Source organism: Bufo bufo, chromosome 3, assembly GCF_905171765.1.
Source record: "Bufo bufo chromosome 3, aBufBuf1.1, whole genome shotgun sequence".
NCBI lineage: Eukaryota > Metazoa > Chordata > Amphibia > Anura > Bufonidae > Bufo > Bufo bufo.
The window spans coordinates 214769923-214914101 of NC_053391.1; the positions used below are offsets into that span (position 1 = coordinate 214769923).

General features: G+C 44.4%; 1 protein-coding gene across 2 annotated transcripts; it reads right to left on the reverse strand.

Annotated features, from left to right (window-relative positions):
• Positions 1 to 1163: 1163 nt before the first annotated feature.
• TRIM33 (tripartite motif containing 33) lies at positions 1164 to 117504 on the reverse strand. Of its 2 annotated transcripts, XM_040423921.1 has the most exons (20): positions 116913 to 117504; positions 64008 to 64126; positions 60040 to 60187; positions 58494 to 58626; positions 47663 to 47779; positions 46797 to 46911; positions 45155 to 45301; positions 44822 to 44939; positions 42760 to 43004; positions 38498 to 38683; positions 35759 to 35962; positions 26597 to 26729; positions 25294 to 25357; positions 24899 to 25052; positions 20605 to 20960; positions 17156 to 17279; positions 15931 to 16005; positions 7256 to 7408; positions 1672 to 1722; positions 1164 to 1593 (listed from the first exon to the last, which is right to left on the reverse strand). In XM_040423921.1, exons 1-20 carry the CDS (start codon positions 117343 to 117345, stop codon positions 1381 to 1383), a joined length of 3288 nt encoding a protein of 1095 aa, XP_040279855.1. In that variant the 5' UTR covers positions 117346 to 117504; the 3' UTR covers positions 1164 to 1380. The 2 variants fall into 2 exon arrangements, with proteins under 2 accessions (XP_040279855.1, XP_040279856.1); XM_040423922.1 differs by lacking the exon at positions 1672 to 1722.
• Positions 117505 to 144179: the final 26675 nt, after the last annotated feature.

The following is a 144179-nucleotide window of genomic DNA, read 5'->3' on the forward strand; positions in this document are numbered from 1 at the left end:
AGACAGTGAGCATAGCAAAATTATACATTTCTTGAAACTAATTAAAAAGATTAAAGTAACTCCAACTTTGATCATCATTTCGAGTTTAGCGCTACATATAAAGGCTCAGAATTTTTGCTTTACTCTTTACAACCATTAAGATGCATTTCTAAAATGCTACTGGTTGCCAGTTTCATCTCAGAATGAAGGGCCTCAAACACAGTTACGACCTCTTGTTAATCCGGCATCTGTACAGAACATGCCCAGTTACAGAGCATTGTTGGAGAAAAAAAAAAGTATTTACAACAAGAAAAAAAAAAAAAAAAAAAAAAAAAAAAGCATTACATTTCCCATAATATACTGCAGAGACCAAGATAAGCTCTAAATCGTACAAGGAGCCAAGTCCAGCAGTCATACAGCAAAGTGGCTGCCAATTTGCTCCACATTATACATAGATTTAAACTTTGATACAATGTTCAAAAGTGGAGTAACTCTAAGGAAGACCAAGTTGTTGTTTTTTTATTCTCTCAAATATACTAACAATTTCTATCTACTCATTTGCTGTTAAAGTAGGATAAAAATCAAGAATATTTAACCAGTTTCTTAATTTATTTTTCCTCGTCTTGGATGCAAGACAACAGCAACGATTGACAATCTGTTGTCAGAAATAATGCAATATGGATTTACGAACACGTAGAAGCTTCCTCATATATACATAGCAAAAAGTTACTGTTTTTAGGATCAAAGTTAAACTGTTTCCTTCACAAAATATATATCTATATACCAGAACCTTGAAGGAGAAGATCACCTAATGAAGCTAAGCACTCAAAGAAAAAAAAAAAATGGTAACAAAAACTTGGAAATGGAGAACTACTAGAAATGAATCGTTCAGAAACCACACTTAAACCTGTACCATGTTATCGCTGAAGTCAAGCTACAGAGCAGCCTGATCAAAAGAGAAGATGTTACAGAGAACTGCAAGTACTGGTCCAATCTTCCATAAAGAAATAGATTAACAAGCAACAACAACCATTGAGTCCGCTTATAGGTCTGTACAAAGAACGCTTGAGAATACCAAAATCAAAGGAACGGTCTTCAACTTTTCACAAAAACCTAATTGAGATTACGAATAGACTGTTCCTTCTGAAAGGAGTCTGTCGAGCTTCAAATTAAAAATATTTAAAAAAAAGTCAAGAAAAAAAAAAAAGGGACAATAAGTTTCCATCTTCTTTAAAAGAATGTTCATCTCTTCTGTACAAATTAGTTGGTCTAATACTGTCTAAAAGTTCCCACCTTCTCAATGAAGGTAGCCAACGTAGGCGAGAAGATATTCCAGGAACACTTAAATAGGTACTTAAAGTTATATCTCTACAGAAAACCGTCAAGTCCAGGGCATTCAAATCACTTTATATGCACCGGCTTCTCATCTGACTTTAGACGTTTTCTTCGAGGCTGTACAAAATCCTCATCTGAATCCTCTGTTACTTCACCATCATCCTCCTCTGGTTCAAACTCAGACAATGGTGGGAAGGTCCTGTCAGGATAGATTACTGGAAGTTTGTCCTCAAAGTATAAAGCCACAGCTTTTCCTGCTTGGGCCACTTCAGAGTCAATCTGTTGAACAAAGAAAATAAATTTCACCTTGGGTTATGCACAGACTTCTGCCAAGTTCGCATTGTTCGGAAATCTTACCTGCAGATTACATTCTTGTGTTTCTGCATAAACTTGAACAACTTTCATCATCTAAAAAGGACATTAGAGTCAAAAAAGGCAAAATGGTTTACTCTAAAGGTTTATACGAAGGGCTGTACTAGAAATCGAGGCCATAACAAAGACAAAAATAGTTATGACCAGGGTGCAAGTCAAAAATATTGGCTGAATCAAAAGGGATGCATACTTTTTGAATATGGTAGAGGAATTGTGCTGCAAAATCGCAGCAATCTATGCCGCCATGAGAGACTTGGGCACAGACACAATAAGATGGAAGGAATTCAGAATCAAAAGTCTATTTTGGGTTGAAAGAGTTATGCAATGACAGAAGTCCAAATTAATCAAAATCTTTGAATTTGTAATATCCTGGCTGATTTGAAAGTGCCAGATGTGTAAAAAGTGCTTGCTGTAAAACATTTCATCGGATACCCTCTCACTATATTGCCAGTCCAAACAATACCAGGACTGGACATTTTGTTATATCCTGTACAAAAACGGATTTCTAAACTACATGACATGGTACTGCACAGGCTAGAAAAGAAGCTGCCAAGTAAGATGTCCCGCTATATGAGATAAATAAATAATAAATATTCTCAAGGTAAGTGGGCACGCTTCACCCTTAATGAGCTTGTTCAGTAAGACATAAAGGGGCAGAATGGATTTAAGAGAGAATAGCATTATTTCAGGGAACCCCAGCCACTGGCATTACAATCCATACTAGGTGCTCGCTGGTCTGTTTCCCCATCCCAACACAAACAGTCAAAGACTCGCCGGTAATATGCCAGTGTTGAGGGGGCATTTTTGCCATTTCCTGTGTCGAAACCCGAACAGGAAGCAGAAGCCAGCAGGGACCTAGAAAACACTGGAACAGGAGCAGCAGAACATTGGTGATGCTGCTTTACTATTTTTAAAACCATTCTGTCCCTTATCTCAAGAACGTCAACCTGCCAAACAACCCCATTAACATCTATAACAAATTAGTATATAAAAAAAAAAGCACAACATACCAGCCCTCACTGCAAAATATAAGCAAATTTGCTTTATAAGCAGTTTTTCCTAACCTAACACTACACATTTTTATATGTATCCCACCTCTCCAATTCTTCTAAACATGAACATTTTATACTCTTCTCTAATAGGTGAGGCTCTTAGAGGTGGGGCCACCACTAATCAAACATTCATAGTCACCACTGTGGTTATAGCACAGAAGTCTATGGTGGGACAACGCTTTAAATAGGACAGAAGGCAGCAGGCGTAAAAGCGCACTGATGGAAGGAGAAGATTATTATTGTGCTTTGCTTTTGGTAGTTTTTGCAGCCTGCTGGTTCAGGGGAGGGAATGGTCATGGCAGCTAGAGGATCATCGCAATTGTGTCTCAATGGTTATAGTGGAGTTCCTCCTTTTTTATAGCTGCCACAGTATCCAAAGTGATTTATGACTGAGCAAAAACCGCTGGGAAATAAAACTAAAGACGTCTTTCTACTGAATGATGCCACTTACAGTTATTCAGTGTATTCATACATTATTAAAGTCATTTTAAAGTCAAATAAATGTGGAAGTTGCTATGGATGCTATATCTACACCATGCAGCGTGGCCTGTGTATTCACCTAATGCCTATTCCTATCTTTGGGAATATACTGATCAGAAGTAGGCCGTCACTGACAATGAAAAATAATGTGGCCAGTTACTTTACTTACTAATTGCCCCACCTGTTTTGCTGAAACCTTGTACAGAACTGCTCCAATACAAGCCAATGAGTCCAGGAGCTCATGAATATGAGGACTTATATGCATGTTCTGGGACTAGCATAGACCTGCTTTAAATTAAGTGAATTTGATGAGTCAAGTTCTTTCATTTCTATTGTTTTATAGCCTTGAGGACTGGTATATTGTTGTACTTCAACTAAATGAGCAGCGATGAGAATGCATGCATAGTTTCACACATGTATGTATTCCCCACTAAGGCTTCGTTCACATCACCGTTCTGGCTTTCCGTTCTCCTGCTCAGTCTAGGAGCAGGAGAACGGAAAGGACGGAAAAGGCACATAACTGACGCCAAACTGAGCCCTTAGGACCCCATAGATTATAATCGGGTCCGTTATGTTTCCGCTCAGAAGATGATTTTTAAGCGGAGACAAAAGTCCTGCATGCACAACTTTTGTCTCCGCTTAAAAATCATCTTCTGAGCTGAAACATAACGGACCCCATTATAGTCTATGGGGTCCTAAGGGCTCCGTTTGGCGTCAGTTATGTGCCTTTTCCGTTCTCCTGCTCCTAGACGGAGAAGGAGAACGGAAAGGCTGAACGGTGATGTGAACGTAGCCTAAGAGGGAAATTTCCATCAAGCACATTATGCTTGGGACTGACAGCCGAATATGGAATATGTACAGTCTATTCAACATAAGTGTAGAAACTAGGGGTGGGCGATATGGCCTAAAATCTATATTGCAATATAATTTTAAGCATGTGCGATATGCGATATATATTGCGATATATTGTTTTCTATATTTGGGGGGGCGTGTTTAAACTTTTTTAAACTTTTCATTTAATAACTAATTAGTCTCCTTAAGGGCTAGAACGTAGAACCCTCGTCATATTCACCCTAATAGAGCTCTATTAGGGTGAATAGGACTTTACACTCTCCCTGCTGCCCTGTGCTTTGTGCACACAGCAGCAGGGAGCTGATCCCCCTCCCCTAAACGGTGCCATCCACAGATCCCCCCCCTCCCCTAAACGGTGCCATCCCCAGATCCCCCCTCCCCTAAACGGTGCCATCCACAGACCCCCCCCCCTCCCCTAAACGGTGCCATCCCCAGATCCCCCCTCCCCTAAACGGTGCCATCCACAGACCCCCCCCTCCCCTAAACGGTGCCATCCACAGACCCCCCCCTCCCCTAAACGGTGCCATCCACAGACCCCCCCCCCTCCCCTAAACGGTGCCATCCACAGACCCCCCCCCTCCCCTAAACGGTGCCATCCACAGACCCCCCCCCCTCCCCTAAACGGTGCCATCCACAGACCCCCCCCTCCCCTAAACGGTGCCATCCACAGACCCCCCCCCCTCCCCTAAACGGTGCCATCCACAGACCCCCCCCCCTCCCCTAAACGGTGCCATCCACAGAACCCCCCCCTTCCCTAAACGGTGCCATCCACAGACCCCCCCACCCTGCCCTAAACGGTGCCATCCACAGACCCCCCCATCCCTCCCCTAAACGGTGCCATCCACAGATTCCCCCCTCCCCTAAACGGTGCCATCCACAGATTCCCCCCTCCCCTAAACGGTGCCATCCACAGATTCCCCCCTCCCCTAAACGGTGCCATCCACAGATTCCCCCCTCCCCTAAACGGTGCCATCCACAGATCCCCCCTCCCCCTCCCCTAAACGGTGCCATCCACAGATCCCCCCCCCCCTCCCCTAAACGGTGCCATCCACAGATCCCCCCCCCCCCTCCCCTAAACGGTGCCATCCACAGACCCCCCACCCTGCCCTAAACGGTGCCATCCACAGACCCCCCCCCCCCTCCCTCCCCTAAACGGTGCCATCCACAGATTCCCCCCTCCCCTAAACGGTGCCATCCACAGATCCCCCCCCCCCCTCCCCTAAACGGTGCCATCCACAGATCCCCCCCCCTCCCCTAAACGGTGCCATCCACAGATCCCCCCCCCCCTCCCCTAAACGGTGCCATCCACAGATCCCCCCCCCCTGCCCTAATCGGTGCCATCCACAGATCCCCCCCCCCCCCCTCCCCTAAACGGTGCCATCCACAGATCCCCCCCCCCCTCCCCTAAACGGTGCCATCCACAGATCCCCCCCCCCTGCCCTAATCGGTGCCATCCACAGATCCCCCCCCCCCCCCCCCCCCTCCCCTAAACGGTGCCATCCACAGATCCCCCCCCCTCACAGGAATACATTTAAAAACGAATCAGTAACTTTAACTTTATTCATTGGTGATCTCTTTACTGTATACCTTACTAGGTCTTAGCTCCGATAACAGCAGTCAGTGCGGGGGGGGGCGGCGCTCACTCACTGACGTCACGCGCCTGCGCCGCCTAGTGGGAGGAGCAGGCGCGTGACGTCAGTGAGTGAGCGCCGCCCGCCCGCACTGCCTGCTGTTATCGGAGCTAAGACCTAGTAAGGTATACAGTAAAGAGATCACCAATTAATAAAGTTAAAGTTACTGATTAGTTTTTAAATGTTCTACTGTCAGCGGCGTGGCCCTGTATATTCTAACCCCAGGCAAGCGTCCCTGTCACCATGGGAACGCCTGGGGGTTAGAATATACCATCGGATTTGAGTTTTCACGCGCTCACTGAGATCGTGAAAACTTATGATTTACTGTCAGTCCCTCCCCTCTTTGGTCATTGGTGGTCAGCGGCAGCCGCGCACAGTGGGGAGGGGAGGGACTCTCTCCTCCACTGTGCCCAGTGTGCCGGCTCAGGAGAAGATGGTGCGCGCAGAGAGCACGATCATATCGCGGTCCGGCGATATAGGCGATATGCTCAAAATCCATATCGTGGCACAAATTTATATCGCATATCGCCTATATCGTCTATATCGCCCACCCCTAGTAGAAACAGCAATAAATTTTTAAAAATGTATTTTCTAATAAAATTTCCTGCTAGAAATGATCATTAATACATGGGCACTGCGAACATAATCTTGGATACTTGCTATCTTTGGTCCTAACAGGAAGATCTGTGAGTCTATGGCCAGTTTTCCAATATCAATGTAATTTACTAAAGCAATGTTAAAATGACTGCTCCAAAAACACAAGAATTATCTGAAATACACTTAAAGGGAGTGTCATCGACTTTTCACTAATAAAACTACCAGCAATGGTCACCAGTATATGGCATGAGCATTCTCAACATGCCTGTATGTCATTTGGATGTTCAGTGACTGTCCAGGAAAATAACTTCTTTTCATATGCAAAGAGGATCCCATGTGTCTAAGCCTGCCTCTTTTCCCCCATTACCGCTCCTCCCCTCTCCCCTGACGTCTCAGTGATAAGTCTCTAAATCTCACACGGGTGCCCTCTCCTGCGCTTGCGGCACCTGCATGCTACATTGCCTTTTTGTGGGCTATTGCTCCAGAGATATGTTCTGTGGATGCACTTTGGATCCTAGTTGCACATGAATAGAAGTTATTTCTCCGGACATTCACTGAAAACCCAAAGTTGACTAAAGTAAATGTTGTGTAACATTTTAACTCCGTTATAATGGGGACACAGTGGGGGAGGGGAAGGGGGAGGTATAAGCAAAGTACAAGTGCCAAGAAAACTGTAGGAAGCCAATTAAATGGCAAACCGCTCTTATGTACATGTAATTCCCATATGGACATAAGATAATTAGACTCATAAATGGAAGTAAAGAAAAATCTAATAAAATGAAGGAGGTGCCAAATGAATCTTGGGGTTGACAATTTTAAGGGCACTGTGTGAAAGCAATTTAGAGAGAAACAGAAACTTATGTTAAAATATGAAGTGTAAGAAAATGAGAGACAATCAACATGCATTGTACAAAGCAGAGAAATCATATAAAATATGGTAAAATAAGACCAACATACCTCATTGAACCTTTCACAGTTCTTGAATATAAGCCTGACATCGGAAACAAAGTTTTCAGGTGTCTGGTAGTGTTGAGAGTGCTTTTTCTGCAGCTTCTTCTTCACTGTGGATAGATCCATGGGCTTCTTAATTATCTTGTAATAATTTGGTATCTGCAACAAAAAGAAAATGGTTAAATTTTGAAATACAAAATGGCTATAAAATATTAAAGAGGAGGCCTTTAACATTCATCATGTATCCACTATCCATATGATAGTTTACAAAGCTAGATTGTGGGAGAAGTAGAGAAATGGCTAGCAGCTGAACGAGCACTCGGCTGATAGTTATCGAAGGTGTATGAGCACCTTACGGCCACTTGCAGACTAGCATGAGCGGATTAGGTCCGGATGCGTTCAGTGAAAAATGTGCGATTTCGCAAGCAAGTTCATTCAGTTTTGCCTGCGATTATGTTCAGTTGCTCAGTTTTTATAGCGCAGGTGAAATGCGCATTGATGCATTTTTCACGCGCGTGACAGTTTGTAAACATTCAGTTTTCTATCTCTAAGCAACCATCCGTGAAAAAGCCCCATTCACTTCTATGGGGCCAGCATTGCATGAAAAACGCAGACTATAGAACATGCTGCGAATTTCACGCAACACACAAGTGATGAGTGAAAACCAATGCTCACGTACACAGACCCATTAAAATGAATGGGTCCGGATTCAGTGCGGGCGCAATGCGTTCGCATCACACATTGCACCCGCGCACAATACTCGCTCGTGTGAAAGGGGCCTAAAGTTTTGTTTTTTTGGGAATGATTTAAAAAGGCCACATGCAACCAACCCTAGAATCTGAGTAGGACTGGTTGCCTTCCATTGCAGAGCTGCCTAGGGAGGTGAGGGGTGGAGCCTCACTACGCACTACACTCTGGCACATTACATATTGGTGAGTTCTCCTGTCAGGCTGCTCAGCCATAACGGCATATCGTACGCAGAATTACATCAATACTATCTATTGCAGAGCAGTGCAGTGTGTAGTGAGGCTCCACTCCCTCTAGTCTGCGAAGACTATGTTGGAAACTTTACTCTACTCTTCTCACCCAATATCAGAGTCTGCCCTCACAAAATGCACAAGTTCCCACCAACACGCTCCAAAATCTTATGAAAAGTATCTCCAGAAGAGTGAAGGCCATTTTAGTAAACACCATATTAATATGGTTTTAAAATGGGATGTCCAACAAGCTCATAAGTGTCATGGTGAGGTGTCCACATACTTTTCCTAATAACTGGATTTTTGTACTCACCGTAAAATCCTTTTCTCGTAGGATGCATTGGGGGACACAGCACCATTGGTATTTGCCCATCTGCCACTAGGAGGCTGACACTAGAAGTCAAAAGTGTTGGCTCCTCCTATCTGGGCTATACCCACTGCAGATGCAGGAGCAAACCAGTAGGTAGAAAAAAGCAGTAGGAGCACAAGACAAAACTATAAGCCAACAAGTCCTAAACCAGAGAGGACCAACAGAAAAAACTAGCCACAGATGGCGGGATCTGTGTCGCCCAATGCATCCTACGAGAAAAGGATTTTAAGGAGAGTACAAAAATCCAGTTATCTCTTGAATGCATTGGGGGACACAGCACCATGGGACGTCCTAAAGCAGTCCACAAGGAGGGCAGAAAAACAGCCATGCAACGCAACTAACTCATGGCTGCTTGCAGAACCCTGCGACCCAAACTGGCATCAGCAGAAGCCAAGGAGTGGATGTGATAAAATTTGGAAAACATATGGACAGAGGCCCAGGTGGCGGCCTTGCAGACCTGGGAAGCTGAGGCCTGATGTCTAACCGCCCAAGAATCCCTGACCACCCTAGTGGAATAAGCGGTCAACCGAAAGGGAGGAACACAACATAGGCCTCCTTAACTGCCGACCTAATCCAATGGGATATGGTGGCCTTGGAAGCTTGCAGGCCCTTTGCGAGGACCCTCAGGGACCACAAAGAGGGAGTCCGACCGACGGAAGGACCCAGTCAACTGAAGATAGAGGCGAAGAGCCCTAACAACATCCAAACGGTGAAGAGAACGCTCCCTAGGATGAGAGGGGTTAGGACAGAAGGACAATCTCCTCATTAATATGGAATGAGGACACCACCTTAGGGAGAAAGGAAGGGACCGGACGCAGAACCACCTTATCCTGATAAAACACCAAGGAAGGGGATCTGCAAGAGAGCGCAGCAAGTTCAGAAACTCTGCGAATAGACGTAAGCGCCACAAGAAAGGCGACCTTAAACAAGACAAAGGAAAGAGAAATATCCTGTAAAGGCTTCAAAGGGAGAGACCTGAAGAGCGTCCAGAACAATGTTCAAGGCCCACGGTTCCACAGGAGGACGAAAAGGCGGAACGCGGTGAGCGACCAACTGCAGAAATGTTCTCACTTGGCGGCGAGAAGCCAGGGGTTTCTGGAAAAGAACAGATAGGGCCGAAATCTGACCCCTGAGAGACGCCAGCCGAAGGCCCTTGTCAAAGCCCGCCTTGAGGAAAGACAAGACTCTGGGAATAGAAAGGTAGATGGTGAAACTGAGCAGCCTCACACCAGGAAAAATAAGTCTTCCAGGTACGATGATGAATTCTGGAAGAATGGGGCTTGCGTGCGTGGAGCATAGTCTGGATAACAGACTCCCAGAGACCGCGGAACCTCAGTACCGCGGCCTCAACAGCCACGCCGTTAAACGCAGCTGATGTAAACTCTGATAGAGTAGCAGACCTTGGGAAAGGAGGTCGGGACGTAGAGGGAGACGCCACGGCGCGTCTGCGAGTAGGAACAGAAGATTCGTGTACCATGCTCGGCGAGGCCAGTCCAGGGCCATCATAATATCCGGAACCCGGGCCGACTTCAGGCGGGAAGGAGCGGAATGGGAGGAAAGAGGTACAAGAGACTGAACTGGGACCAAGGAAGGACCAGAGCATCCGAGGCCAGCGCCTGAGGGTCCAGGGACCTCGCGAAGTAACGCAGTACCTTGTGGTTGAGACGGGAGGTGAAAAGGTCTATGTCCGGCGTGCCCCAATGCTGACAGAGTCGAAGAAACACCTCTGGGTGGAGGGACCACTCGCCCGAGTCAGGGCTTTGGCGACTGAGTGAGTCTGCTGCCCAATTTTCGACCCCGGGAATGTGGACTGCGGAAAGGACCGGAACAAAGGACTTCACCCACCGAAGTATGTGTGAGACCCTCACACTTCTGGTGCCCCCCTGATGATTCAGGTACGCCCCCCGCAGTGGAGTTGTCCGTCTGGATTCGGACCGGAAGACCGGAGAGAAGGTGTGTCCAATGAGAGAGAGCCAGAAAAATCACCCTGAGCTCCAGAATATTGATGTGCAGGGAGCAGAGAGGGACCAGAAGACGGCTCCCCACACCGCCAGGCTGGCGTCCGTGAAGATCACCCGCCAACGAGGGGGAAGAAAAGACTTGCCCAGAGATAGGAGTGCGAGGTAGAAGCCACCAGCACAACTCCTTGCGGACGAGATGGGGAAGACGAACCAGACGGTCGAGGCCCAGCTGGGAATTGTCCCAGCTGGACAAGATCGCCAGCTGAAGGAGGCCTGGAGTGGAATTGTGCAAAGGGAATTGCCTCGAAAGAGGCAACCATCCGGCCCAAAACCCGCATGCACATCCGAAGAGGTAGAGGGGACGGCTTGTGAAGGCGAACAACTGCATCTCGGAGAGCCAACACTTTGTCCTGGGGAAGGAAAACTCGACAGAGGCAAGTGTCTAAGGTCATGCCCAGGAAATCCATTCTCTGGCGGGGAACCAGGGAGTACTTGGGATAGTTGACCAACCACCCGAACTGAGACAAAGACAGACAGGGTGATACGGAGGCTGGCCAGGTTGTCCTCCAGGGACGGAGCCTTCACCAACAGGTCGTCCAGGTAGGGAATCACTGCCACCCCCTGAGTGCGGAGGAGAGTGATAAGAGGGGCCAGGACCTTCGTGAAGACCCTCTGGGCGGATGCTAAGCCGAAGGGCAGAGCCACAAACTGGAAATGCAGAGAACCCACCGCAAAGTGAAGGAACCACTGATGGGCCACGGCAATGGGAATATGGAGGTATGCGTCCTGTATGTCGATGGACGACAAAAATTCGCCCTCCTTCAGGGAGGCAATCACTGATCTGAGCGACTCCATGCGTCGTCCACGCTTGCACACCACAACTCCTAAAAGTCGAGCAAGCGGCCCCCCACATGTGGTAAAGCGCAGTCATGCAGAAGAGGTTTTTGCAGACTCGGGCTTTGAAGGCTTGGGGCGAGAATGCCAGGAAGGCCTCCTCGACTTCTTGTCCGAGCGGGAGGAAGAATCCCGAAAGGAGCGAACATTTTTGGACCTTGAAGCCGCCAAGGGAGGGCAACGGCGACGAGGGCGGTTTAGGGGGAGGAGGGAGCTTTTTCCTCCCGTGGCCTCTGAAATAAGCTCCACTACAATAAGCTCCCAAATGGCTTTTCACCTTGAAAAGGGAGAGAGATCAGCGCCTTTTTGGAAGCCGCATCTGCCGCCCATGAACGGAGCCAGACCGTAGGGCGGATGGCCACAGAGTTAGCAGCCGCCCTGCTAGACCGGCGAGCCGATTCCATGGAGACATCACATAGGACCCGGGAAGCCTGGAGAAGCTGAGAGGCAAGAATGGAAACCTCACCTGGAGCAGAATCCGGCAGCGAACGGATGAGCTGCTTGGCCCAGACCACGCAGGCTTTGGTGACCCAGGAGGCGGCAAAAGCAGGCTGAACAGCGGAGAATGCCGCTACAAAAACAGCCTTAGTCAAGGAATCAATCTTCTTGTCAGCGGGATCTGACAAGGAAGCCGCATCAGCCACCTGAGGATCAACCAGGGGTGGGACTGACCAGAGGTTCACAGACTCTGCACTGGAAGGAAACAGAGCATCCGAACCATTAGAGGTCTGCAGGCGCCTATCAGGCTGACACCACTCCTTGGCCAGGAGTGCGTCGAGGTCCGGGTGGTTAGGAAAAACCAACACGGAACGCTTGGAACGGCGGAAGGACACAGAATCCTGAGAAGAGGAGGGAGTACCCTCCTGCACATGGAGAGCATCTCTAACCGCCTTAATGAGGTTCTGCATGGCCGCACATAAAGTAGAACTCTGCTCTGATACAGAATCGGAGTCAGAGGTGTGCCCAGGAGCGGCAGAAGACGAGACTTCGCCTGCCTCAGACTTGTCCAGGGAAAGACCAGAGGACGCCGAGGATGAGCTGAGATCACTCGAGGTCTTTTACGGGACCTGGTGTCAGAGCGGGGGCGAGGCCCTTCAGCAACATGGCCCCTGCGAGGGGCAGAGACTGCCGCAATTTGAGCAGGCAAGCGGTCCAGTGACTGCACCATGGACTGGGACAGGCTGGCAAGGTCACCTATGGCCTGGGACAGTGAGGCAGCCCAATCAGGAGGGACCGCCACTGCAGGGGGGGCCAGGGCGTCAGGAGGAGGGCATGGGAGCAGAACAGTGCGCGCAGAGCGAGTTAGGTTGCGGAGAAGGAAAAGCCTTATTGCACTTAAAAGCAAGCATAAAAAATAGCCACCCCAAAAGGCACCCGGGCTTTAGGGTCCGTACTAGCAGAGGACATAATGGCAAATTTAGACCAACTACAGAAAAGAAGTGTCTAGCCGGAGAGGCTATCCTACCAGGCCCCCAGGTGCTGTGCCCCACGATGCGCAGAAGCAGCAAAGGGGGAAATGGGAACACTCCAAATGGCGATCAGGCCCTGAGCTGCAAGATAGAGCCGCCTCTTCTCAGCAGCAGAAGATACAGCCCCTCCACAGGGAAAAAAAAAACGCTTAGCAGTGATAGGAGTCAAGCAGGAGGTCCCTCCCAGTGAGAGGAGGAGTCGGGCCGCAGCCCGGTAAGAAAAAGGGGCGGAGCCAAGTCACGGCCTAGCAGGCCGAAAAGGAGCTCCGGCGGCCGCGCACAGAAACTGGAGGGAGCTGGAAAGATGCGAATCCCAGCTGGGGGAGACATGACGCCCCGGGAGACCACCAGAAAGAGGTGGAACCGACCAGGAGGCACGATTGCAGGCCCTTATGTCCAGCTACATGCGTCCCTGAATGGAAGAGTCCCCTTCAGTTACTACACCACAGTTACTACACCAGGAGCCCCATGAACAGACGCCCTGGCTAAGGTAGTATGGGATCAGTGGCTCAGAGGGGGGAGAGAGCTGTACTTACCATCTGACGTCTTTAGGCGCAGCAGGGTCACCCCATCAGCAGACTCAACACGGGCCCCGTGGGAATGCTGGCAAGCCACTGCAGAGGCAGTAAAGGGGACTGGGTGACCAGCGGTACCGAAGTACGCGCCCGCAGGGGGTGCAACTAAAGTGGCAGCCCACGATGGAGCACCCACCTGCAGCAGGAGAGAATCCTGCATAAAGAAGAAAAAAAAAAAAAAAAACACAAAGAAAAAATAAAACCACAAAATAGCAGCAAGACCTGCAGGAAAAAAGCAGGTCATGTCTGCCTATAGACACTAGAAAAAAAAAAAAAAATTTCTCCTGCATCTGCAGTGGGTATAGCCCAGATAGGAGGAGCCAACACTTTTTACTTCTAGTGTCAGCCTCCTAGTGGCAGCTGGGCATATACCCATGGTGCTGTGTCCCCCAATGCATTCAAGAGAAATAGTGTATTTTCTATGCATTGGTCAGCTTAGGTTTCCACTATATAACCGTTTAGTCCACTAAATAGATGTTTCAGTTCTGTCTAGGGTAGGGGTCTACCTTTTAGAGTTTCTCCAAGTTCATTATTTATTCATGGTGTTCACCTTTGCCTGTTGTGGTGGAGTTATTATAGAGGCCTATCACAAAGCTGAACAACCAGTTACCTAAATTCAGGCGTCATGTCAAAAATCAGCAAATTGTTAATTTTTCCACACCAAAAAAATTTCTGCTACATGTGAATGCCATTTTCAAAACCCTCTACTCGTCTATTTCAACACAATTTGCTGTGGATTTACAATGTGGAATCTGTAACGCAAATCCACATCTATGCTTATCTTACAAAGTAGAGCACCTCACAAGGCAACATAAGCAGTCACCCTTATAAAGGACATGGGTTTGAAGAGCTCCAGAAACCACTTTACATGAATATACATATGCATAATTAGAAAATTACATATTTAAAATCAGATTGTTATAATAAACTTCCTGGAGACTGTAATAATCTGACAGTTTTCTAGCAATGGACTCCCATTTATTTCAGTTTCAAAGCTCATACACTATCTAGTATTGGGACACACCTCTATCTCTGAATTTAGGTGTTTAATTCAGTGCCATTGCCGCAGGTGTATAAAATCCAGCACCTAGCCTTGCAGTCTGCCTTTCCAGACATTTGTGAAAGAATGGGTAGTCCTAAAGAGCTCACTGAATTCCAGCATGGCAGTGCAATAGGACGCCACCGTTGTAACAAGTCAGTTCATGGTCATCCCTGCTACACCATCAACTGTAAGTGGCATTATTACACTCAGTAACTCAGTCACGAAGTCACAGACCACATTAAGTTACAGAGTGGGGTGCTGGGGTGCACAGTACAAAAAAAGTTGCCAACGCTCGGCTGACTCAATAAATTGCAGAGCTCGAAACCTTCTCCGGTATTAATATCAGCACAAAAACTGAGCTCCAGGATCTTCAAGGCATGGGTTTCTATGGTCGGGCAGCTGAATGCAAGCCTTACATCACCTAGCACAATGCCAAGCATTGGATGGTGTGGTGTAATGCACAGTGCCATTGGACTCTGGAGCAGTGGAACAGGTTCTATGGAGTGACTAATCATACTTTTCTATTAGGCAGTCTGATGGACGTGTCTGGGTTTGGTGAATGCCAGGCGAACGTCACCTGCCTGACTGCACTATGCCAACAGTTAAGTTTGGTGGAGGAAAGAAAATGCAATGGGGTTATTTTTTTTGAAGGTTGGCATAGGCCGCTTACTTCCAGAGAAAGAAATTCTTAATGCTATAGTATAACAAGACATTTTGGACAAATGCATGCTTCCAACTTTGTGGGAATAGTTTTGGGGAAGACCCTTTTCTGTTCCAGCATGACTATGCCCCAGTGCACATAGCAAGGTGCATAAAGGTATGGTTGGGGAAGATTGGAGTGGAAGAACTTAACATAGAGCCCCGAACTTAACAACATCAAAGACGTCTGGAATTAACTAGAATGGAAATTGCGAGTCGAGACCCTCATTCAACATCAGTCCTCTGACCTCACAAAAGCTCTTCTGGATTCAAAGGGCAAAAATTCTCAGACACTATAAAATCTTGGAAAAAAGCCTTCCCAAAATATTTGACGTTCCATTCTAAATCTATAGGCATTCATATGGAGTTGACCTTTCCCCTCCATATTAATGCCTACGGATTTAGAATGGGATGCCACAAAAGCTCCTGTAGGTGTCCCAATACTTTTGTCAACATAATATAATCACATATAAAACAAATTTAGCGCATACATAGCAGTTGGTCCAGGATCACTTTCTATTTGCAATTAATTTGTGAATGTGCATGTATATTAATCATGCTGATTAGCACGGTGATCTGGAGACTTCAGAGCGATAAAGACCTCTGGCAATCTGTGGGATTCCATGAAGTCTTTATGACCGGTCAGGTTTTGGGGCTTGTACATTTTCATATTGTAAGCAGGCATTGTACTTACTGATGCAGGAACTGGTTCCTGAAACTCAATGCTGAGCTCATGGCAGTAGATATACAGTAGCAGTCGCTCACATTTCTGAAGAAAAGACACGTAAACGTTATATAGAAAATATTTTTCAATGCAATTTCAGTCATAAGAAAAATATCTTGTAATACATTCTAGATCTTTTAAAGGGAATCTGTCACTAGTAATTTACCAAATTTTTTTTTTCATGAATCATTGTTTAACAGAGTACCTTTTTTCCATCTGTCTTGTTCTTTTGATTGTCAGTCCTGTCATTTCTTCAAAAAATCGATTCTTATGATATGTAAATGACGCTGTAAGGAGCCCAGAGGGGCGTTCTTCTTTCTCCACGGTGCCCAGGAACGCCCCTCTGAAGTGAAGGGCGTTGTTGAGCACTTAGCCGCGCCTCTGGGAGGAGATTTAGATGAACTTGGAGGCGTTATTAATTTTCAAATTTTGCCGGCACGGCACTTCAGAGGGGCGTTCCTGGGCACCGTGGAGAAAGAAGAACGCCCCTCTGGGCTCCTTACAGCGTCATTTACATATCATAAGAATCGATTTTTTGAAGAAATGACAAGACGGACAATCAAAAGAACAAGACCGATGGAAAAAAGGTACTCTGTTAAACATGGATTCATGAAAAAAAAAAATTTGGTAAATTGCTAGTGACAGATTCCCTTTAATGTTTTTTTTTTATTTTTTTATTAGTGGTGTCAGGAAGACACTGGCACAGTAAACTATACAGTGGATGGAAGTACTGCTGCCCACCTGCCTCCCCACCACTCCATTCTGGCTCCTGGCTTCATACAGTGATCTTCTGGCCCCCGGCTTGTTTACTTCTGGCCGTGGTATAGACAGCACCGTTACAGTTAATGAAAGTGCCCCCTAGCGGCATGCCACTGCTGGGTCATATGCCACTAGGGCACACATTACTGCTGAGGCCATTCATTGGTTGCAATGGTACATGTGACGCTGTACGTACACAGTCCAGAAGTAAACAAGCTGGGGACTGAAAGATTCTTTCAAGAGGTACCATGTTAATTTAAATGGGTTACATAGTAATTTAAAAGAGCCAAAATCAAAGGACCTAGAGGGGGGAAGGGGAACATTGCACAAAACCAACTCAATAATGCTGACACCTCAAAAGGTATAGCCGTTTTATATTTCCCACAATGATCTTGCTCAGCAGAACAGCTAGATTACACAATGAAAGCACACGTACCATTTGGTCCACAGGATTCAAGCCTTGAACTGTCTTCCCTTTCTTGCTGTGTTGAGAGTTGTCACAATTGTACTCTACTTCAGGTTTGTTCAGGTCTCTACAGAACGTGCACATCCATTCACCACTATTCATAAAAGAAGAATAAAAAAAAACAAGCGTTAAAACACTGAAGTCAATGTTAGTGATTTTAACCCTCTAAAATGAAATGAGTGAACTCCGCTGTGAAAACTCGCACCTCATCCACATTCCACTGCCAATTTTCAGTTAAAGGGGTATATTGGTAAGATATGCCCCCAATGTCTGATAGGTAGGGGTCCTACCTGTGGGAGGCGCATCTATACTTAGAACGGAGCCCGCAAAGTTCTGAAGGTCACACCGCACATGCGCGGCCACCCTCATTTCTATGGGAACACTGGCGCAGTGCATCCTCTGCAGACCCAGAGGTGTGACATGCACCTAACAGACAATGGGGGCATATCCTAGCGATATGCTGCCAATGTCCAAGTGCCCAACTAATCTGGATGAAAACTCCACAGCATTTCTGTCAATTTTAGCAGCACCCTAAAAGCGTCAAATATTTTTTATCTACTACAGTGCAACTCTGTTCTCCAGCGCATAGCACTGACATTTTATGTCACAAGATGTGATTAGTAGGGAATCATGAGTACAACCCCACATGGTTTCCAAAGATGAGCACAACTCTCTAATTCATGGATTTTCAAAGGGAAAGATTTATTAGGACCGGCGTTCTGTGCTGCTATGCCACAATCTTGCCTGCAGCACTCATCCAGCACTTTATTTTTTTTATGCCCATTGGTAATTAAAATAACTTGTTTGAAGCAGATGCTGGAGATCTTCTACTTTTTATACATGCTGGAATCCGGAGCCAGGGTCCGACACTGCGGGCACCAGTGGACCTATACCAGATAGCCAGTCACTAGGAACTAATTATACCCAACTGAGGGATTGGAATGCTGCTTTTTGTGAATATTTTTAGAAAGGGGGCAAGGACACAAATGTTGACACAAATTGGGACTTGTACCATTTTTGACTTTACAACATATAAGCTTAAAGGGAACCTGTCACCGGGATTTTGGGTATAGAGCTGAGGACATGAGTTGCTAGATGGCCGCTAGCACATCCGCAATATCCAGTCCCCATAGCTCTGTGTGCTTTTATTGTATAAAAAAACCGATTTGATACATATGCAAATTAACATAAAAGAGTCATATCTTACTTGTGTGACCAGAGAAGAGTCATATTTTAAAGCTCTAATTCATCTCAGGTTAATTTGCATATGTATCAAATCGTTTTTTTTTACACAATAAAAGCACACAGAGCTATGGGGACTGGGTATTGCGGATGTGCTAGCGGCCATCTAGCAACCCATGTCCTCAGCTCTATACCCAAAATCCAGGTGACAGGTTCCCTTTAAAAGGGAATGTGTCACCAAGTTCTTTTATTGTCACAATGACTCGTTTCAGCACCAGCAGTGCCTTTGTCAAAGGAACGGCTGGTGCCGAAACGCGTCACAGAGTGACAATAAAAGAACTTGGAGTACAGGACCTGCTTTATTATTACTATTTTGATGATGGTAGATCGTGTTTTCACCAAATTACATATATACACACACACATACATACACGTGTCATATCTGTCACTGAAATCCAGGGATTTGATAAGGAGATGACTGCTGAAAAGGGATCTGAACAAATGTGATGTCTATTATTAGGCATAGGGTTGTTGCGGGTATCGAAATTTCGATACCCAATCGATACTTTTGTCCCGGTATCGATACGATACCGGGATTTCCGTTTTTTCGATACTGGGCTGCGCTTCTGCGCAGTCTAGTATCTCTGAACATGAGCGCGCTGCTATCGGCGCGCTCATGTTCTCTCTCAGCAGCACGGGGAGAAGGAAGCTGTCCTCCCTCCCCCTGTGCTGCTGCCGCTGCCACCAATGAGAAGAGAGGGGCGGAGGAGGGGCGGCAATGAGAAGAGAGGGGCGGAGGAGGGGCGGCAATGAGAAGAGAGGGGCGGCAATGAGAAGAGAGGGGCGGAGGAGGGGCGGGCGCACTGCGCCACCAATGATAGGATTACTATCGGAGCGATGGGAGGAGACATCAGCTTCACTAGTGGGCGTTCCTTTTCCCTGCGCTGCGATTGGACAGCGCTACAGCCAGGGAGAAGGAACGCCCACTAGTGAAGCTGATGTCTCCTCCCATCGCTCCGATAGTAATCAGCAGCATGTGGAGCAGGAGAGGAGACAGTAATGGGGCACTGCGGGCGAACGGAGCGGCGCCCAGGACTAAATGGTGAGTGCTGAGACATCGCTGGGCGCCGCTCTGTGTGGCCTAATAGTGAAAGTCTGGACTCATATACAGTAGTCAGTCTTTAACACATACAGGAGGCGGGTGCCGGCAGCAGAATCGCATTGCCGGCACCCTGCCCCTGACAGGGAGCTGCGATCAGCGGCAGTTAACTGCCGCTGATCTGCTAGTACCCGCCTCCTGTATAAAGGGGTAAAATCATTGGTGGTGCAGTGTGCCCCCCCCCCCCCCTCAATCCCCCCATCCCATTAAAATCATTGGTGGCACAGTGCGCCGGCCCCTCTCAACCCTCCAGTATTAAAATCATTGGTGGCAGTGGCCACAGGGACCTCTCCACTCCCCCTCATTGGTGGTGCAGTGGCAGCTTCTGATCGGAGCCCCAGCTGTGTAAGCCTGGGGCTCCGATCGGTTACCATGGCAGCCAGGACGCTACAGAAGCCCTGGTTGCCATGGTAACATCCCTGATGCTGTGTGCACAAAGCACAGAGCAGCAGGGACAGTGTGGAGTCCTATTCACCCTGATAGAGATCTATCAGGGTGAATAGGAAAAGGGATGAAAGATCCCAGGTTCTAGCCCCTAAGGGGGGAAATAGTTATTAAATAAAAAGTGAAAAAAAAAAAAAAACACTAAAATATGAAGTATAAATCACCCCCCTTTTTCCAATTTCACATATAAAATATATAAATAAACATATTACATCGCCACGTCAGAAAAGTCCAAACTATTAAAATATAAAAAAAAAATCTAGGTGGTGAATGCCGGAACAGAAAAAATAAAATAAAAACTGCGCGATTCGCCATTTTTAAAAATGAGGAATGCACGTGGCTTTTTTTGTTTATTTTTTTCGCGTGGTATCGAATGGTATCGAGTATCGCAATACTTTTTCATGGTATCGAAACCGAATCAAAAATTTGGTATCGCAACAACTCTAATTAGGCATAGGAGTCAGTGTCTAAACTGAAGGATTTTAGGATGCCGACATGGAAAACTAAGTATATCATCAAAAATTCATTAACATATGTGTAACATAAGACCTGGGATTTTTTATAAATTAGCAGTATTCAAGCTAATCTAGACAAGATTTTTTTTCATGCAGAAATCAGCAATGTTTGACAATACCTTGGAAAACTAAGCAGTGTTGGGACATGACATGTGAGGTGAAAAACCTTTGGGCACTTTTCACAACATAAGAGGTCTCCTCCATTTTGGCACACCGCACACCAGTCTTCATTTGGATCTTCATCTTTGTTTGTCCCATCACCACTGACTCCACCTCTTGGTGACCGATGCATAGAACTACGGACAGGCGATTTTCCATTTACGAGAGTACCATGGGAAGACTGTTCACAACTCCTGTTTCTGCTATTTAGCTCGGTCTTTACATGATTTTCCAGATTGGCCAAGGCTTCTAGATCACTTTCAAGGTGCAGCGTGGTGGTGAGCGGTGGGGTCAGGCTGCTCTCTGGACTGCTTAACTAGTAAAAGTATCAGAAATTAGTTACTATAACTACATACATCGACTTCTATAACAGAACTGCTAAAGATCTACCAGTTGGTGCACCCTTCACAAAAAAATTACTACATTCAACCAAACAGCAATGATATCAATAGATTTGTATTTAGGAAACTGTGCTCAATGGAACTGCTTAACAACCTCTCCACAATATGCGAGACCAGAGATGAGTAGTAAGAATGCCTCCTCATCCATGTCCTCATGACATAACCCTGGCCCCTAGGTATGCTCATCCCTTTAGTAATGTGGTGTGAACACACCGGACTTTCCCAGAGATTGGGACTTTAACCCTCTGCAGTCTAGTGATAATGGACAATGAATGTCACTACAGACTAGAAAACAAGAGAGAGTATAAAATCGATGTAAACTGCAACAGTTCATGATTTAGTTTTACATAAACCCGACAGTAAAACAAAAGTTAATTTGGAGTGCCATTAAAGGGGGGGGGGGGGGGGGGGGGGGGGGGGTCTTCCTCAGTGGTGATGGTAGCAAGCTAAGAAAGAGACCACTAAGGCCAAGGAACGGCCGCATCGGTCACATGTGTCTACAGCATGTCACCGCTGCAGGGAAATTAATAAAGACCATTGGGCACATTTGAAAATGAGCACTAGAACCAGTGGGAGATTTATTACGATATAATTTTTTATTTTATAATATTGCATTTCCTCCATTAGCTAAATAATTTCTTCAAGTACCAGAAACCACATTCATGAGGGTCTGTCATGTACAGTACTCCATTTTGAAAACCTATCCAGTGACACAGAAAAATATTTTCTTACTTTGCCATTAAAATTTGTAACTAAATACTGGTATAATAAATTCCAGTCAAATTTTGGGGCACACCTACTCATAGAAGTGGCTTGCATGAACTCTCTTCCTAACACACTCCAGAATAATAGAAAAGCGAAGGTAACCAAATAGTATTACAAATGGAACTACAGAGTGATCAAAAATGGTGATTGAAAAGCCAGCCAATATTTAACATTTTTGAAAGCAGCCACCCTTTGTCTTGATTCCAGCTTGGCACAGTCTTGCCATTCTCTCAAACATCTTGATATGGTAGCCACTGCAAAGAAGAAAGAACCGTGTGCTTCCAATTCATTCCAATAGATCTTTTTCTCTGGAGGTAACTGCATAAAACATCTGATTGGTGGGGGTGCCAGGTGTCAGACCTCCACTGATCTGATAGTAATGACATCTTGAGGATGTCAATATCGAGGTACTGGAAAAACTAACCACCTGACAGTTACATTAAAAAACCCTCCCAAAAATGTAACTTTTTAGTTTTAGATATTGAATTTATGTCTCAAATAATATTACATAATATATAATATCTATTATAATAATTTTATATAATAAAGGACAAAATTAAAGTAGTAATCTGATTGGTTGCTATGGACAACTACCTCATTATTCTTTTACACCAGTTTAGCTAAATCATCCCTTGTATCTTAAGATTTTTGGGCACATATTAAAGTTTTCAGCCATAATTCTGGAGGCATCTGCCTGTTGATCTTCCTGACAGGAGTGGGATCTTTTGACATCAGTTTCCAGGGGAGCTATAATTTGTAATGATGAGAAATAAGGCCCAAGGCCAATCATTGCAGGTGGCTGGCATAAATGTCTGCTCCAGAGTTGGATCAGGTAAAAACCTGTGTGTCTATGCACCTGGTTATAAAACTGCAAATGGTGTTTAGCCACAGGTTGTGTCATATGACTCCATCTCCTACCAGTTTAGCCGTTAGGTATTTAGGAAGTTTAAAATAAACAGCGTGCAACTGCCGGGGTATAGGGCTACTAGCGATTTGCCTCCTGGGCACCCTTGGAACAAATCCAGTAAACACACAGACAGACAGACCAACGCTTCATACTCAGGCAGCACTGGTTCCTTTGTCTAGTAATACACTAATAACAAAAAGTTAGGGGTATTTGGCTTGTGGGTGAAGTTTCAGAATGAACCTAAAATGCACTCTAACGTTTAAAGGTGAACTTAAAGAGGACCTTTCACGGTTTGTTTTTTATTGTAGATAAATACCTTTACTTGCGGGGTACCCCCCGCTGATGCTGCCACCCTGTTTTTTTTTTTTTTTAATATTGCTCCTGCTCCCAGCTATGCCCCCTGTATTTTTTGAAGGTTTCTCCCTGGCTGTGACGCTTTCCGCTGTGAATGGATCTCGGCATGGCCAGAGAGAAGGAGACGCCTATTGAGAAACCCTGGCGTCTCCTCCTCCCTATACCGATGCTCAGAATTGACACACTGAGCGGGATAAATACAGGGGGGCACAGCGATATTTAAATAAAAAAAAATAAAAAAAAAACACATTCACGGTGGCAGCATCAGAATCTGGCAAGTAAAGGTATTTATCTACAATGAAAAAAAAAAAGTGAAAGGTCCTCTTTAATGTGACCTTCTCTAAACTTTTGAATGCACATGTCCAACTGTTCAATGTTTCAGTAGTTTTTGCACAACTTGCTGTTCTCCAACGGCAAAATTTACAATAGGTGTTTGATCCATGAATTGCCCAATAAATTTTCTGGTTCAATTAGAATTGGTATTTAAACAGTCCTCCTCATCATGCTGTTCACATTTTGACATCATGAGGCTAAGACAACACCTAACAATTGATCAACATTATCTCGCCATTGCGAGGCTTCAACCAGGATGTTCTCAGATGGAAGTGACCACTGAGCTTAGAGTGACACTGTGTCACCAGCAGGTTTCAACAGATGCAGAGAGACTGGAAGAGTCACAGAAAGGCATAGAAGTGGATGTCCTTTGTCCATATCCCACACTGTTGCCCGCTTGATTGTGAACAATGCCCTGTGGAAAGGGAAGATGAATGCTACACAACTCCAAAGGTCACGTCAGACCAGTCAAAACGGACATCAGCGTGGTCTGCGTGCTAGACGACCTGCAAGGGTACCCGACCACAGGCGTCATCATCTTGCATGGGCCAGGGAGCACCTACGCTGGATGAGGGACCAGTGGGCCTCGGAGCTGTTCACTGATGAAAGTTGATTTTACACTGAACAGAAATGATGGCCGCCAACGAAGTTGGAGACATCAAGGAGAGCATTATGCATGAGCCACTGTTGTCACCAGAAGAGCCTTTGTTGGTGTTAGTGTGGCAGGTGTGTCTAGTCAATACAGAACTGCCCTACACTTTATGAATGGTACAGTGACAACCCCATAATACTTGAACAACATCATTAATCCAGTCATTGTGCCTGAGCACAATGACTGGCCTAATTTCATCTTCATGGACGACAATGTGCCGCACGGACATGGAAGCATATAGAGGACATCCGTGAGCTGTCCGCATTTTTACGGACTTGTAAATGTCCAGGTTGTGGCATCAACGTACAGCCTAATTAGACGCAGAGGGGTGTTTAAATGGGCAAGCGGTTATTTTTTTCACTCTTTCTAAAAAAAAAAAAAAAAAAAAAAACGACAATATATGACAGAGCAAGTATGCTCTCAGATTGATGGGTGATGAATTGCAAGTCCAAGAGAAAATACAACAAATTCAGTTGCTCTGACTTTTTACTAATATACCCATAATCTGGATGAATTAAAACATTTACAGACAGTAGATCTATGTCTCCCTGCAGACTGTCTCAAAACTGGATCCCCATCTCCTCCTCTACTATAGATTAGACCGCAGCCAGTTGAAATTGGCTACAACTTACCTAGAGATGCGATCTTGGCTGACAACCCACTTTTTTAGACCTGGCATGAGCGGGGAAAAGTCGCAAATTGCAGTGTAAATGTTTTTTGCCCCTCAATCTGTGCCAGATTGGCTAGTTAAACTTTTGACTGGTATTGTATGGGGGTATTTGTAGATTTCACCCCTTTTTATTAAGTTAATTTGACCCAATACAATTATTTTCCCAATTTACCATGCATGCACTTCGTCTGCCATCCTCAGATTTCTCTTGCTTAACGGCTCCTGAGAAACTACACACGTCCTCTTCTGTGCCAGGTTCCTGCTTCACCTTCATTGCATCCGATTTAAATGCGTTTCTATCAACAGTTCGACCACTGGAACCACAACTGTGTAATGAAAGAAAAAAACAAGGCATTTAACAAGAATTAATCTTTCATTTGCCCCTATACATATAATGCATTTACACCCAGGTACCCAAAAATTTCAAAATATGCAGACAGATTAGTGAAAGACAGAAAAGGAAAAATAAATAAACCGCCTTTCTTTATATAGCGGTAACATTTTGCAGGGGTGTAAAAATTACATGGAAGAGTGGCAAATGGAAGACACTTAAATTTTATTACTCACCTTCCTCTACTGCCTGTGCTTGATGTACTGGGAGGCCTTACTGGTGTGTGAGAGTTGGACAAGCCTGAAACAAAGAGGGAAGTTTTTGTTCACGTGTAATAAACATCCAGCAATATATAGGATTTACTATTGGGATCCTCTCACATTCTGTCTGCCTTATTTTCAGTTTTTTCTTACAGTGGAAGTCAATGGGAACACTTTGGGGGTCGTTTATCAAACTGGTGTAAAGTAGAACTGGCTGCGTTGCCCAGAACAAACAATCAGATTCCACCTTTCATTATCCAAATGAGGGGTCAAAAATGAAAGGTGGAATCTGATTGGTTGCTATGGGCAATGTCCCAGATGGGCCAACCCTTTTAATCTCTAGGGAGAACTCAAATTTTCACGATGTCACAGCTGCATTTATCTTTATCCCAAGTAAGAAAACAAATGAGATCATCTCACAATTTGGTTTGTCTGTATTTTTAGTCCAAATTCTATGGTGATGAGGTCACAATGAAATTTGAATTTGTTCCTATTTAGAATTCCACAGTTTCTATAACCTGTATTCCCAGTAAGAACTCCATTGGGATCAGCTCTCAATGGCATTTTTCTTTAGAACTCCATTCTGATGAGGACGGATCTACCTTTATCTTTATTTCTAGGCAGGAATCTATTGTGAGGTATTGCTATGATGTCTTTATTTCAGGTGGAAATCCAGTGATGTCAAAACTGCGTTTTTCTTTACTTCTTAGCAGAATTCCATTTTGGTAAAGTCAGAATCCTAGGTAGAATTCCATTCTGATTATGTCATAATTGCTTTTGTCTTTTACTCCTTTACAAAAACCATTGTGATGTCACCATAGAACTTGATGTTATTATAGGTCAACCATTCATTTTAATGATGTTGCATCTGTCTTTATTTACAGGCAGAATTCCATTCTGATGACGTCACAATTACTTTTGTCTTTTACTCCTATGCACAAACCATTGTGATGATGTCACCATAGAACTTGATGTGATTACAAGTCAGCCATTCATTTCCATGATGTTGCATGTATTTACAGGCAGAATTCCATTCTGGTGTCACAATAGCTCTAAACTGATTTCCCAGGACTTTAATAATAATGGCCTATCCATCAGCATCTGATCGGCGAGAGTCCGAAACTCTGCCCCCCTGTCGATTAGGTGTTCTGCAGTAAGCACCAGTGCTGGAAATGCACAGCTCTGTCCACTGTGTACTTCCATTTACTTCAATAGTGACTACAATCAAAAAGGAATACTTCATAAACTACATACTGACCAAAACTACTGAATCACTTACCAGTTGAGCCCGGTGACATGGCAGATGGTCCTGGGGATGGATTCATAGTGCTTGTTGGCTGTGGAAGCTGGTGACCAATTGAGATGTACCTACTTAATATGTGGTCTAAATTGCTTGACCCAGCATCTTCCAACTGCAAGACAAGAAAGGAACATGACGGCTTATATACTGCACAAATGAGGCTTTAGACAACCTAGAAAATCTACCATGTATAGACAATGCTGAAATTGTATTTACTTTGTTCATAATACTGTACTTTACGCTGGTCATAGAAGTCAATGGGGAAGCAAAGAAACATCTACCACTCTTCTAATAATCTTGTAAAATCTTCTAAAACCTGCACCAAATTATAAAACCTGCCAATGTTTACAGCTAGTAATCTGCTTCTGACCCGCTACTGATTTTGCCGTGTAAAGACGGGCTGTAGACAGTTGACCAGATCATCGCTAACCAGCATTCATAGGAACACTCGTTAGTGATAATCTAATTGTGTAAAAGTGCCGCCGATTACCTGATGAATGAGAAAACGCTTGTTCATTGGGCAGATTTTTTTATGCATGCTAAAAAAAAAAACGAAATATTATTTGCCGGCAGCAGATAGTGCTGTCCAATCGCGCTCTGCTGTCCGCAAATTATTCTGTATGCTCCCCATACTGTGCAGGAGATCGCTGCATGTCCTTCACTGACAAGAAGGCTATTGCCAGGAAAGAACGCTTCCTTCCCGACAACTGAAATGATGATCTGCAGACCTAATACAGCCCTTCACCTAACGGTGCCCATACACCTTCAATAGCTGTCGGCCAAACATCTATCCCAACTCCCCCATACACACTCGAGTGATAATGTATAGTCAATGAGTAGCGGGGACGGGGGTATGAAGACGCTGCCAGACACTTCTGGGAGAACAAAAGAAAGAATTAGGCACTAAACTTGAATAAGTCCAATCCTTTTCTTCCCTCTCTTCTGTTAGGCTACTTTCACACCTGCGTTTAGGTCGGATCCGTCTGGTATGTGCCCAGACGGATCCGCACCTATAATGCAAACGCTTAGATCCGTTCAAATATTTTTTTTTTTTTGTTCATGATAATGCAAACGGATCCGTTTTGACTTTACATTGAAAGTCAATGGGGGACGGATCCGTTTGAAAATTGAGCCATACTGTGTCAACTTCAAACGGATCCGTCCCCATTGACTTACATTGTAAGTCTGGACGGATCCGTTTGCCTCCGCACGGCCAGGCGGACACCTGAACGCTGCAAGCTGCGTTCAGGTGTCCGCCTGCTGAGCGGAGGACAAACGGAGCCAGACTGATGCATTCTGAGCGGATCCGCCTCCACTCAGAATGCATTAGGGCTGGACGGATCCGTTCGGGGCCGCTTGTGAGCCCCTTCAAACGGAACTCACAAGCGGAGCCCCGAACGCTAGTGTGAAAGTAGCCTTAGAATGCTGACCTGTCCCACTGAAAATAGCAGGTTATATGCGGGCCACAAAGTAAGAACATGAAGGGGGAATTTATCAACCTCTCCAGAACACTGGCTTCAAAAAAGAGTCACAAAATAGGGCCTTTGAATTTTTACAATCACTCACCCGAGTTATGTAAAGTAGGTGGGAAAGTGGCAAAGTTTGCAAATGCAGACTCATGCAAAACCTACATCAACTACCCTCTCAAATCACCCCCCCCCCCCATATGCCTTTGCCCAAATACTGCTTGATATTGCTGCCTGAATAGTCACTTTTTTACTGATAAAACTGAGTGAAATTTTATAGTGCACCGATCACCATGAAAAATGTCCAGTCTGTGGGCAGCATGCTATAGAGCAGGAGGAGCTGAGCACAATAATATGTAGCTTTGTGGGACTCCTGGTCATAGAAAAAACAATATATCAGCTCATTTCATATTCACTGACAGGTTCGCGTTAACTCCTCCTTGGAACACAATTTCACAATCTGCACCTCAGGATGGGTTCACATCTGCGCTGAGAACTCTGGCAATCTTTTCTGCCGAAGGAACAGACTTCTGGAGTTCACCGTATCCGGCATAGCCAGATACCAGCGTGCACTCACTAATGGGATCCAGTGGCTTTCCAGCATATATGCCAACTTTCGGCTGGACAAAAAAATGTTGCATGTAGCATTTTTTTTTGTCCGGATAAAAGCCAGCACGTATGCCAGATACAGTGACTGGATTAGAGTGCCGGAGTTCACAAAGCAGATGTGGACCAGGCCTCAGCTATACAAAATACAACACATTTAAAGTAAAATTCAGCGGATCAGAGACAGAAATCCTTTGTTGTGACAAAAGCAACTTAAAGGGAACCTGTCTCAACTTCATGCTACCCATACTAACGGCAGAATAAAGTAGAGACAAGTGAGATGATTTCAGCGGTCTGTCATTTATAAGTTTAAAAGTAAGTGGTTGCCAAGAACCAACATCACAATCATTGCAGACTAGGCCTGGAAAAGAGTCCCGGCCACCTGAGAAGAGTCCTGGTTATTCATGAATTCCTGCTCTCCCTGTCCACCTGCTGATGACTGACCGTCTTCTACCTAGTTTTCTCCCTTTCTCTCTAGTAGAGAACTGCCAATCATCAGCAGATGGGTGAGAGCAGGAGATTAGGAATAACCATGACTCTTCTCAGGTGGCCGGGACTCTTTTCGAGGCCTGGGCTGCAAGGATTATGATGCTGGTTCTCAGCAACCATTTACATTTAGCCCATGAGTGACACCGCTGACATCAGCATTTCTGTCACTATTTTATACTGCCCTCAGTGAGGTCAGCATAAAGTTGATGACAGGTTCCCTTTAATATTCGTTTAACAGGAACATTTACCAAGTCTTGCACTGAAGGATACAAATCTACAGGTCTGAGTGTGTATGTGGAATGCCGTACTACACCAGAATTTCTGATAATCCAGCAGATAAGTAACCCTGGAGGCACGTGTGATTTAATCAAAGGGGTTGTCTGGCCCCAAAAAAGTTTAGAAAAGGCACAAACTACACCCCCCTGTGGGCTCATCTTCCTGGTGCCTCTTGACAGAAAGGAAATGAGCACTCAGCCAATCACTGCCTGAGATGGGTCGTCACCACAACCAGTGATTGGCTGAGTGGTCTTTTCCCTGTGTGTTGAGAGGCATCAGTAAGTGGAGACTGGCGGAGGACCAGGAAACACTGAAACAAAAGTGACAAGGCAGCGATGAGGAGAGTTGGTATTTCACAGCATTTTGAGCCTTTTCAAAATCATTTTTACCGCACGGACAACACCTCTAACATGTTTCTAGTGATGATCGCTGGATTTATTCAGATACCAATAATCTGGACTTGGTTGGTAATAAATAAACCTGCAGCTAGTGAGGAGTGTGGAGCAGACCATACAAAAGCAAGCTCTGCAAAACCACCACCATTAGTTAGTTAACCCGACTGCAGAGTTGGGACTCCGCCGGCAACTTTACAGAATGCCTGAGGACCATCAAATGGACTTCTATTGACTACTGAGAACCTCTGAAAATTACAGCTGGGTCTATAGTAACCCCATATATGCTGAACTAACATTAAAAGTACTTAACTGTATCACCTTTAGCAGCTCAAGACAATACTATCAATTGCTCCTACAAGCTCTGAAACTGGGAACTATACTACTACATATACACCACATAGTCGCTTCCCGATTTTATGTTCCAGTTTCTGGAAAAAATGAGTTGTATTAATCCTATATTGAATAGGAAGACAGAAGTCTTAAAAGGATGCAGCAGATTTGTACCTATGAAACTGGCTGACCGGTTACATGAGCGCTTGGCAGCTGAAGGCATCTGTGTTGGTGCTAATTTCAGATGTGCCGCTTTGCTGAGAAAAATAATATTTTAATATATGCAAATTAGCCTCTAGAAGCAATGAGGGAGTTGTTGTTACACCTAGAGGCTCAGCTCTCTCTGCAACTGCTGTGCCCGCTCCACTTTAATTGGCAAGGCCAGACATTATGATTTCACTGCCAGACCCTGCCAACTAAAGTAGAAAGGGTGCAGCAGTTGCAGAGAGGGCTGAGCCGCTAGGTGTAATGGCAACTCCCTCATCGTTTCTAAAGGCTAATTTGAATACATTAAAACATGATTTTTCTCAGCAATGCGGGCACATAGGAACATGGGGCCAACACAGATGTCTGCAGCTGTAATGCGCACATGCAACAGGTCAGCCAGTTTCGTAGTTAGAAAGCTGCTGAAAAATGCCCTTTAACCCCTTAAGGACTCAGCCCTATTTCACCTTAACCCCTTAGGGACACTGCCTTATGTCACCTTAAGGACCAGGCCATTTCTTGCTAATCTGACCAGTGTCACTTTAAGTGGTGATAACTTTAAAACGCTTTGACTTATCCAGGCCATTCTGAGATTGTTTTTTCGTCACATATTGTACTTCATGACGCTGGCAAAATTTGTAAAAAAAAAAATCATTTTTATTTATAAAAAAAATTGCAAATTTACCAAAAATTGCGATTTTTTTTTGCAAATTTCCAAGTTTCAATTTCTCTACTTCTATAATACATAGTAATACCTACAAAAATAGTTATTACTTTACATTCCCCATATGTCTACTTCATGTTTGAATTATTTTGGGAATGATATTTTATTTTTGGGGGATGTTACAAGGCTTAGAAGTTTAGAAGCAAATCTTGAAATTTTTTAGAAAATTTTCAAGAACCCACTTTTTAGGGACCAGTTCAGGTCTGAAGTCACTTTGTGAGGCTCACAATAGAAACCACCTAAAAATGCCCTCATTCTAGAAACTAAACCCCTCAAGGTATTCAAAACTGATTTTACAAACGTCATTAACCCTTTAGGTGTTCCACAAGTTAATGGCAAATTTTCAATTTTAATCCATTTTTTCCAGTAACAAAGCAAGGGTTAACAGCCAAACAAAATGCTATATTTATTGCCCCGATTCTGTAGTGCACACAGTAGGGCGTACAGGGAAAGGTGCGCCGTATGGTTTTTGGAAGCCATATTTTGCTGGACTGGTTTTTTGACACCATGTCCCATTTGAAGCCCCCCTGATGCACCCCTAGAGTAGAAACTCCATAAAAGTGACCTTATCTAAGAAACTACACCCCTCAAGGTATTCAAAACTGATTTTACAAACTTTTTGTTAACCCTTCAGGTGTTCCACAAGAATTAATGGAAAATAGAGCTACAATTTCAAAATTTCACTTTTTTGGCAGATTTTCCATTTTAATATTTTTTTTCCAGTTACAAAGCAAGGGTTAACAGCCAAACCAAACTCAATATTTATGGCCCCAATTCTGTAGTTTACAGAAACACCCCATACGTGGTCGTAAACCGCTGTACGGGCACACGGCAGGGCGCAGAAGGAAAAGAATGCCATACGGTTTTTGGAAGGCAGATTTTGCTGGACTGTTTTTTTTTTACACCATGTCCCATTTGAAGCCCCCCTGATGCACCCCTAGAGTAGAAACTCCAAAAAAGTGACCCCATTTTAGAAACTACGGGATAGGGTGGCAGTTTTGTTGGTACTAGTTTAGGGTACATATGATTTTTGGTTGCTCTATATTACACTTTTTGTGAGGCAAGGTAACAAGAAATAGCTGTTTTGGCACCGTTTTTATTTTTTTGTTATTTACAACATTCATCTGACAGGTTAGATCATGTGATATTTTTATAGACCAGGTTGTCACGGATGCGGCGATACCTAATATGTATACTTTTTTTTTAAATTTATGTAAATTTTACACAATGATTTCATTTTTGAAGCAAAAAAACACATGTAGTGTTTCCATAGTCTGAGAGCCATAACTTTTTAACCTTGGGTAGGGTATGATTTTTGCGGGATGAGACGACGGTTTTATTGGCACTATTTTAGGGTGCATATGACTTTTTGATCGCTTGCTATTACACTTTTTGTGATGTAAAGTGACAAAAAATGGTTTATTTAGCACAGTTTTTATTTTTATTTTTTTACGGTGTTTATCTGAGGGGTTAGGTCATGTGATATTTTTATAGAGCCGGTCGATACGGACGCGGCGATACCTAATATGTACTCTTTTTTTATTTATGTAAGTTTTACACAATATCATAAAAAAAATTTAAAAAAATGATGTTTTAGTGTCTCCATATTCTGAGCCATAGTTTTTTTATTTTTGGGGCGATTGTCTCAGGTACGGTCTTTTTTGCAGGATGAGGTGACTGTTAGATTGGTACTATTTTGGTGGGCAAACGCCTTTTTGATCGCTTGCTGTTGTACTTTTTGTGATATAAGGTGACAAAAAAATGGTTTATTTAGCACAGTTTTAATTTTTTACGGTGTTCATCTGAGGGGTTATGTGATATGTTTATAGAGCCGGTCGATATGGACGCGGTGATACCTAATATGTCTACTCTTTCTCTCTCTCTCTCCCCCCCCCCCCCCCCCCCCCCCCACATTTTTACCTTTTTTTTTTTTTTTACTTTATTTGGGGAAAATAATGTTTTTTGTTTATTTTTACTTGAAACAATTTTTGGGGGGGAAAACTTTATTTTTTGTCCCATTTTGGGACTTTTGGGGGTCTAATCCCTTTTACAATGCATTCCAATACTTCTGTATTGGAATGCATTGGCTGTATGAGTAATACTGTGTGTATTACTCATACAGCTTCCGGCCTGTGAGATCCAGGGGGCTGGATCTCACAGGCTCGTCACCAGAAGGCAGTGCAGATGCCGAAGGAAGGCATCGCGCTGCCTTCCATGCCATCGGGTCCCCCCTACAGCTGCATGGGGACCTGATGGCACCACCGATCACCGTCGCCGCACAAGGCCGGAAGGCTGTGCAGATGCCTAAGGAAGGCATCGCGCTGCCTTCCATGCCATCGGGTTCCCCCCTACATCCGCATGGGGACCCGATGGCACCTCCGATCACCGCCGCCGCATAAGGTAAAAGCCGCAAACCGCAGGTCTGAATTGACCTGCAGTTTGCGGTGATCACCGTCCCCCGGCGTTGTGACAGGATGCCCGCTGAATGATTTCAGCGGACATCCTGTTCCGATTAACCCCCGTAGCGCCGCAATCTAGTTTTAAACTTAGGACGTACCGGTACGCCCTGGGTTCTTAAGGACTCGGCAAACATGGCGTACCGGTACGTCCTAAGTCCTTAAGGGGTTAAAGGGGGTTTCTGGTACTTCTATTGATAATATTTCATTTAAAGGGGGTTGTCCATGATTAGAAAAATATGGCTGATTTCTTCTATACAAAGCACCACACTCGTCTATAGGTTGAGTTTGTAATGCATCTCAGCTCCATAAGATTCAGTGGGGCTAAATTGTAATTTCACACACATCCTATGGAAAGGTGTGGTGTTATTAGAGAAAGCAGCCATGTTTGGACGACCCCTTTAAAGGGGTTGTCCGGGATCAAAGTAATTTTTAAAAACGTTAATAATCACCTTGATATTACGCAGTAAACTCATTCGGATGCTCTGTGTATTTTTTTTTTCATCCTCTTTGCTCCTATGAGTCTCTAATACTGCTGTCAGTATTGTTTACATAGCAGCTCCTGTGCTATGTAATTTCCGGCCACACTGCCTTATGGTCCCACAAGGCTGCGTGACTCTGCAGCTGGATCTCACAAGCCTTTCCACTCCCCCTAATCAGTATTCCGCCTCCTGCCACTCATACTCATCAGTATTCCTCCCCTAAAACCACCTTTTTCTAAGCCTACAAACTGAATCCATGTATCTGCTCTCTGCTAGCATTGCATAAAAGACAATAGTGGCAGGGAGCTGTAGCACATCCCATTCATTGCAAATGACTATGGGAGGCGTGCACTATGCTAAATAGCATAGTTTGCTGCCTCCAATAGAGCCTCCTTCTACTCCTAAAAACACTCCTCTATGGCCGGTGACATCATCGGCAGAGGGGGGCGTTCCTTAGTGAGGCGAGTTCCCTCCTCCAATACTGCCTCCTCCTTCCCAGACTAACGCCCTCTGTGCCCGGTGATGTCACAGAGGGGCGTGGTTTAGCTCCGACATTTCCCTCCTACTGACAGCTTCCTTGCTAGCTGCAGAACGATCCTGTGTGCTGGTGATGTCACAGGGCTCCTTGCTAAGCGGAAGGAAGAGGCTTAGCACACCAGTAAGGAGTCGGTACGTCACTGAATCTTTGAAAATCTGAACTTCCGGCTGAGAATTTAAGAAAGAAATACAGGGCATCAGAAAACTCTGGCAAAGGTAGGACAGGAATGTATGTATGTAATATTTATGTGCTTGTTGTACCCTTACAACAATGTCCCCAATCCCGGACACCCCTTTTAGGATTGATATCCTCAGAATACGCCATCAATATCTGATCAGGAGGGTCCAACACCCTGCACTCCAGACAATGAGGTCTTCTGCAGTAGCTCCGTCAATTTCTGTAGTGGAAGTAGTTGGTTAATGCACCGCTGCTTCCAGGGAAGTGGGAGTCATGCTGCAATCACCATAGAAATGGATGGAGCTGTACAGTCCGGGCACCAGGCCACTGCAGAACAGCTGACCGATGAGGGTGCGGGGTGTTAATACCATAGGTTTGCCTGAATACATTGAGAGCACGTAGGTCAAAATACCTGGAAATTAATTGCACAATCAGATCAACAATGACTTCAACGGGGAATAATCTTCTGGACATTTATGGCATATCCTGTTGAAATGCCTGATGGGAGTGGGACCCGATCTCGCACCAGTTAATCATGAGGCGGCCGCGCGAACGGCTCTCTCCATTCACTTCTAAAAATAGCCAAGTAAGCACGCTCGGAAGTCCTACAGAACTAAATGGAGAGTGCAACACACGCATACACATAACTGAAAATACATATATAGGACATCCTGGACCTACAAAACAGTAACGATTCCCCAAAAGGAGTAGAGCAAAATCTCTTACTTAAAAATTAATATTTATATTAGGGAGTTAAGGCACATTGGTAAATAGGCATTTTTAGTATCGACTGAAAGAGCGCATATAATGGAATACAACAGTAGACCACACAGAGAATTAGGTTGTCAATTTCTGAAGTTAATTTAGATCCGGTCGATACAGCTCTGAGAAACTGGATACAACAGCCAGAGATTTGCAGATTCACAGCCCATAAAACAGTTTGAGTAAAGAAAGCTATTACAGCAGGTCATGTACGGCAATAGTGAAAGCATGAATACCTGAATGGGGGGGATGTCAGGCAGAGAAGGAAGGTTCTCTGGATTTGTTACAGATGGAATTAATTCTATTGATGTAACAGACGGGCTGGTTGGGCCTCGGTTTGCGTTTGCCATGGTTGCTGTTGTAGGGCTAGTAGGATTGATTACATTATTATGGATTGAGACTACTGGAAATGGACCAGCATGCCCAGGGTTAGAGTGGTGCTGAAAAAAAGAAAAAAAAAAACATATTTAATAAATGTCAATTTATGGACATCTAAACATCAAAAAGCAATAAAAGAAATTAAAAAAAAAAAAAACACCCACAAGACTAGATAGAACTGTCCTCTGTTTTACAGTAAATTTGCACAGCGTAAATACTTGTGCGCCCTTAAAGAGGACCTTTCACTAGCTTAAAAACTAAAAACTAACTATATATCAGTGGGCAGAGCGGCGCCCAGGGGTGCCCCTGCACTTACTAGTATGTCTGGGCGCCGCTCCGTTTGCCCGGTATAGGCTCCGGTGTCTGCAGCTCCCTCTGTTGTACCGGGCGAACGGAGCGGCGTCCAGACATACTAGTAAGTGCAGGGGCACCCCTGGGCGCCGCTCTGCCCACTGATATAGTTAGTTTTTAAACTAGTGAAAGGTCCTCTTTAATGATGTACTTGTGACTCAAGAAAAAAAGAGTAAGACTTTAAAGGGGAGATTTATTACAACTGGTATAAAGCAGGGGTAGGGAACCTTTTTGCTGCCGAGGGCCATTTGGATATTTGTAATATCATTTACGGGCCATAGAAAATTCTCAACTTAAAAATTTGACAGCTATATTTGGTCAAACAAATAATTGACTTAGGGGTAAGTTACAGAAATTGCGCTTCAATAAAAAAAATAAAAATCTAGAGTGCTGTATTTTTGCAGCACAAAATGGCGCCTGCATTATATATATTACATATAGTACAGGTGCCATTTTGACCACACAGTCTAATTTTTAAGTTCAAACTTATGTATTTAGTTCTTTATTTGGCATTAATGGCAGCCAAGTTCATCCCAGGGGGGGTCCAGAGAGGGGTTCACCTAGCTTTCACTCTCCCTGCCTCTTTCTTCACAACTATCCCTGCCTTTCTCAGCCTCAGATCAGCCTCTCTTCCCCCCCCCCCCCCAGATCAGACCCCCCCCCCCTCCATTAGCCTCAGACCAGACCCCCCCCCTCCATTAGCCTCAGACCAAACCCCCCCTCCCTCCATTAGCCTCAGACCAGACGCCCCCCCCCCACATTAGCCTCAGACCAGACGCCCCCCCCCCCCCCCCCCTCCATTAGCCTCAGACCAGACCCCCCCCTCCATTAGCCTCAGACCAGACCCCCCCCCCCCCCCCCCCCCCCTCCCTCTATTAGCCTCAGACCAGACATTTAAAATAAACGTACCTCTCCAGCTCCGGGCGGCGCTGTACTGTGACCTGACAGCGTACAGCATCAGGCCATGGTGTGCATCTACGTGTACTACGTCCTGATGCTTTATGTTTCGGGACAAAGTGTGGGGCTGGAAGAAGTCCAGGGAGGGTGAGGACAGCCAGTGCAGTTCTCACCTTCCTGTGCCTCCCACATGTTAATGACTGCTTCTATAATGAAAGCGGTCATTGACATTTCCACAATATTTTCTGGCAGGGGGCCACATGAAATGATCCCGCAGGCCGCATATGGCCCGTGGGCCGGAGGTTCCCCAGCCCTGGTGTAAAGGAAAATTGGCTTAATTGCCAAAAGCAATCCAAAGGAGCTGCATTTCAATGTGCTGCAAAAAACAGAAATGACTCCATGTGCATTCTGTAACCGTATGTCCACAAGTCCAATCCACAAAAAAAAAATAGAACATGACTTATTCCTATCCATTTTGCGGACTAGGAAAGGCATTGTTACAATGGATCCGGAAAAAAAATAAAATGTAACAGACATTACACGGATGTCATCTTTTTTGCGGATCCGCGTTTTGTGGGCTGCAAAATACATATGGTTGTGCATGAGCCCTAAGTCAGTACTGTGCATGGGTGCTACTAATTAGTAAAGACTCCAGTTTAATACTCGGAGAGTGTTGTATGGTTGCCTTAGCAACTGTGCCACCCATTGTGCAGCTGTATCTCTCCGGTCACAATGTTAGATAAGGCAGTAGCATATAAAACATTACTGGCATCTCTGGGACAAACAGTGCTGTAAAAGGGAAGGTCTCACATTTCATTTTATTTTCATAAGGGCTCTGACTGTGCTTTGGGTCGGACCATATCCGATCCGCATTTCAATGGGGCCACAAGGATGCTGTCAGCACACTGTGTACTGTCCGCATCCACATTTCTGTTCTGTGGTCCCGCAGAATTATAGAACATGTCCTATACTAGTCCGCATTACGGACAAGGATAGGACTATGCCATTAGGGGCGGGCCGTTCTGCAAAGTGTGGAATGCACACAGCCAGTATGCGCGTCTGTGGACCGGAAGACCGCCGACGATCGTGTGCACGAGCCCTTAATGAAATTTTAATATGTAGAAGAGAAATATTTTATGCTGCATTCATTTCTTCTCACAGGCAGTGCAGCAGGAAGCTGAGCTTACAGAGTGGCTGCTGTTTAAGGGAAGACTGAGGCACAGCTTATTTTTAAATCCTGAATAGACCCTTTAACACTTCTGTTAAATATTAAACCCACAGACCCCTTAAACGTGTGTGTAGAAGCAAAAAGGCATGTGTCTCTAATATAGAAAACCTTAGAAGATTACCTGTCTTTGGAGATGAGGCTGCATCATTGAGTACTGAGGGCCGTTGTGACGGGGCACACCAGGCATGCGATTGGCATTCTGTACAACGTTGTGTGCATTCTGTGCCACTCTCATCTGATGCGCTTGGTAACTTACACAGTTCATGTTATTCCTCTGCATGGTTTGCATGCTGATTAACCTTGGAGGCTGCAAAAAAAAAAAAGGTCCATTCTCTAGTAAGCATTTTTTAGCCAAAATTCATCTGTTTGTACAAAACGACAGGGTGAGGTGAAAGTCTGGAAATACCGTTTAAACTGCTGTAATTTGGAGAAAATCGACTTGCAGTGTGTGGAAGTATTAACTGAGAGGGAGGCTGCATTATTTGATGGAGGAAACTTTTTTTTGGTTTGCATTTTGAAATCCGCCATATTGAATTCAGCTCAGGTTTTTCCAATGGGAAAAGGGTCATTTGAGAAATTAATCTTGGGCTACAGCTTAGACTAAGGCTACACGGCAAAATGTGTTGAGTGACAAAAATGGGTACAACTACATTGCGACATTTATTGTAATGATAGCCTATGGTGTCGCACTGCAATATGCGACCATGACTCGACAGTCGCATCATTACAATAAATGTCGCACCGCATTGGTACGACATGAAAATCGCGTGTGTAACTCAAGCCTTACTCAAACACCCTGGAAGTGTCAATTTTGACCTATCTTTACACGTTTAGGAGTAAAGTCAAGCGTTCCTAAAGTGCTTTACATGATGTGTCCACCATTTAGCTGGATACACTTGGTTAAACACGGAACTCCGAAAAACCCCAAGAGATGCTTCTTCACAGCACTGTAGGATTCGCCATTTCGAGCTGTATTGTGGATTTTTTTTCTCTGCACAGACATGGGATTTTAAATGACCCCAGAGGTAAAGTCTAAAGGTGTTAGGTCTGGCAACATTGGGGGCCATTCTAGCAAACCACTACGCTCAATCCAGGGCCCAGGTATTTGCACATCCAGCCATCTGTGTTTGTAATATTGCTCACCTGAAATGCCAAATCCTACAATGACGTGAAGTATAGGGTGGCCCACGAAAAAGTAGCCGGCCTCTAGAGTTAGAATGACAAGATGAACGAACAAGTTTTTTTAATAACCCACAAGTCAAAAAAGATGCTGAAGGTGGTCCCCGTTCACGTCTATGCATTTTTTGGGCACGTCGGAACAGCTCCTCAACAGTGATGCTGGATAGTGTTTGATGTTTTGTTAAGTTCATCCAGGGGATGTGGATTATTAGCAGACACTTTGTTTTACATCCCCCCACAGACAAAAATTGCATGTGGACAAGTGTGGGGAACATGGTGGCCATAATCCCTTGTTTCGTGCCACTGAGTTCAGCGAGGTGCGGCATGTTGCCTCATCGTGTTGGAAAAAGCAGGACATTTTTTCTTCTTCATCATCACTGTTGAAGTATCAGCCAACTAGGGCTGCAGCTATCGACTATTTCTGTACTCAAGTATTCTATCGATTAATCCAACACACTAACAACAAAAATTAAAAGAACGTTTTTTTTATAAAAATAATCTGAAAATGTCTCCCAAGATTCAAACTTGGGACCTCTACATGCAAGACTGACCACTTACCACAAAGCTTTAGCATTACCACATCGACAATAATGTTTTTTTGTATGCTCCAAAAGCTAACACATTATTGGTGTCATTATAATCATATATTGTGCCTGTGAATAAAGCAGTAATACGTATATTAGCTTTCTAAGCACATCTCAATGTGGTAAGGCTACAGTAAGCAGTGTATATGTACATGCTGAAGTCTAGCCCCCTCAATCAAGGGGAGGGGAGAGTGTGCAGAGGACAGGGGGTGTTACATGGCAGTGCTCCAAGGGTTCAGCCCCGTCCCTGGCACTCCAACATGATCACTTACAAATATCTCTGCAACTGTTTATAATAAAGACAAAACAGTTCTTTTAGGCTACTTTCACACTTGCGTTAGGGGCTCCGCTTGTGAGCTCCGTTTGAAGGGTCTCACAAGCGGCCCCGAACGCATCCGTACTGCCCCAATGCATTCTGAGTGGATGCGGATCCGCTCAGAATGCATCAGTCTGGCAGCGTTCAGCCTCCGCTCAACAAGCGGACACCCGAACGCTGCTTGCAGCGTTCGGGTGTCCGCCTGGCCGTGCGGAGGCAAACGGATCCGTCCAGACTTACAATGTAAGTCAATGGGGACGGATCCGTTTGAAGATGACACTATATGGCTCAATTTTCAAACGGATCCGTCCCCCATTGAATTTCAATGTAAAGTCTGGACGGATCCGTCTGAACTACTTTCACATTTAGAATTTTTTCTAAACTATAATGCAGACGGATCCGTTCTGAACGGATCCAAACGTCTGCATTATAGGAGCGGATCTGTCTGTGCAGACACCAGACGGATCCTCTCTGAACGCTAGTGTGAAAGTATCCTTAATCAGCATGATGAGCTCCACAAGGCAGTACGCCTTATTTAATTGGGTTGATCCTGGTGACAGTTTCTTTAACCCTTCTATCCTTGGAGAAAGCGTAGATTTCCATTTCCAAATTGCCATTTTGGGCTTTCCCAATTGATATGTATCATCACCTCCAAGCCTTTTGATTTTTAACTCTCACATCCACCATTGTATATCTGATTTGGCCATTAAAGTATTTTACGCGCCAGATATTTTTATTTATTTAAATAATTTTTAATAACTGTAGGATTTCCTATCCCTCAAATTGCTTCTGACCATCCTGACAGTGAAGGGACAGCTTAGGACAAGGGGTGGTTACAAACCTACTAGAGCACTGGTGTTATAAGGGTTTGTCAGTAACATATTTAGGGATCCCCTAAAATCTGACAGAAGATCATAGTTTAAATCATTTTTAACTCCACTGTGCATTAAAGTGCTATGCCTAATGTTCAGTTATATAAGTTAAGTTCCGTGTCCTATGGAAGCAGTTAAAATAGCCAAGTGGCACACTACTGCTCCATTCATTTCTATGGGGCTGACTGAAATAGCCGAGAGACAGCGCTCCGCTATTTTCAGCTCTCCTATCGGAATGAATGGAGGGCAATCATGCATGCGCGATGCGCCCTCCGGGACTTTGCCAGCTCAGTCCTGAGTATATGTGTGGGTCCCATCCTAGTGATATGCCCCCAATGTCTGAGATGGTACAACCCCTTTAAGGCTGGCAGCTTAGAGGTCCTTTTTGCTGCATCCCCATCAGGGCTAAGGGAATGTGTCCTTTCTGTTGCAGGTCTCTCCCTATAATTGTGGCAGCTTTTAAAAGTAGATTGAAAGATAGAAATGTGAGTCCACCTCAGTAGGTTAAACAACAGAGGCCCCATTATAATGGGGTAAAGAGAATATCTCACAATTGGAGCATTTTTGTAACAAAGTAACTTATTTTTCATAATGAATTCTATATATCTATCTATCTATCTATCTATCCATCTCAGACGAGCGTGTCCAGATGCGTTCAGTGAAAAATTTGCAATTTCGCAGGAAAAGTAATTCAGTTTTGCCTGCGATCGCTTTCAGGTTTTTATTGCACGGGTGCAATGCGATTTAATGTGTTTTGCACACGCGTGATAAAAAACTGAATGTATACAAACATCATCTCTTAGCAACCATACATGAAAAACGCATTGCATCTGCACTTGCTTGTGTATGCGATTTTCACGCAGCTCCATTCACTTCTATGGGGCCAGCGTTGCGTGAAAAATCGCAGAATATAGAACATGTTGCGATTTTCGCACAACACACAAGTGATGCGTGAAAACCAACGCACATGTACACAGCCCCATTGAAATGAATGGGTCCGGACTCCGTACGGGCGCAATGCGTTCGCATCACGCATTGCACCCGCGCGGAATACTCGCTCATGTGAAAGAGGCCTAATAATAATAAAATAATAATGATGGCACAGCTCCTTTAACTTGGCTCCTGAAAGCAGATATTGGCGATAGCATCTATATCCATTGAGCAGTTTGTCCAGTGACTTCCAAGAGCATGGGCACTTATCACTCTTCTCAGGCAGGCAATGCACTTTGTTTAACCTAAGACCACGGTAAAACTTCATATATACAATTTCGGGTATATTAGGAAATGTAAGAAGCCATATGGGGAAGAGTGTACCCTCAACAGGGTATTGTATAGCACCTGAATATGGCTCCTGGAATACTCTTACCAAGCACTTCTATTTCATGTAAGATGTTATCTGATGCTACTGTCGCTTCCCCTCCATTGTACTTGCCTGTTGATGCATTACTTGTGGGCCAGATGGCCTTTGATGCGGGTTAGGAGGCTGAACCATCCGCATCTGCTGAAGCTGCTGGTGCTTTTGCGCATACACCTGCTGCTGCATATGCTGTAGTCGGAGTTGTGCTAGGTTAATTTGCGCAGGGGGTTTATTTACATGATTTGTTCCCTGGGGACCTTGCCCCACAACCACATTAGGAGAGTACCCGGACGTCGGCTTATTTTCAACAATAAGGTTACCTGGAGAAAAAGAAAAATGATAACTCAGCACAGGGTAAGCAGGAACCCGAAAACCTGAAAACTGAACACAAATTGTCATTTGTGTATTCGGATTGCTGGGCTATGGCTCAAAGAAATGTTTGCTACAGCAGATTTTCAGCAATGCAAGAGCACAAGGCTGGGTTAGTGGTAAACGTAAGCATCATGGTGAGCCACTTATAGGGACTTCTGTGACCATGGATCAATCATTCGATACAGTCAGGTTTGTGTAATAAAAATCCAGTAACATTTGGAACTTGGGGAATTAGGTTGTCAGTGGATTGACACCCCTCTCATATTTAATCACATTTACTTCACAGGTTGTCAGCGGACTACATTCACGACAGCTGTCAAAAGCAGACATCTCAGTGGTCTAATGCAGCGGAGAGATAAAACTTCTAGTAACACCATGACAGCGGCTTTATAGTGATAAGTGCCACTTCCTTTCCCTACCGAGCAACCAGTGCAAAATGCACAAAATAGAAAGTCTATATAAAAATTGACATTTTGATTGGACAAGCTGACATTTTCATAACTGAGCCCAACAGCTGAAATTCAAGACTAGAAGAACAATTTTACAGTACCACTAGGGGTGTGCCAATTAGCCTCTGCGAACTCAAACCGCTCATCATCGAAAATACAAAAAAAAATACTCAGCTTACTAATCCACTGCAGTCTCCTGCCATTCAGCCAGCTCCGTGTTGGCACATGTAACCTCTGCAGAAGTCATGTGTTGGCACACCATCATCAACAGCAGCCAGAAACCAGTGGGGGACCAGGGATGCACGGGAGCGGCAGGCGACTGGTAAGGTGAATACACTGCTTCATTTCATATATGATTAACAGCACCAGATACTGCTAAGGATCCACAGACCGTTTGCAGCAAAATCTGCAAAAAAAACTGTTGGATTTGCAATCCGGCAGCCTTATCCAGCTGAGGATCAGGTTACTGGAGCATTGCCAGATGTGACTGTGTACCGCCTGATCGACATTGAACATAACGGGACCTGGCAGCTCCCTGCCGAATATGCAGAGACGCAAACTCCTGCATGTAATTGTTTTGTCAGGCGGATTCCCAGGATATCTGCTGGAAAAAGGTCAGATCCCGTTATAGTCAACAGTGATCCAATGGTAAAATGTCATATCCAGCAATGCTGGATACGGTGAGCTCCGGTACCCTGATTCTCAGCAAGATCAGGCTACTGGATTCCAAATGCATCTGTGAACGGGGTCTCATTCGGATTTATTGCAAATTTTGACTTTCCCCACTGAAGTCAATAGGTTATGTCTGCAATAAATCCTTGACAGAAATGGACAAGTCAATGTTTGTGCATAAAAGTCCCACATGCCTGGTATTGTCATGAGCTGTGGATTTTCTGTAGCATGCGGACCTACCCTAATAGTCAGTTACAACTGCAGGACTTGTAGTGGTATGTTCTTCAATGATATAATATACCCCAACTTTGTAACTACTGGGACAGAGGACAGCGTACGTGATCTGCGAGTTTGGTGCATGCTCGGATCTGCTTAAAGACCAAAACCCCTGAGGAAGCCACACAACACATAGGGGCCTTTAGTTCTCTCTCCTTTGTATCCTCGTTAAGCTTCCACATATTCCCAGCGATATACCTGCTATGTTGTGTTACATTATATACACATATATTGTGTAGCTTTCACCTTCCCTTTAAGAAAATGGACATGGGATAACACAGGACAAGTTTTAATACGGTTATCAATTCTCACATATGAAAACTGGAAAAACCGGATAAAAGTCTGGAGAGAATACATCATAAACTTACCTAAATTAACTACATTCTTAGCCCAGAAAGTTGGGTCACAGTGGAACCTTACGGCTCCATTTGCTGCTGGTACTGGGTCACACCGAGCCTTTAAAATGTGACGTAACTGGAAAGTGATCTACGAAAAAAAAAAGAAAAAAAGGTTACTGAAAGAAAAAAAAAAAGCAGCTAACTAAAAAGTCAAACCTCACAAAAGGCCACATTTTATAAATGTTATTTGAATCTCCCTTCAATACAGAAGCCTTCCATGAATGGGACTAACATATTGAGGTAGCCAATGCCTTTCTACAAATACAGCGATGCAAGTGCATTATTAGTAAAGACGTGACTTACCAGCCGCTTGCTGTACAACAACGCTGTGCTGCTGCCACTCGCGATCGCCCAGTTTGTGAAGTTCATCACGTGTTTCACTTGCCTAGACAGGCCAGTTATGTCATTTTGCTGCTGCGCAAGCTTTATTTGTCTTTCTTTTGTGACACTCTGACGGGGGAAAAATAGGATTTATGACAAATTACAACATACTGAAAGCACAATGTACAATATACAGTTGTATAGGGGGTCGTCTGGTTATAGCGTGGGGGACTGAATTTTTTCCTTCAATCATGGGGATGTGCTGTAAATGGCTGGGATGGAAATACCACTTCAAAATCAAATTTTACTTTCCTTCAATTAGAAATTTAGAATCTATAAAAAGGAAACAATAGTCATTTTTGGTCAAGGAAATAATAATAATAATAATAATAATAATATGCTTCATATTGTGTATAACAAATGAACAGCTACTCGAAAATAATAAAATCCTGCTAATTAAGGATGACTCTTCATTTAGAAGCACTCCCAGGTTACACATCTAGAGAAATGCAGTCGAAAAGCAGATTGTCAGTACTTACAAGCCGAGAATGGTGTGAGGAACACATAAAGAGATGGCGTTACGTGAAAATGACTAAACCAGGGAAGCCCAACCTGCGGCCCCCTTGTTGTTGCTAAACTACAACTCCCAGCATGTCCAGACAGCCTGCAGCAGGGCATTACGGGAGTTGCAGTTTTACAACAGCTGGAGGGCCGCGGGTTGGGCATTCCCAGACTAAACAAATGAGCTGGACATGAACCATGCAGGTTAGCGGTTTGATCTAGGGCTATGTCCACACATTTTCTGGGACTAAAAATCTATTCCAGAAGAAAAGCTCTCTGAAGGCTCATAGGGCAGCAGAGATGAGGTCTGTACAGAGAGAGGCGCTACATACAAGGGCTTGTACAATGGAGAATGAATGGAACTGAGCTGCCTGCAACATAGGAGAACACAAGCAGGCTGCAGGAGACAACGCACGTAAAAATGTAATAACAAATAATTGCAAATATCTTCTTATTCCATAAGATGGCCAATGCAATAATAAAAATAAAATAAAAAAGTCATTAGGGAACTGTCACTGTCTTTTTGGGCTTGCAAAAATACCCCTAGAGAATGATGGCTTTTTTACAAGCTATTTTATTTTTTTTAAGAGGTGTTTTAAGAGGTAAGTTGCAAAACATTTTTCTTTCGAAAATGCCAAAAGCTGTAAAACCCCTAAAAATTTTTTTTTTAAACAGAAAAAAAAAAACGTGTGTGAGACATGAGCCTAAAGGTGTCTATAGCATGTAGTAAAATTCCTTTAATCCAGCAGCAGTCAGAATTTCTGACGGTTTGCAGGTATAGCTGGCCCAGACCACCTTGATAATATAAATGCTCACATGAGGAGCAGAAGACAAGAACCAGTCACCGCAGGAGCATGCCATAGCACATCTTGGAGCTTCTCTAACCTCACGTTTTACAACATTTTCTATGACCATCCAAAAATTCTGAATGTTTAAGAAACCAGCAAATGCCACTTGGCATTACTTCTAGTTTGGACTAATTTTAGATTATTATTATTATTTTTTTTACTTCAGATAGATAAAATGGATAGCAAACACAGAAAACAGTAAACATGTATCCTACCTCCAGCTGCTGTAAGAGAGATTTGCCCTTCTTATTTATTTCATTTATTAAGGTGAAGATTGCAACTTTAATTTCCTGTTCCACTCTTTTATTAGTTTCATTCACTTCTTTTAGCCTGCAAAATACAAGAAACGACGACATAAACCATGTACTTTATATATGGGCAATAGGGAAGGGGGGTCCCTCATTGCCAGCCTTATTTCTAAGTTCGGCTAGTTTCCCATCTGCATTATGCATCTCTGTCAGGGAACAGCCTGCTGGAGATGCTTGAATCTGGCACTGCCGGATGCTAACCGACACCCGCCATTCACTATAATGGGATCTGGCTGACAATCTAATCTGTATGGGGATCAGAGGTCGCAATAACGCCTGTACAAGCGCCATAGACGCCTGCTCAGGCCATTTTACTCCCTGAAAAAAGACTAATGCGCATTTTTACGCATGATCTTTTTCTAGTCAGCCAGGTCTGGCACAAAGGAAACCCCGCCCCTCACCTGAGAAGCTCCGCCCCTCACAGACATCTCCCTTACCAGGAATAGCTCGAGTCCAGACTAAACACAACATTGTGGTTACAGGACCTGTCGTGAGGTCACAGTCATGTGATCAGTCGTGTGTGGGAGGAGTTAGGGGAACACAGGCTCCGTGTAGGACTGTGCTGGAACATATGGAGGTACTTTATGTATGGAATGTGTGTAACCAGTCTATTGTAGAGCTTTCCGTGTGCATCAGAAAACAGTAGAGTTGTTGTCCATAAATAGTTCCTATCAGCTTATAAACTACGGTCCAAAAACGGTCACGTTGATATTTTATACATGAAGCTTAATATCTCAGAAACATCTACTTACAGATGAACAGTTTAATGTTACCTGTTCTGGACCTGAGTAGCTGCAAAATGAACATAGTTCTTCTTTTCCAAAAGCTTGGCTAACAGGTTCTCAATTGCACCCTTCTGGTTCTGAAAGGCCTCCTCCAAAAATTGGTATCTGGCAAAAGAACAACTTTATTAACAACTTGAAAGAAAACATCAAGGCTCCGCATTATTAGGCTCTGTTCACATCAGGTCTATGACCTACAGTCTTGTGAAAAAATTAGGACACCCTTTGAAAGCATGTGGTTTTTTGTAACATTTTTAATAAATGGTTATTTCATCTCCGTTTCAACAATACAGAGAGATTAAAGTAATCCGACTAAACAAAGAAAACTGAAGAAAAGTCTTTTCAAGATCTTCTGTAAATGTCATTCTACAAAAATGCCTATTCTAACTGAGGAAAAAGATAGGACACCCTTGCCCCTAATAGCGAGTGTTACCTCCTTTGGCTGAAATAACTGCAGTGAGACGGTTCTTGTAGCCATCTACTAGTCTTCGACATCGGTCTGAGGAAATTTTACCCCACTCCTCAATGCAGAACTTTTTCAGCTGTGAGATGTTTGAGGGGTTTCTTGCACGTACAGCCCTTTTCAAGTCACCCCACAGCATCTCAATGGGATTCAAATCTGGACTTTGACTTGGCCATTCCAGGACTCTCCATTTCTTCTTTTTCAGCCAATCTTTGGTTGATTTACTAGTATGTTTTGGGTCATTGTCATGTTGCATGGTCCAGTTCCGCTTCAGCTTTAATTTTCTAACTGATGGTCTCACATGTTCTTCAAGCACCTTCTGATACACAGTAGAATTCATCGTGGATTCTATGATGGTGAGCTGACCAGGTCCTGCTGCAGCAAAGCAGCCCCAAATCATGACACTTCCACCTCCATGCTTCACAGTTGGTATGAGGTTCTTTTCTTGGAATGCTGTGTTTGGTTTACGCCAAACATGTCCTCTGCTGTTGTGTCCAAATAATTCAATTTTGGACTCATCTGTCCAAAGAACATTATTCCAGAAGTCCTGGTCTTTGTCAACTTTATCGCTGGCAAATGTCAGTCTGGCCTCGATGTTTCTCTTGGAAAGCAAAGGTTTCCTCCTTGCACACCTCCCATGCAAGTTAAACTTGTACAGTCTCTTTCTGATTGTAGAGGCATGTACTTCTACATCAACAGTAGCCAGAGCCTGCTGTAGTTCTCGAGATGACACTTTAGGGTTTTTGGATACCTCTTTTAGCATCTTGCGGTCTGCTCTTGGGGTGAACTTGCTGGGGCGACCAGTCCTGGGCATGTTGGCAGTTGTTTTGAAAGCCCTCCACTTGTAGACTATCTTCCGGACAGTGGAATGGCTGATTTCAAAATCTTTTGAGATCTTTTTAAATCCCTTCCCAGACTCATAGGCTGCTACAATCTTTTTTCTGAAGTCCTCTGACAGCTCTTTTGCTCTCACCATGGTGCTCACTCTCACTTCAACAGTCAGGAGCACACCAAACTAAATGTCTGAGGTTTAAATAGGGCAAGCCTCATTCAACATGCAGAGTAACGATCTACTAATTATGTGCACCTGGTGTGATATACCTGTGTGAGATCTGAGCCAATTTAAGAGGGAATACATGTGAGGGTGTCCTATCTTTTTCCTCAGTTAGAATAGGCATTTTTGTAGAATGACATTTACAGAAGATCTTGAAAAGACTTTTCTTCAGTTTTCTTTGTTTAGTTGGATTACTTTAATCTCTCTGTATTGTTGAAACGGAGATGAAATAACCATTTATTAAAAATGTTACAAAAAACCACATGCTTTCAAAGGGTGTCCTAATTTTTTCACATGACTGTATATCTAATATATACTGGGACCCATACAATAAAGGGATGCCTCTAGGAGAAAATTGGATACAGTGGCATCAGTCACCTTTTTTTATACCAACGCAAGCCAGGAGGATGTAAAAAGGGTTGCTCTTTTGTCGAGTGTCAAACTAATGTAACTCTATGGACAAGGTTTGCATGGGCTTTGAGAATGTTCCCTGCATACCTGAAAACACTGTCCTAGATGCAGTCTATGATTTCCTACTGTACACGGCTGATACAAACAATGCAATTATGAAAAACTACCATTCTTTAAAGGGAATGTGTCAAGTTGAACATGCTGTTCAAACTGCAAGCAGCATGCTATGGAGCAGTTAACTTTAGGTCAGGAATGAGCGCTCCAGCTGCTGTGAAACTCCAACTCCCAGCATGCTGTTCTTCTAACTCTGTGATCATACAATACATACAAATGTCTGCTATATGCATACACAGCTCTGTAAACAAACACATTTTTCTGCCCTTCCTGATCTGAACTCGGACCAATGGTGACATCATCAAAAGGTCCTGCAGTTCAGAGTGTTCATCTCAATAAATACAGCTTAGATACCTTCAGCCCCAGGTATTTCAGCCTCCTTTCCTGCCTGCACTGATCTCATGGTGTCCGGCAGGGGGAGACCGAAGCGTGCAGACGCTTGTATGAGCGTTCTGCCAGATCATTAAGGAGGCAGAGAGGTCTGACATTACAGGGCCACCCCAACTGTGGACTATAAGACACTGGCACTTTTAGCAAAATTTTCTGGTTAAAAAGTGCATCTTGTAGTCTGAAAAATACGGTATATCTGTGCTCATTCTGGGTTTTAACGTCCAGGAGGAAGTCCTATCAGTGATTGACAGCTATCTCTATGCACATAGAGGAAAGGCTGTCACTGATAGGACCGTCTCCTTGACTTCAAAGCCCAGAATGAGCAGGAATACAAGTTTTACTGAATCTTTTCCAACATAACCATATATCAATCTGATCAGCTCCTTCTGCCTATAACCTGCTGCCTGCAAATTAGTTAGCATTTTCATGGTTCCCTATAATCTTCAATAAGCTACATTTACAAAGTAGAGGGTGTATCAGACTGGCAGATCCTCGCTAACTAGTGTTACACTGCCGCTGATTACCCAATGAATGAGCAAATGGGCAATCCCAATCCTTTAGCAGGTTTAAAATCATCTGCCGGCGGCAGATCGTGGTGTCTAATTCCGATCTGCTGCGGGTAAACAATGATCCATTATGGGGACGAGCGATCACATTATGGATTACTCCTCCCCATACTCTGGAGGAGTAACAGCAGTGGTCTCCTCCGCTGACAAGCAGGCGATTGCCGGGAAGGAACACTTTCCTCCCGACAATCGCCTGCATAATCTTCCTGTCTAATACAGGCTTAGAAAGGATTACTTTTTTGCCTGATTCACAACATATTTGCTATATTCAACATGAGAAGCGCAGACTGAATGAATGATCCTATTACAGCTCCCCATCAATAACATTAAAAGGGATATTTCAGCCAAATAAAGGGATGCAGTGGGTACAAGTGGCATAAAAATAAATAAAAAATAAATAAATTTAAAAAAAAAAAAATTGTTCACCTCACCAATCCCTGCTTTTGCCTCAGGACCCCCATCCTAGTAACTGTGAAAACAGTGGTGGGGCCCGCAGCAATCACACATCTGTCACCTATCCTGAGATGGGAAATGTCATTTGTGGGGGAAAGACCTCAACTCCACAATAAAAAAACCTGCATCCGCTACCCACTTCTGGACCACCACATAAAGTACAATGTTACTGATCTAACAGCACGCCGGAGACTTCTTTCACATCGAGTGGCAATTGTTATTGCGATTGATTACAAGGCGGGAGAAGTTTTATCATTTTATTCCTTTATTTTAGCAGTAATAAGAGGCGATTGTGAATGATGAGAGTTTGCTCAGGGTTGACCCAGCTAAACCGAGACCTTTGCACAATGCAGCAATTGTGCTGCCACTGCTGAAAGATGAATGCAGCTACAGGCAGTGCACATGCCATACATCATGTGCAGAGAAAGCAAATGGCACCATTAGTCAAAACTACATCTGCATAACGAATATCAATACATCAACTGAGAGGAGGAGCCGTGAGCGATAGTCAGTGACATACGGGGAAATGTCTGCCTGAAGCTACAAAATCACACAAAGAAATCAAGAGGTGCCAGCATAGGGAAAACAGAGCCTACCACATAACGACTAAAAGACAACAGGGCAGATTTAAAATTCTAAATGTGCCAGTGTGGCACGTTGGTCCAAAAACTGGCATGCATCTTTTGCATTAGGCCCCTTTCACATAAGCGAGAGCACCCGTCCTGACCTCCCAGCACTGATGGGGTCACATAGCATTATAGTGATTTATGATGCTATGTAACCCTTAGGCCCCTTTCACACGGGCGAGTTTTCCACGCGGGTGCAATGCGCGAGGTGAACGCATTGCACCCACACTGAATCCGAACCTATTCATTTCTATGGGGCTGTGCACATGAGCAGTGATTTTCACGCATCACTTATACGTTGCATGAAAATCGCAGCATTCACGCATGGTTGCTAGGAGATGATTGGGATGGGGACCAGATCATTATTATTTTCCCTTATAATATGGTTATAAGGGAAAATAATAGCATTCTTAATACAGAATGCTTAGTAAATTAGGGATGGAGGGGTTAAAAACAAGATTTTTGTAAAACTTACCAGTAAAATCTCTTTCTCGCTCTTCATTGGGGAACACAGGAACCGTGGGTATAGCCATGTCCTCTAGGAGGCGTTGACACTAGGTAGAAGCTGTTAGCCCGTCCCATGGCAGCTATACCCCCTCCAGCCTGGAGAGAGAGCTTTAGTTTGTGCACAAGCAGTAGGAGAAGCAAGCCAACCAACGAAAAAAACGTGGAACACCAACCATGCCAAAGGACCCAACGGGGTACTAACCAGCAACCGCCGCAACTGTGGCCGAACAACAATACTGGGTGGGTGCTGTGTCCCCCAATGAAGAGTGATTTTACTGGTAAGTTTTACAAAAATCTTGTTTTCTCACCCATATTCATTGGGGGACACGGGAATCGTGGGATGTCCAAAAGCAGTCCACAGGGAGGGAAAACACCACAGACCCTTGGAAGCAACCGTCCCTGCAGGCATCTAAGAAACTGCCGCCTGCAAGACCATGCGGCTCAAGGCAGCGTCCGCCGATGCATAACTATGCACCTGGTAAAATTTCGTGAATGTGTGTAAGGAGGACCAAGTAGCCACCTTACACAACTGCGCGGTCGAAGCGCGATTCCTCCGAGCACAAGATGCGCCCACCTCTCTGGTGGAGTGAGCCGTGACACCTAAGGGCGGAACCCTGCCCCGGGCGCAGTATGCCTCCGCAATTGCAGACCCAATCCAACGTGCGATTGCCACCTTGGAGGCCGCCAATCCCTTGCGAGGACCCTCCGGAATGAAGGGAGTCTGTACGCCGGAAGGGACTGGAGGCTGCTAAATAAATCTTCTGAGCCCTGACAACATCCAAATGGTGTAACTCCCTTTCCTTAGGGTGTGCAGGAGGGGGACACCCTGAGGGAAGGACAATTTATTCGTTGATATGGAAGTCAATGACCACCTTCGGGAGAAAGGAAGGAACGGGCCGGAGAACGGCTTTATCCTTATGAAGTACCAGGAAGGGTTCTCTGCAAGAGCTCTGCCAACTCTGATACCAGTCTGATGGATGTGATAGCTACAAGAAAAACTACCTTCTAGGACAGGAGTCTGAGCGAAATCTCCCGCAAGGGCTCAAAGGGAGAAGCCTGGAGCGCTGAGAGGACTAAATTCAGATCCCAAGGCGGTAAAGGAGGACAGTACAAAGGAACTGTATGTGCCACTCCCTGAAGGAAGGTTTTTACAGGCCCCAGTGGGGCCAGAGGGCGCTGGAAAAGCATAGAAAGCGCCGACACCTGATCCTTCAAATAACTATGGGCTAGACCAAGGTCCAACCCTGATTGTAGAAAGGACAGGACTGCGGGGAGAGAAAAACGAAGTGGGGGAATGTTCCGGCTTTCACAGAATCCTAGGAAGGACCTCCAGGTCCTGTAATAGATTCTGGACGATGCAGGCTTCCTGGCCTGAATCATAGTGCGGATGACATCCGCTGAAAACCCTCTTCGCGTCAGAATTGGTGGTTTCAATAGCCATGCCGTCGAACGAAGAGACCTTAAATGCTAATGGAAGGCCGTACCCTGCGAAAGAAGGTAGTCTCTGAGTGGCAGTGACCAAGGGACATCTCCTAGAAGGAGAACGAGGTCGACGTACCACGCGCGACAGGGCCAATCCGGGATGCTCTCCATCCTGATCTTCCGTAGAACCCTGGGAAGGGGGGGAAACACGTAAAGGAGGGAGAACCCCTGCCAAGGGGAGATCAGGGCGTCCACGCCGCAAGCTTCCGGATCTCTTGCTCGGAAGAGGAAGGTGGGAAGTTTTCGATTGAGTCTTGAGGCCATCAAGTCCACGTCCGGGCGACCCCAAGATAGACAGATCGCCTCGAACACCTCCGGGGGCCAGGACCACTCGCCCAGATCTATTGTCGTCCTGCTGAGGAATTTTTGGCCCATGAACAGAACCCTAGTGTAAATCTGGCACCGGATTTACAATACTCCAAATTTATAAAACTCCAAATTTATAAAAGGAACATGCGCCAGAATAGTACATCCGTCTAATATTAAGACTGTGATTCGTATTGTTAGACTGTGCAAAGTACGACACACTAGTAAATCGATTACCCATTATTATGCTATAACTCATTCTTACAGCTTGTGCTACAACAGATTCCTAAAAAAAACTGGGAAAAATATTGTCGTCTCTGGGATAGGGGTAGGATAAAACGCAACCCGATAAGCAGTTTATAAATCACTTGTCCACTTTTTTAAAAAGCAGGCTGTAGCAGCAGATAGGAGTCTATCTTATGTCTTGGTGACTTGTCCAGTCTGTGCCATGTGAACAGATAAGATTTTATGTACATAGCTGATAAGAGAAAACCTGCTGATTTAACTGATTTCCTGACTGATAGCATTAGATAATCTGCTGAACTGACAATACATTGCACAATGGGTAGCAACTAGGAAAAAAAGGGTCTTTAAAGATGACCTGTCACCAAAAAATGCAGTGCAATCTGCAGACCACATGTTATAGAGCAGGAGGAGCTGAGCAGACAGATAGTTTTGTGAAAATTCTGTAAAACTTGTAATTTATACTTCAGTTGGGGGAAGTGTTATCGGTGACTGATAGCATTCTCTGTGTAAGTGTGTATACCTAGATGGCCGTCAGTCATATCTGTACGCGGGGGAGTCTTAAGTCCAGGGGAAGGGCAGATAAACGTATAAAGTACAGGTCTTACAGAATTTTTTTTATTTTTACACATAAAACTATAGAGTAATCCACTCAGCCTCTCCTGCTCTAACATGCTGCCTGCAGATTACACTGCATTTCGAGGTGACAGGTTTTCTTTATGGAGAATGTGTCGCCTATAATTTTCACATCAATTATAACCAGATAGAGAAATATACTCTTTTCTTCTATTCTGTTTTATTTTCTGGTTGTAGATTATTTTACTCTGTTTCTGAACATGATTACGGGAGGTTGTAATCTTGCCTGAACTTTTAGGCTGGGTTCACATCTGAGTTTGTGAACTCAGACACTGAATCTAGCGTACATGTCGGCTTTCAGCCGGACAAAAAAAATAAAAAATATAAATACAAACCATTTTTTGGTCCGTCCGAAAGCTGGCATATATGCTGGAAAGCAACCAGATCCCATCACATTGAATGGGGATCCAGCAGTGCACGGTGGAATCCGGCTGGTACTCCAGAAATCTATTCCTCCGCCGGAACAGACTGAAGGAGCTCATAGCACACATGTGAACCCGGCCCTAGCTGCGTTTAGGGGCATGCTTTACAGCAGCCACATGGACCATAGGAACAACTGATTGGAGAGTATTGATTTTTACAGGAGAATTCTCTAGACATGTTCTGTGCAAAGGTCATTGTGCAGGGAAGGGGCTACTTTCACACTTGCGGCAGTGTGATCCGGCGGGCAGTTCAGTCGTCGGAACTGCCCGCCGGATCCGCTGATTGAAAGCATTTGAGAGACGGATCCGGATGCGGATCCGTCTCACAAATGCATTGCAAGGACGGATCCGTCTCTCCGCTTGTCATGCGGACAGACGGATCCGTCTTGTATCTTTTTTCACATTTTTACCTGTCTGCGCATGCGCAGGCCGGAAGGACGGATCCGGCATTCCGGTATTTTGAATGCCGGATCCGGCACTAATACATTCCTATGGAAAAAAATGCCGGATCCAGCATTCAGGCAAGTCTTCAGTTTTTGTCGCCGGAGATAAAACCGTAGCATGCTGCGGTTTTTTCTTTTGCCTGATCAGTCAAAAGGACTGAACTGAAGACATCCTGATTGCTCTCCATTCAGAATGCATGGGGATATACCTCATCAGTTCTTTTCCGGTATAGAGCCCCTGTGACGGAACTCTATGCCGGAAAAGAAAAACGCTAATGTGAAAGTAGCCTAAGCTGTGTCCATCACCTATTTTGAATGGTGAATCCTGTGTTAGCTATATAGAGGTGTAACCCTGTCTGTGATCATGAAACTGCTGAAAAGTGATCTGTACAGAACAGGAAGTCTCACCATATTAGTTCTAATGACCAGCGCAAACACTGCAGAATTTTAGGATTTAAAAAAAAAAGAAAAATTGAAAATTAGAAGAAGAAGAAAAAAAAAAAATCACCAAAAGTTCAGTGTTAACATAAAAACTTGACTTAAAGGGGATGTCCAGAATTTAACATCAGATCGGAAAGGGCCCTACACCCAGAGGTTCCACTACATTTTATCCAAGGTGTACAAAAGTTGTAATAACTCAAATAATACATACACCTACATCATTTTAAAGGGCATTTGTCACCAGATTTGTACCTAATGAAACTGGCTGACTTGTTGCTCCTTGCTCTACAACTGCAGTGCCCTCTCCACTTTGACTGACAGGGCCAGTCAGGCATGAGCGTAGGGGTTTCAGACCCTTGCCTGAGGTTACACCATTAATATTAAATTCCTGGAAAACCCCTTTAAACAGGTCATTTTTTTGATGACACATTGCCATTAAAGGGTAACTGTCATATTTTTTTTATTTTCAAGTTTTTTTTTTGAGCTAGGCATGTATACCAGAGTTAGTCTGTCAATGATTGTCAAAACATCTGCAATTACCTTATAATAACAGGTTTCATTAATGTCCTCTGTCCCTTTCCACTGCTCCCTTAAATAAAAGACTGTTGCTATGGCTTGTCTGTCTCCGGCTAAGACAGGAAGACGGAGGGGCGGTCCTTCACACTGCATGCCTGCATTAGGCATCAGAGTGAGAAGGCGTGTCTCTCAGTAATCCAATCTGATTGGCTGGCAGGAAGCTGCTGGCTACAGCAAGTTTGTATGTGACCTGAGGGAATGCAGTTTTGGCCTCAGAGAACTGGCAGAGGAGCCATCTTGAGAAGATCCTCATAATGTAGGAGTCAAAACAGCCGTAACTCAGGGGGAAAACTCAAGGAAAACAGTGGTAAGTGAAGAAACTAAAAATTGCTATATGCATAATGCTGCTGCAGCAGGAACATATGCTAAAATTGATTTTTTTGATGAAAATATGACAGTTATTCTTTAAAGATCAGAATTCCGACAATTCCGTATTAAATTTCCCAAAACAATAATAAAAGCTGTCCATTTACATCTATAAAGTGTAATCAGAAAATGACCTATTGTTGAAATCAAGATTTCAAATAACATTAGTTAACAAGTCCCCTGCACAGTATTTGGTGTATGGTCCCTGCAGCTGCTGTAAAGCATCTCTGTGAATGCAGTAACAGCAGCTGAGGCAAAATGCACCCCCATTCCCTCCCCCCAATGATCAAGTATAGAAATGTAAAAATTCTGCAGAAAATAAAAATCATAAACCCTGTACTTAGCTAAGCGGTATTGTTTTGTTCCTTCCCGACAACCGCCTGCTCGTCAGTGAAGGAGACCACTGCATTTACATGGGGAGCAGTGATCGCTAATGCCATCGCTGGTCCCCATACAGGACCATTGTTTGCCGGCAGCAGAGCGTATTTGGACGGCACAATCTGCTGAGAAATGACGATTTAGTTGTCTGCACCAACAATCCCATTACCTGATGAACGAGCATTTCGCTCGATCATCAGGTAATCAATGGCACCTTTACACTGGCAGATTATCACTAATGAGCGCTCGTACAAATGCTTATTAGCGCTAATCTTCCCAAACATCAGGCAGTGTTAAAGGCTCTTCACCAGGGAGTGAAAAGGAGACCGAATTCATACGTTTACTACTCATCATTTATATCATATCATTTATACAATTTAAGATGATTACTATTAATTGTTAATAACATCAAATTTATAAGGGTTTTCCGAGAGTTTTGCTATTAATAACCTAGCCTCTGGATAGGTCATCAGTATCTGACCGGTCGAGGTCTGACACTTGGGTCCTCCGCTGATCAGTCCTGCGCTGATGAATAGCAGGAAAAGTCTAAGGTATATTGGTACACCATAGACTTTTTCCAGGGTGCTGGTGCTCACAGAGAGGGCTCTGAGTGCCACCTCTGGCATCCATGCCATAGGTTCACCAACACTACCCTTGGCCATGTGATGACACATTTATCAGTCACGTGGCCTAGGCACAACTCAGCCCCATTGAAGTGAATGGTGCTGAGCTGCGATAACAAGAAGGCTGCGGTGTTACTGTGAGGGCCAATGCCTTCTTAAACAGTTGATCAGTGAGGGTCCGGGAGTCAGACTCGTGCTGATCAGATACCGATGACCTTTCCTGAAGATAGACCATCTGTAAAAAAATCTCTCGGAAAACCCATTTAAACCCGTAAGCACCGGTACTGGGGGTAGCTTTAGTAAACCTGCTGGCTGTAGATACCTGTGTTCCTTATGCTCAAGAAGCTGGCAGTCACGACAAGTTAGTCTGTCACAAGTTTCACAGAACAGTTTCAGCTGCTCCTGTTTATGGACGGGACAGAAAACGTGACGCTGCCCTGAAGCTCCCACCGAATCTAGAGAAAAGCAACATTTCCATAGAAAAGTTTTAGAGAAATTGTAACTCATCATACAGGCAAAACAAAAATATGCAAAAACATTAAAGGGAGTCTGTCACCAAAATATTATGTTATACACCACTTACATGGCTCTCTAGCACACCTATCCATGATTCAAATGGTACCTTAATAATTTTCTTCTGAGTTTCACCAGCAGGAAAAACGCACTTTAATCCATATGCAAATGAGGGCTCGCAAGTGCCCGGGGCGGCGTTCTGTGTGTAGGTGCCCAGGCTGCTCTGCCTTCTTTTTACATTACTCCTCCCCAGCCTCCTTCTTGGCCCGCCCTGCAAGTCCCTTGCGTCATCCACAGGACCGGCCGATATACCGTGCGTGCGCAGTGCACCGCCAGAACGGGCATGCGCACTGTGATGCCAATTGTGGGCACGGCATTGCTACAGAACGGGCATGCGCCATCACAGGCATGAAACCAGTGACTAGAGGGCGGACCAGAAGCAAACAGGAGGACTGGAGGCCGGCGCATGCGCACTACATGTAGCGATGCCGTGCCCACAATTGGCATCACGGCGGTGCACTGCGCACGCGTGGGATATCGGCCGGTCCTGTGGATGACGCAAGGGGCTGCAAGGCCAAGGAAGAGGCTGGGGAGGAGTAATGTAAAAAGAAGGCAGAGCAGCCTGGGCACCTACACACTGAACGCCGCCCCTGGGCACTTGTGAGCCCTCATTTGCATATGTATTAAAGTGCATTTTTCCTGCTGGTGAAACTCAGAAGTCTCCACCTAGCATACTCATGTGAAGCCCAGTAGATCACCTGTAGTAAAGAAAGCAGACCTTGCCCTGCGTGGTGCAGCGCAAGGCAAGGGGGAGTACCAGAGCAAGAAATGCTCCTCTCAGACATGCTAAATGAGTGAAGGGGTTATGTCCAGGTTCTGCTCTGAACCCAGACAACCCCTTTAACTGAATGTGCTTTTGAATTACCCATCAGGGTGCTGTAAGATACAGAGAGCCCTGAAAGCATGGCATGTCTCCCACCAATCATTTAGGATGGCCATACACCATAGCCAACAGCTGGCAAAACCCCTTTATTTCTATGGGATTGGCTGACCAGCTATTTTCAGAACTCCAAGACTGGTGAACAGAGGGTGGCCATGCTTGTGCGGGGGTGGGGCTCTGGAGATATGCAGAGGTGGGACCTGTACCTATCCGACATTGGTGGCATATCCCAGCAATATGCCGCCAATGTCGGACATGGGAATACCCTATTTAACAACATCTGCTGAAAGCAAACAGAGAACTTAAATGATGAGAAATCGAATCACAAAATATTTCCAAAAGTTCTGAACTTTTAGCACAATCATCTCAAGCTAGATATTACATTTATTTCAAATATGACAATTAACAATCTCACCCGAAGAGACATCTTCTTTCTTTGTGATAATGTGGTCCTTAGTGAATTTAACCCTTTGATGTGCTTCTATGCATGTCTTACAAAGCCATTCCCCACACTCCTCACATAACCCAACAGCACTCGAGTTGTCTTCACAACTTGTACAAACCTAGATGAATAAAAGAACGAAGATCACAAAAGAGAAAATATGGGATATAAATATGCGGCAATTACAGGGCGCATATGTATAGAGCTGAAAAATTATTTTTATCCTAATACAAGAAATAAAATGTAAAAAAAATAAAATAAAAATAAAAATGCCCCAGAGATGCCCTCAGCCTTTTTATTGCTATGGGACCATCAGATGTGTGTGCCATGTAAGATTTAAGGGTACTTTCACATTTGCGTTAAAGTTTTACGGTATTAAGTTCGGACATAGGGAATAAATACCGGGGGGGGCATCAGGATTGTCTTCAGTTCAGTCCCTCTTACGGTATTTTCTACAGCCAAGATTCCGGAACACTTGCCGGAATGCCAGAATCGGCACCAAGTGTTCCGGAAAACCGGATCCGGTTTCCCGGTCTGCGCATGCACAGACCTTTAAAATGTGAAAAAAAAAAAAAAAATACCGGATCAGTTTTTCCGGATGCATTTGTCAGACGAATCCACATCCGGAAACAAATGCTATCCGTTCGCACACGGATTTCGAGATCCGGCAGACAATTCCGGCAACGGATCTGCCTGCCGGAATCCATCGAGGCTAGTGTGAAAGTACCCCAAGGCAGCATTCACTTCAGTGCCATTGATTTCTATTGTTATGAACGAACATAACGGAGGTGACGGATCCTGCACATACTGGAGACCAACTCGGCCGAACGGTCTAAAACAGGATCTGTCATTTTACCAGACACAATACGCTCATTATGATGCAGGCAGTAGTTAGGACCCCAAGAAGAAATATATAATGTATTTAACAGTATGGGGTTAACCTCTTATGCAAAAAGATTCTTTATAACATTCATTAGTGATTGATTACTATGAAGTCCAAACCAATGGCTAAATTATTTTGGTCTATGGTCCATGACAAATACCTGCAGAGAAATGGCAAGCGCTGTCTTTAGAGTCATGCCTCACTAGCACTGAGGTGAATTACTGCGCTCATGACCAGGCCTACCAACCGGAAAGATGAAAATGCTTTCCTAGTGACAAGGAGATGACTTCAGCGGTTACCCCAATTCTTACAGGTTCATTCAGACATTAGCTTGTTTGTATCGACTGAACGAAAGAAAAAAAAAAATAACCCACAATACCGCTGAGTTCTTAAAGGGTTTCTATCACTTGGTATCACATATTTAGCTGTCAGACACTAGCGATCCGCTAGTGTCTGCTCTAACAAACCATCCTAATATGATAGGTTTTGGGGCAGCCGTTTCGCTAAAATAAGAACTTATATCTATATGCTAATGAGCCTCTAGGTGCTATGGGGGCGTCATTAGCACCTAGAGGCTCCGTCTACCTTCATAAACTGCCACCGCCCAGCGCGTCCCTCCAGCCCGCCCATCTCCTGCTGAATGCGATCGTCCCCGTGCGCGTCTGTTTGGCGCATGCGCAGTGAATGTCTGACCGCTTCCCTGCTCAGACATCTCCACAGTGGAGATGTCTGTGCAGGGAAGCGGTCAGACATTGCGCCAGAGACGCGCACGGGGAGGATCGCATTCAGCGGGAGATGGGCGGGCTGGAGGGACGCGCTGGGCGGCGGCAGTTTATGAAGGTAGACGGAGCCTCTAGGTGCTAATGACGCCCCCATAGCAACTAGAGCCTCATTAGCATATCTATATTAGCATATCTATATAAGTTCTTATTTTAGCGAAACGGCTGCCCCAAAACCTATCATATTAGGATGGTTTGTTAGAGCAGACACTAGCGGATCGCTAGTGTCTGACAGCTAAATATGTGATACCAAGTGATAGAAACCCTTTAAGTTGCACATTTTGAGCCGTTCACTTTGTGACATAAATAACATAGTAACTTGACACTTATTCAGCACAATTACAGTGATACTAAATACACATTTTACACAAATAAAAATAAAAAAAGTTTTTGCACTGCCACATCCCAAAACCTAGAACTTTATATTTCTTTCTATGGAGCTTTATTTTTGATGACCACTTGTAGCTTTTACTGGCATTGTTTTGGGGTATAATGCCAGTAAAAAAAACTGCATTTCTTTTTTTGAGGGGTTCTTTTTTAAGGCGTTCAAAAGGGATAAATTACATAACTGTATAGCGCGGATCGTTACGGACACCAAATATGTGAAGGGGATCTTATCTTTGCTACTTTTCAATGGAAAAAGGTGTCTGTTTTTACTTGGAGATTTTTTTTATTTATTAAAACTACTATTTCTACCACTTGTTAGTCCCACAAGGGGACTTTGACATGTGATTACTTCCATAATACACTGTACTACCTATTTAGTACACTGTTTTATACTGTCAGTATGATACCAACAGGTACTATTAGGCTGTGCATCTGGCATACACTGAGAGCAGGCCTGGGTGCCTTCATTAGGTCCCTAAGTTGTCCTATGAAGTCCTCAGTACCCCACAGAACCAATGCCTGACAGAAGAAGCCCACTCCGTCTGAAACTGGATAGATGCTGTGGTTGCTACTGACTGCAGCATCTAAGAGTTAAACGGCTGGAATCAGCGCTTTTGCCGATTCATTACAGTAGGAGCCCGGCTGTTGTAAGAGCTGAGCTCCTGCTCTCCCCTGCAGCATTTAGACTAGGACCGTAAAAAGGCATTCTGGCAGTTACTAAGAGGTTAAGGTTTAATAAAAATTAAGCCTTGGTTGTAAATGTGGATATTCACTTTAACATGTTAACAACCATGTACAAGTTATGTAAATACTTCAATTTAAGCAGGAGCAGGTCAGGCGCCTGCTGACAGTGATAAGTGGACATCCTGAAGCAAAGACAGAGGTGGTTTACTACAACTACTGCCTTCTTTAAAGGGGTTGTGTCACTTCAGCTAATGGCATTTATCATGTAGGGAAAGTTAATACAAGGCACTAATGAATGTATTAGGATCGTCCATATTGCTTCCTTTGATGGCTTGATTCATTTTTCCATCACATTATACACTGCTCGTTTCCATGGTTATGACCACCCTGCAATCCAGCAGTGGTGGCCATGCTTGCACACTATAGGAAAAAGCGTCAGCCTATGCGCACTCCTGAGGTCCCAGCCACCAGAGAGGCCAGTGCTTTTTCCTATAGTGTGCAAGCACAGCCACCGCTGCTAGATTGCAGGGTGGTCGTAACCAATGAAACAAGCCGTGTATAATGTAAAGGAAAAATGAATGGCAACCGTAACCATGGAAACTAGAAGAGTATAATGTGGGGGGGAAGAAAAGCAAAGGAAGCAATATGGACAATCACAATACATTAGTGTCTTGTATTAACTTTACATGATAAATGCTACTTGCTGAAGTGAGCCAACCCCTTTAATTGCCTATATAGCGCAAACAGCATGTAAATACCGTAAAATAAAAGAATCAAAAAACTCGCCCCTTTCTTCCCCTGCTTCTACCAGCACTGAGCTCTGATCCTCCCCACTGTTGGTGCCATAACACAGGTCACGGCTGCAGCCAATCACTGGTGACGTCCCATGTACTGCTCACACCAGCGATTGGCTGAAGCAGTTATCTCGGTGCACGTATGTGCCCACTGTAGCGAGGACCAGATCACAGCGCTGGAAGCGACGGGCAGAAGAGGGGCGAGTATGGATTCTTTTATCTTACTATAATTACAGAGGCTGCCTGAGTTTTATTTAATTCTAAAAACCCAACAATCGGCTTAAAGTATTTGTCAAACTGCTGTATATCCATGTTCCGGTCAATCCAAGAGCACTAACTACTCTACTCCGATGCTGGGTAACTACACGAGACATGAAAGGTTACACACAATGATGGGATTGTAGGCAGCCATACCTGCTCAGACTTCTCATCGGTGCCATTTGGCGATTCAGATATGTCTTTCACAAAGTAATTATCCACTAGATCGATTTGTCTGCATTCTTGTCTGCAAACCGGACACCTGATCACACCCACTAAGACCAAAAAGAAAGAAAAGGACAGTTACGGCAACGCTGCATGGAAGACTTCTAAAGCATAATACACGTGTCAATCCTTTTCCTCTCTAAATCGAGATATCAGAAGAGGCGTAGAATGAAATACCCATCTAGTATGTACACTAGATTACATACATGGATTCTACTGCAAAAACATCATGAAATCGATCGCAAAATACACTGCAGATTATGGGGGGGAAAAAGGCAATTTTAATGTGAAATGTGTAATAACATTACAACACAAGTGCAGAGGAGAATCCATCCGGGGTCTTCTCCTGTCACATACAAAATAGATTACAGGTAATTGTCAAATAATTTACAAACTGTCAATCCCTTTAAACGGATTCTCTGGGAATACTCATTTTCTTATCGACTTAGCTGGCAGTGTATTAGGCTGCGGATGTTCATATGGCCTAAGTAATGCAACATTTAGGTAGACTACTTCTATATGTAAATTGTACCAGAAAAAGGCTTCTCTCTGTGTCTACAGCGGTCCGTCCCTGTCCATATGCAGATACAGTGGTGCCTTGCAGCGCTGGAGTTTGTATGTTCTTCCCATGCTTGCGTGGCTTTCCTCCGGGCACTCCGGTTTCTTCCCACACTCCAAAAATATATACATAGGCAAATTGGCTTCCTATGAAACGGAGCCAGGTGTGCGCCGTGTTCAAGCGCCTATACGGCAGCCAAGGAGTCACCACAAACATCCCTGCGCTTTGAGTCGCTGTGAGGAAAAAGCATTACATATGTATGTGTCTTTGTATACTATTGCTTTCCGTCTACACCGGCCCGGTCAGACAGCAGCTCCGACGGTTCATCTCTGGACTCCTTACAGCTCAAACACTCACTTAAAGGGCTTCTGTCACCAGAATTAAACCCTATTAAACTAGCTGACCTTAGTGATGTGCTAATGTCAGCTGAGCCTAACTAGCCTACTCCAGAAATCTAACTTTTATAATATGCTAATTAGCCTCTAGGTTCAGGGGGGGCGTTGTTCCTGCTCCTAGAGGCTCCGTTCTCCCACCTCTGGCCACGCCCTGCTACACTAGATTGACAGGGCCAGGCAGCCTTCACCTCCAACTGCCAGCCCTGTGCGGTGGGGAAATCTCCGCCCGTTCTGTATTCAGAACGGGCGCCGTGACTGAAGAGCGCTCGCTAGCTGCCGCACTGCGCCGAATACTGAACGGCGCGAGATTTCCCCAGCGCAAAGGGCCGGCAATTGGAGGTGAAGGCTGCCTGGCCCTGTCAATCTATTGTAGAAGGGCGTGGCCAGAGGTGGGAGAACGGAGCCTCTAGGAGCAGGAACAACACCCCCTCCTGCACCTAGAGGGTAACTAGCATATTATACAAGTTAGATTTATGGCGTAATGGGGGCATAGATAAAAGTAGAATAAGCTAGTTAGGTTTAGCTGACATTAGCACATCGCTAAGGTCAGCTAGTTTAATAGGGTTGAATTTGGTGACAGAAACCATTTAAGCCATATGCTTATCAGTTTGAGAAGAGTTTAGCTATAATGAGTGTTTATGAGCTGTCAGGAGTTCAGAGATGAGGGCCACAGACCAAGTCCGATGGGACTCAGCGTAAACAGAAACTGATGGCTGTACAGAGAAATCTGCTGAAAATTGATTAATAAAGACCAATTGAGGAGATGATTTTATCCCAAAATGAGTGAAATGCACAAATTAAAAAAAAAAAAAGTGTCCATAACATTTAAAGGAATTGCTGGGCTTCACTATAGTGAACGTCCCACATTTAATGTATCTGTCTCAGTCACATGACCATATGGCCGTGGTGTCCATATTACAGGCCGCAAACAGCAGGTCTACAATACACACGCACCAGCTGTGTGAACTCCGTGCTACGGATGTGGACCCACTGACTTGAATGGGTCAGCGATCCGCAAGATACGGCAAAGGACAGGACATGTCCTGTCTTTTGCGGAGCGGAGACACTGATCTGAAGACCACGGAAACACTGCAAAGCACTTCTGTGGGCTTTCAGGTCTGTGCCTCCGCACTGCAAAAGACAAGACATCCTATCTTTTGCGGATCACGGACCCATTCCAGTCAAAGGGTCCGCAGCATGGAGTGCACACGGCCAGTGCCTGTACAATGCAGAACGCTATTTGCGGTCCGCAGCACAGGAACAGTTACCATATGGTCCTGTGAATGAGCCCCAAGGCTTTGATCACATTGCCATTATTTCTGTTGTTCTGCTCCATTACATATGATCAAGCCACTGATGCCGATACGACTCTACCCTGATGCAGCTTTAAAAGGGAGTGTGTAATAAATAGCTCAAAACTGGCATAAAATTAAAAGTTGCAAACAAGAGCGGTGAAAGCACCACAGGTCACCAAACCCATTACCATGCCTGCTGCTGTTTACATGGGCCCTCCTGTGCATTGGAAGAAGGCTAGCTATATGAGTAAGTTTCCTAACGTCTTGACGGTGTATAAGAGCTACTTACACCAGAACCCTTTAATTATTACAGACCAAAGCAACACAATTAAGCCAAATCATTTTTCGGACAAAATGCAGTTATTTATATATGGTGAGCACTTTCAAAAACCACTAAAACTATAATAAACTTCATAAAAAGGTATGAAATGAAGCATGGGAAGAACTGCTGAAATCCGTTTTCATGCTCAAACTTGATCTGGAAATGGTGATTTATTAAATAAAATATAACCAAATTTCTTATACCAAGCAAAATTAAAAGGAACAATTTTATCAAAATGCACTACTTTTTTGCGCTGAGGCTCTCGGATCCCATTCAAGTGGATGGGTCTTGTGTCCCCATACAGCAGCCCTACTGTTGGTTCCCGTGCAGACCGGGTCTGGCCAGACACATGTTTGTGTATATGACCCCTTATTCCAAGCCAAGAATCATTCCAGTCCTCCAACTACTACTATAATGAGGATTACCTTGCAGTCAAACTCTTCCATGTGCTGCAGAGCTGCTCTACTGTTCCATTCAGAATGTTTAAATCTACATAAATACGGCTAGAGAATGAATATTTTGTATTTTGTTTACAATGGTATGGTAGTGCTGAAATAAAATAAAAAATCCTAAAAGTTTTCTAATATACTATGTTTAAAAAAAATCCTTTAGAGGCAGGCATTCCCAATTTTTTTCTGAAAGCCTCCCCAGAGTTATTTGCATTTATATAAAAAATAAAAAAAAACACGACGAAACTTCCTGCCGGAATACTCTGCCGCAAGTGTAATAGTACCCCAAGTAGATGAGCTTTCCAAAATGGAACGTAGATGTTCACATTTTCATTGCGGATTTCACGCTTTGCAGTACCACATGCGGATTTTGCTGTGGGTTCATTGCAGAAAAGCAATGAAAACTACATGAACACCCAGATAAAATACAATCCCAAGTGCAAGCCACATATTATAATAATAATAATAATAATAATAATAATAAATTATTATTAATGTACACTTGCTGAAAATGTCTGGAGGGTTCACCCTCCAAATTCCTCCAATGGGGAAAGCTACCGGGAGCTTTTACTTTTAAGTGGGTCTGATGGGAGACCACAACTTACGGAGAAGCAGTCTGCACGGTATGTACATTCTCGAGGGAAATCTGTTCAGTGCAAACTATTTTAAGAACCATTGAAGACTCCCAGAAGAATCATGTGTAAATGTATAATGGACACCTGCCAAATACATTTTTGCTATATCATTACAAAAAACAAAAATTGGTGGACGCCAAGCACGTTTTAGGCAATGTGGACTACAAAAATCAACCCATCCAAAGACGCAAGTCTATGGCAGAACCACTAGCATCAGATGCCACAAACATCTCACTATACAGGAGTGGAGAAGCTGGCAGCAGGTAACATCTCATCATACATTTGCATTCACCCTTAAAGGGGTTGTCTCACTTCAGCAAATAGCATTTATCATGTAGAGAAAGTTAACCACCTGCCATCTGGGCCATTTGCCCCCTTCCTGACCAGGCCAAATTTTGCAAAACTGACATATCTCACTTTATGTGGTAATAACTTTGGAACACCTTTATTTATCCAAGTCATTCAGAGATTGTTTTCTCGTGACACATTGTACTTCATGATAGTCATAAATTTGAGTCAAAATATTTCACCTTTATTTATGAAAAAATCCCAAATTTACCCAAAAATTTTAAAAATTCGCAATTTTCTAAATTTCAATTTCTCTGCTCTTAAAACAGAAAGTGATACCTCATAAAATATTTATTATTTAACATTCCCCATATGTCTACTTTATGTTGGCATCATTTTGGAAATGTCATTTTTTTTTTTTAGGACGTTAGAAGGCTTAGAAGTTTAGAAGCAATTCTTCAAATTTTTAAGAAAATTGCCAAAACCCACTTTTTAAGGACCAGTTCAGGTCTGAAGTCACTTTGTGGGGACTACATAGTGGATACCCCCATAAATGACCCCATTGTAGAAACTACACCCCTCAAGGTATTCAAAACCGATTTTACAAACTTTGTTAGCCCTTTAGGCGTTCCACAAGAATTAAAGGAAAATGGTGATCAAATTTTTAAATTTCACTTTTTTGGCAGATTTTCCATTTTAATCAATTTTTTTCTTTAACACATCGATGGTTAACAGCCAAACAAAACTCAATATTTATTACCCAGATTCTGCGGTTTACAGAAACACCCCACATGTGGTCATAAACTGCTGTATGGGCACACGGCAGGGCACAGAAGAAAAGGAACTCCACATGGTTTTTAGATGCCATGTCCCATTTGAAGCCCCCTGATGCACCCTTACAGTAGAAACTCCCAAGAAGTGACCCCATTTTGGAAACTAGGGGATAAGGTGCCAGTTTTATTAGTACTATTTTTGGGTACATATGATTTTTTGATCATTCATTATAACACTTTATGGGGCAAGGTGACCAAAAAATTGGTTGTTTTAGCACAGTTTCTATTTATTTATTTTTACAGCGTTCACCCGAGGGGTTAGCTCATGTAATATTTTTATAGAGCTGGTTTTTACAGACGCGGCAATACCTAATATGTATACTTTTTTTTATTTGTTTCACTTTAACACAATAATAGCATTTTTGAAACCAAAAAAATGATGATGTTTTAGTGTCTCCATGTTCTAAGAGCTATAGTTTTTTTATTTTTTGAGAGATTTTCTTATGTAGGGGCTCATTTTTTGCGGGATGAGGTGACGGTTTTATTGGTACTATTTTGTCGGACATAAGCGTTTTTGATCACTTTGTGTTGCACCTTTTGTGATGCAAGGTGACAAAAATTGTTTATTTTGACATTTTTTTTTTTTTTTTTTTTTTTTACGGTGTTCACCCGAGGGGTTAGGTCATGTGATATTTTCATAGAGCTGGTTTTTACGGACACGGCAATACCTAATATGTATACTTTTTTTTAATTTTTTCTATTTTTTACTTTTTTCATTCCTTACTTGGGGACTTTTTTTTTTTTACATGTGAAACTTTTTTTTTTTTTTTTTAACCTTTTATTTTTATTTTTTTTATTTTACACTTTTCCTCCCCCATAAGGTCATGCAAGACCTCTGGGGGACATTTGCTTCACTTTTTTTTTCACAGTTGATTTCTCCTGTAACTGGGGCTGACATAGTAGCCCCAGTTACAGGACAAATACACCCCTAGAGAGGCTGTACAGCAGCAATCCAGCGCTGTACAGCCTCAGAGCAGGGATGATCGAGGTCTCAGAGACCTCACACAGCTCCTGCACACTCCGGTCCCGGCGGTCACATGACCACCGGGCCGCAACAGGAAGCGCACAGCGCTTCCTTCTCTGCAGACACAGCGCTCGGTGAGCGCTGTGTCTGCAGCGATCTAGAAGGCAGGGACACCTGGGCACTGTCCCTGCCTTGTCTTAGGGTTGCCCTGCTGTCACTGACAGCGGGCAACCCGATCAGCAGCTGCACGATTAGAGTGCAGCTGCTATTTCTGAAAAGACGTTCTGGAACGTCCGTTCAGAAATACACGTCCACCCATAGGACGTTTATATCCTATGGGCGGACGTAAAGCGGTTAATAAAAGGCACTTACTAATGTAATGTGACTTGGCTTCATTCATTTTTCCATCACAATATACACTGCTTGTTTCCATGGTTATGACCACCCTGTAATCCATCAGTGGTGGTCGTGCGTGCACACTACAGGAAAGAGTGCCAACCTGTGTGCACGCCTGAGGTCCAAGCCAGCAGAGAGGCCGGCCCTTTTTCCTATAGTTTGCAATAGGGATCGACAGATTATCGGTTTTACCGATATCGGCCGATATTCAGGATTTTGAACGTTATCGGTATCGGCATCTATTTTGCCGATATACCGATAACGTATTGGGAACACAGAACGCGCTGCTCTCAGCGCTCTCCGTGTTCCCTCAGCAGCACAGGGGAGAAGGAAGCAGTATCTCCCTCCCCCTGTGCTGCTGCCGCCAATGACAGGAGAGAAGACAAGAGGAGGGGAGGGGCTGTGGCCGCTGCGCCACCAATGAAGATGAGTCTTTCATTAATTCATATACAGGAGGCGGGAGCTGGCTGCAGAATCACATAGCCGGCTCCCGACCTCTATGAACGGTAGCTGCGATCCGCTGTAGTTAACCCCTTAGGTGCCGCGGATCGCAGCTAACGCTCATAGAGGTCGGGAGCCGGCTATGTGATTCTGCAGCCAGCTCCCGCCTCCTGTATATGAATGAGAGACTTCTCTTCATTGGTGGCGCAGTGCGCCCCCCCCAAGCCCCCCCGTATTAATCATTGGTGGCGCAGTGCGCCCCCCACCCCCATCCCAATAGTAAAAACATTGGTGCGCCCCCCCCACCCAAGCCTTCCACCCAGTATTACTCATTGGTGGCAGTGGCCACAGGATCCCCTCTACCCTGCTCCTCCGATCGGAGCTCCAGCTGTGTAATCCTGGGGCTCTGATCAGTTACCATGGCAGCCAGGACGCTACTGAAGCCCTGGCTGCCATGATAAGCTCCATGCTGCTGTGTGCACAAAGCACAGAGCAGCAGGGACAGTGTGAGATCCTATTCACCCTGATAGAGATCTATCAGGGTGAATAGGACAAGGGTTCTAGTCCCTAAGGGGGATAAAAGTTAGTAAAACAAAAAACACAAAAATATTAAGTATAAATGAAAAAGATTTACAAAAATAAATAAAAATACACGTTAACAATAAACATATTAATTTTCAGCAGATTTGTGTAGGAAATTTATTTTTTCTCAAAAATGAAAATTCCCAGAATATCGGTATAAATTATCGGCTATCGGCCTGAAAATTCACAAATTATCGGTATCGGCCCTAAGAAATCAATATCGGTCGATCCCTAGTTTGCAAGTATGACCACCACTTATGGACTCCAGGGTGGTCATAACCATGGAAACAAGCAGTGTATAATGTCATGAAAAAATTAATCCAATCAGCAAAGGAGGCAACATGGACAATCACAATACATAAGTAAGTGGCTTGTATTAACTCCCTTTACATAATAAATGCCATTTGCTGAAGTAAGACAACCCCCTTTAAATGACAAGTGAGATGTAAAGGCGAGTCCACCCATAGCAGACATGACGTGGGTGAGGGGTGACGAGCAGCCATATCACACAAAACCATATTGCCACAAACAATCTGAAGACTGTCCCAATTCGCAGAGTCAAGAACTTTGAAGAATACAGAATCTGTATACTGCACAACATATTTTATGTACCAAATCCGCTGCTAATATTAGTGAATACAGCTACATGGGCGTATCATTTCCATCAGTGTTTGAAATCGGCAGCATGTCAGAGTTTTGTGCACATTTCCTTCCAGATGCGCCCATTATAGTCTATGGGACTGCACCAAAATTGCAGGAAGGAAGGAAAACGCATATAAACTCGGATGAATTACTGAAGCTCCATTGATAATCTGGATGGAATATGCAAATTTCCTCATCATGGATAAAACATGAGCTACAATACCTTTAAAAAAAAGTTTTAAAAAAAAACCCTGTAAAAAAATATATATATATAAAAAAAAAAAAAAAATACAAATTAAAATCACCCCCCTTTCCGTAGAATAAAAAAAAGAAATACAAAAAAATAAACATAATGGGCATCACCACATCCGAAAATGCCTGTACTATTAAAATATAAAAAAAAAATTCCAATACAGTCAATGGCGTAACGGAAAAAAGCTTCAAAATGGTCAATTTGCAATTTTTTCTTACCCCAAAAAATTTATAAAATGTGATGAAAAAGAGCCCCCACACAGCTCAATAGATAGAACTATATTTAAAAAATAAATAAATAAATATTTATGGGGGTCAGAATATGGTTATGTTACAAATAACATTTTTTTCTAAAAAATATATACATATGGGGTATCGTTGTGATCTGACCCAGAGAATTGAAGGGCACAGGTCAGTTTTGCTACAAAAGGGAAGGCCTTAGGAAGAAAACCCGTAAAACTGGAGGAATTGCGTTTTTTGTCACGCAAAAAATAAGCCCTCATATGGATATGTGAATGGAGAAATAAAGTTATGGCTCAAGGAAGATAGGGAAGAAAAATGAAAGGCAAAAACGGAAAAAACCTCGGGTATCGTAAGGGTTAAAGCAAAATAGAGGGTAAACTTAAAAACATTTTTTGTGCAGATTTTCCATCTATCTGTATGGCCAGAGAACACATGAATGCAATTGGTATGCAATTTCAAGACTGTAGAAAGTTCTTATGGAGCTAAATCCTAGCGATACAGCAGAATAGTAATCTACCGCATTATTATACTGGCCACCTAACTAGAACATTCCTGAAACAGATATTAGAAAACATTCATATTTTGGTCTAGCAGGTCTGCAGCAATAGCTAAGGAGCAACGTTTTACCAGGAAAGTTGTCCATCTGCAACTTTATTGCACTTGACCTTGGCCTATATTAGGCTAGGGCTACACTGGTCGCGGCCAGGAACGCAGAGTAGCGGTGATCCCACAGAAATGAATGAGATCGCGGCGGCAGTCACAAGAAATCCAGCCGTGTTGGATTTCTCACGACTGCTGCAGCGACCCCATGCACTGCTATGGGATCACCGCTACCAGCGTCGCCAAATAACTCGAGCTTTAACCCCTTAAGGACTCAGCCCGATTTCACCTTAAAGGGACACTGACAGGCCAAAACAGCATATATAGTTCGATATATCACATTACAGGTCTTATACAGTCTTTTAAAAGCATATAAGTATCCCCCCTGTCCACCTTATAAAGAGCGAAATATAAAGTTTTATAACCTGCTTCTTCGGTCAGCAATCTGCCCAAGGGGCGGCGTTTCATGTGAAAATGCGCCCAGCCAGGCTTCCCAACAGCTGTTCTTAAGCCCCGCCCAGCTCATCATTATTCACTTCGCTGGGCGGCGGCTAGAACTCTCCCCAGTCCCGATCCTGCGCAATTCAATCCTCCGGGCATCGTTCATGCCCAATCTTCTGCGCCTGCGCCCCGCCGTGCCGTTAGATGGCGCCTGCGTACACACACCAGCCTGCGTCTCTCGAAGACGCAGGCTGGTGTGTGTACGCAGGCGCGATCTAACGGCACGGCGGGGCGCAGAAGATTGGGCATGAACGATGCCCGGAGGATTGAATTGCGCAGAATTGGGACTGGGGAGAGTTCTAGCCGCCGCCCAGCGAAGTGAATAATGATGAGCTGGGCGGGGCTTAAGAACGGCAGTTGGGAAGGCTGGCTGGGCGCATTTTCACATGAAACGCCGCCCCTTGGGCAGATTGCTGACCGAAGAAGCAGGTTATAAAACTTTATATTTCGCTCTTTATAAGGTGGACAGGGGGGATACTTATATGCTTTTAAAAGACTGTATAAGACCTGTAATGTGATATATCGAACTATATATGCTGTTTTGGCCTGTCAGTGTCCCTTTAAGGACTCGGCCATTTTTTGCAAATCTGACCAGTGTCACTTTAAGTGCTGATAACTTTAAAACGCTTCGACTTATCCAGGCCGTTCTGAGACTGTTTTTTCGTCACATATTGTACTTCATGACACTGATAAAATTCATTTTTAAAAAAATATCAAATTTACCAAAAATTTGTCAAAAATTGCAAATTTCTATTTCTCTACTTCTATAATACATAGTAACACCTCCAAAAATAGTTATTACTTTACATTCTCCATATGTCTACTTCATTTTTGGATCATTTTGGGAATGATATTTTATTTTTTGGGGATGTTTCAAAAACCCAATTTTTAGGGACCAGTTCAGGTCTGAAGTCACTTTGCGAGGCTTACATAGAAACCACCCCATCTAAGAAACTACACCCCTCAAGGTATTCAAAATAGATTTTACAAATGTCGTTAACCCTTTAGGTGTTCCACAAGAATTAATGGAAAATAGAGATACAATTTCAAAATTCACTTTTTTGGCAGATTTTCCATTTTAATAATTTTTTTCCGGTTACAAAGCAAGGGTTTACAGCCAAACCAAACTCAATATTCATGGCCCCGATTCTGTAGTTTACAGAAACACCCGATATGTGGTCGTAAACCACTGTACGGGCACACAGCAGGGGGCAGAAGGAAAGGAACGCCATACGGTTTTTGGAAGGCAGATTTTGCTGGACTGTTTTTTTTGACACCATGTCCCATTTGAAGCCCCCCTGTATGCACCCCTAAAGTAGAAACTCCATAAAAGTGACCCCATTTTAGAAAGTATGTAATAGGGTGGCAGTATTGTTGGTACTAGTTTAGGGTACATATGATTTTTGGTTGCTCTATATTACACTTTTTGTGAGGCAAGATAAGAAATAGCTGTTTTGGCACAGTTTTTATTTTTTGTTATTTACAACATTCATCTGACAGGTTAGATCATGTGATATTTTTATAGACCAGGTTGTCACGGATGCGGCGATACCTAACATGTATACTTTTTTTTTTATGTAAGTTTTACACAATGATTTCAATTTTGAAGCAAAAAAAAAAAAATATCATGTTTTAGTGTTTCCATAGTCAGAGCCATAGTTTTTTCAGTTTTTGGGCGATTACCTTGGGTAGGGTATGATTTTTGCGGGATGAGATGACGGTTTTATTGGCACTATTTTGGGGTGCGTATGACTTTTTGATCGCTTGCTATTATACTTTGTGATGTAAGGTGACCAAAAAAATTATTTAGCACAGTTTTTATTTTTTACGGTGTTCATCTGAGGGGTTAGGTCATGTAATATGTTTATAGAGTCTGTCGATACGGAAGCGGCGATACCTAATATGTATACTTTTTTTTACCAATTTTATTTTTAACTTTCTTTTTTGTCCCACTTTGGCACTTGAACTTTGGGGGGTATATTCCTTTACAATGCATTCCAATACTTCTGTATTAGAATGCATTGGCTGTATGAGTAATACTGTGTGTATTACTCATACAGCTTCCAGGGCCTGTGAGATGGTTGCTAGGAGATGTACATCGTTATTCTTCAGTTTTTTTCCCCCCACACACGTGAAAAACACATCCAAAACGGATGGCATCTGCGGGGGAAAACACTGAATGCAAATCGTAGAAAAAAAAAGTCACTGAACTTGTGTGCAAAACCATCAGTTTTTTCCTGAACAGATCCTAACACAATCCATATTGTTTGTGTGAAAGAGGCCTTAAACCGCTTGTGCTGAAAACAGTGAAATAATAAATGTTAAGTGACCCTATTCTAGAAACTCCTGCCATCAAGGTTTTAAAGGGGTGTACGGAGCATTTTGACACCATAGGTGTTTTGCAAAAGTTAATGCGCAGCAAATGGTGCAAAGTGAAAATTGCACATTTTCCACAGATACGCCATTTCAGTGCCCATCTGGTGCCATCTGAGACTGCACTACTAAGTTCATAGGCAGGTTTTAATGCGTACAGAAATGGCATAAAGTTGAATGTATACTGCGGTATAGGCACACGGCAGAGCTCAGAAGGGAAGGAGCTCTATATTGCTTTTAAAGTGCGGATTTTGTTGCAATAGGTTTTGGGTGCTCATCACATTTGCAGAGACCTTGAGGTACACGTACAGTGGAAACCCTCAATAAGTGACCCCATTTGGAAACTACACCCCTAAAGTTATTTATGAACGGATGAAGTGAGCATTTTGAAGCCACAGGTATTTAGCAGAAATTAACGAGTAGGTGACCATGTAAAATGAAAACTGCAAATTTTCCAGATACTGCATTACAGTGCCCATTTTGCTGTGTCTAGCTGGTGTCATCTGAGACACTACGCCCCTTAGATAAGATCTACTGGGTAAGAAAATGCTATAATAAAAAGGTGTATGTAAACTGCTGTTCGGGTATACTGCAGGGATCCAAAGGAAAAGGCCATCTTTTGGCTTTTGCAGCAATGACTGATGGATTGGTTTACAGGCACTGTACTACCCCCTCTGGGTAGTAGACATTTTCTGAAAACCATACTTTTTCTCACAGAGATATGTGAGGGCCTATTTTTTGTGGGATGAGTTGCCATTATCATTGGTATCATATTTTGGTTTAAATAAAACTTAATTGCTTTTTATTTCACTTTTTGGGAAGCAGCATAAAGAAAAGGCAGCAATTTTGCCAGAGGGGCTGGGCCTCAAAGGCTTTCTCTGTACATGGCAGGCCTAAAGGCTATTGTAAGGCTTCTGGGTCCCATAACCACCATAAGCGCAGCAGCATATGCACAACAGCAGCAGACACCCTGTGCTTGTGCTGCTATTTGGCGCAGTGCCGCAGGTGATAGAGTGTCTATGTAACTAGCTGAGAGTTGTTATGGGCAGTGATAGGGAGTGTCTATGAATCTAGCAGGGTGGGCGAGGCTATAAACTAGCTGGGAATTGTTATGGGCAGTGATAGGGAGTGTCTATGAATCTAGCAGGGTGGGCGGAGCTATAAACTAGCTGGGAATTGTTATGGGCAGTGATAGGGAGTGTCTATGAATCTAGCAGGGTGGGCGGAGCTATAAACTAGCTGGGAATTGTTATGGGCAGTGATAGGGAGTGTCTATGAATCTAGCAGGGTGGGCGGAGCTATAAACTAGCTGGGTGTTAAGAGGCAGGGATAGGGGAGTGTCTATGTAACTAGCTGGGTTGGCAAAGCTGGGCATCGCTGAAGCTCTGGCAGAGAAAGGAGAAGTATATCATAGGTTTGTCTGGGCGCAGCAACAGGAAGTGCTACACACAGGATGGAAACAAGCCAAAGTGATCTGTCTGCATGTGACAATGGGTCAGGAGAGTCCAAATTGAAATAAAAAGCATGGCGAAGATGTACATGAGGTAAGCAACTACATGAGCATATCCATTACAACCCACAGTAATCCCAGAAATCCCCTTTAAGTAATTTTAAGGGTGTGGAATAAATGTGGCCCCCCGTTTTTCAACACTTCTTGGCGCAAAGACACGACCTCAGGTAGTTGTAGATAGTTCCTTTATTGTTTATATATAGAGGTGACAACGCGTTTCAGAGTTGTGAACACTCCTTTTACAAATCTAAAAAGTAGTCAAGTTCCATAAAATAAATACATGGGTAAGTAGTGGGGATATATAACATCAAGGATTGTATGTGATAAATAAAATAGTAGTGGTGTAAATGTTTATAGAAAGATTTTTTCAGAGGGTCTTTTAAGAGTCACTGTAATAAAAAATGAATAATAAAATGTATCAAAAAATGTCAAGATATATAATAAGATCCTGTTTGCAAAGGAAAGAAAATGTATTTTGGTCTATGCTATAAATAAAATGTATCAAAAAGATATATAATAAAATCATGTTTACAAAGAAAAGAAAATATATTAGGTCTGTGCTGTCATCTTATTTGAAATTAATATTTGTAGTAGTTATGAGTTTTTTTTAGTAGTGTACACATACACACACATACAGAGGGAGAGAGCGAGATTAATCGCAGGCGTGTACAGCAGGAGGCGAAAAACATTAACTGCGATCACATGTACATGTGTATATGGAGAGCTAGACAATATCCCAAGAACTAATATCAAATTATGAAAAGGAGCGGATGTAAAAGAACTGCGTTATGATTTTAACATCCGTGTTATAATATAATTGGACCAATAGTGAAAAAGGGTTAATTTTCCTGAAAGCGGGGAGGGAACGAGCGCCGTGTCAGAGCAGAGCGGGGAGGGAACGAGCGCCGTGTCAGAGCAGAGCGGGGAGGGAACGAGCGCCGTGTCAGAGCAGAGCGGGGAGGGAACGAGCGCCGTGTCAGAGCAGAGCGGGGAGGGAACGAGCGCCGTGTCAGAGCAGAGCGGGGAGGGAACGAGCGCCGTGTCAGAGCAGAGCGGGGAGGGAACGAGCGCCGTGTCAGAGCAGAGCGGGGAGGGAACGAGCGCCGTGTCAGAGCAGAGCGGGGAGGGAACGAACAGTAAGGAGCGCTGTGACAGAGCAGGGAGGAAATGAACGGTAAGGATCACTATCAGAGTGGGGAGAAGTCAGAGGCGCTAGTAAGGAAGGTGTCAGATCGCTGATGCCTCATGTGAAGAACTATTGTATCAGGGTTTGGGATGGCATAATGATGAACTGGGAATGTATAGGAGTGTGTAGGAGTGATGGCAATATATGGCTAGTGTACTGAATGGCTGATGGTGATGGACATTGGATAAATGGAGTGAATGCATGACATGTAGATTGTAAGCCCTCACGGGCAGGGCCCTCTCTCCTTCTGTACCAGTTTGTAACTCGTCTTGTTTATAATTAGTGCAATTGTCTGTATTATGTATGTATAACTCTTCTCATATGTACAGCGCTATGGAATAAATGGCGCTTTATTACATATTATTTATTATTAATTGGTGGTATATAAACAGGATGATAATGGTATGAATGAATGGTGACCGGTATTATGAGTGGCTGATAGTGTAGATTTTGGAAAGGGGAGGGGAAAAAAATGGAGAATAAAGAAAATTAGCGATGTGTAATGATGTATAGGGGGAAGTTCACTTGTATTGCCAAGGGCTGATGATGATGGATTTGAAGGGATGAAAGGAATGTATAAAATTGGTGATATGATGGAGAGGGTGATAAGGATGAGGTCTCTGTTCACTGATGGATTGTTGTGAGAGGGAGAATTTTGGTAGACTGGTTTTGTTGTATGGGTGGATGTTGGGAACTGGTGCTGAACGATGATAATCTGACTAGATGTGATGGCTGTTAGAAGCAGTTACTTTCAAGTGATTCATGAGGCCGTACGGTTCTATAGTCTGTAGCTTGAATATCCAAGTACATTTCTTTGCATCTAAGTTTTTGGAAGTGGTCCGTGTGGGTATTCGGAACCTGTTTAATGGGGGTGATAGTAAATTTGGTGGAGTCTTTGTCGTGGACTTGAAGGAAATGTCTGGAGACTCCATGTTTACTGTAACAGTTGACTATCTACCCTACAAGTGAGAAGCGAACGATACTGGCAGCACCGACCACTGTCTAACCACACGCCTACACATAGTGCCTATGGTGAGCACAACTTATTTTTCTTGTTAACTATTTAACCCAAAAACTATTACCACTATTACTCTATGAGCGCCTCTCCCTTTTCTGACACAATTGCTTTAAGTAATTTTGTAGCTTTTATAATTGCTGTATACCACCATGTATCAAAGGACTTCATGTTCTCATTACAGCAAGTTCGTAAAGGAGAAACAAATCCAGCCAATAAGGAATACAGATTGCCATAAGCAGCAGGGCTAACTGATAGAGCCCATTTTCCTCCCTATTCTAACCCCATCTAAGATTTATTGCCTTTCTGAGCGACCAAACACAGATGTACTGCTGCGCACACAGCAATAAATCATCACTCAAGAATAAGTAGACATACAGAGCAGACTATAAATCCCCAGTTTCATCACAGCATGTCTGTCACTGATACTTTGTGTAAAATATTTTGCTTATCAAGAATATTACATCTTATTTGATCACTTTATGCTGGTGACTGCCGTGACTACGGTCTTCTGTAGCTGTATTTGAAGAACACTAAAATGTAGAAAATGCACACAATTTTTTTTTTTATTATTCTCAGCACTTCCTTTCTTCATGACCTCATTTCTCTGGGCCCTATTGTGTCCAATTCTACAACAAATAGGAATCTGAAGTTAGGTTTGGTACTGGCTGGCACCTCAGTACCAAAGCCCACTATTTCAAAATGTTTTTAAATAAGCAGATAGGAATACTGAAGTCATTTACTTAAGTATAGCGCAGCTTTGGACGAGACAATTTTCCTCCACGGAGCAAATACATTTTAATGCTGTATGGAAACAGCATTTCAGGCGAAGTTTTATAACAGATAGACTTCGGCTCTATGATCGGAAGCTCAATTCGCTTAAGCCTACTCACATCTCATGATCTTGGGACTGCTTCTGAGTAAGAGAAGATTAGGAAGCAGATTCTCCTCTACTTTCTATGTGCAGTGGATGGCAGCTAGTCTCTATCCACCATCACTGGGAGAACTGAAACCTATACATTAAAAATGCAAAAGGTGGAAATTGCAGAAAAAAAAAAAAAGATACAAATCACAAAGCGGCCAAAAATAGTGTTATTCATTATGTTCACATACTAGACTACTAATTAATACAAGGTTTGTTGAAAGGTAAGGTACACTGTAAACAATTTTTCTGATGACATATTCCCTTTAACTTACTGGGCATATAGATATCACCAAAATAAGCACCCATCTGAAATACCCTCAAATATTTTTGTTAAAAAAAAGGAACAGGCCAAAAGCTCCCTATAAAAGTTTTCTGATGGCTGGTAAGCTAGGAGTCACTATACATATTCCTCCCCCATAATTACATGAATCAGCAGCCTGGATGACCATGAGTAACAGTGAGTCACACTGAGTCAGTGCTCTGGCTGATCATCATTCATGTGACACATAGGGAGTGGTAAATAAGTCCAGCATTTCTAAAGTGACTGTAGGCAAACGCACCAAACTTTCTGTAATGCAATCACAGGCGGGTAAAATTACATGTTCTCGAACTCTCCGCACTACACAATTATTTTTATTAACCAACAGTTTTTGCAACATATCCATAAACCAGATTTTGAATTGCTAGAAGTTAAAGGAGTTGTCCGAGTTATTTTTGTTCTTTGTATGTTTCTAACTAATCAAATGTAACAGCTTTACCATGCACTTACTGCATCTGTAGTTGCTCCTTTCTCAGATTTCACCGAGGGTCACATGACCTGGGATGTCAGCTTCTCTCCCTGTTCTGATTATGTTTCGTGCACAAGCCTCAGAGAGCAGCTATGTGTCTGTACATCAGAGGTCACAGTGTTGGCCACACTCCCCTGCACTGCCGTCTGCTGCTTACTGCTCTCTCCCTGGATTCCTAACCCCTTCAGCAGCACAGACTCAGGGCTGAAGGCTTTACTGAGTAGCTGCGGGCAGTGAGGAGACAAATGGTGGGCACAGGCACTGAGAGGAGTTCTGCAGAGCAATTGTACAACAGGTAGGGGGAAGATCCTGTGTGTATCAGCAGTGTCATTGTACAGCTGGGACTTGTAGACCTACCCATACAACATGCTACTGAGTCTCCCAGCAGTCAGACATGTCACTCAGGGCAGACTTATTTACTCCCTTTGCAGAGCAGGGGGAGGGGCAGAGATTGTTGTTATTGCATGTAAACAAAGGGCCAGAAGAGAACCAGGGAAATGAGAAAATATAATTATTTTTTTTACCTAAAACCTGCTTAGCTCAGTTATACACTGCTCAAAAAAATAAAGGAAACACAAAAATAACACATCCTAGATCTGAATTAATTAAATATTCTTCAGAAATACTTTGTTCTTTACATAGTTGAATGTGCTGACGACAAAATCACACAAAAAAAAAAATGGAAATCTAATTTTTAACCCATGGAGGTCTGGATTTGGAGTCACCCTCAAAATTAAAGTGGAAAAACACACTACAGGCTGATCCAACTTTGATGTAATGTCCTTAAAACAAGTCAAAATGAGGCTCAGTAGTGTGTGTGGCCTCCACGTGCCTGTATGACCTCCCTACAACGCCTGTGCATGCTCCTGATGAGGTGGTGGACGGTCTCCTGAGGGATCTCCTCCCAGACCTGGACTAAAGCATCTGCCAACTCCTGGACAGTCTGTGGTGCAACGTGACGTTGGTGGATAGAGCGAGACATGATGTCCCAGATGTGCTCAATTGGATTCAGGTCTGGGGAACGGGCGGGCCAGTCCATAGCATCAATGCCTTCGTCTTGCAGGAACTGCTGACACACTCCAGCCACATGAGGTCTAGCATTTTCTTGCATTAGGAGGAACCCAGGGCCAACCACACCAGAGGTCTGAGGATCTCATCTCGGTACCTAATGGCAGTCAGGCTACCTCTGGCGAGCACATGGAGGGCTGTGCGGCCCTCCAAAGAAATGCCACCCCACACCATTACTGACCCAATGCCAAACCGGTCATGCTGGTGGATGCTGCAGGCAGCAGAACATTCTCCACAGTGTCTCCAGACTCTGTCACGTCTGTCACATGTGCTCAGTGTGAACCTGCTTTCATCTGTGAAGAGCACAGGGCTCAGTGGCGAATTTGCCAATCTTGGTGTTCTCTGGCAAATGCCAAACGTCCTGCACGGTGATGGGCTGTAAGCACAACCCCCACCTGTGGACGTCGGGCCCTCATATCACCCTCATGGAGTCTGTTTCTGACCGTTTGAGTAGACACATGCACATTTGTGGCCTGCTGGAGGTCAATTTTTCAGGGCTCTGGCAGTGCTCCTCCTGTTCCTCCTTGCACAAAGGCGGAGGTAGCGGTCCTGCTGCTGGGTTGTTTCCCTCCTACGGCCTCCTCCACGTCTCCTGATGTACTGGCCTGTCTCCTGGTAGCGCCTCCATGCTCTGGACACTACGCTGACAGACACAGCAAACCTTCTTGCCACAGCTCGCATTGATGTGCCATCCTGGATAAGCTGCACTACCTGAGCCACTTGTGTGGGTTGTAGACTCCGTCTCATGCTACCACTAGAGTGAAAGCACCGCCAGCATTCAAAAGTGACCAAAACATCAGCCAGGAAGCTGCAGAACCACTCCTTTATTGGGGGTGTCTTGCTAATTGCATAAAATTTCCACCTGTTGTCTATCCCATTTGCACAACAGCATGTGAAATTGATTGTCACTCAGTGTTGCTTCCTAAGTGGACAGTTTGATTTCACAGAAGTGTGATTGACTTGGAGTTACATTGTGTTGTTTAAGTGTTCCCTTTATTTTTTTGAGCAGTGTATATTGCTGCCCATCAGATTTACAGTGCGATATTTTTTTTTCATAACTCTGACAACCCCGTTAATAAAGCACTGCGGCAGTTTTTGGGACGAAAGGTGCTAAATAACAAACAATTCTCTACCTGTGTCATTTGTTTCTTCCCAGCTCAGTTGCATCCATACATTTTCAACCTTTTTACTGTCATGAGAAATCCAGTCTGACCACTAGTACAAAGTCTCTTCTGTTAACTACAGGATTACATCAGCATCTATCAAAAACTTCCTGGTAGCTTTCAGAGCCTTAGGCTAGTTACACACTAGCAGCAGCCTTCTTCGGCAGGCTGTTCTGGCAGGTGAGGAGCCTGCCGAATCCGTGCTGCCGCTAGTGCACGTGTGCCGCCGGAAGTCCGCTCCGGCCCCATGAGAAACATGACGAGAAGCGGCTGGAATAAAAACTACGCACTAGCGGCAGCACGGATCCGGCAGGCTGTTCACATGCCGGAGAAGGCTGCCGCTAGTGTGAAACTAGCCTTAGGGCTCTTTCACACTTGCGTTGTCCGGATCCGGCGTGTACTCCACTTGCCGGAATTACACGCCGGATCCGGAAAAACGCAAGTGTCCTGAAAGCATTTGAAGACGGAGCCGTCTTCAAAATGCGTTCAGTGTTACTATGGCAGCCAGGACGCTATTAAAGTCCTGGGTGCCATAGTAGTAGTGGGGAGCGGTATACTTACAGTCCGTGCGGCTCCCGGGGCGCTCCAGAGTGACGTCAGAGCGCCCCATGCGCATGGATGACGTGATCCATGTGATCACATGATCCATGCGCTTGGGGCGCCCTGACGTCACTCTGGAGCGCCCGGGGAGCCGCACGGACGGTAAGTACACTGCTCCCCCGCTACACTTTACCATGGCTGCCAGGACTTTAGCGTCCCGGCAGCCATGGTAACCATTCAGAAAAAGCTAAATGTCGGATCCGGCAATGCGCCGAAACGACGTTTAGCTTAAGGCCGGATCCGGATCAATGCCTTTCAATGGGCATTAATTCCAGATCAGTCGATGCGGCAAGTGTTCCGGATTTTTGGCCGGAGCAAAAAGCGCAGCATGCTGCGGTATTTTCTCCGGCCAAAAAACGTTCCGGTCCAGAACTGAAGACATCCTGAACGGATTTCTCTCCATTCAGAATGCATTAGGATAATCCTGATCAGGATTCTTCCGGCATAGAGCCCCGACGACGGAACTCTATGCCGGAAGAAAAGAACGCAGGTGTGAAAGAGCCCTAACCCTCCCTGTTCCTCTATGTCCCCTCACACATTGCTGCTGCAACTATATTTTCTGCTCTAACGGGCTACAAGTTCAGGGATATAATAGACAAGACCAGAATCTCCTGTGCATGTCAATGAGATGCAGCTTCACACTGCTCTCCCAGCCTCCTGCTTGTAAAAGCTGACGAGCAGAAATCTATTACAAGGAGGCAGGAGAGGCAGGCTGAAGCAGATTCACATATACTGAGGCTAGGGGAGAGAAGTTACGTCACAGAGCCATCACTCACAGGCCCTTATATAGGACTGTATACTCGATACCATCATCATGCGAAAAAAATAAAATGCCAATCGATCAGTCCTATCCGATTTTTTGGGGGGACAAGGTGACTAAAAAAAAAAAAAAAAGGCGAATTGCGCAGTTTCTTTTATTTATTTTCTTTTAAGATGTTCACCACATAGGAGATATTTTTTAATAGTTTGGCGATATGTAATATTTTATTTATTTATTGTTTATATATTTTATATGTAAAAAAAAAAAAAACTTTTCACTTTTTTTTGTCGTTTTTTTACAGTTTATTTAATAACTATTTCCCCTTAAGGCCAGAACCTGGGATCTTTTGATAGATAGATCTCTATTAGGGTGAATAGAACTTCACACGCTCCCTGCTGCCCGATGCATAGTACACACGGCAGCAGAGAGAATACCAGGGCAGCCAGGGCTTCAGTAGCATCCTGAGGGGGTAACTGCCACGGATCGCAGTGCCTGTCAGAGGCAGGGTGCCGGCAATGTGTTTCTGCCGCCGGCTGTAGTTGTATAGTAAAAGGTTAGTTATCATTGGTGGCACAGTGGCCACAGACCCTCCCCTCCTCCCCTCTGCGCTCTTATTGGAGGCAGCGGTAGCACAGGGGGAGTGAGAGACTGCTTCCTTCTCCCCATGCTGCTGAGGGAACATGGACGCGCTGAGAGCAGTGTGTTCATGTTCTCTGATACTGGGCTGTGCAGTAGCACAGCCAAGTATCGATAAAAGGCAAATCCCGGTATTGTACGTCACATTTCCCATAGACTTTTAGCTACAATCTAGAATGTCAAAAATCACAGGTAGAAAAAAATTTAAATAATTTATATTATATTAATATGTATATATCTTCCAGAACAGCAAAAGTACTAAAAAGCACAACTAAAAATCTATGTTGTGAACCCAACGTTAAAGGGAACCTGTCACCTGGATTTTGGGTATAGAGCCGAGGACATGGATTGCTAGATGGCCGCTAGCACATCCGCAATACCCAGTCCCCATAGCTCTGTGTGCTTTTATTGTGTAAAAAAACAGATTTGATACATGTGCATATTAACCTGAGAGGAGTCCTGTCCCTGAGATGAGTCAGGGACAGGACTCATCTCAGGTTAATATGCATCAAATATATATATATTTTTTTTTTTACACAATAAAAGCACACAGAACTATGGGGACTGGGTATTGCGGATGTGCTAGCGCCCATCTAGCAACCCATGTCCTCAGCTCTATACCCAAAATCCCGGTGACAGGTTCCCTTTAAATAGTTTTGTAACCCTACTTTCAAAGCTGGCCTTCAATCTGAGATTTCAGGTACCATTGCTGCAACACTAGTTGTTTGTATCCACACATAAAACCATAGTAAACATAAAATTCTAAATTTTTCTCACATACCCACGGCATTCAGTAAGCAACCCTAGGATGGGTCAAAACACCACGCATCCATGGTATAAGACTAACAGCAGAATACTGACAAAGCACACACGGAGGTGATGGAGAACAATGTTAGAGCTGCATCTTCACAAACAACAATATATACTGTTAATGTTCTGCACCCAAAAAAATTACCAGTAATGTTCCTGGACAGTTAACTGGACGCGACTGAGGGTCACAGACTTTCTATGGAGGCCATCTTCAGCAGTGAGAACAGCGCTCAGCGCCTTCATATATCTATGAGTTCAAGTTTTTTTTCTAATGTACAGTTACTCTGAAAAGGGACACAACCATCAAACATTGTTTTATCACATTAACAGCCTATTTGTGCATATACTACAATTGAGATGTCATACAGTTATCCTAATTCTATTACTCTACTATTCTACTAACAGATTGCATCCTTACCTCACAGCAGTAGTAAAATAAGTTTACCTATCAATATAGGAGGTAATATATCTCTTCGTGGTAACTGCTACATAAGGAAGATATTTTGTATTCAATTTTCAAATGTATATTACTGTCAAAATGAAAAACAGCCAAAAATTCCTTTCAAAGGAGAACTGACTGAAGTGTCCCTTTAAAGGGAATGTGTCATCAGAAAAATATCTATTGCTTAAGTTTTTATAATAAACATATTTTAAAGAATTGGTGAGGCCTTATAAATAGGCATCACTTCTCGGTCTGTTCAGATGGCTTTTCAGCAGTCATCTCATTATCACAAGTAGGATTCGAGTGACATATCCTCTACTTCTACATAGATAACACAGAATCCGCCAATCACTATAGGAGATGCTTTTATCTGCTCCCTCACAGACCATGCCTAGAAAACTCTCCCATAGAAGTAAATGAGGTCCCTATGTCCATTGTGTCTATGGCCCATGGGGGCTGCTGTGAAGCATCTCTATAAATGCTAACAGCTCAGGAAAGATGGCTGCCCTCATAATCATTTTCAGAAAATAGAATAAAAAAAATAAAATCTAATAAAATGTGCCGCTATCTGGTTTCAACTGCAGAAGAAATGATAGGCGACACATTCTTTTTGAAGATGAAAAGCACAGAAGTTTCACACTGACCGATTAACAAAATCTAAAGGCGCGGTTGCCGATTTGGGGAGGGGGAATAGGAATATCTTGGCAGGCGAGTGCTGGCTTTTCTTCTATAAATGAACATGTAAGAGGAGACTGTGGTGCCCAATCTTCCACTGCATCTCAAACCATCAATTTTAAACTCTTGGTGGGACTCCAGAATGCAAGCGTCACTTCTGGGCTTAAAAAAACCACCACCACTGAGGCTATAAAAGAATGTTTTACGTCCTTCCTTCCGTGCATGGGTAGCTTCCAAGCAGTGCCAAAGGCACGCAGCATAACGCGAAGGCACACAACAGCCGTCAGACTACATGCAAAGGCTAATCTACTTAAAGAGGAGTTGTCATCCCAATTTTGGACCATTATCTACAGTAATACATTAGTACTGCAGATATGGAGTCCAGATCGCTATTTTGTATTTCCCTACTGCCTCCCGTTCCTATGCTGTCAGCGCTTAGAGCTGCATTGAAGTACACTGTCAGTACTGCTGTGCAAGCGAACATAACTCATCTCCATTATGGTAGAACAGCAGTCCAGACTGTGGATTTTAAGTACAGCTTTCAATGTTGACAGCGGGGGAACAGGGTGCAGTAGGCAAATAAAAAAAAAATGTGATCTGGACTTCTTATGTGTAGAAGTCCAGATCAATACTCATGTATTAGTACTAGGGATCGACCGATATTGATTTTTTTAGGGCCGATACCGATAATTTGTCAACTTTCAGGCCGATAGCCGATAATTTATACCGATATTCTGGGTATTTTTATTTTTGAGGAAAGAAAAAAATTTCCTACACAAATCTGCTGAAAATTAATGTTTATTGTTAACGTGTATTATTATTTTATTTTTTTTGTAAATCTTTTTCATTTATACTTAATATTTTTGTGTTTTTTTTTTTTTTTTACTAACTTTTAGCCCCCTTAGGGACTAGAACCCTTGTCCCATTCACCCTGATAGATCTCTATCAGAGTGAATAGGATCTCGCACTCTCCCTGCTGCCCTGTGCTCTGTGCACACAGCAGCATGGAGCTGACTATGGCAGCCAGGGCTTCAATAGCGTCCTGGCTGCCATGGTAACCGATCGGAGCCCCAGGCTTACACTGCTGGGGCTCCGATCGGAAGAGCAGGGGAGAGGGGATCCTGTGGCCACTGCCACCAATGATTAGAACTGGGGGGGGGGGGGCGCACTGCGCCACCAATGTTTTTACTATTGGGATGAGGGTGGGGGGCGCACTGCGCCACCAATGACTAATACTAGGGGGCTTGAGGGGGGGGGGGGGGGCGCACTGCGCCACCAATGTTTTTACTATTGGGGTGGGGGGCGCACTGCTTGAGGGGGGGGGGGGCGCACTGCGCCACCAATGAAGATACCTCTCTTTCACATACAGGAGGCGGGAGCTGGCTGCAGAATCACATAGCCGGCTCCCGACCTCTATGAGCGGTAGCTGCGATCCGCGGCACCTAAGAGGTTAACTACCGCGGACCGCAGCTGCCGTTCATAGAGGTCGGGAGCCGGCTATGTGATTCTGCAGCCAGCTCCCGCCTCCTGTATTTGAATTAATGAAAGACTCCTCTTCATTGGTGGCGCAGCGGCCACAGCCCCTCCCCTCCTCTTGTCTTCCGTCCTGTCATTGGAGGCAGCGGCAGCAGCATCACAGGGGGAGGAGACACTGCTTCCTTCTCCCCTGTGCTGCGGAGGGAACACAGAACGCGCTGAGAGCGGCGCGTTCTGTGTTCCCAATACGTTATCGGTATATCGGCAAAATAGATGCCGATAACGTTCAAAATCCTCAATATCGGCCGATAATATCGGCCAAACCGATAATCGGTCGATCCCTAATTAGTACTCATGTATTACTGTAGATAATGGTCCAAATAGGGGTGCCGGATTCCCTTTAAAAAGGGGTTCGCCAGGCTTTTAAAGAAATCTGGTAGCCTTCTGAAGAGCTGTGGGTAGATAGATTGGTCAGTACTGTGAGGGGTGAGAATCCATTTTGTATAAACATGTCCTCCATCTTGTGCATATGTGGAAAAATTAATGAGCCAGCAGGAAGGATGTAGGGAGTTTGTGTATATAGATCAGAAGTTTCTAACTGCAAGGTCAAGATAGCAGCTCCCTCGGTTTCTTATCAGAGTTTGACATACAAGAGAGAGTTATGTTCCTTCTGAGTTTCGGGATGTACTGCTGAAAAATGTTGACTTTGAGATAAGCTGCTGCAGAAACTTTTTAATTTTTAGAATTCTGTTAGTATGTTGCGGAAGTATTGCCTTTTATGAATAACGAATCAAAATTATTAGTTTCCACCCCCTTGGTGATGTGCCAGATTTGTCTGTGATTATCTGTAGTGTAAGGCCTCTTTCACACTTGCGTTGTCCGGATCCGGCGTGTACTCCACTTGCCGGAATTACACTCCGGATCCGGAAAAACGCAAGTGTACTGAAAGCATTTGAAGACGGAACCGTCTTCCAAATGCGTTCAGCGTTACTATGGCACCCAGGACGCTATTAAAGTCCTGGTTGCCATAGTAGTAGTGGGGAGCGGGGGAGCAGCATACTTACAGTCCGTGCGGCTCCCGGGGCGTTCCAGAATGACGTCAGAGCGCCCCATGCGCATGGATGACGTGATCCATGTGATCACATGATCCATGCGCTTGGGGCGCCCTGACGTCACTCTGGAGCGCCCGGGGAGCCGCACGGACGGTAAGTACACTGCTCCCCTGCTCCCCACTACACTTACCATGGCTGTCAGGACTTTAGCGTCCCGGCAGCCATGGTAACCACTCTGAAAAAGCTAAATGTCGGATGCGGCAATGCGCCGAAACGACGTTTAGCTTAAGGCCGGATCCGGATCAATGCCTTTCAATGGGCATTAATTCCGGATCCGGCCTTGCGGCAAGTGTTCCGGATTTTTGGCCGGAGCAAAAAGCGCAGCATGCTGCGGTATTTTCTCCGGCCAAAAAACGTTCCGTTCCGGAACTGAAGACATCCTGATGCATCCTGAACGGATTTCTCTCCATTCAGAATGCATTAGGATAATCCTGATCAGGATTCTTCCGGCATAGAGCCCCGACGACGGAACTCTATGCCGGAAGACAATAACGCAGGTGTGAAAGAGCCCTTATAAAGATGTATGTATGGAATAAAGGGGAGAGAATTTGATTCAGCAGTGTGTCTGTGTCAGCTCTCTGAGCGCTCATAAGAACACCTCAACTGGGACCCCTGCAATTCTAGAGAAAGGGTTTTTGCCCCAACAGTACTTACCCGCCAGGCTTTCCTGTTCAGCTAAATACTGTACAGGAAGAACAGGAGGACTCAGGAATATATCTGGTTGGGACCTGAATGGAAGAGAGACTGTAGGCAGTCAGAGACAGCAGTTATCGGTGGCTCGATGGAGAGCTAAGTACTGACCAGGGTCGCATGCTCCTCCTGCATGAGACTCTGTTAGGGTTGCTATAGGTTACAGAAAGCTACCTATAGCAGAAACAGTTACCCTTCCTACAATCTTAAGAAATGTAGTAATACTAGTGTAACATACCTTACAATAAAAAGAAAACCTTTGAAGTTTATTTCAAAGTTGAGGTATACATTGATACCGGCATTAAAATCAATGGCGACTTCAAAAGGACAAACGAACACCACTAACTGCCATCCGCCAATATTTCAGATGTATATCACAGGTATTCAACAGGAAAAAAATACTTGCCGCTCTAATGATCGAGAGGTCCAATTATATGGCACTCTAAGATTTATCATGTGCATGTGATACTGTCTAAACAGAGCCAAGTTGTTGAATACTTTTAGGTGGAAATAAAGCCAGAAGTCACCAATTAAAGAGGCACTCCCGCAAAACTGTTTTTTCCTCTCGCTTATTAAAGTGGTGTCACCACAAAAATAGCCAGCATCTGGATCTGAATACTTTAACTGTATGTAATGAAAAAGTTAGTATAGCCACTGAACTACTCAATAAAGTCTGTCTGTAAAGCGCCACCTGCTGTTTATTATTTTCCTTATTTCTTGTCCACCTCACTGAGGTGATCACACATGCTCAGTTTAAATCTTCAACTGCCACCAGCCATATCTTCTGTGAGAAGCTGTGGCAGGGAAAGTTCAGGTACACAGAAGTTTCTACTAGGAGTCCAGGGTAATAAGACTCTTATACCCCAATCTCTTCATCCACGCACATATAACCTCTGCCTATAACAAGGGAAATGGTCACCAATTCAATTACCAAGACTACAAGCAGTGTAAATAAGGGACCAGCTTTTTTAGGGAAACATGTAAATTAAGAAAAGCTACTGTATTGGATTACAGATACAGTCCATAACCTGCGCACAGGTGATCACTTTACCAGTAGAATGCAAGATGGCAAACTGGTCTGCAAAAACATACAAGTGGTTGCAAAATAAATAATCGAAATTAATTCTATATTGTGAAATAAAATCTGAGAGCAGGCACTAGAAGAATATTAAGTGAAGTGGAAAGTGTCAGAACGGATTCAAGGTCAATTCATATCTCATCAATGTCACTTGGAAGACACGAAGGTCAGGCAGCTTATGCCGTAGGCTGAACGCCTGGCCCCATTACTGGTCATGTCACCTCAAGCACTGCCTTAGGAAATTCCAACCTTGCCAGAAGTGATATGCCGCTTGGGGGCTCACATGGCCTAGAAACTGTTGGTTATGATGACCTAGATTAAGATACACTACCTACAGAAACCCAACTAGAGAAACAGAAGGGACATTATTTAGCACAACAATAATTGTGCGGACAAAAACCAAGCTGAGGCGGTTTAGTTCATCCAGTACTGGAAGTGAGGTCTCTTCCACACGTCAATGAAGCGCAGACATGTGCTTCCAGGGTCCCCATGGACCACTCCCGTAACCATTGACTCGTATGTATTCACACATCAGTGGTTTCTGACAGACTGTGGCGACAATGGAAGCATGCCCTACGGCTTTCTCACTCACATTATAGTCTATGGGTCTGTGGTCTTCATGGACTATTTGTATTAGAAGCTCTGGATATTCATTTTCAGCCGGACAGTGTAAGTGATATACAGAGGGCAAAAAAATCGGACATGTGGACCAAGCATCCTTGGACATCTGCATGGATGAACCATCTTGTCACAGATGTCATGACAGATGTGTTAAAGAGGCCTAACCAAACACTACAAAAACAAAAATAAACTACTGCCGGCTTCGGATTATATAGTATTCGCTAAAGAAAGCGGAGGGATCACTAACTGTTTCCACTGCAATTATTATTCATCAGACTCCCTATAACACATTATGAGCACCATCGTGCCAACCACCGCTTTCCCCAGTTTAATAAAAGCAAACAACAAACAGAAGAATGCCCCAGACAAGGGCACAAGTCAGTCACATGCAGCTGAGGTCCAACAATAGTACTTCTTACATTCATCTCCACAGTACTCACAGCCCGAGGGTGCTGCCGGACGTCTCAGTCTCCCAATCCCACAGCCTCCATGTCAGAATAAAGGAACTGGACCCATTCCTGAATTGCGCAGGGCAAGGGATTTTTTTATTTATATCTTTACTCTGCTAGACGGAGGCTTCCTCCTAGCAGTGTATTCAGTGACGTCACCGGCATTGATAGGCGGGCTTTAGTGCTGTCCTAGCAGTTTTACAGTCTAGGGCAGCGCTAAAACCAGCCCATTAGTGTCGGTGACGTCACTGGGCTCAATGCTTAGCGAAAGCCTCTGCCTAGCAGTGCCCATGGATCTCCTAAAAAAGCCTTTGCCCTGCACGATTCACAGCAAGGCAAAGGAAAGCATCGGAGCATGAAATGCTCCAATGCTCATATTAGTGGGGCTGTCTGGGTGACAACGGGGATATGTCCAGGTTAAGTTCCTGCTCATTCAGGGCTATGAAGTCAAGGAGGTGGTCCTATCAGTGACCGACACCCTTCCCTATATGGCTCAGTATACACAGGGAGTGTGTCAGTCACTTAAAGGACCACCTTCTTGACTTCAAAGCACAGAATGAGCATGGATATATAAATGGATAAAATCTAAGTTAGGCTACATGCACACAACCGTATGTGTTTTGCGGATCCGCAAAAGAAAAAAAAAAAAAAAAACACGGATGACGTCCGAATGCCATCAGTTTTTTTTGGCGGATTTATTGTAACAATGACTATCCTTGTCTGCAAAACGGACAAGAATAGGACATGTTCTATTTATTTTTTCTAGGGCTACGGAACGGACATACTGATGCGGACAGAACACTGTATGCTGTGAAATGAATGGGTCCACATCCTATCCGCAAAAAAAAATAAAAAATGCACACGGAAACCAAATACGTTTGTGTGCTAGTTTTTAAAACTACGGTATATAATCAATCTGTTCAGCTCCTCCTGCTCCATCACATGCACCTTGCAGCTCAGACACCACGTTCAACATGACGGGTTCCCTTTTATCAATGTATGAAAAGGTATACAAATCGCGTAACTACTCCTTTTAGCTATAGTTACTCCATACTGCAGGATAACTGCTCCCTTCTGGACCACCTCTCATTTTCAGACTAAACTGCTGTTAATTGTAACTTCCAAAAAAGTCCCAGAAATTCCTCAGTTGCCATGCAGTAGGCTTCAGAGCTGCTTATTAATATTATATTACAGAACAGCTTCAATGTTATAAAGTAGCTCTGTGCAGGTACCATCGTGTTATCCCACAAAGACCCATACATGACACATCGACCAAGCATGGGCCAAAGGCCTGGTCAATGGGAGTCCAGCAGCTTGAAACTATCCAACTATTAAAGTAATACTATCCGTTACTTACTGATCCCGACCCAACCTGCTGGAAAGCAGAGACCAGAAGGTGCCGAGCAAAAGGAATTGGAACAGCTGGAGTATGGCTTTTTTTTATTATTATTTTTAACCTAATGTGAGCCAAACCGATACTGCTGAACAACCCTTCTAACCCACTCAGATTCTACCAGAACACGAATTCTAAAGGGGTTTACAGAGGATGTATCGATAGAGAGATATCAATATGAGATTGGTGGGGTCCAAAACCCAGCACCACCACCATTAAGCTGTTTCATGGAAACCACTGGCACAGAAAGCTATAGGCCTCTTTCACACGGGCGTTGCGGGAGAATGTGCGGGTGCGTTACGGGCACACCAACGATTTTTCAGCGCGAGTTCAAAACATTGAAATGCGTTTTGCACTCGCATGAGAAAAATCGCGCATGTTTGGTACCCAAACCCGAACTTCTTCACAGAAGTTAGGTGTTCTGTAGATTGTATTATTTCCCCTTATAACATGGTTATAAGGGAAAATAATAGCATTCTGAATACAGAATGCATAGAAAAAAATAGCGCTGGAGGGGTTAAAATATTTTTTTAAAATAATTTAACTCACCCTAGTCCACTTGACCGGACGTCACTCCGGTCATCACATGATCCATCACCATGGTAAAAGATCATGTGATGGATCATGTGATGACCGGAGTGACGTCACCACAGGTCCTTGACCTGTAATGAATGCTCACCACAGGTCCTGTTCAGTAAAGAAGACAGAAGGAGATGCCGGGCATCGCGATCAAGTGGACTAAGGGGAGTTAAATTTTTTTTTTAAAAAAATTAACCCCCTCCGGCGCTATTGTACTATGCATTCTGTATTCAGAATGCTATTATTTTCCCTTATAACCATGTTATAAGGGAAAATAATAATGATAGGGTCTCCTAGCAACCGTGCGTGAAAATCGCACCGCATCTGCACTTGCTTCCGGATGCTTGCGATTTTCACGCAACCCCATTCACTTCTATGGGGCCTGTGTTGCGTGAAAAACGCAGAATAGAGCATGCTGCGATTTTAACGCAACGCACAAGTGATGCGTGAAAATCACTGCTCATGTGAACAGCCCCATAGAAATGAATGGGTCAGTATTCAGTGCGGGTGCAATGCGTTCAGCTCACGCATCACATCCGTGAAAGGGGCCATACAGTGGACAAAGTTCCATCCACTGTGTAGTTTCCGGCGCCATGCTGTACCCTGACAACCACCACAGTAGATTGAGCCCTTTTCTAGGTCTGTCTACTGTATAGTTTCAAGCTGACTGGTAGGGTTGTCAGACCCTGCCAATCTGATACTAATAACCTATTCCGAGGATAAGTCATTGATATGTTAGACCAGGAAAATCCTAATACTCTGGTCCACCTTTCCACAAGCACAAGGGGGTTTTCCAGCACACTAATACTAATGACCTATCCTCAGACCCACAAAGACCTGAGAATGATGACCTATCCTAAGGACAGGTTAACATCCCAGGCTGGGAAGCCCGTTTACGCAACTTTGTCAAAGCATTTGTTGCCCTCTCGTGAACTTCATCTGGACTTTTTCTTTCTAGGTGGCATGTAAGTAGGATGGTATGTGGTCTGATATCGAGTTCTTGAAGATTGGGAATAAATAAATAAAAAATAGCAGCTTTTTTTCCTAGACCCAGCCACTCCTTTCCATGGGTAGTTTCTATCCCTGCAGCTGAGGTTTATTGACAGGCAGGTTGTACCAGTTGCATTAAGGGCGTGCTATCAGGGGGTGAGGCTGTGCCACGTTTGTTAGCAAAACAGTAGGAAGGAAAACTCAAACAGGGAGGAGGAGACTGAGCACCAATGTTTTTTTTCCCTGACACCTTCTGCATGACGCAACTTGTGGGCAAAACACAGAAAGGCATGTCGGTATCTAGCGTAGACTCCCTTCCAGTAGGACTCTGAGGTGTCTGGTTCAACTACATCCAGAACTGAACAGGGGAAAAAAAGAATACTGCAAGTGCACTCAACAGTAAGCCCATACATCTGCCACTTACTGTAAGGAATAATTTATGTGGTATCTTGCTACCACATTGTGACTGAGCATGTGAATAAGCTCAATGTTATATAGTACAAAACAAAAAGCCATCCAAATGTAAACCATACAAATATATGCTAAAAGGACACTTCACATACACATCTGGCCCACAGAAATCTATGGAGACCTTCAATATATTTATTAATGATCTTGTAGAAGGCTTGCATAGTAAAATATACATTTTCGCAGATGACACTAAACTGTGTGAAGTAATTAACACTGAAGAGGACAGTATACTACTACAGAGGGATCTGGATAGATTGGATGCTTGGGCAGAGAAGTGGCAGATGAGGTTTAACACTGACAAATGTAAGGTTATGCACATGGGAAGGAATAATGCAAGTCACCCGTACATACTAAATGGTAAAACACTGGGTAACACTGACATGGAAAAGGATCTAGGAATTTAGTGAACCGCAAACTAAGGCTACTTTCAGACTCGTGTTTTGTGCCGATCAGTCATGGACTGATCCGTTCAGATAATACAACCGTCTGCATCTGTTCTGTTGAACACCACTGAAAGTCAATGGAGGACGGATCAGTTTTCTATTGGACTTTGTGCGGCTGTCATGGTAGGAACTAGTGTTAGGGACCACTCATAGAGGCGACCTTGACGTGGTGAGTGGCTTATTACGCTTTGGCCAAAATGTACACCAAAGCCTCATCCAGCATGGAGGCAGGGTAGAATGCTGGTTGCAGAGTGCTATTGCATTTGTGTCTTTCTTTGTATATGTATTTCGCCATAGCGATGTGCACCTGCATATAGGGTTGTGCTGATTGAATCCCCCAGAGTTTTCTATTGTGCCAGATTGTGTCAGTGAAAAAAGATCTGTCCCCATTGACTTACATTGTGTGTCAGGACGGATCCGTTTGGCTCAGTTTCATCAGACAGACACCAAAACGCTGCAAGCAGAATGGAGACTGAACTGATGCATTCTGAGTGGATCCTTATCCATTCAGAATGCATTAGAATGCAAACTGATCCGTTTTGGACCGCTTGTGAGAGCCCTGAACGGATCTCACAAACGGAAAGCCAAAAGACCAGTGTGAAAGTAGCCTAAGCTGTAGAAACCAGTGTCAGGCAGCTGCTGCCAAGGCCAATAAGATAATGGGTTGCATCAAAAGGGGCATAGATGCCCGTGATAAGAACATAGTCCTACCACTTTACAAATCGCTAGTCAGACCACACATGGAGTACTGTGTATAGTTCTGGGCTCCTGTGAACAAGGCAGACATAGCAGAGCTGGAGAGGGTTCAGAGGAGGGCAACTAAAGTAATAACTGGAATGGGGCAACTACAGTACCCTGAAAGATGATCAACATTGGGGTTATTCACTTTAGAAAAAAGACGACTGAGGGGAGATCTAATTACTATGTATAAATATATCAGGGGTCAGTACAGAGATCTATCCCATCATCTATTTATCCCCAGGACTGTGACTGTGACGAGGGGACATCCTCTGCGTCTGGAGGAAAGAAGGTTTGTACACAAACATAGAAAAGGATTCTTTACGGTAAGAGCAGTGAGACTATGGAACTCTCTGCCTGAGGAGGTGGTGATGGTGAGTACAATAAAGGAATTCAAGAGGGGCCTGGATGTATTTCTGGAGTGTAATAATATTACAGGATATAGCTACTAGAGAGGGGTCGTTGATCCAGGGAGTTATTCTGATTGGCTGATTGGAGTCGGGAAGGAATTTTTGGGCTTCTACCTCACAGGGTTTTTTTTTTTTGCCTTCCTCTGGATCAACTTGCAGGATAAACAGGCCGAACTGGAAGGACAGATGTCTTTTTTCAGCCTTATGTACTATGTTACCTCCCAGTGTGACTGGATACCTTCTCGAAGTGCATAGCAAACAGACGCCACCTGGTCCTATTAGGCTAGTTTCACACTTACAAATAAACGGTGCAAAATACGCAAGTGTGAATGAAGCCTAAATCTAATCACGTTCAGTACCCGTAAAGAGTCTAGACTGACTCAGATGGGGCCTTTTTTTCCCCTTGATACACATTTTACAGTAACAATATACAATGAACTACTAAACAAGGGGATGCATTCAAAACGGCCATAATTTTACATTTATCAAGCCATCCTTACAGCTTGCCATTCTTTCAACCAACTTAACGGAGATAGCCAGCATGGCTGCTTTTCCAGCAGTCTGGATGGAGTCCCTGCGTATAATGAGCAATTGCCACCTGCACTCCCTTGATTTCCCCCAACCCTAGGTTTAGGTCAAGGGGACTTTTGGAGGCCAGATCATCTCACTTAGCATTTCATCACTCTTCATTTCTGGCATGTTACCCCTACAATGCTCGGAGGTGCGAGCACTGACCTGTGGGAACTACAGATCCAGACAACATCCATCTAACTATTTGTGCATTTAACAAAGAAAAAGGTAGAGCCAAAAATCTTGAACTTGGCCTCAGACCATTCAGAAGACTTCCACTGCCAGGGTCTCCTGGCCGACGTTCCTAGAGTTTATTTTTATTTTTATAGCAATACAATAAAGGACAGATTCACTCAGTTACCTCTGAACAGGTGAGATTTGTCTGCAGCTTAAACTAAGGCCTATTGCACACGGACGTTTTTTTTTCCCGTTTACTGGACGTTTTTTGCGTTCCGTATACGGTCCGAATACGGAACCATTCATTTCAATGGGTCCGCAAAAAAAACGGAATGTACTCCGTATGCATTCCGTTTCCGTATTTCCGTTTTTCCGTTCCGTTTTAACATAGAACATGTCCTATTATTGCCCGCAAATCACAGTCCGTGGCTCCATTCAAGTCAATGGGTCCGCAAAAAAACGGAACACATACGGAAATGCATCCGTATGTCTTCCGTTTCCGTTCCGTTTTTTGCTGAACCATCTATTGAAAATGTTATGCCCAGCCCAATTTTATCTATGTAATTACTGTATACTGTATATGCCATACGGAAAAACGGAACGGAAAAACGGAACAGAAACGGAAACACAACGGAAACAAAAAACGGAACAACGGATCCGTGAAAAACGGATCGCAAAACACTGAAAAAGCCATACGGTCGTGTGCAATAGGCCTAATACCTGAAGGGGTGTTGCCTTCCTTTTTCAGAGTCATGTATTAGACAGCTCACTAGTGGAGGAGACCACTGCTATTACATGCAGCTATCTCCTCCGCAGCATGAGGAGAAGCAATCATTATACTATCGCTCGTCCCCATGAGGTCTAAATAATTGCTGGCAGAATTAGGCAGAAGGATCTGCTGCCAGCAAACAATGATTTTCAAGCCAGATGAGCAAGAGCTTGTTCGTTCATCGGGCAATCGGCTGCAGTATTAGACTGCCAGATCACCATCCCGCAAACACTAATTAAGTCCTGGTCTGTCTTTCTTGTGGTAATGCTCATTAGAACCCATTTCATCAGTGCTGAAAGGGTTTCACCATGCCCTTGAGGAAACTTTCAAGGTTCTTGCAATTGTCCAAGTTGACTGAACAGCAATTTGGCACCCTAACGCCAGCAACAAGTCAGATCCCAGCTAGGTCCCATTATCGTCAATAGCCTCTGGTATCCAGCTATGTACTTGTTAGGATGTTTCTCTGCCAGAAAATGTTAGCGCTAGCGTCAAACTAGCCTAAACGGACTTGAATTGTGAATTTTCAATACAAAGCTATCAATGCCTTCACAAACTTATTTTTTGGGGGCAATGGATTTCAGAGGATCCATCTCATGTGGAACGTTCCCCAAGTCTGACAGCACCAATACTGCAATATAATCTGGAACTAAACAAAACCAGAACAATGCGCCAATATACCTAATTATAAGGGCTGTATTACACTGGCAGATGGTTGGCCGGAAAATCGCTATCAAGCGTTTGCAAGAATGATCTGGCAGTGTAATTCTGCCACCAATTAAGGGCTCGTTCATCGGTTAATCAGGATTTTTAAGCAGATTGTGCTGTCTAATCATACTCTGCTGCGGGCAAATAATGATTGTGTATGGGGACGAGAGTGGGGCATTAGTGATCACTCCTCCTCATACTGTGGAGGAGATTGCTGCATGTAACTGCAGTGGTCTCCTCCACTAACTTCCCAACAATCGCTTGGAAAACCTTCTGAATAAAGTCCATGTTAGCGTTTTCTCTGAATCAGTAAATATACTTTTGGCCTTACAGGTAATTAACATAACACATTCGGGGGAACACCTAAGTCACAAGCATCTGAATTCTGTTTATTGTGGTTACTATTACTCAGTTTCAGGAGTAGCTCCTTTCCATTGGGCCTTATGCACATGACCATGTCCGTATTCCGGTCCACAAAATATGGATCCCTTCGATGTGCAATCCACATACCACTGCCATCACTAGAAGTGACCTAGAATCGGACACGTTCTATCATTTGTGGAACATACGGATGCGGCCAGCTAAGAAACGAATGGTTTCGTGTTCTATCCACAAAACAAATGCGGATCAGACATGGATGCAAAACATGGTCATGTGAATGAGCCCTTACACTTTTCCTTGGTTTATTTTCCACTCCTGCTTGGGCTTACATACTCATCATTCAGGTAGTTCTTATTCATGAACTGGAACTAGCGGACATGGACACCCTTTCCTTTTTATTTGTAAATTAAATGTAAAATAAAGCAACTCTCTCAAAAGTCTTCATTAACAGCTGACAGCAGTAACAGGGGGCTGGGGAGAGAAAGAGAATTATGAAGTTTTATTCAGCCACATTCTGCTCCAGAAAGTGTCCAGGAGGCTGAGCTTCACCGTGAAGTGTTCCCTACATTGAGCAACTTGAGAGCCATGGCATCCACTCAGCAGATGGAAGAGGCTGTGAGGCAGCTCGAAGCATAAAGTACTTCACATTGCAGATCTACCAACCGGACACGAAGAAAAATCTGGCCGAATAAAACCTCTTATTCACATTACTCCTGATAATAAAAGTGCCACAAAATTGTACCGTATTTTTCGCACTATAAGCCGCACCTAGGTTTTAGAGGGTGAAAATAGGGAAAAAAATATTTTGAACAAAAGGTGTGTTAAAATATGTTGGGGGAGGGGGGGGGGGGGGATCTGCTGCTGACACACTTATTGGGAAAGGGGGGGGATCCGGGGTCACTTTATTAGGAGTGGGGTCATTAGGAGTACAGTACCTTAGGGATGACTTTCTGGCAGGGCACAGCTCTGAGTGCATGTAGTCAGGAGCAAGCACGTGTGAATACTGAGAGGCGGAGCAGGCATGTGCGACAGAGAAGTCTGCTCCGGCCCTCGTCTGCCTGCTCCAGCGCTCCAATCAACTTTCCTCCTCCTCCATAAAAGCGCATCTTCGGGCCGGCCGGTCTGTACCACAGAGGCGACCAGCCCCTGCATCCCACCATCTGCAGCAACGGCCGGTCCCTGCCTCCCAGCACCCACAGCGTGCCCGGCCCTTTCATCCCAGCACTGCAGCGGCAGCCAGGTAACATCAGAGGCCACAAGCAAAGCGCCGGACATTTATTTTCCTATATTCACCCCATAAGACGCACTAACTCCCCCCCCCCCCCCCATTTTGTGGGAGAAAAAAAAAAAGGGCGTTTTATAGGGCAAAAAATACGGTATGTTTGTCCTGATCTCCCCAGCCTCGACTTAATGCTGCCAGCAGTTTAGCATGGTCAAACTGCTGACTCCTTTCCATTTTTTCCCACCATTTTTACTGCTGTAGAGTCGATGCAACGCCTGTATATAGCTGGCTGTCTTGCAGCTTCCAACACTGGTACAAAAGCACCCTACTCCTTACTGTGTGGGTCCGTCTGCTCTTACTCTCAACATTAGGGGAGGGGAAAAAAAAATATATATATATATCTATCTCTATCTATCACACACACACCTCAGCATTGGGGCTCATTAACATGACAGTATGGTGACACCGGCCATGTGTGACCATACATGGCCGATGCGGACCCACTGACTTTAACGAGTCTGTGATCCACTAGATACAGCAAAAGATAGGACATGTCTTCAGATTCATGCCTCCGCTCCACAATGTTTCCATGGGCTTCAGATTCATGCCTCCGCTCCACAATGTTTCCATGGGCTTCAGATTCATGCCTCCGCTCCACAATGTTTCCATGGGCTTCAGATTCATGCCTCCGCTCCACAATGTTTCCATGGGCTTCAGATTCATGCCTCCGCTCCACAATGTTTCCATGGGCTTCAGATTCATGCCTCCGCTCCACAATGTTTCCATGGGCTTCAGATTCATGCCTCCGCTCCACAATGTTTCCATGGGCTTCAGATTCATGCCTCCGCTCCACAATGTTTCCATGGGCTTCAGATTCATGCCTCCGCTCCACAAGAGGGGGCATGTCCTATCTTTGGCTGTATGTTGCGAATCACAGACCCACTGAAGTCAATGGGTCAGCCTCACAGAGAGCACAAGGCTGATGCCTGAATAATACCCGCTGTTTGCAATCCACAATATGGGCAAGAAGCACTTAATAGTCTTGTGAATGGGCCCATAGTGTCCTTAAAAAGGGGGAAGGGATCAGTCATGGGCTAGAGAAAGCTATGGTGATACATGTAGATTGTAAGCCCTCACGGGCAGGGCTCTCTCCTTCTGTACCAGTTTGTAACTTGTCTTGTTTATGATTAGTGCAATTGTCTGTATTATGTATGTGCACCGCTCATCATATGTACAGCGCTATGGAATGAATGGCATAATAATAATAATAATAATAATAATAATAATAATACTACATGGGAACTAGAGAAGACAGCAGCATCCTGGACACACAGACCTCAAATATGGCCTGTATTAATGGGACACACACATGAGAAATGTTCAAAACAAGGGGCAGGTTTCAAGGGGCTACCATGCTTATCGAGTACAATGCACCTTTTTGAGAAATTTGGTCCAATTATAATGGTCACCTCCTTGTAAAATGATGCACCCTACAACAGTATTGATAATCCTCACCCTCAAAAATCTCTATTCGTTTTCATTGTACATAATAAAATCAGGAAACCATGAATGAGCAGGCTCACAGCATCGGACATTTTTTTTAAATAATTATACTTATGGCTTTAAAGTATAAAGTATATTGACACTTTAAGCTGCTATTACACAGGCAGATGATGACACAAGAAGTCAATCAGCCATCATTCACTTTCATTTGCACAAGCCAAGTAAAGGAAGGGGCTTCAACAATCATTCATTCAATCCCCTAAAAGAACATGTTAGCAGCACATGGGGAGATGTGCCCGTGACAATCATTTAATGCCCAGGTAAGAGATACAATTAATGACAGTTTGCTCGTTTGTTGGATGATCTCTGGACATGCCCAGTGTGAAAAACGCTCCAAATCTCCACAGCATGAAACAATGAAATCCAGAGGCTATTTATCCTTGCGGGCCCCATCTAACAGGAATATATCCCCCCCCTTCCCTTAAAGGAGTAGTCTTACTCTTCAGTAAGGGGCATTTGTTATGTAGAGAAAGTTAATACAAGGCACTTACTAATGTATTGCGATTGGCCATGTTGCCTCCTTTGCTGGCTTGATTCATTCTTCCATCACATGATACATGGCTCGTTTCCATGGTTATGACCATCCAGCAATCAGTGGCGGTCGTGTTTGCACAATTTAGTCAAAAGCATTGGTCTCTCTGGTGGTTGGGACTACATATACGCCGGTGCTTTTTCCTAAAGTGTGCAAGCACGACCACCTCTGCTGGATGGTTGTAACCATGGAAATGAGAAGTGTATAATGCGATGTAAAAATAAATCAAGCCGGCAAAGGAGGCAATATGGAAAATAGCAATATATTAGTAAGTGCCGTGTATTAATAATGTCCTCTGCATAATGAATGCCGTCTACTTTCACACTAGCGTTATTTTTTTCCGGTATCGAGTTCCGTCACAGGGGCTCAATAACGGAAAAAAACGCTTCAGTTTTATCCTAATGCATTCTGAATGGAGAGCATTCCGTTCAGTATGCATCAGGATGTCTTCAGTTCAGTCCCTCCTACAGTATTTGGCCGGAGAAAATACCGCAGCATGCCAGAACACTTGCCAGAATTCCGGCACTTATTCCCATTGAAATGTATTAATGCCGGATCTGGTACCAAGTGTTCCGGAAAACCGGATCCGGTTTCCCGGTCTGCGCATATGCAGACCTTTAAAATGCGAAAAACATAAATACCGTCTACAAATGCTGTCCGTTTGCATACGGATTTCCGGATCAGGCAGTTCCTCACAATGCAAGTGTGAAAGTACCCTAAGACGACCCCTTTAACGAGCAGCAAATCAACAATTTAGCGAGTTGTTTGCATTCAAAAGACATTCATTACACAAAACAAATCATTAAAGGGTTTCTGTCACCTGAAAAATGGGTATTAAGCTGGCTGACCATAGCGATGTGCTAATGTCAGCTGTACATAACTATATTAGTGCCATCTCACTGCCTGAAGCCTTTATTGAGAAAAACAAACTTTTATAATATGCTAATTAGCCTCTAGGAGCAGGGGGGGGGGGGGGGCGTTGCACCTGCTCCTAGAGGCTCTGTTTGCCCACCTCTTTCCATGCCCTTTTTCTCTTGATTGACAGGACCAGGGCAGCGCTGCTCTCCTGGCCCTGTCAGAAAATCTCGCACCTGCACCGTCCCGTATTCAGCGCAGGCGCAGTGAGGGAATGACACTCGGCGGCTGCTGGCTTCCTCACTGCGCCTAATACGTCACAGTGAGGAAGAACGTCCTTCTGCCGGAGAACGTCCTTCCCTCACTGCGCCGAATACTGACAGGGACGGCGCAGGTGCGAGATTTTTTTTTTTTAGTAGACACGGCCGGCGGGAGGAGAGCAGCGCTGCCCTGGTCCTGTCAATCAAGAGAAGAAGGGCGTGAAGAGGTGGGCAAACGGAGCCTCTAGGAGCAGGTGCAACGCCCGCCCACTCCTAGAGGCCAATTAGCATATTATAAAAGTTTGTTTTTCTCAATAACGGCGTTAGGCAGTGAGATGGCACCAATATTGTTATGTTCAGCTCACATTAGCACATCCCTAAGGTCAGCCAGCTTAATACCCATTTTTCAGGTGACAGAAACCCTTGAAATATTTTTTGCCGTTTGCTCGTTACCGCGATCATTGCTCGTTTGCCCCTTGAGCATTTACACTGGTAATGGCCATCAGATTTCTGATTACACGAGGGGATTGGGTGGTGACTGGTGATAATGTTTCAGACAGATTTGTCCAAATCACAGAAAACTAAGGACTTCTCTTCGGTCGTTTTATCATTGAACGCTATTACATGTGATGATAATCACACTAATAGCTACTTTACACTACAGCACTGGGTGCTGAAGATGGCCATCAGACAGCCATGCTCCCAACACTCCCCATAGACAATCCTGTTCAGCTCAAGCTGTTCCCATAGAACGGTCAACAAATCAGCGGCAAAAAAAATAATGGGGCTCACTTACTAATCCTGTCTAATATTAAAGGGGTTCTCTAAACAGAAGATTCATACTTAGTTGCTCTCAGCTGCCTCCATGTCCCCCACAATGTTGACATCCGTTGCAGCATGGGCAATGTCACATGCTCTGCTGCAGCAAATGACTACTGACTTCAGACATGACTTGTGGACATGTCACCTCTGAAGCGGAGCATGTGACCATATCCAAGCTGTGAAAGATGTCGGGGACCGGACCATAGTGACAGCGGGGGTGGACCGGAGCAGCAGGGAGCAGATAAGTACAAATCTTTTGCACTGGAGCACATTCTTCCCAGATTTCCAGAGCAGCATGTATGGCCTATAAGTCTCCTCTATCCGACTAAGGCGCTCTCTCCCCAAGAAGAGACAGTACCCCCCAAATCCTGACACGCCTCTCACCCCTTTAAGGGTACTTTCACACTAGCGTTTTTCTTTTCCGGCATAGAGTTCCGTCACAGGGGCTCTATACCGGAAAAGAACTGATCAGGTATATCCCCATGCATTCTGAATGGAGAGTAATCTGTTCAGGATGCATCAGGATGTCTTCAGTTCAGTCATTTTGACTGATCAGGTAAAAGAGAAAACCGTAGCATGCTACGGTTTTATCTCCGGCGAAAAAAACTGAAGACTTGAATGCCCGGATCCGGCATTTTTTCCCATAGGAATGTATTAGTGCCGGATCCGGCATTCAAAATACCGGAATGCCGGATCCGTTCTGCGCATGTGCAGACCTTTAACAATGAGAAAAAAATAAATACCTGATCCGTTTTGCCTGATGACACCGGAAAAACGGATCCGGTATTGCAATGCATTTTTCTGACTTATCAGTCTGAAAAATGTATGATCAGTCAGAAAAAATGACATGCGTTTGCATACAGTTTGCCTGATCAGGCAGGCAGTTCAGGCAACGGAACTGCCTGCCGGAGATTCAAATAACGCAAGTGTGAAAGTACCCCAAGCCATTAGACTCTGCTCTGCACTGATGAGGGGCAATCACCCTGAAACAGTTGTCTGCAGATGAGATTCTGGCTTATTTAATATCAGTCAAGTCTTATGGAATAATTAAAGGGTCAAACATTGACTTATAGGATAGCTGCCTTACATTTGATGGCAAAAATCAATTTTAACATTTTACTGCTGCTGCAGCATTATGCATAAAGCAATCTTTAATTTCTTCACATACCACCGTTTTCCTTGAGTTTCTCCCTTAGTTACGGCTGTTTAACCCCTTAAGGAGTTGCATACCATATAGTAGGAAGCAGGGAAAAAATTCCAATCGGGGTAGAATTGGAAAAAACGCAATTCTGATAAAAAAAGGTTATTATTTTATTTTTTTACACTGTGCACTATACGGTAAAATTGACCTGTTATCTTCATTCTCCAGGTCAGTATGGCAACAATACCACACTTGCATGCTGGATAAAAATCAATGATTTTAAAAATATATATAAAAACCTATCGTATTTTTTTTATAAAATGCTTTTTGAGGAAAATATATTACCATCCAAAAGGTTATTCCATCAAGAAATAAAAGATAGTTTTTTTAATTATGTAGAATAAGGATGTACGGTATATGTTTAATTTTTTTGGCTAAATAAATTCCATTAATCCATTCACAATGGGAGGGAAGAAATGCAAATGAGCTCTTAACAAGCTCTGCCTCTAATGCCACCAGATGTAAGGCAGCTATCCTATAAGTCAATGCTCAGCTCTTAAAATAAGCCTTGAGGCATGACTTGGATATTAAATAAGCCAGCACCTCATCTGCAGACAGCTGTTTTGGGGTGATTGCCCCTCCTCAGTGAAGAGCAGAGAGTACTGGCTTAGGGTACTTTCACACTAGCGTTTTTCTTTATCAGCGCTGAGTTCCGTCCTAGGGGCTCAAATCCGGAAAAGAACTGATCAGTTTTATCCCCATGCATTCTGAATCAGGGGTGTGGAATTCCTATCGCCCGACGCCCGGGACATGCAGTTCCGGGCGCCGGGCAAGTAGTTTGAACAGTTGTTTAGCCCTGTGCGGGCAAGTAGCAGGGACATGTCGGTTGGGCAGTAATAGGAGCGGTCATATGCTAGCCGCGAGCTGACCGCTCCTACATCTGCCCCTGCATCGTGCATATGAGTACCGTACATATCACTTCCTGCAGGCGGCCCCCGCTCCTCCCGTCTCCTGTATCGAAGTCTCCGCCCACCTGCCAGCACAGGAGCGCACAGTAAGTCAGCACACCGTCTCCAGAGACTGAGTAATTGCAGGCCAAGATGGGAGAAGAGGAGTGAGAGACCCCACAGCCCCCTGCAGATGAGCGTTCCTCCCGGAGCCTGTCCACATGATGCTATGTAACCCTTACAGTTCTGGAATGTGTTGGATGGTGGTAACACTGACAGCATTATGTCAGTGTTATCCAATACATTCCAGAACTGTAAGGGTTACATAGCATCATAAATCAGTATAATGCTATGTGACCCCAGTCAGCGCTTGCAGGTCAGGCCGGGAGCTGCGATGTGGACAGGCTCCGGGAGGAACGCTCATCTGCAGGGGTGTCAGAAATAAAGGTTGTGCCGTCTGTCTTCTGAGGCTCTCGCCCTGCCTGCAATCTGCACTGCACGTGGCACTTGATAAACTATAACGTCTCCTTGTGGCCCCCATACAGTATAACGTCTCCCTCTTGCCCACATACAGAATAACGTCACCTTGGGACAGCCCTAGTGCCCCATACAGTATAACGTCACCCTGTGGCCCCCGCCCCCATACAGTATAACGTCACCCTGTGGCCCCCGCCCCCATACAGTATAACGTCACCCTGTGGCCCCCGCCCCCATACAGTATAACGTCACCCTGTGGCCCCCATACAGCATAACGTCACCCTGTGGCCCCCATACAGCATAACGTCACCCTGTGGCCCCCATACAGCATAACGTCACCCTGTGGCCCCCATACAGCATAACGTCACCCTGTGGCCCCCATACAGCATAACGTCACCCTGTGGCCCCCACCCCCACCCAGCATAACATCTCCTTGTGGCCCCCGCCCCATACAGCATAACGTCTCCTTGTGGCCCCCGCCCCATACAGCATAACGTCTCCTTGTGGCCCCCGCCCCATACAGCATAACGTCTCCTTGTGGCCCCCGCCCCATACAGCATAACGTCTCCTTGTGGCCCCCGCCCCATACAGCATAACGTCTCCTTGTGGCCCCCGCCCCATACAGCATAACGTCTCCTTGTGGCCCCCGCCCCATACAGCATTACGTCTCCTTGTGGCCCCCGCCCCATACAGCATAACGTCTCCTTGTGGCCCCCGCCCCATACAGCATAACATCTCCTTGTGGCCCCCGCCCCCATACAGTATAACGTTAGTATAAGTTCAGGACAAGTAGATTGAGCCCCCACTTTAGTCCTTCGACAAGTATTTTTTTTATTTTTTTATTTCCACACCCCTGTGAATGGAGAGTAATCCGTTCAGGATGCATCAGGACGTCTTCAGTTCAGTCTTTTTGACTGATCAGGCTTTTCAGAAAACCGTAGCATGTTGTATTTTTACCGCCGGCCAAAAATCCGGAACACTTTGACTGAACGCCAGATCCGGCCTTTTTCCCATTGACTTGCATTAACGCCAGATCCGGCACCGTGTGTTCCGTCAAAACGGATCCGGCTTTTGCATGTTAAACCCCAAAAATGTGGGGAAAAAAAAGTCCATAAATGGCAGATCCGTTTTTTCCAATGCATTTTTTTCATTGTGATACAAATCCTGATCAGGATTCAAATGTAAATCAGTTTTCACACGTTTTTCCGGATCCGGCGGGCAGTTCCGTTGACGGAATTGAATGCCAGATTCAAAACAACGCTAGTGTGAAAGTAGCCGTAACTGGGTGAGAGGTCTGTGTCCGAAACAGCTGTCTGCAGATGAGGTGCTGGCTTATTTAATATCCAAGTCATGTCTCAAGGCTTATTTTAAGAGCTGAACATTGACTTATAGGATAGCTGCCTTACATACGGTGTCATTAGAGGCGGAGCTTGTTAAGAGCTCATTTGCATTTCTTCCCTCCCAGAATTCCAAAGGAGCATGTATGGCCTAAAAGTCTCCTCACACTGATTAAGGTGCTCTCTCCCTAAGGCTAAGTTCACACGAACGTGTGTGATCCGTGGCTGTATTGCGGCCCGCAATACACGGCCACAGTTCCGTGTGCATCACAGATGCTAATCCGGAATAGCGGAACGGGACCCCTCGGAAGCACTACGGAGTGCTTCCGTGGGGTTGCATCCCGTACTTCCGTTTCGCAAAAAGATAGAACATGTCGATGGTGCATTGCGGCCCGCAGCACGGGCCACACAAGTTCGTGTGAACTCGGCCTAAGGAGAGTCAGTTCCCCCCTTTGTCCATTCACAATGACATGCTCTTCCAGAGGTTTTTGTAAGATTATTGGACAGTTTCTCTGCCTACAAGATATTATCACAGATGCTTGGTTTACTTTTGCAGTTCTCAAAACTGAATTTGACTCAGAGATCACATGCCTCTTCACAGCAAAAATGTTATAACATGAACAGAGTTGAGAAAAAGACCCTAATCCTAACTTCTACAAACCTATGAATGCAGAATCAACCTAATATGAAAAGTTGTTATTCTAAAAATCTTCATCTACTTGCATATTATAAATTATACCAGCAAGAATTAGTCTTTATGAAGAAAACTATGATTTAAATCAAGCCCAGCCTGCACTTGTATAATTTTTCTTGCGTTTTAATACTGGGGGGGGGGGGGAATATAAATAATATAATAATAATAATAATAATATTTGGAAGAAAAAATAATAATTTTATAACCATATTCTGACCCCTATAACTTTTTTGTAGTTATGTGTACGAGGCTGTGTGAGGGCTAATTTTTTGCGCTGTACGCATCCGAATTTCCGGTCTGCGGCTCCGCAAAAAATAGAACATGTCCTATTCTTGTCCGCAGCTGCGGACAAGATTAGACGTTTCTATTGGGGTGCCGGCCCGTTGTTTTGCGGTTCCGCAAAACACTGCGGACGTGTGAATGGACCCTAACTCAGGTATACATGCCTAGCGCTAATAAACTAGCAAAATAAAATATATGACAGTTACACTTTAAGGGCTCATCTACATCCCTTCTTCCCAGAATTCAACATTCATAGAGTCAGTCAAAATCTGTGAAAAATCCTGCATCCAACCACAGAGGCGGCCGTGGACTTTCTACTACTGCACTCACTCTCCGCTGCTCCAAACACCAGGACCAGACTCTTATTTTTTCATTTGTGTTCCGTTTCTTTTTTAATACTGTTCATGTTTCACACTGAATAACCTGTTCAGTTATTTCTACAGGCTCTTCTGGTTGGGTGGATAACCACTAAACACATTTTTCTATTATGTAATGCATGCACATTATTTTTATCAATAACTTTTTTAGGATGTTAGTACGGTGGCCCATCAGGATACAGTATTTTCATCATACATTGGTCTTTCCTGGGGCAATCATAAGCTGAAACGAGACTACAGTGCGGTACTACGTTTCCTGTACTGCCCCCTGTCTGTACCAGGATGAGAGGTCAGGTGAGGGAGGCTCCATGGTGTAATTCTGGTGCACTGTCCTCCTCACAGAAAGAGGCTTCAGGTTCCAGCATCCATTCCTGACTGTTAGGCTCCATTCACACGTCCGCAAATGGGTCCGCATCCGTTCCGCAATTTTGCGGAACGGGTGCGGACCCATTCATTTTCTATGGGGACGGAATGGATGCGGACAGCACACAGTGTGCTGTCCGCATTTGCGGAGCGCGGCCCCGATCTTCAAGTCCGCAGCTCCGCAAAAGATAGAACATGTCCTATTCTTGTCCGCAGCTTGCGGACAAGAATAGGCATTTCTATAGGGGTGCCGGGCGGGTGTGTTGCGGATCCGCAACACACCACGGACGTGTGAATGGAGCCTTATATGGAACGACTTGCTTTGCCTTAGTTATCTGCTTATTTTCTCTTCTCAGGGTGACATTTTGGGGCTTTGGAACCAATTACTACTTTTCCATAAAGTTATAAACTCAAGTTACAATTATTTCAACTAATCAATATAGTAACACGAGGGACCGCTGTACTTTACATCTTATGTATCACTATACTCCTGCATGTAAGTGCTATACTATGTCTGACAGCGGCTGCTATTAGGAAGATCTAAGGGCTGTGTCACACGAGCGGATGCCGTGCGTGACATCCGCTCCGTGAATGACAGCCAAGACCCGATGCAGACTGCAGAAGCACGGAGCATTAACATGATTGATAATGCTCCGTGCCTCTCTGTGATCTCTTTACTACGAAATCACAGTGAGATAAAGTTGTCGCTGTGATTTCGTAGTAAAGAGGTCACAGAGAGGCACGGAGCATTATCAGTCATGTTAATGCTCCGTGCTTCTGCAGTCTGCATCGGGTCTTGGCTGTCATTCACGGAGCGGATGTCACGCACGGCATCCGCTCGTGTGAAACAGCCCTAAGGCCCATTTACACAATTAACAGGAACTAACTGCCTGGTCGTGAGCGAGGGGTGATAACTACATTTACATGGAGACAAGTCTAAAACTAAGATCTCAGCGATTTCCATCAGTGACGGAGCCAAAACCAGGTGCGGCTGTGAACACAGAACAGGGGCAGATCTTTCCCTTATACCTTATGTCTGTGGAGGCTCTAATCACTGACCAAAACACTGACGTGTGAATGAGGTTTTAATCTTATGCTCGACCATGGAATCTGGGAGGGGGGGGGTTAAACATCTGGGATCCAAGTTAAAGAGGACCTTTCACCGATTCTTACCCTATGAACTAACTATACAGACATGGAGAGCGGCGCCCGGGGATCTCACTGCACTTACTGTTATCCCCGGGCACCGCTCCGTTCTGCCGCTATGCCCTCCGGTATCTCCGTTCCCTAAGTTATGGTAGGTGGAGTCTGCCCTTGTTCTTCTGTAGCGCTGGCCAATCGCATTGCATAGCTCACAGCCTGGGAGAAAATAACCTCCCAGGCTGTGAGCTCGGCGCTGCGATTGGCCAGCGCTAGGGCAGACTCCGCCTACCATAACTTAGGGACTGGTATCTCCGCCTACTATAACAGTGAGCGGAGATACCGGAGGGCATAGCGGCAGAACGGAGTGGCGCCCGGGTATAATAGTAAGTGCAGTGAGATCCCCGGGCGCCGCTCCACATGTCTGTATAGTTAGTTCATAGGGTAAGAATCGGTGAATGGTCCTCTTTAACTCTGATGCCCATCTGTTAAGAGCAGGGCTCCTATGATGTTCCTGCAGCCCAATATTACTGCCCTACTTCTAACTGGGATCGAAGTTATTAATCTCCCAGCTCTATCGCCATGTAATCAGAGATATTAATCTCCTAGCTCTATCGCCATGTAATCAGAGATATTAATCTCCCAGCTCTATCGCCATGTAATCAGAGATATTAATCTTCCAGTTCTATCTCTATGTAATCAAATATTAATCTCCCACCTCTATTTCCAAATACATCTGGGACTGGAGTTATGCCTGATGTCTGGCCATTCCAATCAGAACCAATATTCACCGAAATAGCGATTAATTGACCCAATCTGATCAGCCTATTTATGGGACGTACCACAATAAACACGTCATGAATGTTGTCAAACTTCCCCCACAAAGTTACAGGGGACAGTATACAAGATGCGCGTGAGCTCTGTAACATATCCTCTGGAGTAATTTGTTTCCAACGGGCCAGTTTCAGATGAGCAAGTCGTCTGCGGAAAACAAGCTTCGAGTGCATAATGCTGTGTGTCCCTCAGCTGATGTAGGGCAGGGACACACAGCATCAGAAATGACAATGCTGTCAGGTGCAGTCACAGGAGCAGACTTCAGGACGGGAAATGACGCTGCCGCAGAAAACTCATTCATATGAAACTGGCCAGAAGCTGATCACGTGCGTGTCATGTGGACTGTCAGATGGCGTGTAGCCTTCACTCCCAGATATCTGCTCACTGACGCGTGTTCATCAGACACCACAGGGAAAGAAGTGCGTTACCATCCCTGTCCTTCCTTATCGTACTTCTCCGTGATGCTCTCCTTACTTTCCCTCGTGGATTAGTGACAGAACGTTACCAGCAAGACCCGCTCTGTATACCGTCTTAGTGATCTAATGGTGGAGACTATATTTTGTACGCAAATCTTTTCCCATTTGGTTTAAGACTCAGGCTTTGTTCATTGCGCTTTTGTTTTTTTTAATATTTCATGCCAATGGGATGACCGATACAACAGATCGGAACGATATCAGGTATTAAATTGTTTTTTGGTTTCGTTTTTCTTTTACTTTTATGTAAATCATGACGAACACTAACATCTCGCCGATTCCAAAGATGAGATCCTGATATTTTCCCACCAAGTAGATAATGGATGCAGACACTACTGAGACTGATGACAGCAATGGCATGGGTCAGCTTGATGACTTATTCTTCCGTTTTTTTAGCTGGGGTTACACGGTGATCTTGATTACAACCAAAGATCGTTGTGCAGCCCCGAAGCCACTGAACTGGACGGGGATGTAACAGCTGTGGCGACCAGTAAACAGCAGTGCAGTTTTTTTTTTTGCCATTTTGGGATAGTTGCGCCAAAACCCCATTCAGTTCAATGGCTGCAGTGCTAAACAGTGATCGATGTTAAAGCAGCAAGTATCACAGCCAAGAAGCCCCTGCCTTATCCATCCCAATGAGAATCTTAAAATAAATCTATGGGACAGATGGCAAAAATCTCTAGAAACACTCTATGGAGTCATATTATGAAGCAGCAGGCACTGTGCGCTACCACATGGTGCATCTGTGAATGCACTGCAGAATGCCGCTTCTCAGGATGCAGCTCAGCTATGCAGCTTGGGATTCAACTCCTCCATGCAGCTGGTGATGCCACAAGACCCAGTTTATTTTCTGAAATCTCCGACCTGAACTCAGTGAGGTAAAGTAACGGACCATAGATATGCATCTGACCACAGAACGAATCTGAAATCTCTCTGGACACAAGGACTAAATGTGGCGCCAAAATATTTCCCGGTTTGATCTGCCGCATAGTTTAAAGGGAACCTGTCACCTGCAAACCGCATATTAAACCGACCCCAGTACCTTACAGTATCCCCCAGTGTGTTGCTAATCCTGTTTTTCTTTCCTCATACTTGTTCAAAACGCTGTTTTAATGTCAGTTGGCGCCGTTCCCGAGTCAGGCTTGAAGTCAAGGGGGCAGCGGCCTCCTAGCTTCAAATAAAGCTAAGCCCGTCCCTCACTCCTCCTCTACAATTAGATGGACGTGCTGCCGTGATCGCTCTCCTCTAGTGCATGCGCAGTACGCTGCCTGTTACAGCATGATCCTCACTCCCCCGCCTGCATTTTGCTAGAAGAGCGCGATCCCCGCAATATGTCCATCTAATTGTAGAGGAGGGGTAAGGGGCAGGCTTAGCTTTACTTGAAGCAAGGAGGCCGCTGCCCCCTTGACTTCAAGCCTGACTCGGAGACGGCGCCAACTGATATGAAAACAAGTATGAGGAAAGAAAAACATGATTAGCAACACACTGGGGGATACTGTAAGGTACTGGGGTCGGTTTAATATGTGTTTTGCAGGTGACAGTCATCCCTCAACTGCTAAATCTTTTAGAAACATTAAAGGGGTTTTCTCTTTTCAGCAAATGGCATTTATCAAGTAGAGAAAGTTAATACAAGGCACTCACTGTGATTGTCGATATTGCCTCCTTCGCTGGCTTGATTCATTTTTCAATCACATTGCACTCATCATTTCCATGGTTACGGCCACCCTGCAATCCATCACCGGTGGCCGTGCTTGCACACTATAGGAAAAAGCACTGGCCTATGCTCACTCCCACAGTTGCGGTCACCAGACAGGCTGCCACTTTTTTCTATAGTGTGCAAGCACGACCACCGCTGCTGGATTATAGGGCGGTCGTAACCATGGAAACAAGCAGTGTATAATGTGATAGAAAAATTTATCCAACCAGCAAAGGAGGCAACATGGACAATCACAATACATTAGTAAGTGCCTTGTATTAAATACTTTCTCTACATAATAAATACAATTTACTGAAGTGTGACAAGCAGTCATTTCCGGTGTGTCGAGTGGGACCAGGAAGTAGAGACAGTTGGGGGGCTGGGAAGTGTCAGAGGATTGGTAAGGCTAGGTTCACAAATGTGGTGCGTATAGGATAATTATTTTTTTTATGTAAGCCCCATATCGGACATATTGCCAGGCATGATCGCCACCCATCAGACCCCACTGACTGTTATATTCGGCTACCCTTTTGCTGGAATATGGGATGAAAGTTCCACCACTGACATGCACCTAGTAAGAGATAGAGATATAGAGATATATATATATATATATATATATATTAATATAATATATATATATTTTTTTTTTTTACACTAACCCATCTTCAAAAAAGAAAAAATAATCAGCTAGACAATCCCTTTAAGCAAATCAATACCATACAGCAGGGATGCTCAACCTGCTGCCCTCCAGCTGTTGTAAAACTACAACTCCCAAATGCCCTGCTGTAGGCTGTTCGGGCATGCTGGGAGTTGTAGTTTTGCAACAGCTGGAGGGCCGCAGGTTGAGCGTGCCTGCCATACAGTATAAAGTCTAATAGTGTACGGTAACATTACACCACCGACGTCAGCGATGAACGCGTTCCCATATACAGCACCGTTCACACCAGCAGTATACCGACAAGACCAGAAAAGCCACTGGGCATGTGAATAATCTGGCAGAAGTTTTCGGGAACGGCTGGCGCCTGCAACACCAACTAATTTCTCCACTTCTCGGATGATGCCAACACAGTCCTTGCCATAAAAAAAAGAAAGCGCGTTTTGGGTTTCTGGGCTACACTTCAAGGATAGGTTTTGCTCGCAAACGTACAGCGTTTTGGGATAGCTGGTCCACAAAGCATCAAGTGCGATCCAAGTAATGACAACAACATTAGAAACGTGGAGCAGATGACAAGTAGTACGGCAGGACGCAACGCTGAGGAGCGAGCCAAGCAGAATACACCGAGACCCCTGAAACTCGGACAACTTTACAGACATTACTAGAGACCAAAACACTGGAAAAGGACACTAGTGCACGAAGGGCAGGCTGGTGTGACCACAGCTGTGCCCCGTGACAGCTGCCGCCAGCACATGCGGCCTCTCACCTTGCTGGATGTCCCCGTTGCTGCCACCAGGCAGGGGCACACTGAGCTGCCTCTCAGGCTCCGGCAGGCAGCGGCGGCAGAAGGAGTGCAGGCAGGGCAGCAGTTTAGGCTCCGAGTCCCGGTTCTGTAAGCTCTGCTTGCACACGGAACACGTATCCAGCAGGTTAAACACCACGGACGACGTGGACGATGGGGCAGTGGTGGAAGAAGAGGCCGCTGCTGAGGAGGAGGAGGAGGGGGGGGCCGGGCTCTCCGCTGCCTGGGCAGCCACTGGCACAACGGGGGCCGCAGCCTTCTCCCCGTTCTCGGTCTCTTCCATGGCCTGGGCCTCAGTGCCCGCAGCGTTCCCGTCCTGTCCGCTGCCATTGTTGTTGTTGTCGCTGCTCACGGAACCTTCCGTCTCTCCGCCACCGCCTCCTTTGTTGTCCGCCATGTTTTTCCTCTTTGAACCCCTGAACTGACCGCTTCGCGACGCCACCAGCGCACGTACAGTACGCCGCCGCAATGAAGGCCACCCTCTCGCCCTCCCTCTCTACTCTAACGGCCACGGCGAGGTGACGTCAGTGGCGACGTGCAGGACACTGTAGATAACGCATGCGTCGGAAGGAAGCGAGTACGTAGTGAGCCTGCGCACGGCATGGAGCTCTACGCATGCGTACTGGTAGATGAGAGGCGGGCTGCGCAGGGGCTCTCCGTATACGTGCAAACTAGGGCGGTTCCAAAAAGCAGGAGCTGGTGACGTCCCCCATGTACCGAAAACTAGAGGAGGCAGAGTTTTAGTGACTTCGGGACAGATTTGGTACTTGAGCACACCTGGGGGACATCTTCCTCAATCATGCGCCCAGTATTCTCCAAATGAATATAATAATGTCAGGTGATGCCCTGTCAAATACAGCAACCCTTATGGACACCTTTGTAAAAAATAAATATATATTTTTTTACACTAATTTATTTTGTGGAGAAAATCATTTCTCCAATTGGTTCTGTTCATTTACTATTTTGTTGTTTTTGTTCTACAGCCTGCTGTGCTTCCTATGTCATCAGGCATACACTGCAGTACACTATACTGTGTATTGTAGAGCCATCAGACCCACTGGATCTGCAGGAGCCAAGTGGGTCTGGGTCAAAAAAGTGTAAAAAAAAAAAAAGTTAAAAAAAATATCTAACTTTTTCCTATATCCAAACATATAATTGGGTAAAAATTGAAAAAAAAAAACACTAAACATGTTTGGTATCACCGCGTCCGTAACGACCTGACCTATAAAAGGATCATGTTACTTTTACTGCACGGTGAACGCCATAAAAAGAAGAAGAAAAAAGAAAAACTATGATGGAATTGCAATTGTACCCACCTCACTTCCCAAAAGTGATCCAAAAAGTCATATGTACCCAAAATTTGTATCAATCAAACCGTGACCTCATCCCGCAAAAAAAATCGCCCAAAAAAAAAAAATGGCTTTCAGAAAATGGAGACACAAAAACATGATTTTTCTTTCAAAAATGCTTTTGTGTAAAATAAAATAAAAAAAATGCAAATATTAGGTATTGTCGTGTCCGTAACAACCTGCTCTATAAAAATGTCATGTGATCCAATCCGTCTAGTGAACGCGGTAAAAAAATATTAAAATAAAAAATGTGCCAAAAAAGCTATTTTTTATCACCTTACATCACAAAAGTGTAATACCAAGCGATCAAAATGCACATATTAAGTATCACGGTGTCCGTAACGACCTGCTCTAAAAAAAATAACGTGATCCAACTCATCTGGTGAATGCCGTAAAAAGCCATATGGATTCTTAGATAACCCAAACCTTGTACGCCGGACTTGAAACACTAGTCGCAACGTTTCAGCTTATAGCTTGAAAAAAAGTCTCTGTGAATGAGCTGAAAACATTGCGACCACAGGAGTGAATAAAGTGTTTGAGAGTGCGGACATTTTTTTTCTTTACATGTATAGATGTCATTTATCAAACTGGTGTAAAGTAGAACTGGCCTAGTTGCCCATAGCAACCAGTCAGATTCCACCTTTCATTTTTCATAGCTTCATCACAAAATGAAAGGAGGAATCTGATTGGTTGCTGTGGGCGACAAAGCCAGTTTTCCTTTACACCAGTATTGATAAAGCTCCCGCACTGTGTACTTCTATGTGTACATAGCATTGTGTGTCGTCACACTGTACTAATCTGTGTGGGACAAGTGACTGCTCACTGTACGGACTGCACACAATACTGTATTCAGAAGAGAGTGCAGGTAGTGTGAGCTGTCAGTAATGAGATCTATATCCTGCTTATAAGGACACGGTTCTGACTGTAGATCGCTGCACTAACATTACTAGCAGAAATATCTATTGTGTCTACAAATAATGGACTTTCTACAGAAGGGAAAGTGAGAAATAGATCTGCTGATTACAGGCTGGTAGCATACAAGCCGTCTGTATGTAAGTGGCTGATAGCTGTGCAGCTGAGCTATTTAACAGGATGTGGGGGCAGGCAGGGGTGGGATTCAAATTTTTAACAACAGGTTCCCTACACAGCATCACGATACGTTTACATATACATACACCATATATATGCAACACACATAAATACACCATATACATGGTACACATACATAAATACACTATATATACACTACACACACATACTACCCAGCTACTTTCACATTAGCGTTTTTTCTGGATCCGTCATGGATCTGCAAAAACGCTTCCGTTAGTATAATACAACCGCATGCATCTGTCATAAACGTATCATGTTGTATTATGTTTTCTATAGCCATGACGGATCCGTCATGAACACCATTGAAAGTCAAGGATCCGTTTTCTATATTGTCCGAGAAAACTGATCCGTCCCCATTGACTTACATTGTGTGTCAGGACCGATCTCTTTTGCTCAGCACCACATCGCGGACAGAAACACGCTTTTTAGTGCATTCCGTTTCGTTCATTTCAGTTTTGTCCCCATTGACAATGAATGTGGCTATAGCTGTTAATTAAATAAACGCTGGACTCAATGAGATCACGCTGGACTCAAATCAGCTCATTAGCATGCGGCATGTGGCATCTTTGTGTGTATATTATGAGGTAACCATCTGTCACACCAGTAAGTGAATACATCTAAGGCACTTTTTAGTACTTAATGATTGTATATAATTAGTTAGATTATAATCAAATATCCACATGACAGGTTCCCTTTAACCTCCTCAGGACCGCCGTACGCAGGATTGCGTCCTGGCGGCGGCCCTGCTCTTCTGGGTGGACGCATATACACGTCCTCTCGCGATAGCCGAGATTTCCTGTGAACGCGCGCACACAGGCGCGCGCGCTCACAGGAACGGAAGGTAAGCGAGTGGATCTCCAGCCTGCCAGCGGCGATCGTTCGCTGGCAGGCTGGAGATGTGATTTTTTTAACCCCTAACAGGTATATTAGACGCTGTTTTGATAACAGCGTCTAATATACCTGCTACCTGGTCCTCTGGTGGTCCCTTTTGTTTGGATCGACCACCAGAGGACACAGGCAGCTCAGTAAAGTAGCACCAAACACCACTACACTACACTACACCCCCCCTGTCACTTATTAACCCCTTATCTACCACTGATCACCCCATATAGACTCCCTGATCACCCCCCTGTCATTGATCACCCCCCTGTAAGGCTCCATTCAGAGGTCCGTATGATTTTTACGGATCCACTGATAGATGGATCGGATCCGCAAAACACGTACGGACGTCTGAATGGAGCCTTACAGTGGCGTGATCAATGACGGGGGTGATCACCCCATATAGACTCCCTGATCACCCCCCTGTCATTGATCACCCCCCTGTCATTGATCACCCCCCTGTAAGGCTCCATTCAGATGTCTGTATGTTTTTTACGGATCCACGGATACATGGATCGGATCCGCAAAACACATACGGACATCTGAATGGAGCCTTACAGGGGGGTGATCACCCCATATAGACTCCCTGATCACCCCCCTGTCATTGATCACCCGCCTGTAAGGCTGCATTCAGATGTCCGTATGTTTTTTACGGATCCACGGATACATGGATCGGATCCGCAAAACACATACGGACATCTGAATGGAGCCTTATAGGGGGGTGATCAATGACAGGGGGGTGATCACCCCATATAGACTCCCTGATCACCCCCCTGTCATTTTTCACCCCCCTGTCATTGATCACCCCCCTGTAAGGCTGCATTCAGATGTCCGTATGTTTTTTACGGATCCACGGATACATGGATCGGATCCGCAAAACACATACGGATATCTGAATGGAGCCTTATAGGGGGGTGATCAATGACAGGGGGGTGATCACCCCATATAGACTCCCTGATCACCCCCCTGTCATTGATCACCCCCCTGTCATTGATCACCCCCCTGTAAGGCTCCATTCAGACATTTTTTTGGCCCAAGTTAGCGGAAATTTTTTTTTTTTTCTTACAAAGTCTCATATTCCACTAACTTGTGTCAAAAAATAAAATCTCACATGAACTCACCATACCCTTCACGGAATCCAAATGCGTAAAATTGTTTGGACATTTATATTCCAGACTTCTTGTCACGCTTTAGGGCCCCTAGAATGCCAGGGCAGTATAAATACCCCACATGTGACCCCATTTCGGAAAGAAGACACCCCAAGGTATTCCGTGAGGGGCATATTGAGTCCATGAAAGATTGAAATTTTTGTCCCAAGTTAGCGGAAAGGGAGACTTTGTGAGAAAAAAAAATAAAAAATCAATTTCCGCTAACTTGTGCCAAAAAAAAAAAAATTCTATGAACTCGCCATGCCACTCATTGAATACCTTGGGTGTCTTCTTTCCAAAATGGGGTCACATGTGGGGTATTTATACTACCCTGGCATTTTAGGGGTCCTAAAGCGTGAGAAGAAGTCTGGGATCCAAATGTCTAAAAATGCCCTCATAAAAGGAATTTGGGCCGCTTTGTGCATCTAGGCTGCAAAAAAGTGTCACACATCTGGTATCGCCGTACTCAGGAGAAGTTGGGCAATGTGTTTTGGGGTGTCATTTTACATATACCCATGCTGGGTGAGATAAATATTTTGGTCAAATGCCAACTTTGTATAAAAAATGGGAAAAGTTGTCTTTTGCCGAGATATTTCTCTCACCCAGCATGAGTATATGTAAAAAGACACCCTAAAACACATTGCCCAACTTCTCCTGAATACGGCGATACCACATGTGTGACACTTTTTTGCAGCCTAGGTGGGCAAAGGGGCCCACATTCTAAAGAGCACCTTTAGGATTTCACAGGTCATTTACCTACTTACTACACATTAGGGCCCCTAGAATGCCAGGGCAGTATAACTACCCCACAAGTGACCCCATTTTGGAAAGAAGACACCCCAAGGTATTCCGTGAGGGGCATGGCGAGTTCCTAGAATTTTTTATTTTTTGTTACAAGTTAGCGGAAAATGATGATTTTTTATTATTTATTTTTTTTCTTACAAAGTCTCATATTCCACTAACTTGTGACAAAAAATAAAAACTTCCATGAACTCACTATGCCCATCACGAAATACCTTGGGGTGTCTTCTTTCCAAAATGGGGTCACTTGTGGGGTAGTTATACTGCCCTGGCATTTTAGGGGCCCGAATGCGTGAGAAGTGGTTTGAAATCAAAATCTGTAAAAAATAGCCGGTGAAATCCGAAAGGTGCTCTTTGGAATGTGGGCCCCTTTGCCCACCTAGGCTGCAAAAAAGTGTCACACATGTGGTATCTCCGTACTCAGGAGAAGTTGGGGAATGTGTTTTGCGGTGTCATTTTACATATACCCATGCTGGGTGAGAGAAATATCTTGGCAAAAGACAACTTTTCCTATTTTTTTATACAAAGTTGGCATTTGACCAAGATATTTATCTCACCCAGCATGGGTATATGTAAAATGACACCCCAAAACACATTCCCCAACTTCTCCTGAGTACGGCGATACCACATGTGTGGCACTTTTTTGCAGCCTAGGTGGGCAAAGGGGCCCACATTCCAAAGAGCACCTTTCGGATTTCACCGGTCATTTTTTACACATTTTGATTTCAAACTACTTACCACACATTTGGGCCCCTAGAATGCCAGGGCAGTATAACTACCCCACAAGTGATCCCATTTTGGAAAGAAAACACCCCAAGGTATTCGCTGATGGGCATAGTGAGTTCATAGAAGTTTTTATTTATTGTCACAAGTTAGTGGAATATGAGACTTTGTAAGAAAAAAATAAAATAAAATAAAAATCATCATTTTCCACTAACTTGTGACAAAAAATAAAAAGTTCTATGAACTCACTATGCCCATCAGCGAATACCTTAGGGTGTCTACTTTCCAAAATGGGGTCATTTGTGGGGTGTTTGTACTGTCTGGGCATTGTAGAACCTCAGGAAACATGACAGGTGCTCAGAAAGTCAGAGCTGCTTCAAAAAGCGGAAATTCACATTTTTGTACCATAGTTTGTAAACGCTATAACTTTTACCCAAACCATTTTTTTTTTACCCAAACATTTTTTTTTTATCAAAGACATGTAGAACAATAAATTTAGAGAAAAATTTATATATGGATGTCGTTTTCTTTGCAAAATTTTACAACTGAAAGTGAAAAATGTCATTTTTTTGCAAAAAAAATCGTTAAATTTTGATTAATACCAAAAAAAGTAAAAATGTCAGCAGCAATGAAATACCACTAAATGAAAGCTCTAATAGTGAGAAGAAAAGGAGGTAAAATTCATTTGGGTGGTAAGTTGTATGACCGAGCAATAAACGGTGAAAGTAGTGTAGGTCAGAAGTGTAAAAAGTGGCCTGGTCATTAAGGGTGTTTAAGCTAAGGGAGCTGAGGTGGTTAAGGAGCTAAACTATCAGCGGTGCGCGAAGTAATGGAAGCGAACATCTCCAGCTGCCCTGCCACCGCCAGAGCACCGGATAGAGACTCAGCCTGTAACACGGTTCTTCGATAGAGTTGTAATTTTAACAACCGGATCTGGAGAACTGGAAAGAACTGGCTGAATCCCATGCCTGGGGGCGTGGCTTTGTTATCTCAGAGAAGGGAGGGGAAGAAGAGCTGTGCTGGTACATGTGAAATCAACAGACAGGGGATAGGCCATGTGACCAGAGCAAAAGGAACACCCACACTGCCTGAGCAGAGATGACAACAGGGAGTAAAAATCATATCAGAGAATTTCTGAGAGCATGTGAAGCAAAGCTGATACCAGTAAACAAACAAGTGCCATTTTATTATGTGCTGCATTACAGTAAGATATGAGGTAATTGATCTTTAACCCCTTAAGGACTTATGACCTACCAGTACGGCATGTTTCCCGAGTCCTTAAGTACCCATGACGTACCGGTACGTCATGTGTATTTCTGATCACCGGCGGGCGGTGATCGGAACCCAGTTCCTGCTCAAATCATGAGCAGGCACCTTGGCTAAATGCGCAGGGGGGGGTCCCGTGACCCCCCCGTGTCGGCGATCAATTTAGACCTGCGATTTGCGGCTTTGCCTGCGGTTTGCATCGGCGTGTGGCGGTGCCATCGGGTCCCCATGCGGCTGTAGGGGGGACCCGATGGCATGGAAGGCAGCGCGATGCCTAAGGAAGGCATCGCGCTGCCTTCCGGTAACGAGCCTGTGAGATCCAGCCCCCTGGATCTCATAGGCCGGAAGCTGTATGAGTAATACTCACTGTATTACTCATACAGCCAATGCATTCCAATACAGAAGTATTGGAATGCATTGTAAAGGGATTAGACCCCCAAAAGTTCAAGTCCCAAAGTAGGACAAAAAATAAAGTGAAAAAAAAGTTGAAAAAATAAAGTTTTCCCCCCAAAAAATTAAGTTTCAAGTAAAAATAAACAAAAACGTCATTTGCCCCAAATAAAGTAAAAAAAAATTGGTAAAAAATAGGGGGGGGGGAGTATACATATAAGGTATCGCCGCGTCCGTATCGACCGGCTCTATAAACAAATCACATGACCTAACCCCTCAGATTAACACCGTAAAAAATAAAAACTGTGCTAAATAAACAATTTTTTTGTCACCTTACATCACAAAAAGTACAACAGCAAGCGATCAAAAAGGCGTTTGCCCACCAAAATAGTACCAATCTAAAACGTCACCTCATCCCGCAAAACATGAGCCCCTACCTGAGACAATCGCCCAAAAAAAAAAAAAAACTATGGCTCAGAATATGGAGACACTAAAACATAATTTTTTTTGTTTTAAAAAAGCTGTTATTGTGTAAAACTTAAATAAATAAAAAAAAAGTATACATATTAGGTATCACCGCGTTCGTATTGACCGGCTCTATAAAAATATCATATGAACTAACCCCTCAGATGAACACCGTAAAAAATAAAAAATTAAAACTGTGCTAAATAAACAATTTTTTGTCACCTTACATCACATAAAGTGTAATAGCAAGCGATCAAAAAGTCATACGCACCCCGTAAGCGATCAAACCGTCATCTCATCCCGCAAAAAATGAGACCCTACCTAAGATAATCTCCCAAAAACTGAAAAAACTATGGCTCTCAGAATATGGAGACACTAAAACATGATTTTTTTTTTGTTTCAAAAATGATATTATTGTGTAAAACTTACAGAAATAAAAAAAAAGTATACATATTAGGTATCGCCGCGTCCGTATCGACCGGCTCTATAAAAATATCACATGACCTAACCCCTCAGATGAACGCCGTAAAAACTTTTAAATAAAAACTGTGCTAAATAAACCATTTTTTGTCACCTTACATCACAAAATGTGTAATAGCAAGCGATCAAAAAGTTACACGCACCTCAAAATAGTGCCAATAAAACCGTCATCTCATCCCGCAAAAATCATACCCTACCCAAGGTAATCACCCAAAAACTGAAAAAATTATGGCTCTCAGACTATGGAAACACTATGATTTTTTTTGCTTCAAAAATGAAATCATTGTGTAAGGCTACATTCACACGTCCGTGATGTGTTGCGGACCCGCAAATTGTCCGCAACACACCAGCCCGTCAACCACATAGAAATGCCTATTCTTGTCCGCAAGCTGCGGACAAGAATAGGACATGCTCTATCTTTTTGCGGAGCTGCGGACCCAAAATCGGGGCCTCGCTCCACAATTGCGGCTGCAGACAGCACACTGTGTGCTATCCGCATCCATTCCGTCCCCATAGAGAATGAATGGGTCCGCACCCATTCCGCAAAATTGCGGAAAGGATGCGGACCCATTTTGCGGACGTGTGAATGGAGCCTAAAACTTACATAAATAAATAAAAAAGTATACATCCGTGACAACCTGGTCTATAAAAATATCACATGATCTAACCTGTCAGATGAATGTTGTAAATAACAAAAAATAAAAATGGTGCCAAAACAGCTATTTCTTGTTATCTTGCCTCACAAAAAGTGTAATATAGAGCAACCAAAAATCATATGTACCCTAACCTAGTACCAACAATACTGCCACCTTATCCCGTAGTTTCTAAAATGGGGCCACTTTTTTGGAGTTTCTACTCTAGGAGTGCATCAGGGGGGCTTCAAATGGGACATCGTGTCTAAAAAACCAGTCCAGCAAAATTTGCCTTCCAAAAACCGTATGGCATTCCTCTCCTTCTGCGCCCTGCCGTGTGCCCGAACAGCTGTTTAAGACCACATATGGGGTGTTTCTGTAAACTACAGAATCAGGGCCATAAATATTGAGTTTTGTTTGGCTGTTAACCCTTGCTTTGTAACTGGAATAAAATTATTAAAATTGAAAATCTGCCAAAAAAGTGAAATTTTGAAATTGTATATCTATTTTCCATTAATTCTTGTGGAACACCTAAAGGGTTAACAACGTTTTTAAAATCAGTTTTGAATGCCTTGAGGGGTGTAGTTTATAGAATGGGGTAATTTTTGGGTGGTTTCTATTATGTAAGCCTCGCAAAGTGACTTCAGACCTGAACTGGTCCCTAAAATTTTTTTTTTTTTACATTTCTGAAAAATTTCAAGATTTGCTTCTAAACTTCTAAATATCTCAGAATGGCCTGGATAAGTCAAAGTTATCACCACTTAAAGTGACACTGATCAGATTTGCAAAAAATGGCCGGGTCTTTAAAGGGGTTGCCCAGGATCAAATTTTTTTTTTTCAAATATAGTTTACTCACTATTACTAGGCGAGTCAAGATTCCCCCAATGTTTTTAGGTATTTTTTAACCTGCTGCATGGCTCCTAAGGTCCTCCACAGATTGTTGACATGGATGTTTATTTCTATGATGACTTCCTGCCGCACTGCACTGTGGGTCCCAGCGCAGCGTGGCATCTCCAGGTTTCTACTGTCTTTCAACTCGTCCCTGCACCCGCCCCCCTCATACATATTCTCCTGCCGCACATCGTCCACTCCCCCATCGATCTGCCCCCCTCATACATATCCCGCCTCCAGCAGCACATATTCCTCCCCCATATATACACCCATAAACTCCTCCTAGCTCTGTCTTCATTCTGCCTCCATTCAGTAGAAAAATCCATGCCCGGAGATGTCACCGGACCGGAGGGGCGTGGCTTAACGCAATGTCTGCAAACCTAGTTACCGCCCCTCCGTGCGCTCTGCATAATGAGTTAGACTGACGGTGACGTCACCGGGCTCCGTGCGAAACCAGAAGAAGAGGCTTCGCTTGCCTGCAAGGGACCCAGTACGTCACTCATTTTACAATAATAGTCACTCCCGGACAATAATTTGCAGTATCAAAACGGGGCTTCAGAAATATGTGGTGCAGGTAGGACATGCATGTGTGACATATGTATGTCACTCTGGTACTAATACAACAATGTCCCCAATCCCAGACAACCCCTTTAAGGTGAAATAGGGCTGAGTCCTTAAGGGGTTAAAGGGGTTCTCTGGAAATTAAGAAAATAAAATTACAGAAAATACTTAAATATTACTTTATTGTAAGTATATTCCCAAATACCTTTCATTCGCTATAATGGCTTGTTTTGTCTGGGAAGCAATCATCAGGAGAAATAAAATGTCCGCTGTCCTATTAGTACACACAATACTTGTCCTAATCACACAGGAGGAGAAGTTACTTCAGAGCACTGAGCTAAAGAGCTGCTTCATCCTCCTATCTGCTCTGCTTGTCAGGGATTATGAATACAGAGAGGAGGGTGGGCTTGGGGATAATGAGTATGCAGTCTCCATTAACACAACCCCACATTACCACAGTCTGCCCTGTCCGTCCTCTGTACTTCATGTCTCCTCATGAACTCCATACCCACAGAGATTCAGCTGAAGATCTTAGCTGTATTCAGGATCATAATCCCTGACAAGTAGGAGTGTAGGAGGAGGCAGCTGTTTAGCTCAGTGCTCTGAAGTAACTTGTCCTCCTGTGTAATTAGGACAGGTTTTGTGTATACTAATAGGACAGCAGCCATTTTATTTCTCCTAATGACTTCTCCCCAGACAAAATGAACGATTACAACTAATGAATGATATTTGGGAATATATTTATAATAACGTAATATTTAGGTATTTTCATTTTCTTAAAGGGTTATTCCCATCACGCTGTTTCATACTTACCTGCTCTTGGCGCGCTGTCCACTTCCTGGTTTCGGCAGGGGGCGGGCTCCATCTTGATTGAAGTCTTCTCCCGGCCGGGCCGCGCGCTGGACTGAACGCGCACGCCGCCGCGCATGCGCCCTGGTGACTTCTTCCTGGCAAGTATACTATACTGGCCAGGAAGAAATCACCATAGCTCATGCGCGGCGTCGGCCTGCCCTTTCGGGACTGCGCGCAGCCGGGAGAAAAGAAGAAGTCGTTTGCGCAAGCACGGCCACTGCGATTCCGGAGAAGAGCGGTGGCCGTAACCAGGGGAGACGGAAGACAACAGTCAGGTAAGTATATATTCATTTTCTTCTAAGGGGTGGGAATTAGTTAATTAAATATATTTAGAAAAATGATCACTGTTAAATCATTAACAGATTTAACAGTGATCATTAAGATGGGAATACCCCTTTAATTCCCAGAGAACCCCTTTAATGCACAAAGGTGTCCATAGCCTTTAAAGAGCCAGGACAGGAAATTGAATACATGGAGTGACTTGCGGGCCGCAATACGGCCACGGATCATACACGTTCGTGTGAACTTAGCCTAAGTGTCTGTGTCAGGTTAAAAAAAAAAAAAGTTTAAAAGTTTTACGTGTTTAGTGTAGTTTTGTCCGTCCTCCGTTAAAAAAAACCCGTTTTTTAGTCTCTGTGTGTCAGTTAGTGTCTGTCTTAGGTTAAAATAAATAAATAAATAAATAAAGTTTTATAGGTTTACGTGTTTAGTGTTGTTTTTTCTGTCCTACGTTAAAAAAAAAACGTCTTTTAGTCTCTGTGTGTCAGTTAGTGTCTGTGTCTGGTTAAAAAAAAAAAGTTTTATAGCTTCACGTGATTAGTGTTTAGTGTAGTGTGTTACTGTTTATGTCCTTTTCATTTTTGACCCATCGTCCCCACCCCAATAAAGTTTTCCCCCAATCCCCAGCAGCATGAGTTTACCGGGCCGTGCAGGTAGCTGCGGTCGGGATAACAGGGGAGTTGGTTCCTGCGCTGGACCGCTCCCAGTACGGGGCCGCTCCTCAAGCCACGGACAGGCGGGCGCAGGTGGCAGGGGCGTCCGCCTGATCCGTGACTTTTTCATTAGTGGCAGCCGGGCCATTACTTCACAGGATGCAGAGGCTGTCTTGGCTCTCGTGGCCGATTCTAGTGCCACGGAGTCCTCTGCCCCGGATCGCAGCAGCAGCAACTCCGCCTCCTGTAGGACCAACCCCCAGCCCCCAAGAATTTTCCCCTCTTCTGTTCGAAGACTTGGACACTGAGAGGGACATCTTGGGGAGGCAATGTAGGAGGCGGAATTACTGAGGATGGGCAGGACCTGTTGGAAGGGATGGGGGATGAGAAGGAGGGGCCTATAAATACCCCTGTGAGATCCCTTCCAACTGGTGCGGGTGGTGTTAGCCATACAACCCCTGGCGTCAGCAAGGGGACAGCGGAGCCCGGTCAGGGGCTCCATGTCAGCTGTTCCCGTCAGTCCACTAAAAGTTGGCCCTGGGTCTGACATATCAGTGGGCGAAGAGGAGGGTGACCCAGAATGGGTGCCACCTCGTTTGTCAGGTGACGGCAGCACCAATGAAGATAGGCACCCGAGGCAAATGGTGCGCCAGGTCACCAGGGAGCCCAGTGTCAGGGGCTCCACTGGTAATGGCAGCAGGAGTAGGCAGCAGCAGCCAGCTCCACCTGTGCGCACCGAGCCCGAACAAGCGCAAACCAACACCACCCCATCTGACAGGAGGTCGGTGCGAAAGTCGCCTGTTTGGGCTTACTGGTAGCAGATGATGTCACAGTTGGCATTTGTAAGCTGCGCCATACCAGGGTGAGGAGAGGGAGATCTTTGGCTCGGCTGGGTACCACTGCCCTCACCCAGCACATGCGAGTCAACCACGGGGGGTGGTCACAGCAGCAGCGCCACCAGCAGTGTGCAGGGGACAGCAGCTCCCTTCCTCCTCTGCCGTCAAGCGCCAGCCATCTGTTGCAGATGCATTTGAACGCACCACGCCCTACGCCCCCGGGGACCGTCACATGCGTTCACTCAATGGGCTCTTGGCAAGGGTTATCACATAACATCTGCTGCCTTACAATCTGGGGGATAGCAATCCATTTAGGCAGATGTTAGAGCAGGCCCAACCCAGATGGCATGTCCCCAGACGCCATTACTTTGCCAGGACCGGCGTCCCTGCCCTACACCAGCACCTTGTGCAGAATGTATTCCTGTCGCTGGATCACGCTGTCAGCGACAGGGTGCATCTCACAATGGATGTCTGGACCAGCATGCATGGTCAGGGATGCTTTATAAGCTTCACAGCCCATTGGGTGTCCCTCCGAGGCGCCGGGGAGGGATCGCGGCATCTGATTTTGTGGTGCCGCCCTGGGGTGTCCAAGGGAGAACTGCTGCTCTCCTGCAAGCCACTGTCTCCATGGCTGCTGAGCCCCCCAGCAAGCGTCCCGTTGCTACGCAAGTGCGGGGCATGTCCGCTTCCAGGCCCTGCTCCAGCTTGTAAAATAGGGGACCGGAGACACACTAGACCTGAGGTTCTGGCTGCACTACAGGCTCAGGTTCAGAAGTGGCTGACACCCCGCAAGTTAGAGGCCAGGTATGGTTGTCTGTGACAACGGCAGCAACCTACTCGCCGTCCTCCATGCTGGCAGTCTCACCCACGTACCCTGCATGGCACATGTCCTCAACCTTGTGGTACAGAAGTCCCTACGCACATACCCAAGGTTGAGTGAGGGGTATGGAGGATTGGCAGCCACTTCCGCGTTCCTGTCCAAACTACAGCGGAACCACAGCCTGCCCCCTCACAGGCTGATTGTGGACAGTGTGACAAGGTGGAACTCCACCCTCCACATGCTGGAGAGGTTGTGGAAGCAGCGACGGGCGGTGAGGGAGTACCTGCTGGAACTAGGCACTCCAGGCCCATCACACCCACTCCCCTACATCACTAATGCGGAGTGGGGGCAGATATAGCAGGTCTGCCACGTGTTGGCCCCATTCGAGCAGGCATGTCGGCCTAAATGATTTGCTCCCCCTAGTGTTCCTGCTGGACACGACACTAGATCGCCCGCTCGAGGCTGGGGAGAGTGCCTTGGTGGAGCAAGAGGAGGCAATGCTTCACCAGGCCCAGGACAAGGAGGAGGAGGAGGAGGAATTAGTGGACGTCCAGGAGTCTTGGCCTGGTCAGGAAGGAGAGCCGGTGTTTGGGGATCCGTTAGTCCGGGGGGTGGGGCAGCTCTACCGGGAGCAGCAGCAACAGCAGCAGGAGGACCAAGAGGTCATGGTCCAGGGCAGCTATGAAGAGTCAAAGCGGGCTGTCCTCTTCCCCATGGCTGCCCATATGCTGCGATGCCTCAGATGGGACCCCCAGATCAGGAAAATCAAGGGGAGGGATGAATATTGGTTGGCCACCCTGTTAGACCCACACTACAAGGGGAAACTGGAGCAGTTTATCCCAGCCAGCCGCAGGCAGGCCCGTATGGATCAATTGCGGGCCTGTCTGATCAGCCGGCTGGAGCAGGCAAGCCCTTGGCCTCACGCTCCAGTTTCCCTCGCCCATCTCACCTAGCAGGTGGCTGGCCCCAGCAGCACCAGTTGAGCAGGTGACCTTATGGGTGAGATGAGGCTGTTCTACCAGTCTGCGCGACCCAGTACCAGCAGCAGCATCAGTCACCACCAGCGGCTGACTACATGGGGTCCGTCGATGCTTCCGACAGCATGAGTACCGACGACCCCATGGAGTACTGGGTTGCCAGGCTGGACACCTGCCGTGATCTCGCTCAATATGCGCTGGAGGTACTGTCTTGCCCCCCGTCCAGTGTACTATCTGAGCGGACATTCAGCGCGGCAGGTGGGGTGGTCACCGACAAGCGGACCCGTCTGTCCACAGACTCCGTAGAAAGAATTACATTTATAAAAATAAATGAGTCCTGGATCGGCGGTGACTTCTTGGCCCCCGCCGTCGGTTCAGGGCGTTAAAGGGTCCCTTGTCAATCCCTCTCCTTAGCTCTCCCTCCGAAAATCCATTGAGTTTTGAGCTTTTTAATTATTTATGTATTTATTTATATTTTTAATATATTATGAATTTCTTAATATATTCATGTTTTTAATTATTTATGTATTTATTAATATTTTTATTATATTATGAATTTCTTAATTTATTAATGTTTTTAATTATTCATGGTTTTATTTATATTTTTAATATATTATGAATTTCTTAATTTATTCATGTTTTTAATTATTCATGGTTTTATTTATATTTTTAATATATTATACATTTCTTAATTTATTCACTCATGTTTTTAATTATTTATGTATTTATTTATATTTTTAATATATTATGAATTTCCTAATTTATTATCGCATGTTTGTAATTATTTATGTATTTCTTTATATTTTCATGACATTATGAAATTGTTTATTTATTAATATTTTTAATTATTTATGTATTTATTTATATTTATAATTACTTATGAATTTGTGTAATAATGTCTATGTAGATTTATCATTGTATATGTAAGCCATATTGTAAAATAGATATCTCATAAACCTATTGGCACACAGCACTCCACACGCCGCCTGCACCAGTCTGCTCTCAGTTTCCATATCGGGCAGATAGAGTCTGTAGCAAAACACTGAGGTAACGCAACATGCCTCACCGTGTGCTGTTTCCTCCGAGCCAGAGGGCAGGAGGAGCAGCAGGGTTTAGCAGCGGCTCTGTCATCCTCCTTTTGTCTGTGAGGATGCGTGTTTACCGCCGCTCTCCCCACCCATTCACGATCAGCACCGCACACATGCTGTCCTCCAGCCAACGGCAGGACATATCCAGTGCACGTCTGAGCACAGAAGCCAGTGATGAGCCATCTTCCCTCGGCCCGGGTCTGGGAGTGTCCACGGCTCTACCGCTGAGATCATTTCCCCTTCCTGACTGTGATGACTCGTGCCATGGTCCACAGTTTCTGGCCGGGTGCTCGGCGGCTGCCTCCAGTGCGCAGCCTGCATTCAGCGATCGTAGGTCAGACTGCAGAATAAGCCTTTAGCTGCGATGCGTGACTACACATGGGAGTTTGTGACACACAGCCCGGGCCAGACGTCACTACAAAAGGGTTGACAGGCACCGAGGAATGCCGACACTGTATTCTACAAGACATCCAACTGGAGGTAAACTTAATTCCACAAATCAATGCTGCTCTGCGTCATCTCTGTCGACCTGACATTGAAAGAGGTTTTTTTTTCCCAGGCTGTGAGCTGTGCGCTGCGATTGGCCAGCGCTACAGCCTAGGAGAAGGAGACGCCCACAGGACAAGGGCAGACACCGCCTACTATAACTTAGTGAGTAAAGATACCGGAGGGGATAACGGGAGAACGGAGCGGTGCCCGGGGATAATAGTAAGTGCAGTGAGATCCCCGGGCGCCGCTCTCCATGGCAGTATACTTAGTTCACAATGTTTTTCAAGGTGAAAGGTCCTCTTTAAGCACGATGCACTTTATATAACTATGTCACTATTATAATATATCGACACTTAGATTAGTACTGCAGATATGGTTACCTATATGGTTGCTACTGACTACGCACATTGCACTTATGTTGTGGTTCACATTGAACAGTGTTTTAGACTGAATGAGTTGTAACATTGTTAATAAGGGGTGTTCACAGTTTGATCAATTAGTACTGATTGATTTCATGATGTATAAATGTAAGCACTGTTGCACTTTATAATTCACTTGGCTTGAAAAAGGTTCTGAGAGAGAACCGAAACGTTGCTGTATGACATGTGTGAATAAATAGCACATTTTTTCCCTTTTAAGGAGTGCCGTGGATTTTTGCAATTTATATATATTATTTGAAAATCAGATGAGAAGCCAATTAGTGATTAGTGTATAAAGCAGATGACAATTTAGATCGCAATTTGTTATATAGTTGTTTATTTAGGAATAGTTCATTGGAGTGAATTGTTATTAAGTTGTTAAGTTATATATTTTTATGTAGATTAATTAATTAGTGTATAGTGTTGAGGTTTTATATTACTGTAGTGTTTGTTATAACTTCATATTTTCCGTTTAATTTATTTTGTTTTTTAAGGCCATTTTATAGAAAAACATTTATATTACCGTGTGCGCTGTAGTAGCCCAAAGTGAAGAATGGAAGTACCCCGGACATTAAGGAGGGGGACACATGGCAATACTTGCATTTCATGTGCTTTAGGTTCTGACCACTGGTAATGGTCAGTCAGTTTTCTGCCCAGTGATCAATGGGTATTTTTAGTCTGCATGTTTTGGAGGGTTAATTTTCAAGCTCTTTTGTTATGATCACTGGGACGAATTTTGATTCTGCCCAGTGATACTCATAATTGGTCATTTTTATGACCTATGGTGTCACACGGATCGGGCAAAGTTAGCACGAGCCCTGGTGACAGTTACTCATTGGTGGGTCAGTGAAGTTAAGGGCTATAAATGTCCAGGCTCCGTGGGCCAGTTTGCCTGTTTGCCGCACATGCCCTTGGAGCCTGGATCAGTTTTTACCCACTCCTTTAATTTTGTTATGTTGAGGTCTGTTCAGGGTGGTTAATATAGTCATCCCATGATGGGATGGACTCTGATTAGAGTTGAGTGGACACCTGGATGTTCGGGTTCGATCGAACTTTGGAAAAATGTTCGAGTTCGAGACCCGAACTCGAACCGAACTTGACCCCGAACCCGAACCCCATAGAAGTCAATGGGGACCCGAGCTTTTGAGCACTAAAATGGCTGTAAAAATGTCATGGAAAGGGCTAGAGGGCTGCAAATGGCGTCAAAATGTGGTCAAGAGCATGGCAAGTGCTCTGCAAACAAATGTGGATAGGGAAATGACTTAAAATAACATAAAATACGTAAAATAGGTCCATATGGAGGTTGAGGAGGCGGTGGATGTGGCGGTGTAGGTGGAAGTGGCGGTAGAGGAGGAGGAGGTAGCCTACACTGCTTTTTGGTTTTAAATTTATTAATATTTTTTTAAATTAGGGTACACCCCAAAACATTGGGAAATATAACCCTCCAGTCGTGCTAAACACACGTTCAGACAATACACCGGCTGCAGGGCAGGCCAGCACCTCCAAGGCGTAAAGGGCAAGCTCAGGCCATGTGCCCAATTTGGAGATCCAGAAGTTGCAGGGGCTGACCCCTGTCAGTTAGTTTGTGTAGGCGCGTGCACACTTACTGCCCCACCATGTCGCACGTTCCCGTGATGATCACGTTCCAAGTTGCTCTATCAACTTTCGATGTTCTTTTATGCGCCTACCATGGTGATTACGGGTGGCGGGGAATCAGGGTTCCAGGCCGGAGAGGGAGCGTGAGAAAAAGAGACCAAATTTAAGGGAGATCAATTTATTTAAAAAATTTGGGATCAAGAAGAAATGTGGGAAAAGTTATTGAAGATAAAGGAATCCCAGCTGCTGTGTCTTTGTGAATAAGCCTCTTTTTATTCTCTCAAAGTAGAATGTCCTACAACCAGGACCGTTTTCGGCATGCAAGCCTTTCTCAACAGATACATCCAATACAGAAAAATCAAGCTATATATAACATATAGTACCACCCATCTAGGGACGTCTCCACCCATTCTAATGTGTGGTATTCAATTAATGATCAATCAAACTGATTAAACAAGGTAAGACAAAGTAACATATAACTGAAATTTATATTTGTATTCTACCTTATTGAAGAATCTAAATGTTCATATTTATTCATATTTCCATCATAAGGCTGAGGTCTAGAGAAAGTGCATAAAAGTGTATATCAATCATCTATAATAAACGTATTAATCTATTCACAACAATCTTACAAATGTATGACCTCATAGTCTCTGTTTAGACCCCTTGGATGCAGCGTATCTAAGGTGTGGATCCAAAAGGCCTCTCTTCTAAGGAGAAGTCTTTTGATATCACCTCCTCTTCTAGGTCTCTTTATTTGTTCCAACACTTGAAACCGCAATTGTGCAACTGTGTGTTTAAATTTTTCAAAATGATATAGGACCGGTAACATAAGTTTTTTTGTCCTTATGTCGGATTTATGCTTACTAATACGATCCCTCACTGCCTGCATGGTCTCGCCCACATACAAAAGGCCACAAGGACATTTAATAAGGTATATTACGTTTGCTGAGTCACAGGTAAAAAAACCTTTTACTCCAAAGCTTTTCCCAGTATGTGGATGGTAAAATGAAGGGCCTTTGATTATATGAGAGCATTGTAGACAATGCAGGCAGGGGGAAGTACCCATCCGTGGCGTGGATATCCGTTGCTGTTTCAATATGGCTTTAGTACTACCTAAATCTGCTTGTACTATTTTGTCACGATAACTAGGGTTCTTTTTATTACAAATCAAAGGTTTTTTTTTTTAATTTCTCAACCTGCGGATATGATTTATTCAACAAATGCCAATGTTTCCTGACAATGTTGTCAATGCCCACATTAACTGGATGTTGTTTATGTATCAAAGCTATTCTAGACATATTAGCCCCATCTTTTGGTGTCCTATCAACTTGTATCCCTTCCCTAGCTTCATTCAGAACGGTCAGTGGATAGCCACGTTCCAAGAATCTTTCCGTCATTTCTACTATTCTTATATTTTGCATAATAGGGTCTGAGACTATTCGTTTTACCCTTTGATATTGCGACCTAGGGTTCGCTTTTTTTAGGGACACAGGGTGGGCACTCTTAAAATGGAGAATACTATTTCTATCAGTATCCTTGCGATAAATATCAGTGGACAAATGACCACCAGGGTGCTTAACGAACATAGTGTCTAGGAAGCTCACCATATTGGTGTCAGTGGTAACTGTAAACTGCAAACCATCAACAGCAGAATTGAGATATTCCATGAAACTGGATAGGGTCTCACGCGGCCCCGCCCATATGCAAAAAATGTCATCGACAAATCTTTCCAAATAATAACATTTTTCTGAAATAATTCATTATTGTAGACGTTATTTTCTTCAAATGTCGACATAAATATATTTGCATAGGGCGGAGCCACGTTCGACCCCATCGCGGTACCACGCCTCTGTAGGTAAAATGTATCCATAAATAAGAAGTCATTTTCATACAGGACAAGATGTAATAAATCAAGAAAAAATTCTTGTTCTAATGTCGTATAATTGGTCCCATTCAATATGGTTGAAACAGCTTGTATACCCTCCTGATGACTAATGGAGGTATACAAACTGACAACATCAATGGTCACCAGGAGGCTATCAGGGGGAACTGGACCTATTTCAGCGATAATTTTGAGAAAGTGTGCTGTATCCCATAAAAAGGATTTTGTAGATTTTACCAAAGGAGTTAAAACCTTTTCTAGGACGACCGCTGGAGGGGATAAAATGGATCCCACTGAGGACACTATCGGGCGTCCAGGGGGATCGATTAAAGTTTTATGGACCTTTGGCAAAATATACAGGACCGGAGTCCTAGGAGTGTGATTTACCAGAAATTTACTTAAATGTTGATCAATGACACCCAAGGTTACATAACGTTCAACTATTGCCATAATCTTATGTTTAATTCCAAACAATGGATCAGTATTCAGTGGTATGTATGTGGACTGATCTGATAACTGTCGCATTACCTCTTGTATATATTTCACTTTATCCATTATAACAATGGAACCACCTTTATCAGCAGGCTTAATTATCAGATCTTTATCCTCTACCAACAACTTAATCGCTCTTTTTTCAGAAACAGAAACATTATGTCTTATATAATTCACCCCTTTTAATAGAGTCCAGTTGTTCCCGTACCTCCCTGGTCACCAATTGTACAAAGGTTTCTACTGGGTGATACGTCTTTGGGGTCATAAATGAAGATTTATTCTTAAGACCTAAGTCAGACAGACGTAGGCCAGGTCTTATCTCCATAGGTTCAGCATTAGGCTGCTCTCCAAGGGGTCCAGAAAAATGCGCTTTTAGTCTTAGTTATTGAGGCGCAAATGTGGGACAAATTACAGAAGCCCAAATGTGGGCCAAAAGAGTCAAGCAGAATTGTGGGAAAAGCTATTGAGGCGCAAATGTTGGCCAAAAGAGTATAGCGGAAATGTGGGACAAAGTATTGAAGCTTAAATGTGGTACAACTTGCTTAAGTTTAAAGGGATTCTGTCATCAGAATTTAGGCCTATAACCTAAACATATGGCGAGGTCCACAGAATCCTAAAGTGACCTTATCAAATGCGCCTGTGGCTCTATAATCATATAAAACAGGTTTATATAACCTGTCACTCACGCCAAAATGTGTCCAAGGGGACGTCTCACGATGCAGGGTGCCCGGCTGCAGCCATCTCCTTTCGGTGCCCAACGCCGCCTTCTGAATTGAAATCTCCGCCCTCCCTTCCATTATAGCCGCCTACCTCAGTTCATCGTTCACTCCTGGCAGCGGCCTCGTTATGCGAAGTGCGCATGCGCCGGCCGGCGCACTTCGCTAGAACCTGCCTTGGCCGCCCGATTACAGCCTGAATACATTTAGGCATAAATACCATTAGGAGAGATTGGATATACAACATCGCGGTTATTACAGAGCTGAATACATCTGAATACATCTAAGCATAAATACTATTAAAAAAGGAGTAAGTACATAATATCACAATTATCTTAACATATCATTCGGCACTATAAATATCACATAATTTGGCCAAGAGACATGATATCATATTAATATAGTCATGATACAGAAAGTATTATGAATAAATACCATACATGATCATAAGAGCACAAGTGGCATGAAAAATACATAATATACACTATATAATCACACATATCATGATTAAATCCTACTATCCTCAAGCCCCAATATAGAAAAATAGAGAATACATAATATTTTTTTCCCATAACAAGCAGAAGTGATTAATTACTTCATACATGAAGATCTAGTACAGACAATCTTTTTATTAATATCATAGTGAAAGTGTCATAATTCATAATTTTGGTGCAGAGCATAACCGAATTTACAAAAACAACGTGGTCATGCTGTCATCCCGCCTAGATCGGCAGTATATGTCCTCCCATATAAAGTGCTACGTGCATAGAAAATAATTAACGACAAAAAGACAAAAATAATTCTCCTTAATCATTTAAGTGAAAAAAATTGTATAGCCAGTGTGACTAGGGCAGCAATGCCCTAACATCATAAATCACATCAGCTGTACAATACCCATAGTGTAATTCAGCGCAGTTTCTAGGTAAAATTTCTCTCAGGGCGAGGGTCAAAAAAAAACTCCCCCCCCCCCTCAAAACTGCTCGATGAAATAAGTGTCTCCCCATTGTAAAAAATGTGTCACCACATTGCACGGACGGTCACAGTGACGCACCCAGTGTCCCACAGACTCAGGCTCTCACTCACAGAAGGCTTCTTTTTCAGCACTGCTCCGGGCGGGCGGTAACAGGCAGGCTCTGCGGGCGGCGGTGCTCACCTCACTCACTGTACGTCACGCGGCGCGTGACGTACAGTGAGTGAGCGCCGCCGCCCGCAGGGGCCTGCCTGTGGGGGGACATTATTTTTGATAAGGATCACTATGGACATTATTTAGAATGGAGGCTGCTGTGGGTGTCATTATAACTGTATAATGTCTGATAGGCCTAGTCCTGAGTTATATTACCCTGCCCTGTATAATAATGTACCCTGATACCCCTTAGTTATATAACTAAGGGGTATCAGGGATGGGTACATTATTATACAGGGCATGGGCAGGGTAATATAACTCAGCTCAGGACTAGGCCTATCAGACATTATACAGTTATAATGAGTAATGACACCCACAGCAGCCTCCATTCTAAATAATGTCCATAGTGATCCTTATTAAACTTAACACAGTGACAGTGGCCCCCATTTTCATGTCTCCCACAGTGGCCCCCGCCCCCATTGTAATTAATGCTCCCCCCCACAGACCATCACTCACCTCACAGCAGGCTTCTTTTCAGCATCAGCACTGCTCAGGGCGGGCGGTAACAGGCAGGCAGTGCGGCGCTCACTCACTCACTGTACGCCACGTGCCTGCGCCGCCTAGTGGGAGGAGCAGGAGCGTGATGTCAGTAAGTGCCGCCCGCAAGTACCGGAGCTGAGTGACTGGACTCGGTAGTACGTACGGGCACTGTCTGAAGAGTGAGAGGACTCGGCACTCGGGCACAGGGCAGGCGAGATCTCAGAGGGAGGGAGCCAGGGCGCATGGCAGAGAAACGACAAGAGGGCGCCCCCCTTATGACAGCGCCCCGGGCGGCCGCCCGGCCCGCCCGCCCCTAGAAACGGCCCTGGTGTAATTAGGATGCCAAGTACATAACAGTGACAATAGGCCCACAAATACATAATGGTCACAAAGTGTAGCAGATACGAATCATAAATATAAAGGTCCGTCCTAATATTTCCATGGTAGTCCATCTCCATGTTCATAATGTATATGGATCATCTCTCTCCTCACAACTCTCCAGTCATCACATAATATGACCACACAGAAAACTGTATAAGTAAAGAAACAATTAAAATCACTGAAAAAAATCAGCATAGAAACTTAACTAAATAAAGAATTTGAAACTCAATGCCTCATTCAATCCGTGAGGAGTCACAGTGTTGAGCAGAACCATCCATTTTGTTTCTTTTTGGCGGAGACAACGTTTTATGTTGCCCCCTCTAATCCCCAGTCATACACGGTCTATCCCTTTAAAGGAGATACCTCTAGGATTACAGTTATGGGCTTTCCTAAAGTGTATCGCCACTGGTTTCAGTTTTTTAAGTTTGTCATATTCAGTGATCTCAGCGGCCGCCTTAATGTCACAAATATGCTCCAAAGCTCTCGTCTTGAGTGCCCTTGTGGTCATCCCAATGTAGATCAGACCACAGCATGATAAACCACTGCCTCTGTTTTGCAGGAAATATGATGTACAATTTTGTACTCCTTCTCCCTACTTGTGTTAGTAAACTTGTCCGTTCTCGCCATATACTGACAAGCAGTGCAGTCACCACATGGGAAAAATCCCCACTGTGGACCCTTATCCCCAAAGAGACCACTTTTTTTCAGGGCCACATAGTGGCTCCTGGTCACCATATCCTTAAGATTCTTTGCTATATACCTGTCTACTAGGTATAGCAGTGGTACTATACACCCAAAAATTTGTTAATTTCACCAGAAAATGTTAAAGACAATTTTTTTTTTTAACCGTCATACTAGGTATAGCAGTGGCACTATACACCCAAAAATTGGTAAATTTGACCCAAAAATGTTAATGATAATTTATTTTTTATTTTTTCTTAACCGGCCTACTAGGTAGAGCAGTGGTACATCACACCCAAAAATTTGTGAATTTCACCATAAAATGTAAGAGACCAATTTTTTTTATTGTTTAACCTGTCTACTAGGTATAGCAGAGATACTTCACAACCAAAAATTGTTGAATTTCAACTGCAAATGTAACTGACAAATATATTTTTTCTGTTAACCGGCCTACTAGGTATAGCAGTGGTACTATACACCCAAAAATTGGTTAATTTCACCAGAAAATGTTAATGACAATTTTTTTTTTTTTTTAACCGTCATACTAGGTATAGCAGTGGTACTATACACCCAAAAATTTGTGAATTTTACCCGAAAATGTTAATGACAATGTTATTTTTATTTTTTAACCGGCCTACTAGGTAGAGCAGTGGTACTATTCACCCAAAAATTGGTGAATTCCACCAGAAAATGTAAATGACAAAGTAGTAAAATGATATAAAATAAAACACGTACAAAAAAAAATAAATGGATTTATGAGGTGGAGTTCCATATGGAGTAGGAGTTTGAGGAGGCGGTGGACGTAGCAGAGTAGGTGGAAGCGGCGGTGGAGGAGGACGAAATAGCCAACACAGGTTTTTGGTTTTAATTTAATTTTGTAAAATTAAGGCACACTCCAAAAGAGTGTGAAATATCCAAAATACAAAATGAGCAATTGCGCTGCAGTATAACAATTGCTGCTTAGTGCCGGTATACATGTCTATTCTGCACAAGGTACGGACAAGTCCTGAGGGGGCCATGCCTGGTTCATTTTAATGAACGTGAGCTTGTCCACATTGGCTGTGGACAGGCGGCTGCGCTTGTCTGTGATGACGCCCCCTGCCGTGCTAAACACACGTTCAGATAATACACTGGCTGCAGGGAAGGCCAGCACCTCCAAGGCGCAAAGGGCAAGCTCAGGCCATGTGCCCAATTTGGAGACCCAGAAGTTGAAGGGAGCAGACCCGTCATTCAGTATGTGTAGGCGTGTGTACACATACTGCTCCACCATGTTGGTGAAATGCTGCCTCCTGCTAAGACGTTCCATATCAGCTGGTGGTGCTGGTTGTTGTGGCGTGCTGACAAAGCTTTTCCACATTTTGGCCATGCTAACCCTGCCTTCTGAGGTGCTGGCGGTGCCCCAGCTGCATTGGCGACCTCTTCCTCGTCCTCTGCCTTCGCCTTGTGCTTCCACTGTGCCTCGCTGTCAGGTGGGAATGCCATCAGCAGCGCATCTACCAGAGTGCGCTTGTACTCGCGCATCTTACGATCACGCTCCAGTGACGGAATTAAGGACGGTATGTTGTCCTTGTAACGGGGATCCAGCAGCGTGGCCACCCAGTAATCAGCACAAGTTAGAATGTGGGCAACTCGGCGGTCATTGCGGAGACACTGCAGCATGTAATCGCTCATGTGTGCCAGACTGCCCAGAGGCAACGAAAAGCTGTCCTCTGTGGGAGGTGTATCGTCTGTGTCCTCTGTATCCCCCTATCCACGCACCAGTGATGGCCATGAGCTGGTCTGGGTGCCACCCTGCTGTGAACATGGTTCCTCCTCCTGCATCTCCTCCTCCTCATCCTCCAGAACTGTGCCCTGGCTGGACAATTGTGTACCTTGGGTTTGTGGGTGCAGGAATCCACCCTTGGAGCCACTTGGGAATGACTGGCCGGAAACCCTACGAAATGATCCCTCTTCCTCCCCCTCCTCCTATGCCACATCCTCTTCCATCATTGCCAGGAGCGTTTTTTCAAGGAGGCATAGAAGTGGGATAGTAACGCTGAGAACGGCATTATCGGCACTGGCCATGTTGGTGGAGTACTTGAAACAGCGCAACAAGGAACACAGGTCTCTCATGGAGGTCCAGTCATTGGTGGTGAAGTGGTGCTGTTCCGCCGAGTGACTCACTCGTGCGTGCTGCAGCAGAAACTCCACTATCGCCTGCTGCTGCTCGCACAATCTGGCCAGCATGTGCAAGATGGAGTTCCACCTTGTGGGCACGTCGCATATGAGGCGGTGAGCGGGAAGGCCAAAGTTACGCTGCAGCGCTGAGAGGCGAGCAGCAGCAGGGTGAGAACGCTGAAAGCGCGCACAGATGGCCCGCACTTTATGCAGCAGCTCTGACATGTCGGGGTAATTTTTAAGGAATCTCTGCACCACCAAATTCAGCACATGCGCCAGGCAAGGGATGTGCATCAAACCGGCTAGTCCCAGAGCTGCTACGAGATTTTGCCCATTATCGCACACCACCAGGCCGGGCTTGAGGCTGACTGGCACAAACCACTAATCGGTCTGTTGTTCAAGGCCCGTCCACAGCTCCTGCGCGGTGTGGGGTTTGTCCCCCAAACAGATAAGTTTTACAACTGCCTGCTGTAGTTTACCCCTGGCTGTGCTATAGTTGGTGGTGAAGGTGTTACGCTGACCGGATGAGGAGCTGTAGAGGATGAGGAAGCA

What these genes read in the sequence shown, in the direction of transcription:
- TRIM33 (XM_040423921.1), bottom strand. Translation starts at nt 117,345, where the DNA reads ATGGCGGACAACAAAGGAGGCGGTGGCGGAGAGACGGAAGGTTCCGTG. An exon ending in TGTTGTACAGCAAGCGGCTG is followed by an intron (nt 44,940 to 45,154) that starts GTAAGTCACGTC and finishes TTTTTTTCGTAG; the next exon opens with ATCACTTTCCAGTTACGTCA. An exon ending in CTGACATCCCCCCCATTCAG is followed by an intron (nt 26,730 to 35,758) that starts GTATTCATGCTT and finishes CTTGTCTTGCAG; the next exon opens with TTGGAAGATGCTGGGTCAAG.